Source organism: Achroia grisella, unplaced genomic scaffold (assembly GCF_030625045.1).
Source record: "Achroia grisella isolate CSIRO2021 unplaced genomic scaffold, CSIRO_AGI_Agris_v1 utg478, whole genome shotgun sequence".
Taxonomy (NCBI): Eukaryota; Metazoa; Arthropoda; class Insecta; order Lepidoptera; family Pyralidae; genus Achroia; species Achroia grisella.
Window position 1 is genome coordinate 561647 of NW_026712882.1, and position 144179 is coordinate 705825.

Below are 144179 nucleotides of genomic sequence, written 5' to 3' on the forward strand. Positions count from 1 at the left end.
TACCCAAATTTACATGCCTTCTACAGGCAGTAGAGCACAAAGGTCTTCTTTCATGTAATTGAAAAAGCAAACAACTGACAACTAAACAAAGCAACAGTCGTAAGGACTTCACAAAATGATCTTGTTGCATCTTTATCTATATATTTTCAAAGAAAGCTAAGACAGAGTTACCCTTCCAGGCGACACGTCATTTTTTTTATAACCTTAAAATAAATCTCTGTGATGTTCTTTAATGTACTACTAACCTTTTTTAACGCGATAATGTTTTTACCCAATCAAAACCACACGGTGTATATCCGAGCCGCCATTGCTAGACGAGTTGAACATACAGTACTATAATAATAATAACTCTTTATTGCGCACAGATAAACAAAACAACAATAGAACTCATTAATGTTTTACAAAAAGCGCTCTTATCGCTCTTATCTTACAGACTACCTGGTATTAATACAGAGTATTTACATAGAGAAACAAGGTAATGTGCTATTTACTTCAGTGTAAACCTACCTTTAGACACGCATTTAACATAGACGATAAATTCTGTCCCGAGTCTGAACATCGACGTTAACGCTACCGATTTATACCAGTTCTGAACATAAAATCATCCACTTATCCTAAATTAGCAACTGAGCTGTAAATCAAGGGATTTGGGCCAACTTTATGCTATAAGAATTCCCGGCATATTTCTTCACATGTGTTTAGATTTATGCATAAATTATATTCAGGATATTGAGAAAAAAAATATTTACTCATTTTAATAGGAAAGTAGTCGTCATCACGAACTGTGTGTATATTTAGTAAACGTTCGCCGATATAAAGATATTTACTTATGAAATGAATGCAGTATTATATTAACTAAAGCCCGCGATTACGTTTGCTTAACTCGACTGAACAAGCATTAAATAGTGGATATATTAGTTATTTATTATCAAAAGTAGGTTTAATTATGATAAATTTTACCCTTACTAGAGAAATCATTGATTCTCCATAAAAACATTCATCGCGTAATTCACTGATTTAGTTTTCATTTTCGCAACGAAAAGTAATCTATACTTTAATTTACCAAAATTCATTTAGTAGTTTGAGCGTGAAAAACGTACATTTCATGTTTATTAGTATAGAAAGAGAGAGAGAAAAACATTTACGAAACGGTCTAGTCATTTAAACATCATCACGAACTGTGATATTTAGTAAACTGCCGCTGTTCGCCGTTATTAAGACTTATGAAATGAATACAGATTTATACAAAACATATTAATATTTTAGTCCGTTGACTCAGGTTACGCAGTGGAACTCGTCTGTGGCGTAACAATAACATCGCAGAGTGGCAAAAATACTACGGGCCCCCGACTGTAGGGCCTTGGTTCGAGAGGCCGTGAGCTCAGAAATAATCTTTCATTACATAATTTACTAAAAAAATGTATTTGTTGTAATTCTCAGATATGATAGTTACTCTAACATAATTTATTCATAATTTAAGAGCCACGCTCTGGATCGTGGAGCACTTACCACTTTCCACTATCTTCCGTCATGCTTCCGTCATGCATGCATGTTAAGTGTTTATACGACGCGACTACAATTTTGTTTTCAATTTGCTTGATGTAGCTCTGGCTTGATCTTCCCGTCCTCCTCCTTCCTTTTACGTTTCCCTCAATAATAAGTTTCATAAATTCGTCGTGCCATATTAAGTGTCCTAACAATGTACATTTAATGTAAAATTAATAACTGTACAGAAACATATCTTTGATACTTACTAACTTTTCGGACAGTTTGTGAACCAAACTACTTAACTATGACCAAGCTCTGGCCCAAATTTCTTAGTTAATGCTTTTTATAAATAAAACAAAACTTAAAATTATACTTCTTTGCATTTTAATATTTATAATTACAAAAAATCAACTACTTTCTGCAAACTGTTCAACAATAAATGCATTAAAAACATATTCTCCGTCTTTCTCCCACTAACTAATATACTAAATGTTTATTGCTTACATCAGTGTTCATCCAAATGCGCATAAACCCTTCTTAATTTTTCTCGTTTGTTTTTATTTGCGTGTTTCTTTTCTGCTTTCCAGGGTTTTCCAGTCTGACTGGCCGGCTGTGCTCCTACAGTACTGAAAGAAATCATAAACTTTAAGATTATTCATCATTATAATATGTATTTTCCTCATACCATAAAAAAAGCATTACATTACTTCTACCATTAATTTTATATAAACTTATAGAAAATTTAATATCAATTTTATACAAACTATTATTAAAAATAAACACAGAAATTATTGTCTTATTTACAATGACATTATTGAGACCTATTATTATTGTAATCAATCCCTATAATTTAACTAAACGCATATAATTGAATGGTATCCTAAAACGCGCTATTAAAGATTTGTAATTCGCCAATAAAACGTGACTTCCAGCCAGGACAAAAAATAATAATTTTAAAGCATCTGTAAGGAAGAATTTCATAACCATCACTCCGGCTTCAAGACTCCACGGCTGGTGGCACATCCAACCGGTCATATCACGCAGTTTCAGACCAATTTTCACGATCGTTAACCCCCGGTCGGCTCGTAAAGAAACTTTATGAATTAACAGTTGGCGCGGCTCCAGGCTACCCATTTCGTCTTCGGAGAGTTTATTTAGGTTTCCCTTAACTCTAATTGATAATATACGGTGATATGTCTTTCATCTTCGCTCGTTATAAGTTCCATATTTTTGTTTGCGTTTGTTCAATCTCGCAACTAGATAGGTTAAGTAAATTCCATCGTCTAAAGTCTAAAGAGCGGCCGTCATTGTAATGAATCCAATAAATTCTTTAGGTTTCGTTACAGATAGAAAAGTGACGTTAGAATTATAAATATATGGTTTCCAGGGAACATCTTTCTTGATAATATAAAAATAATGTTCATAAGTATTATTTTAATAGTAAAATATGTAATTGTATCTAAATATATGATATTGTTTAACGAAACCAATCAAGTCTATCCTCTAACAAGAAAATTAAGTGAGGTTGAATTTATATATTTAAAAGAAAAAATATAGAAATGAATTTTTTTTAAAGACTGTCAGACTTTTATTTTTATTATTGTCTTAATTTAAAAATATTATTATTAAAATTGATTCTAATTACTAAATATATGCTTGACAAACACATTGAACAAATCACAGCTACTCTTTTTTATAGCAATATGCTATAAAAAAGAGTAGAAAAGAAAACTTGTCTCTGATAATCTGTCTATGTACTTTTTTCTTTTCTGTAATACATTATATTAACACTTACCCTAATATAGGTTTTCCTTTAACATGCGCAGAACTTTTCTTCATAGCAAAAAAAGCATTGTCTATTTCCGCTGATTTATTCACCCAACCCTAAAATATAACAATAACAAAACCTGAAGTTGAAGAAACAGAAACAGATAACCCGCAAAGTAACACGCAAAAGCCTATATACCTCATCTAATGGATCATTTTGTAATGTCTGTATATGAAATGGCTATACTACCACCTGTGAGAAGTCAGTATCTACGCCTCACAGGTGGTTTATCACCGGATCACATCGGATTATAGGTGGAGGTAAATACATGTACTAGAAGATAGTCATTAAAAATACTTTGTATTGAGTGTTCGGTAACATAGAGCAAGATCCTAGGGTCGCCATTATGGTCTACACAAGATGGCCGCCCTTGAATCTAACCAAGATGGCGGCTCTAGGATCTTGTTCTATTAGATTTGTTTCTATTTCCAATTTACGTACATCATAGTTTGCAGCAGCAGTTCCAAACAAGAAACCAACTCAAGGCGTAGAAGGTAATTATTTCAAAACAAAATCTCACTGTACATTCATTTATAAAATTTTAATTCATTAGCAAATAGTACTCACCTCGACCATCCGTGTCTCCCGCGGCGTGGGTTTCCTCTTCTCCGATTTCTTCTGTTCTATCAGGTCCTCTAGCTGAGGTTCACAGCCGGGCGGTAGCTGTTCCCATCGCAGACGCCCGCTAGCTGCATCCTTGAGCAGCAGACGGGCTGAACGAGACTGATCCGGCTGTCCAGCCGCAGTCATGAACCCTCGGTTGACTGTAAAATATTACTTTAGGTCCCTTGAATAGCAAACAAGCTAACAGCTCGTGGTAACAGGTAACAATCTCTAATTTCACTGTCATACATCTTATAAACGTCAAATCATATTTACTGAACAAAGGCTATTACTTGAATGACGTGCATGGCAATAGCTGATCATGCACTGGATTTTCATTTAATGTTAGATATAGACACCTACATAAGCATACTATGTAAAATATCATTTAAAAAAAAAGAGAATTCAGTTGTGTTACTTGCTAGTTCTTCTCAATTGAATCTCTATACTGAACTGGATGGTAGGGAAAAATATTATAATATAAAAAAAAATACTTTCATAAGATGCTAAAATATTCTACATGAATAATAGATTTTTGTTTTGATTTGATTTGAAACTGAAAAATAGCTTGCATGAGCTAAGTTGTAGGTATACATAATATACTCCTCCTGTTACACTACCTGGGAAGTTATCAACATTTTTTCGGTAAAAGTAACAATAATGTGATGATGACTAAATTAAAATTGCCTATTTTAATTTCGTCAACATTACATTGGGAGGAAAACCGTTACGATTAATAATCACGAAAATATCGAATTAATTAATATTTTCGTGATTCCACGAATACAGGTACGGATTAAGATCGTCCATCATATTATAATCGGTTATAACACTTGAACATATTTTTTAAACACATACATGCATGGGCAGTAAGAATTTGCTTGTAGTTCAGTTTGCTGTCGTCACTTTCAGGTAACAGTAAACCATACTTTTCCTCGAAAGTATGTTTACTGACGAGTTGACAAAGACGCGCCATTGCAGCATCGTGAGAACGCATCTGCAAACAAAATTTAGTTTTTATTCCCTTATAATAAGTAAATATATAATAAAAAAATGTGTATGTGTTGGTTTCGGTTTCTTTTCAGTTGACGGAATACCCGATGGTAAGCGATAACTGTCGCCTATATCATGAACAGTACAGTAGTTTCTTCTCAACCGATACTTCAATAATGTTGTGGCATAATTGCAATTATTTCACATACTATACATAAATCTTTATGTTAACTAATGTCACCAAGTCACATTTTACATTTAATAAAAAAAGAATCGAAAGTATGTTTTAATAAAATTATCAAGCCATCTCTTGATAATTTTATAAAACATACTTTCGATTCTTTTTTTACTAAATGTAAAATGTACATGTGTTAACAAAGAAATACTATCAGTATAGACAATTATTACATACTGAACAGCTTTGAGTACCTACATTGACTTATTCAGCGTTAAAAAACTTACTTGATCAATAGACAAAACAGCAGTCAGCATTAGATCGGGGGCCACGGCATAAGCTGGCAACACTAGTCCAGGACAATCAAGAACTTCTAACTGCTCATCCAGAATTAATGATTGCACGTGCCGCGTGTGACCTGGCATTGCACTCACACTCACCTGGAAATAAAATAAAATAGTGTTAGTAGTAAGAAAATAAAAAAAATATACGTATTAAAGAGTTCTATAAAAAAACATTCTACATATACGTGACCAATTTCAAAATGCTTTTTATTGAAAGAATTTTGATATTACCAATTATTTAATATAAAATGGTTTCAGTGTTTTAGTTTATTTTAGAATGGCTAATTTAAAAATATAAAGCATTAAAAAACTTATATTATGTGTTTTATAGCACCCCAAATAGATTTAGAATTTAATAAATAATTAAAACTTACCTTCTTGGTTTGCATAAGAACATTGACAGTACTTGATTTCCCTACATTCGGATAACCAATCATTCCTACTGTTAACCTCGGTGGATTCTTCAGGTTCTCTATCTTCTGTTCTTTTAATACATAAAGCAATTTATCTCGATCATAAATTTCAAAAGAATTTTGTACTTTTTTAGTGTCTTCTTTCTCTGAATTATTTTCTCTCAAGCCTTCAGAAACATTGATAATTTCATTATCATATGAAGTTTCTAGTGGCCTTCCTAATCTTAGATTCTCTACAACTTTATCTAATGCAATTTGAATCCTATCTATTTTGTCAGCTGTATTGGAAACAGCCACATCCAAGTCACTCAATTGTTTTTTAAATAATACAATATCTTCTTCTGCAGATTTTAAGGCTTCTTTTTCTAAATCAACATCTGAATCTTCATCAATTTCTGAGTCAGCAGATTCTGTATCAGAATTATTAACTGAATCTTTTGGATCAGGTTCATCATTCTCAGAGAGTTTTCTATCTTTAGTGGATTTAGCAGCAGAAAAGAAAATTATATGTATGTTCTGAAATTGACAATAAATTGATACATAACATATTACTATATAACTAGAAACAAACATGCAGAAGACCTACCTAATAGAAAGTTACAACCTTCATTATTTGTATTCCGGAATCAGTGGTATGCCATTATAATTGAATTAATGTAATTATAATTTCTCTGATATACATACTTGTTTGTATAGTTTAAGATAGTACAATTATGTTAGTAACAACATATGTGTTTATATTATATGTTAAATAAAGAATATTCATATTAAATATTTTATTGCTAAATTGTCTTACACATATAACTAGAAAATCTCAATAAAATAAAACATGGTAAGATCCCTTAATTTTTACTAAGTATATGTATAAATAATGACATAGTCAAATTTAAAACAGCATATACATACCTCTTTATTAAAATAGTCCACCCAGGTCTTTCGCACATATTCACTTGTCAAGTCTGCTTTATTCAAGAGCAGTATGCATTTGCATTTTTGTTCAGCTGCATACTTTTCTAAATCTGCACACCTACAAAAGTATTTCAATTATATTGATATGCTTAAATGACTACACAATGGTATAACCATAGTATGTCACAATGCCATCTATTTAAAAAAATTGAACTTATACTATAGGCACAACAGATTACAGTACTTTATAAATTGCAATGTAATGTGATAAACTGTTACATCAAGATTAAATGAGATTTTTGTACCTATTATTATAATATGTGATGTATTTACAGTATTGAAATGATTATGAATAAATTATTTATTTATTTATAGCCTGTTCAGTTCATCAGCTTGCCCTGAGATATAGTCCTCAAATAAATTATAGTACAGTTTAAATACTAAGAGCATCTTAATTTGATAGGAAAATATTAGTGATTTAAATAATAAGCAGATACCTAAATAAGAGAGGATTTCTAGCATCCAAAAGAATTAATACAATGTCTGCCTTCTCTAAAGTTCTCCAAAGCTGCTTCCAAAATTCAATATTTCTCTCATATGGTGTAAGAGCTGCACCAAGTTTAGCTTGCAATTCATTGAGATGTCTGCGCCAATCGAGAAATGAATCTCTCTCTCTACTTAATTGTTCTTCAGGTGTTATCCCTAATGTCCATTGTGGTCTGTAAAATTGTAATAACAAATAATTAAAACTAAACTAAACTAACTAAAACTGAACCTATATAACAGTCTACTAACAAAACATTTATATATGTACTCTACTAATTACTAACAAAATAAGTGTTACATTTTCTACACCAAAAAGACTAAAATTACTTCCTGTTTAGGATATACTTAAAAAGTGTTTAGTCTGATACATAATGTTAACATTAATGGTAGTAAAAATAATGACTAATTACCACAGACGAAAGGAAAAGCATTAATCAAACAATAATTATTGGGAAAGGAGATTATTAGTAATGTGGGCTGTTGACCCCATTGCTAGCAATGTGCCATGTCAGGTTGGCCTCCATGGCAGGTAGACCCAAGGCCCAACATATAAATAAATTGTCTACAATAAAAATAAAACTAAATTAAAGAAAATGAAACACAATACCTTCTTGGTACAGTTAATGGCTCATCAAAATTTGGCTGTGATGTCATAACTTCCACTTCACTAGGCACCGACTTCACATACTTTAAATTCATTTTCTCAGCAGTGAATTCTCGCTGTGCAAGTTCTGCTGTTGATAAGAATTCTTGCAAAGAAGATTCGGCTGTTACTGACTGGAGATTTAGCCTACCCCAGTCGAAACCATCATTGATCTCTGTAGTATGTAACTGTACAGAAAATTAATTAGATAATTATATAGGTTAATAAAAATGTTGAAGTATACTGATATGTAAAGCGTCAATAAACAATTATTTATACAAATGTCAGTGAGGTTAGTGTGTAGCTGGTTTAAACAAAGCTACATACTGAACAGAACTGCTTAATCCTATATTTTCAAAATAGTCATATAAATAAAGAGGGTTGTTTACCATTGTGTTGTCCTCGACATGCCTTCGGTGTCGGTTTTTGGAAAATCTGTCCTTAATGAGGGACCGCCCAAGGGACTCCTTATTTTTCTTCCCCATTATGAATTAAAAATAATGTAACTGGACAACATTAACGGTAGTACACTAATTACTTTATGCAGAAACTATTAATTTACTAAATAAAATTCAAGAAACATAGGAAACAAGGTAAGTACTAAAACACATGTTTAGCTGAAATGTCATTATCAATGTCAATTTAGGAATACGGTAATGATTAGCACAGATCATAGAGCCTATAATCATTTAATAATTGTAAAAGTTTACCAGAGAGAACATAAAAATTATTTTGCGTGGGTACCTCAGTCTCATCTATTTCAGCAACCAAGAATTTTACTTTGTAAGCTGTGTTTCTGTTTCAGAATACGATAAGATAAGGTAACGGGCGTAGGTTAGGTAGGTAGGCATAGCTTTTTAGAATAGAATACAATTCAGTTGTTACTGTCGTATCACATATTCATTCATTCATTAACTTCACGGATGTGATATGATTTTTGTCGACTATTCTAAGTTTTTTGGCTGTAATGGGCCTTTACAGCTTCACAGAACAATAGGAGAGACGAGTGCAGATGACACTTCTAACTGCGGAATACCTTCCTGACGGATGACATTAATTTAAAGATCCGTTAGGGGTTCTAACCTCGGCAACGATATATTATGATATCGAGATGTTTCTAAAAATAAATCCAATAATTATAATAGGTATATTGAATTATTATAGAACTTTAACGGAAGTATTTTCGTCTTGTTATTATTAATTATTGTGACTTCCACTATGTTAGAATTTCAAAACCTTGTTCTCATATATTTATTTTTTGGTTCTTAATCCTTTAGGAAAAGACTGCCCATCATATCTTTTTATTATTTTATTTTGCTAGTCAAACGCTAAACTATTGTTTCATTGACTGTCAGTATTGCTGTCACTGACTGTCAGTGTCGGATAGTGTCGGCTATTTCGGTGCTTTGCGTGCCTAGTTTGCGTGCATTCATTTAGTTTTCGATTAATTCTTTTCAACAATATTTTCGATTTTTGAGAAATACTTGTAATAATTTGTAATTTAACTATCTCAATTGACATACACTATTTGTTTATTTTAATTTTAGTAATAAAAACGAAAAGGGTCGTGTCTCTCAGTTATGATGTCTGAATATTATGATCATTATCATCGGTGGGAGCCACTTGCTGAGTTCCAATTTGCAATACATGATGATCCTGAAGAATTGGAAAACAATTATCTGTACTGCCTCTGCAGTAGAGTATTTCTAAAGTAAGTGATGCCTCATTTCATTCTCATTTCGAAAGCAATGATAAATTAGAGTTCGAAGAAAATGTCGTAATTTTGTTCTATTGTGATACTACGCCAAAAACTAAATTATTAGCAGAATAATAAATATACCTTTGCCCTTCACCTCTAGCATAACAGGCGATTACGGCATAGTTAACGCCCTTGACTCAATCATATAGACAACCTTGATTCAATTGGCCTTCTAACAAAACAATAAAAAATTATACAGGTTTGAAAAAATAAATAACTATTTATTATTATAGCAGCAACAAAATAATTAACGTTTAACATAAAATATACAATGGTTTCATTCAACTTTATGGCATATATGAAAACCACTAAGTGATGCCAAAAATATGATTTCTTTGTATGTATGTTATGTTTTGTGACACTAAAATTGTATCAAAAAGAAAACACATACCACACCCTTTAATAAAATTTAATTTACATGTTATGAATTCCTTAAAAATTGTTCAAATATTCAATCTAATATTTGGAACAATGAAAGATTGGTGCTTTTTAAATATTGTCAGACTGATATTTCTTCATATGATGTTTAGAAATCAAAGAACAAAGAAAGACCTCTTGTCTTTGATAATCAAATTAACTAAAATCTTTACAGTGCAGTGAATTCGCAACCTTAATACAATAAGTAATTTAATAATAATATGTATATTATTTCTCATTTAATCAAAGACATAGCATCAATAAGCCACAGTTATCATTATTTAAGGTGTTATAATTAATGTTTCAAATTTACAGCAAACTGATAGAGAGGGACTATTTTTTTATTCACCAAAAAGTCTTCTACATGCAATATATGAACTAATTATTTATTTATTTAGGGACCAATAGCATTGTGACATTCATAAAATAATTAAATTATAATATTAAAGCTATTTACAGCATTTTATTGTAATACAGTTTCATTTAATCATTGTCATATCATTATAGTGTTATTTGTTTGTATATAACACTTTTTATTTACACAATTAGAGTCTAGTTATTAAACAAAAATTCAATGATTATTGAAATAAAAAATATTTTGATCATTTTTATTGAATGTTTTTCATATTTTAAAATATATTAGATTTGTGTTTGAATCTTCGCATATATTTTTAAGATTAATTTTTATTCAATAGAGATGGCATAAAAACTTATTATGCTGAGAAAGAAGATGCAAGTGAAAGTGATGTTGAAGTGCTGCGAGACTCTCAATCTCAGGAGTGGGATGAACACTCACATGTACATTTCTCATTGGATACTTCATATAAGGTGAAGTGTGAGGTAACAACTACAATCTAATAATTTTTCTAAATATATTTAAGTACTTTGTGCACATAATTACAGTATAGGATCTATTTTTTCTCAAGGCAAATCCATTATAATAATAACCCCAGGACAATTCACATAGTGCCATCTAGTCCCACTCTAAGCGGAGCTTGTGTTATGTGTACTAAAAAACTGATATAAATACTTAAATATTTTATTTGTAAATACATAATATACATACACAGACCTTGTTTGTATAGAATCATGAATAATTGTTTGTACTATATTAAGATTTGAACCTGCAACCATCGGAAGTAAGTCGGTGAAAAGCGCCTGACTAGAGACTGTCAATTATAGAGATCACAGGAAGAACTATCTAGAGTCAAAAACAACAAAAAAAATGTAATGCCCAGATTTAATATAAGTAATAATGTATAATTCTATTATTGTTAAGATTAACATCACACAATCTAATTATTCATTTTAGATTTTGCAATGGTTTCTATTGGAAAAGTAAAATATATAATTATTATAAGACACAATTAAATTTAAACCAATTTCTACCAATTTCACAGAAAGATGAAGGAGCAAGTTGCTACTGTAGTGCATCACATACTGATAATTATTGCTCCACCGATGAACATGATCCAGCGCAAATCCATGGTGCCATGTCCCATGCTCTTCAACCCAGTGACAGTGGGGCAGACCTCACATACCAAGATTGTCACTCTGACTACACACATGATCAATTGGAAAAAATGGACCAAGATTTCCAAACGCAAAGTATATCAGAAATAATAGAAAACTACTTATCTGAAGACACATGGGAGAAGTTTTGGGCTGTAAATGGAGAAAGGATTATTTGGGCTTCATGGATTAAAAAGTACAGTGACTACATCAATCCTGCTTATTTAGATGATAATAATGAACTGGTAATGGATGATAATAATATCCCAAAGGAACATTCAGCAGACCAGATATTTTTTAATAAAGACACACCTGTTTTAAATACAAACGAGGATGGTATCAGAGAGAGAAAATTCTCATATGATTCTAAAGTTAACCCATACAAGAAAAGTCGCCCAACTGCTGATAAAGGTGTTAAAAATTTTGATTCAGAAAATAAAGAAGATACATGGTTTCCATTAGCCAGAAAAAGGTCTTGTTCTGAACATGACAGAATTTTAAGTCCCAGAACTATAGGAGGCACAGATTCAATGACTAATATAACAAAAATTACCATTTCAAGTTATGATATAACTTCAAGTCATGTCACATCTGAGTCAACACCAACTGATGATTATAGTGTGTCATCATCTACCTCAGATGACCAGTCAAATGACCAAACTAGAATTATCAATATAAATGAAAGCACAGATTTAGTTCCATCAGAGGAATTAGATACAGAGCAGTATTGGCAGTTTTTATGGAAAAAGCATTTTGGTGAACAATATGCATTGCATTATGCAAATTATATTGAATACCATGATGCAAAAGATAAAGATTTACCTGAAATAAATGTTGAAATGAGTCCAGAATTAGTTGATAATATTGATGAAAAACCAGTTGATATAGAGTGTGAGAATAGTGAAGGGAACTCACAAGAGATGCCCTCTGTAATAGAAGTATCAGAAGTATTGACGCAAATAGATGAGATAAAGTTGGATGATAAAGTTAATAAACCAAAGAAAAGGAATAAAAAAACAAGCAATAGGTATCTTGGATCTGTTGGTGTTTTATTGCAGAATTTACTTAAAGAAGAACAAAAGAACAATGAAGAGAATGAAGTATTTGAAGGTGCAGAAAAAGATGGTGATAAAGTGGAGACAGTAACAGTCGATGTTGTAGATGGGACTGTAATTTCAAGAACATCAGTGCAGCAGCCTGACAATGTTACAAACTATACATTATATAATTATGATGATGGTGATGACGACCCACCTGAAGAAAAGCCGGTCTCATTAAAAAGAAGGTAATTTTTATACATATTCATAGGTTTCATAGAATAATAAGTTTAATATTTTTTTGCAAACATATTAGTAATTTATAATATTTTGTATTCAATGTGGAGTGTTTTAGTATGAACTAAAAGTATAAGATATAAGATAAATTAAATAATTTGTTATATTTTCAGCCATGAAATGGATGAAGAAGAGATCGCATCAGAGAAGGTCAAGTCTACATTCGAAATAATGGGGTTCTCTACAAATCATGATAATGTACCTAAGGGTCAACTTGTGTATAGGAAAAGGCTGGCGAGACTCCGTCCACCAAGACACAAAAGATTCGGAGTGGGTAGAAAGACGTATTACGACGACGATGGTAATGCATACCAGGTAATTAAGACATTATTGTATATCGCTTTTAATTCATTCTACTGTAGATATAGCTCTTAACATCATCCTGAATGTTCTGATAACAATAAGAATTAACAAGTACCAAGTTTATTATTCCATAATCCAGAATATTTAGAAAAAAAACCAATTTGTACAAATGTCCCTTATTATCTTAACTACAGCCTACATTTAAAGTATTAGGTGCTAACTGCCACACTCAGAGTCACCCAATGATTACTTACGGAAGCTTAGTGTAGATTAGGTAAATAATAAATATGTATATCATTTACCAGCCACGAGACTCTTATGAAGAACGTGAAATCCAAACAGATGAAGACATGGATAAATCAGATAGTGATAAAAGGACTCAGATGACAAATGTAGAGTTAGAACAGGACACAGATGTTGTGGAGAACATTAATATAGACAATGATGATAGAAAGGATGTTGTTATTGAGGCAGCAGATGTAGAGCTACCACCAGATTTGGAAACTTCATTCAGTGATGCACAAGATAATGAGGAACAAAATAGTGAGAATGCAATGATAGAAAATACAGGTATCAATTTACATATATTTGCATTAGATATCTCATTTTCATTCACTATCATACAGACAGAGATATATTGCAAATCTCAATTAGTTTGAAAACTGAACTATTGGCAATGATATTAGAAATGCTAGTTAATCTTAGCACAGTCCTTCAATACTAAAACATTTTTTTATTCTGCTCTATGTTAATAAAGAACTAATTAGTGGTCTAGCGGTTTAGCTCACCACCTTACTTCCAATGTTCGCGGGTTCCATTCCCACAGTACAAACATTTGTATTCATAAGTATAATTATTTGTATCTGAGTTTTCCCTTTGTATATTATGTATGTATTTACAAAAAAACGTATCTGTGTATTTATATCAGTTGTCTAGTACCTATAATATAGTAGGTCCGTTTATATTGGGACTAGATGGTGCTGTGCAAATTGACCTAGAGATATTATTATCTAAAAAGAGTTAGCCTTCTATTTAACTATGGCTATCTCTAAAGTGGATTCTATTTGACCGAAAGCTGCAATTAATCACAATCGCTGTTTGGTTTCAAACCACTGAGTCCCGAACTACTTAAACGCAAACACTACACTAATATATGTATACAAATATCATAACCCTATTATGAAATAACTAACGGACCCGGCAGACTTCCTGTACGGAAAGCGATCAGCAGCGCCGTATATGGATCTAATTATTCATTCAAACTATTTAGCACTCATTGAAGTTTAGGAGGAGTTAGTTTATACTTAACTTCAGAAGAATTATGTGTATTAAGATTAATGTGATATATGTATATTAACTTCTTTTCAATACAGTACCAAACACATCTGATACAACGAAACGTAGGAGACGAAATAAACGTCATTCCCGACTGGATGTCGCAGGTGTTGATGTATCAGATATGCCTGCTGAGCTGAAAGATGATCCGAAGATGTTCAAGTACTGGAAGAAAAGGCATTCATTATTTCACAGGTAAACTTACACTTTTAAGTGACAGGTTCAGGTTTATTTACTATGCAAGTCGGAATTTTTTGGCTTAGAACAAATAATACACTAATTTTTACTTTATAGCTCGCCGCGATCTGCGACATATGTTTTTTTTTGTGAATAGATAGTCCGTAATTTTTTTAATGTTTAGGCGTCAGTTTTGAAATTAGACTGAGTAGTTAAGTTTGTTGATATAAAGTTAGTAATTACTTATTTATTAGCAATTACAAGAAATTGTTTTTAATCTCAAACAGTAAGGGGTCTTTCTTATATTACTTTACACCTTTTAATCATACTACATTATCACTTTATAGTTAATGTGAGATCACAAAATCTAAAACTTCTAGGAGGAGAAGGGTGGGAATCTTTGATTTCATAATTTTATACAAACTGTGCAACTCTTCTAACCCTTTCTTTAAAATGGCGCACTCTGATGACATCCCTCCACTTTCACGTGTGACATAATTTCCACTCAGGTTCGATGAGGGCATCAAGTTGGACCGCGAGAGCTGGTTCAGCGTGACCCCGGAGCAGGTGGCCCGACATATAGCTTCCAAGTTTTCTTACGACGTCGTGCTGGATGCCTTTTGCGGTGCTGGTGGCAATACTATACAATTCGCTAACACTTGCAAAAAAGGTATGCTTTAAATAAATAATGTACTATATAATATTTGAATAAACAATGTAAACATTGTATTTGTAGACATCTCTGTTTCTATCAAGCAGTTTGCTTTGTATGGCTGTGATAGTACAGGCATTTTGCAAATAAGATAACTACATACATACATATGTATGTTTCTTATTTATAAAATAACTAGGATAAATAATTAAAATGCTATCCAAGGTCTCTATTCCACGCGGGCACAGCTATTAGTAATATTATAAACGCAAAAGTTTATGAGTATAGATGGATGGATGTTTGTTACTCTTTCACACAAAAACTACGGAACGAATTTTGATGAAACATCATAGTAATATAGGTTATACATTAGAATAACACATAGGCTATAATTTAAAAGGATATTATGTAAATTGGTCGAAATATAATGATAAATTTCAAGTAAGTGACTCAGACGAAGTGTGTATGTTAGCTAGTAACAAATAATTTATACAATGTAATGAAAATCTTGAATAAAATTTTCAGTAATAGCAGTAGACATTGATCCAGCTAAGATTGAAATGGCAAAGCACAACGCGGAAGTGTATGGCGTAGCCGATCGCATAGAGTTTATTGTGGGGGACTTCTTCGAGTTGGCGCCGACATTGCAGGCTGATATGGTGTTCCTCAGCCCGCCCTGGGGAGGACCCACCTATTCCAAAGTAAGTTCTGTATATTTGTTGTTACTAGGAAAATTACAAAAGATCTTTGAACAATTATACAAAAGATTATATATATACCTGTATGTTTGCATGTTTATGTATGCATTCTACCATGTAATGATTTTTCGTTCTTTTATGTATATTAAAAAACAATATTCTGCACTCCTCTATATCTTATTGACGCGAAAGTTTGTGAGTATGGATGGATGTTTGTTACTCTTTCACGCAAAAACCACTGAACGGATTTTGATGAAACTTTACAATACTATAGCTTTGTAGTAACACAGTTTCTACACGTGCCACCATCTACTTCCTAGAATCCTTATCGCACGGCACGTGTAACATTAGAAACGCAGCTGCGCGACCTTCAAGCCGTCGTTACGTGCAGCTGTACTTAAAAGCGACACGTGTAAAATGGTATATAAGGTCCGAATATTTTTACAATAAAACACTCTTTTATTCTATCCGTCGAGTCTATCATTGAAGCTCCTAAATTCTCAACAGTAGGTCATATACCTAACCCTAAAGGAGCGTGTACACACACGATCTTAAATTGGTGACCCCGACTAAAAAAATCAAGATTCAAGACGCCGACCTTCTATTAAAAAAAGAAGAAGAAAGCTTATACTGTATACATCAGAATAGCATATAGACTGTAAATTTCACGTTAGTGAAACCGCGTGCACAGCTGGTACTATAATTTCATATTCCTTCATCCGCGCAATTTTCGTAAAAAGAAGCCAAGTTTTTTTTCACAACGAAGTCAGTTGACACTACATCTGATTATCTGATCTGGGATAACGGTAACGAAGGTACATATATATTATATTATGAATATTCCTTTACAGAGTTCGTCTTACGATTTAGAAACAATGTTAGAGCCTAGACCTGCGTCCGAATTGATGACGGTAGCGCGAAATATATCATCCAATATAGCTTTATATGTGCCAAGAAACACCAAATCTGACCAGGTAAGGAAAGATACTATGTTATTATAATATAGAAGTACAGTGTATTATATATGAAATTTGTTATGAATCGGATGAATTAGAAGTGAATAATGAAGATGTGAGACGAAGAGCCTATTTGTTAATCTATACAAACAAATAAAATAAAGTGTATGTTTGTAAGTCCTGATTAACATCGTTTCGCTGAATCCATATGAAACTTAAATAGAAAAAAAATTACAGTTCTGGCTAATCGCTGAAATGGCTGGATCGATTTTGACGGACATTCACTCGCGGATAGCTAATGCTAAAAGGGGTAACTTAGGCAACTTTTATTTTAGAAAATTTATTTTAATTAAAAAATTATTAAATTCACCACCTCGGGCACAGTGGTGTTGTTCTTGTATATAAGCGACTGAAGGTTACCACTGAGCCGATAGCTTGTTTCCCATTCCAGTTATATGAATAAGATGCTTGGGGTCAAGTCACACTCAGATGATTTTTTTATTTTTCTAGTTACTGACGTTGGCAAAGACAATCGGCGGTTCCTTGGAGCTGGAGCAGAGTTACCTGGACAAAAGATTTGTTGCCATTACAGCATACTTTTATAATTAAAGTAATAATATTATTTCTTAGTTGCCAGTAATTTTAAAGTCACATTGTATTCTCCTGTCTCTGGCATGCCATTATTTAAAAAAATAAGCTTGTGATAAAAAATAATTCACTACTCAATCCAATGCCTAAGTTATATTTGCGGGATATATTGAATTTTAGCTCATTATTGTTAATTTTAAGACTAATACGTAATTTGAAAGGATGCCAATATTTATACATAATCATATTTTGTCATTTAAGGGATTTGTCAATTGAGTAATTAATATTTCTCAAGAATCTATACATGCATTATGCAGTTATTGTTAATCGAGTTTCGTCTCTTTGGAATACTTGATAAATTTATCTCTATACACGTATGTATTGAGTATCATTCCATATTATAGTAGATTTTAACTGCCTTCTTACTTGTTGCTTTTACGCTTAAGCCTATAATTGTATATGTTTAACGTAACCACTATTTTTTCTTGTCAAAGTAGGACGCCTAACTAAATAATAATATATAGGTAATTTTTTTTTTAATATCATATTGTTATGTTCTTGTTTTCTTTTTAACTGCAAGTGGTCCACTCGTGTTGTAGTTTTTTTTTATTTACATAGACAACGACGTATTTTTGGTAAAGCGGAACATTTTGCTTTGTGTGTAGGCAGAACTGATAGCCTGATAAAGTGGCTATTCGTGTCCTAGGCAGAACAGATATGCTTTAAATGGCCACGTTAGGTATGCGCTAAATTAATTTACACCATACTAGGTCAAGCAAATAGGTCGTTAACTGTATTTTGTGATTTTTTTTTACTGTCTGATCTAGGTACAGCAATAAAAATATATTTTAAGAGGAACCGCTCAATACAATTATTTTAAGATACCTTTATCTAGTACTGTATAACTTGATTAGTATTAAAATGAGTATAGTGTTTCTTAATAAAAAACAACAATGTATTTAATTAGCGCTGAATATTTAATCAGTGACTACTAGTTGAGCGGAGCGCGAAACGCAGAGTGATCTTAGAGATCCGATTTGCACTCTTTGTAACGATCCTCCGAAACGGCTTGACCGATCAAGACCAAAATTTCACCGATGCTTTACCACACAAAAAAATTACGCATGGTCAAGGCCGAGGTTTTAAAAATAAACTGCGCTCCCCTCAACATGGTGTGTAAACAACACACCGGTAACAAACCTAGTCATATAGTGTTGCCAAGGGTTTGTTTATGTAACGCAGTTGCATTAAATTCTCATTTGAAACAGATTGAAATTTAAAGTTTTATATTTATGTACGAACTGTTTCACATCAGCGAGTTAAGCTGCTGTAATTGTTAAATGTTTTATACGAAATAACAGAATTGATAATTTTTATATCTTTCAAGTGAGAAACGATTACAACTGGGCCACATTAAATAAGTAAACCTCGGTATTTATCTTAAATAGTGTGATAAAATAAAATTGACTTTAGAAAAATTAAACAATATTGGGCAGTACCCAAATATTTTATATCTCTGCGATGTTGTAAGCCTAAGCTTGATTAGAAAATCAATCTATCTATATCATGATTTATGCCACTGGATTCCACTTTACACGCACAATATTGCATTTGTGATTATTATAATATACGTTAATATATAAATTTTTCAAACTTATCTATGTATGAACCATGAAACTGGTATGAGAGGAAGAATTAAATTTATAATATAACTGTTGACAAGTCCCGGCTTCGCAGATGCGCTACAAATCTTTGAATTTCTCGGCTTGCTCTATACTATAACATGCATGTATTATATATAAACCTTCCTCTTGAATCACTCTATTGCTGACAATTTAATTAAAATTCGTTGCGTAATTTTAAATATATAAGCGGCGGCGGGGACGATTTTGTTTTATATTATGTAAAGATAACTAGTTTGATTGAAGTCAGAAAATCAGTCAATTTAATTTAATGGCTAATTCTGGAGAACTCCAATAATATAAACATTAATTAGTGTAATAGAATTCGGTGTTCCGTTGTTTGTCCGCGATGGACTCCTTAACTACTGAACCGATTGCAAATTTGATTTGCACATTCTGTTTAATTTGATCCAACTTGAAAGATAGAATAGCTTACATCTCAATTTATAGTCGCAATATTATTTTATTCAAGAACCTTAGACACAGCACCGCGTAGCCGGGTCTGGTAGTTGACTATATATTTAAATAACACAGGCAATTCTTGGTCATTTTTGATGATTGAATCTGCATTTCATATGGGTTTTAGAATAAGAAATTTAAATGTAATTATTATGTTAAGTTTATTTAAAAATATTTTATTATTATTTCTTAAGTTTTACCTTCAACTTCCACTAAGTAACTGGTAAATACTAGGATAAAAAATAGCACAAGTTTTTTTTATCTCAAATGTTATAATTTCATAATGATTGATTGAAGTCATTACAGCATAACATTTTCAGTTCTGATTTAGTGAAAATAAGATGTTACTTAAATACTGTATCAGTCATTAAGTGAAATATTCTCACTATTAATCTTATTGATATTTTTAGTATTTTCAATATTTTAAGCTATTTATTATATATATTTAAGTAAATTTTTGGTGGCATCAGGAATATGATGCGAATTATATCGTGTCATATACCTGTGCTATGTATACAATCGTAGGTATATTTTTGTCACTTTTAAGTAAAATGTTACATGGTTTAAATTTTTTAGCTTTTTTTATTTATTAGCTAATAAGTCTAATTTTATTTTATTGGAACAATTTTTATATTTTGAACTCGAATTATTATAGTTACAGGCAAAGAACATACACAGATAAGTTTGTGTATATTATGATTGTATAGTGAAATTGTAGGTCGTATTGTGACTGTATAAATGTTGTGAATTCTGTAAATATCTGTTAATGAAAATATATAAAACTGATAACATTCACACCAGTGTTTACAATTTTACCAATTAAAATTTTTTTTAGATATTTTTAAATTATTTATATACAAATGTATGACCATTGTCACTTAGCTATTTGTTTCAGTTTGATAGGAACCCCATCCTCACTATTGTTTACAAATGACCAGATCCCAAGTACTGAGAGAATTAGATTAAGAGTATTCATATGAATGTAATCAACTTTGATAACTGAGATGCAAAACAAACATGTTCTTGATTCACAAGGTGTAGCAAGTTGCCAATTTGGGAAATTATTGCAAATAATTTCAGGTAATCCTTCCTCTTCTTGATTTGAGATTACAGGACAAAACTGTTGGTGTTTATATATTAGTGGAAACAAATCTGAAGAGAGAAATAAAACAGTGTGGTACAGTAAAATTCTTATACTTAACCTAGATCACATAACTTGTAGAACACAGTTCACCATTACCATAGTACAAATTGTGTGAAGAATGGAAAAAGTCTTACATAATATTTCTTATACTAACTATTAACTACAGATTATTCCTTCATTTCTCCTTCTTCGTCCTCCTCTTCAGCTCCTCGTACATATAGTACATTGTTACATCTGATGAGTACTTCACCCAAATTACCTATAAAACAAATTGAAAATAAAGTTTTAGGTGTTGGATTTTGCACCCAAGGCCATTTCTATTGTTTTACTTCATGGACATCGGTAACTTATTCTATGAAATATTCTGTTTTCTCAACAGGCTATTTATAGCTGAACGCCTGAACAACTAATAGTTCTGGCTCTATAAGTAAGTAGCTTCTAGTATGTAAAAAATTCACACACACTTCCCTCAGTAGTGAGTGTCTTGAAAAATTTCCACACACAGCAAGACCAATATCTGTGGTGTCCTCTCAGGAAATCACCATAATCACATTCTTAATTTTCTAATATAAGATACATATGTACATAATTATACATCTTATATTGACAGTCCCAGTGGTATAGCAAAGCACACCACTTTATTTTTGTTGGGCACAGGTATTCATGTGGCTCTGGGTGTTTTCCATGTTAACTATGGATGTATTTGCTACACAGATTAATAATATTTCTTTAGTACCCATAACACAAGCTCTGCATAGCTTGACACTAGATGGCGGTGTAGGGATTGACAAAGGTTGTTGTTATTATTCTTTAAATATATTATTAATAGTAATCAACTAATAAATTTGGGGTTGTTAACTAACCTGTACAAGATCCATCGACGAGTTCTTCAGTGTTAGCTAGCTGTAGATTCATGTAACCGTCGGCTGATACTAGGAGTCCCTTGTACTCATGTCCCCATTTTAATTTCACGAGCACAGACTTTCCGGTTAAACTATTAAGGAAAGGTTTGGGGTTAATTGGCATAGCCGCCGCCATTTTTGAGCTTTTTCCTAAAATACAATAAATTCAAAGTTATATAAATTAAAATTTGATTGCAATAATTATAATATAATTAAATTGTTATTACGTACTGTTATTTCTAGTTAACTACAATAATTAATTATAAATATTTGCAAAATAGAGGCTTTACCGAAAAGCGGTTAGATTTTTTTTTAATATAGTGCAGATTACAGATTGTCAATTGTCACAGAACACTAATACGGGAACAGATAGATATTGAGCACAGAGTTGTTACAGCAATGAGTAGATCTTTTGATATAAAATTGTATATATTAAAAGTAAATCGTAAAATAATAAATATAACCCTTTTGGATAAAAGGGTTATATTTATTATATGGTATATTTTTATTATGACACAACATAATAAATAAAATCACATACATGTTTTTAATAGTAAAAAATTGGCTTTGTGAGTGGCCGAGAGGATTCATGTAGTCGAAAACATCTAAAAAATATTGGTCTTGGTAAGCCGTCACATTGACAGTAGTTGGATTTCTGGCAAATAAGTAAATCTGTGCTTTTACGACACGTAATAAATTGTTGTAATGAATTAACCGAATTGTTTACTTTATTTTTTCTTTACAAATTTTTACATTTATGAAATTATATTTATTGATTTATAATTGTAATTAATGTCACAAATAATAATAACAATTTAGTCTCGTTTCTGTTTACACAGTATATGTGAAGTTGTTTTATGTAAGAAAAACTGAAAAATGTCTTCAAAGTTTGCAGGTTTTAGTGAAGAAGATTTAGAACGAATTAAGTCCAGTAGTACTGAAACGAACACGGGTAAATAATTACAATTTGTATCAATATTATTTATTTATTTATTTAAAACTTGATTGATTTTGTACAATATTCTATATATATTATATATTTTATCTTCTTTTTATTTCTGAATTTCAGACTGCCTATAGTGATGCTTAGGGCACATTTTACAGTAGACTTTATCATAATTTGTGTTTGAACCTCGTCTCTGCACCCATATATTATTATCTGGTTTATTTTAAATTAGATTTTATTCAGTTCCAAAATAATTAAATAATAACCATTAGTATTGATGTTACAGTTCCCTCATTAAGCGAGACAGCAATTAAAAAAATAGATAGGATTGGAGCAAAATCTAGAAGACCAATAAATCAGTACAAACTACCAATTCTACAGACACAAACTTCTGATGATGCAATTGATAGCATAGTTTTTGAGAAATGTAAACTTAGCTTGAAGAGTCCATCACCTACAGATGATATTAGTTATGAAGATGTGAAACTTAGTGATGATAATGAAATAAATTATAATACTAATGAAATAGTTAGTGCTGCTAATGATACAGAAAATGCTGACATTAATGACAATACTGCTGATAATAATAATGAAGAAGAAGAGGAAAAGGAAACTGCAATAAATATAGAAAATATTGACCATCAGGGAGTACAAGCATTTAGAAAAGAAAGTACAGATTTAGGCCCAGATATAGTTAGAGGTATAGGTGACACAGAAAATGTATTGGCCGCCCATAGAGCAAAGTTGCAGGAGTTGCAACTGAAACAGAAGATAATGGAAGAACAAAATAAGAAGAGAAAAGAAATGTTAGCGAAAGCCCTGGCTGATAGGTGAGATATAACTGTCTAAACTAAATGGAACTTGTACAGTGATATTTGCAATTGTTAGAAATACTTAATATATATTTTAATAGTAGATAATATTCACACAAAAAAAATCAAACCAATTTATATAGTAATATTCATGGATGTAAATTTAATTTAATTTAATATGAATGAAATATAGTCCTTCTAAATTTACAATTATTTTCTAAAAATGTTTGCACACTGTTTCATTTTACAATGTTTCATTAATTGGCTATTACCCTTACCTATGTGAGGGTAATAGCCAATTAAACTATTGTTTTGTTATTAGGAATCAGTACTAATTATTAAAGGTATTTAGTTTGTTGTAGCTTTCATGCCTCAACCATGACATTCATTATACACATAGTTATTTATATTTAGAAAGATATAGATTATTTTTATCTTCATTAAACACCATATCCAATTTATGCAGTCAATGTAACAGTAAGAATAAATACTTCACTAATGTGGAACTGGAAATTATTCTATTTTTCAAACACTGTAGCTAAGTGTTTATAAATTTTCTATAAATCTAAGATACATATCCTGGTTGTTCTTAAGATGTAACTGACGTATTTTTATCTGTCAATTATTATCAATGTTATCAATTGAATGGGATGATATATTGTTATCAGAATTGCTTAAATTTACTAGTACTTTAGTTAATATTGTTTATCCATAAATATCAGTTTTTCATTTAAAGTATGGTTGAGTTTTCTAAGTATAGTAAATTTTTTCATCTTATTACCAAACCAATATGGTATACTTTGAATTTGTAGTGTCGTAGTTAATTATTATTGAATGTTTGTTAGTATATATTTTTTATTTTTGTCATGTTTCAGGACAAAACAAACAGAAGAAGAAGTTGTAAGGTTAGAAAAGATTAAAAAGGAACTACAAATATTGGATGGGCAATTCTCTCAAGATGTCAGTGTGCTAAGGAAAAAAATTGATCAGGCTTGTTTAAGTTATTCAGAAGCAGAGTAAGTTGATAATTCAATTAATATTAAATTTCTATTTATATATAAAATTACTACAGAGTGTACTATGGGACATCATTACCTACATACTCGAAGATATTTTTATAGTATCTGGTTCCAAATTAGAGTAGAGTTATATCCAAATTCAAGCTAGTTCACTATTTTACAACTACTTTAAGTGTGAGAACTAATTTTCGTAAGTGTAATACATACATACATATTCAATGTCATGTATGTGTTTGGGAAATTACATAAATGATTGTGACCTAATATTTTATATAAAATTTTCAGGAAACAGTATTTTAAAATAGAAAAAGAATTCTTGCAAGCAAAAATTAACTTACAAAAGGTAAGAGAGAAAAAGGAACTGCTCACAGAACATTTATGTGCCTTAATTACACACAACGAAACAAGAAAGGCACAGAAACTTGAGACACTGATGCTTGAACTTGCCAGTGATAAAACATCCAACTTGGTTGGCAATAAATCTAATGTTAATAATATTCAGAATAATGCAAATGTTAGAACAAGTGTTTCTGTAGACCCGTGTAGTGATGATGATGAGAAACCAGTAATAATAGACGGTGTTGATCAGAAATCTGGTAAGATAGTTGAATTTATTTGAGCAGGAAAAAAATTAAATATTATTATGCTTTTGAACTGTAATAGAAAGTTATGACAATAATAATTATGAATACTAACTTTTTCTTAAAAGACTGGATTTTAAAAACAGTTTTATTACAAAGTTTATAATTAGACTATTGATGAGAATTTATGCTGTGCCTCATTTTAAAATATTTAGTTATTTAATATACTTATAAAGTATAATAGAAGTAATATTATTAGTTTTTTATTAGGTAAGTATAATAACAATTTTATAACAAAGTTTAATTTTAGACTGTGTCTATTGTGATGAGATTTTATATTGTGCCTTAATTTAATATACTTAGTTATGAAATATACTTATAAAGTATAATTAGTAATTTAACTCATTAATTTTAGAAATTATTAATGTTCTGCAGAATTAGGCCAGTTTGATACCTTTGTAATAGAAATATTTTTATTATATTAGGGTATTGAGTAAAATCATACCGAAACAAATAATAGAATAAAAAACATGACAGTTATTTTTGTATGTTTATAATATCTAGCTTTAATTAAGATAAATATTTATGTTTTAAATTGTACACATTATATAATAGGATATTGGTCTGCTTGTAATGATTGTTATCTATCCACAATAGATATATTTAGTCCAGTCCCTGAGCACAATGCATGCAACAACAACTACATCAAGGTATAAACAATATTATCACTTTAAATATACCATATCCCGTTTTTATATATAATCTGTACAATTGTACACAAATGTAAAATAAGTATGGAACAGTGTTATGTGTTAAATATATCAAAATAAAACAACGAATTAATTTATTTAATAAAACAGTATTTTATTATATATTTTATTGCTTATTTCAAGTAATTTTATTTATTTATCTACACCTAATACTAATATTATATTGTTGATACTCCATTCTAAATAATATGTTGGTGCCTCATTCACACAATATGTATATCTTATACAACATTAAACAACCAATCGTTGACTTTAATTAATTTCTATATAAATACCATAAAGAAACCATAGAAGAGTTAGTGTACATAGTATCTTCCATATACTAACTTTATAATATAAGTGCAGTTAGATATAATATATGGAAATCTCTTTGATTTCGGTATATTATGTCTGCTCTTATTTATATTTGGTAGTCTGTGGTTGTACAAATATTTTATCCGAGTTATAAGGAAGCAATGAAATTTCTTATTTGTGATTGCTTAAGTGTTCTCCAGTGTTTATCAATCAAATCACATAAAGTTTATCGTCGGAACATATTGATTCGATCTGTGCAAGCGATATTTGTACGTCTTCTCTCTCTAAACCTATTATAATAAATTCTCTATACACTAATTGCATTGACAAATTTGAAGTATAGTTTAAATACTCTTTGAATGCTCAGTTGATAAAAGCTGTTTTTACGCGACACGTTCATTTATGTACGGTCAGGAGCGGCATGCGATTTAGCGCGGGAAAGCCTCGTTCTCTTTGTGTTACATTTATATGCACAGGCTTTCCTGGGAGAAAGCCGATTCTGGCGAAAAAGAGCGTTCGTGTAAAGACAGCCATTCGGCATGGTGTGAAGCTACTATGTTCACAAGTAGCATTCACAAATAACGTTTACTCGGCTAGAGATAATATTGTCTGTATAGCGTAGAAAAAATATTCAAAAATGCAATTGAATATATACCTCGCTGTGTTAGACATAAAGTTCAAAAGAAACTAGATTTTGAAATTGTTCAAATCTCAAGTAAATAACGTAAGGCTCCTGCAATACAGTATTTGGTTTGTCGGGTTCAGAAAAAATACAGGAACAGCTTCACAAATATTACGTTAGCATGTGACATGCGTTGTCATTCTAGAGGACTAAGATCGTTGTCCTGTAATTTCACTGCATAATCTGACCCAACAACCTGCCGTCAAGCAGCTTCCTTTGTAAACTTTCGGTTGTTGACATGTGTAAAACCTATTTATAACGGTAGTAACACTTGGAAGACCTAGTAGTCTGTCATTTTTTTACAGGTTGAGGTTTACGGAGGATTTACTTTTATTTTGTATATTATCTGTGGGGACAATACAATGATTAAATATTTATTATATTTAATCTGAAGCAATGTAAAAAAATAAACAAAAAGTATTTATCTGTAGTTCTTACAATATTAACAATTCCGTATATTTTCTAAATTAGAACACTTAATTTCTTGGACTAAGCACTTTTCACAGAGTTTTATGAAAACCTAGTGAGATTGCTTCATTTACTATCATCAAATTACATTATATTTATCTACATCTTAGCCAGACCAACATAGAAGTATAGACAGTCTACAAATTGTAAATAAACATAGTGAGGAGCTTTCTTATGATATGTGCTATAACAATATACAATAAAAATAGGGAATTAAATATCCTGAGGCTTTGATGATCCTGAGGCCTGAAGATGTCCTAATGTGTTTTTTTGTTTTATGTTAATCATTTAATATTCATCTAAACTTTTTGTTGGTCTATCCTTTGTAGAGCTTTTTATAGAAGAATGCTCATCTACATTTGGTAAAGAACATTCTTCTGCCTGTATGCTATCCCCAATCCCAATAAGAGTATCTCTTATCACGATCTTTTAAGATCGATCTAATATTAGCGTTGGCATTTTGCAATTCTTTTCTTTTTTCTTTCTCCATTTTAATAAGTTCCAGACCACGTTTGGCTGCGCAATGATACCGTTGACTAAGGGACGCTTCGGTTCCTTTAATGCGAGGAATATGGCCGGTATATCCTGCGATTGGCGGAAATTCTGGAGATATTGTGTTATCTGTAATTTGAAAAAGAACATTTATAAGTAGTTTAGTAAATGTACATATATAGTTCTATGTTCTTTGCAATGTATATTACAGGAAAAGAGCATGACTATCCACGAGATTTCTTTTCTACATTCTACAGAAATTTCACCGATTTCATAATATAGGTGATATAAATAATCTTAAGAATGAAAGGAATAATGACGGCCTCCAAGTTTTAGCTGTTTACCACACCGCCTTACTACCCCGATGGTCGCGAGTTCGATTCCTCGCATGGTTCAAACATTTGTATTCATGTGTCTGTCTCTGGGTGTTTCCTATATATATTATGTATGTATTTGCAAAAAAATATATTTCAGTATTTATATATATCATTCCTCTAGTACTCATAACACGCTGTGTGAATTGTCTAGGTGCCGAGCTAAGCTGAGCCTCCTAGTTTTCATTGCTGGATATCACGGGGTCGATCGACAGCACTATGCCCCGGTTTCCAACTTCCCAAATATAGAGTAACATATCGCCCTACTGATTTTAGTATGACTTAGGTACACGCGCGCACTTTTTGAACCATTTTGAGATGCTGTCTCTCTCAATACGGGTCGGGCATAGTAGGGTACAGCTCCTTCTATAAGATAATTTCCTGACAGAACGAACTTACCAGACTAACGACTAACAGAGCTAACGCCTCTAGTAATACCATTTATACACGTATTTTATAATTGTTTCTGCTGTCCAGTTCGGCTAGCTACAGTTGAAAAATCTGCAGAAAAATTGGTTCAAACCTTTGTACTTATTAATCTCTCTGAATCTATTAAGGTCACGTCTGATCTCGTCTCTGGAGTGAATGGTTTCCATTTTTGGCGCACTCCTAGATCTGGCGTAGGTTTTATTCAAATCAGTTTTGCGTCTGAGTTCTCTCTGTCTTTCCGTGAAGTCAGCCATGCAGTCGTCGGCCGAACGGCCGTAGGATTTACCATATCTGAAATTATATAAAATTCTTTATACTTATAAAATACTAGATGTTCCCCGCGACGTCTTTTGCCTTTTTGGAGTCAAATATGTGATTTATTATCATGTCAAATTTTTATGATACCCGTTCAGATGTTTTGTCTAGAAAAGATAATAAACAGAGGCAAACATTTTCGAATATACAATTTTATTTCACGCGACTTTAATAATATGCGATACCAGCTTTGAATTAATGTTTTTTTCATACCTAACGTGGTCTATCATCGTGAAATACCTAATTTACTATTATAAATTTCAAAGTGTCATGCCGATAAACCACAGCCAACAAAAAACTGTCTCATATTTTGTCGCCTTCCATATTTTGTTTTATGATAAAATGTAGATAGATATTCTAGTAATAGTCTATCTAAATAACTATCCTTGAGATCTATCTAAATAACTAATCTAAATAAATATACTTGAGTATTTACAAAAAAAAAAAGAGTAGATATTTGTGTGTCCAGAACCTATAACACAAGTTCTGTTAAGCTTGGACTAGTTGGTACTGTGCAAATTGTCCTAGGATTATTATTATTAACATAACTAACCTGAAGTTCATACCGGGTACGTATCCCGTATAGCCGGTCATATACGCCGTCTGCTGGTTGTGCAGTCCGTCGTACACGTCTTCCTGAGGGTTTCGGTGTCGTGGCATATTCTCCAACTCGTAGTTGTCGCGCGGTCGGTATTCTAACGGCTTACTGTAAAAAAAACCCGATGAATATGAAATGGTGCACCTGATTGATATAGATCGGGTTAGCACATTGTGGCGATCGCTTGGAATTAATCACGATGGTTTCCAGGGCGTGGAGGCCAACTTGACACGTTATTATTAATTGAAACGTGGTCATTACTAACAATTCCATTTTCGCCAATATAAAAAAAAATACTGAAGAAACGACCGTGGCAACGGGCACAGCATTTTGGCGTATTTATATTAACTATCTAGACTTAACTGGTTAGTCACCATAGGACAAGTAACGTGACCTCATGATCACCTTATATTCGTCCAATGGTACCTCGCGAACTTATGTCTACCGTTAGCGCAGGCGTGTGTAATATTAAATTATTATCCATAAAAAAACTGAACTGTAAACTTACTTGAATAACCCTTTAGACCGTATTTCCCGTAGAATCTGTCTTGTGTTGTCTCCGTAGCATTTACCGAAACGAAATTTTAACATAGGGCAGTGTCCGGTGTATCTGAAATAAAAAGAAAAATTGCATAACTAAATAGATCACTTACGCTTAATGGAAAGATTGGTAGAGAATATAATAGCATGCTTCTGTTATTTCATAAACATTCATCACATGTCTCCTACATGTTTGACCTCCATCCCGATTTGAGTGTCTTCAGCCAGAGCAAAAATATATCGAACCGTACGTTTTGCTATAAACCAGTAAAATGCCAGTGTAAGTAAAACAAAACAAGAACACAAGAGTGGTGCGCTTGTGGTCAAAAAAGCAAGAAAATGAAAACAGTACGGTAAATCAGAATTAACATTGTTGTTTTCATGTCCTTGTTTTCTTTTACAGTAAGCGTTATATTGTATGTACCTATACACTGTTTAAGTTCAGTTCATATTAGAAAACATTGTCAAAAAGAACTGAACTTAATAATTAGCGCTCGCAGGCTCTGGGGATTTGACGGTTTTCTCCCTCATTAGATGATAAACTGAGCATCTCTACTAAATAGGTAAGCAAACGTGTTATCTAATATTCTGATACGAAGAATACTAACAATATCTCGTGGTATATGTGTTCTTTCGCTGTCGCATTGATACCTGCTTAGTCATTCTTATCTATAAAAGCCTTGCCTGCACACGAGGCATAGGCGATGTAGGATAGGCGCTCCCCTATATACAGCCCTGATAGAGCCGTTTTATTTCAGGCCGTGTGTACATATATACTTTTCTTTGTCATTTTTTACATGTCTGAACCAGAGACTATGTACCTTTTTAATCTTAATAATATTATAAACGTGAAAGTTTGTGAGTATGGATGTTTATTACCCTTTCGCGCAAAAACTACGGAATGGATTTTGATGAAACTTTACAGAGAATAACATATAGGCTATAAAATTCACGCGAGTGAAACCGCGGGTAGGCTAGTACCTATTAAAATAAAATATATATACCTATCTCTGTCCAAGTCATAATACTGTTACTCATACCAACGTCACTGAAATAACTGGTAGGTACCTACCTATTAGAGCAAGAGCCCACGACTGCCAGACATACGTCATTTTAATAAACGTGAAAGTTCTTGTATGTGTGTCCCCAACACAGGTAAGAACGATCCCCAAATATGAAACCTGGATCGTGGTTCCTTTGGCAGGTACCAGGTAACAAAGGTGTAAAAAAAATCATACCAAATTCGTTATTTTAAGAAACTCCATATTTTCATATATTGTTCGTAGCACTATTATAACTTGCGCTGCTCATTGCCAGACACGTAGTGTGGTTCCAACCCCCCGCCGGACCCCCCTAAACTATACTATTTTAGAAATAAACTTACGTCATTTTAATAAAGCTGAAATTTATATATATTATTGAGAGTTCTCTCAAACTGAGTTTCCTAAATTGCCAGACAGTTTTCTTGGTTCCTTATCATACCAGACTCATTGAAACCGTATATTGGGTAACAACGGTGTATACAATTTCATATCAAAATCGTTATTTTAAGATGCTCCATTTTTTCACATATTCCTCGTAACAGTATTATAACTTGCTCTGCTCATTGCCAGACCCTTAGTGTGGTTCCAACCCCCCGCCGGACCCCCCTAAACTATACTATTTTGTAAATAAACTTACGTCATTTTAATAAAGCTGAAATTTATATATATTATTGAGAGTTCTCTCAAACTGAGTTTCCTAAATTGCCAGACAGTTTTCTTGGTTCTTTATTCCACCAGAATCATTGAAACCGTATATTGGATAACAACGGTGTATACAATTTCATGTCAAATTCATTATTTTAAGATGCTCCATTTTTTCACATATTGTTCGTAGCATTATTATAACTTGCGCTGCTCATTGCCAGACACGTAGTGTGGTTCCAACCCCCGCCGGACCCCCCTAAACTATACTATTTTAGAAATAAACTTACGTCATTTTAATAAAGCTGAAATTTATATATATTATTGAGACTTCTCTCAAACTGAGTTTCCTAAATTGCCAGACAGTTTTCTTGGTTCCTTATCATACCAGACTCATTGAAACCGTATATTGGGTAACAACGGTGTATACAATTTCATATCAAATTCGTTATTTTAAGATGCTCCATTTTTTCACATATTGCTCGTAACAGTATTATAACTTGCTCTGCTCATTGCCAGACCCTTAGTGTGGTTCCAACCCCCCGCCGGACCCCCCTAAACTATACTATTTTATAAATAAACTTACGTCATTTTAATAAAGCTGAACTTTATACATATTATTGAGAGAACTATTAAACTGAGTTTCCTAAATTGCCAGACAGTTTTCTTGATTCCTTATCCTACCAAACTCATTGAAACCGTATATTGGGTAACAACGGTGTATACAATTTCATATCAAATTCGTTATTTTAAGATGCTCCATTTTTTCACATATTGCTCGTAACAGTATTATAACTTGCTCTGCTCATTGGCAGACCCATAGTGTGGTTCCAACCCCCCGCCGGACCCCCCTAAACTATATTTTATAAATAAACTTACGTCATTTTAATAAAGCTGAAATTTATATATATTATTGAGAGTTCTCTCAAACTGAGTTTCCTAAATTGCCAGACAGTTTTCTTGGTTTTTTATCCTACCAGACTCATTGAAACCGTATATTGGGTAACAACGGTGTATACAATTTCATATCAAATTCGTTATTTTAAGATGCTCCATTTTTTCACATATTGCTCGTAACAGTATTATAACTTGCTCTGCTCGTTGCCAGACCCTTAGTGTGGTTCCAACCCCCGCCGAACCCCCTAAACTATACTATTTTATAAATAAACTTACGTCATTTTAATAAAGCTGAACCTTATATATATTATTGAGAGAACTATTAAACTGAGTTTCCTAAATTGCCAGACAGTTTTCTTGGTTCCTTATCCTACCAGACTCATTGAAACCGTATATTGGGTAACAACGGTGTATACAATTTCATACCGAATTCGTTATTTTAAGATGCTCCATTTTTTCACATATTGCTCGTAACAGTATTATAACTTGCTCTGATCGTTGTCGAACCAAGAAAACTGTCTGGCAATTTAGGAAACTCAGTTTAATAGTTCTCTCAATAACATATATAAAGTTCAGCTTTATTAAAATAACGTAAATTTATTTATAAAATAGTATAGTTTGGGGGTGTCCGGCGGGGGGTTGGAACCACACTAAGGGTCTGGCAACGAGCAGAGCAAGTTATAATACTGTTACGAGCAATATGTGAAAAAATGGAGCATCTTAAAATAACGAATTTGATATGAAATTGTATACACCGTTGTTACCCAATATACGGTTTCAATGAGTTTGGTAGGATAAGGAACCAAGAAAACTGTCTGGCAATTTAGGAAACTCAGTTTAATAGTTCTCTCAATAATATATATAAGGTTCAGCTTTATTAAAATTACGTAAGTTTATTTATAAAATAGTATAGTTTAGGGGGGTCCGGCGGGGGGTTGGAACCACACTAAGGGTCTGGCAATGAGCAGAGCAAGTTATAATACTGTTACGAGCAATATGTGAAAAAATGGAGCATCTTAAAATAACGAATTTGATATGAAATTGTATACACCGTTGTTACCCAATATACGGTTTCAATGAGTCTGGTATGATAAGGAACCAAGAAAACTGTCTGGCAATTTAGGAAACTCAGTTTGAGAGAACTCTCAATAATATATATAAATTTCAGCTTTATTAAAATGACGTAAGTTTATTTATAAAATAGTATAGTTTGGGGGGGTCCGGCGGGGGGTTGGAACCACACTAAGGGTCTGGCAACGAGCAGAGCAAGTTATAATACTGTTACGAGCAATATGTGAAAAAATGGAGCATCTTCAAATAACGAATTTGATATGAAATTGTATACACCGTTGTTACCCAATATATGGTTTCAATGAGTTTGGTAGGATAAGGAACCAAGAAAACTGTCTGGCAATTTAGGAAACTCAGTTTAATAGTTCTCTCAATAATATATATAAGGTTCAGCTTTATTAAAATTACGTAAGTTTATTTATAAAATAGTATAGTTTAGGGGGGTCCGGCGGGGGGTTGGAACCACACTACGTGTCTGGCAATGAGCAGCGCAAGTTATAATAATGCTACGAACAATATGTGAAAAAATGGAGCATCTTAAAATAATGAATTTGACATGAAATTGTATACACCGTTGTTATCCAATATACGGTTTCAATGATTCTGGTGGAATAAGGAACCAAGAAAACTGTCTGGCAATTTAGGAAACTCAGTTTGAGAGAACTCTCAATAATATATATAAATTTCAGCTTTATTAAAATGACGTAAGTTTATTTACAAAATAGTATAGTTTAGGGGGTCCGGCGGGGGTTGGAACCACACTAAGGGTCTGGCAATGAGCAGGGCAAGTTATAATACTGTTACGAGCAATATGTGAAAAAATGGAGCATCTTAAAATAACGAATTTGATATGAAATTGTATACACCGTTGTTACCCAATATACGGTTTCAATGAGTCTGGTATTATAAGGAACCAAGAAAACTGTCTGGCAATTTAGGAAACTCAGTTTGAGAGAACTCTCAATAATATATATAAATTTCAGCTTTATTAAAATGACGTAAGTTTATTTACAAAATAGTATAGTTTAGGGGGGTCCGGCGGGGGGATGGAACCACACTAAGGGTCTGGCAATGAGCAGAGCAAGTTATAATACTGTTACGAGGAATATGTGAAAAAATGGAGCATCTTAAAATAACGATTTTGATATGAAATTGTATACACCGTTGTTACCCAATATACGGTTTCAATGAGTCTGGTATGATAAGGAACCAAGAAAACTGTCTGGCAATTTAGGAAACTCAGTTTGAGAGAACTCTCAATAATATATATAAATTTCAGCTTTATTAAAATGACGTAAGTTTATTTCTAAAATAGTATAGTTTAGGGGGGTCCGGCGGGGGGTTGGAACCACACTACGTGTCTGGCAATGAGCAGCGCAAGTTATAATAGTGCTACGAACAATATATGAAAATATGGAGTTTCTTAAAATAACGAATTTGGTATGATTTTTTTTACACCTTTGTTACCTGGTACCTGCCAAAGGAACCACGATCCAGGTTTCATATTTGGGGATCGTTCTTACCTGTGTTGGGGACACACATACAAGAACTTTCACGTTTATTAAAATGACGTATGTCTGGCAGTCGTGGGCTCTTGGGCTATATGTTTGTCTACCTAACAAAATTTATCTTTATTTACTTAATAAATGCGAATAATCTTGGTATTCATTATCTTGAAACGTGTATACTTATACAATGAAAACAAGATAACTATTTTTAATTAAAAAATATAGTTAATATGGATTATTATCCTATCTATATTTAATAACCAGGCTATAGGATACACAGCCTGGTTCTAGGATGTAGAATAAGAGCCTACAAGACCTGTAGATTATGGCCCCAACTTAGAAGAAAACTAATGCATGTTTTTTTTTAAACAAATCTGGTTTGTTTACAAATTTTTTGTATTAATTTAATGTTCTGACTACTTTTGTCATGATGATAAATAAGTGAACCCAGCAATACCTATTAGTCTCGTATCAATTGGTAAGTACTTGATTTATTGTAGATCGAAATAATAGACACACCTCTACTTTCTATTAAATAGTAAGGTAAAAGAAATTATTATATCAATAATTAAAATATGGTTTTGTTATCTAACGGTAATGATAAAACTGAATCATATTGCAATCATATTTATTTCACATTTATGTAATAAATTCATCCATACTCTAATATTTTCCCGATAACCAGAAAATTCAATCAGAAAACGTATCAGGGACAATCTTCGTAAGCGAAGCAATAACCCGACGGAGGGTGTAGCACGAAGGGGAAATCGCAATCGCATCGCGACCAATCGCAAATAGTGCCCATTGATATTGCGACAGGCTCGTCGCAAGTCCGCTGCGACGGTGTCGGACGACATTCGCTGTTCAAACGATGCATGTTTTCTGGGCATTCCTCTACGCCTGTAAATTGATTTATTAGGTCATTTGGCAATGCGCCAGTTAATAAAACCAATTGCTTGTTCCTCAAATTAGGATGCCTAAGAAAAAACTAAGAGGTCATGTTTCTTCTGAATAGATCGTCACTTTCCAAAATATATTGTTTAGTATTGGATAGCTAATAAAAATATTGGACTGTGATTAATATGTATAATATGAAAACTGTTATGAAAGATAGACCGTTGTACATTAAATTAGTTGAGTGAGATTATTAATTAAGCCGGTAAGTATCGATGCCGGCCGGACAAGAAGTGGCCGCCGCTGGCCGCGGTCGCCGATTGGGTGCATAGATAATATATTTTCCGATTTAATCTATTTGTTGTTAACAGACTGCATTTTTCAGTAAATACTTTGACAGATAAAATATTTTAAATTAATAGGTAACAGATCCGGTGATTGTTGGTTTTAAATAGTTTGATAAGTACTTACAACTTCCATTGAACAACAAGCAGCCGGGTTGCCCTATTTTTGCATAATACATAGATTCAATAACTTTCACAAAACATAGGAAAAACACCACATGTTGCATTGTCTAATCTGCGGGCGCCTTTTTAGTGTAATGATTGCACTTGTTTACTGAGTCCAACTGTGTTGTGTTATGGTTGTTACTATGTCGGTAACAATATGGTTTATTTCCTGTTTTATTTTTTTGTATACACAAATGCGTATACTATATTTCTTCGACATCTTGGTAGGTAAAGAAAATTAATTTAACTTGGAAAAAAATTCGCTCCGAAACATTCTCACAATAAAGATACTAATCCTCTTTAATTGCTTAGATAAATGGGGCCTTAGAAAGAAGTACGAGTATGTGTCTTGGTAATTAAACTACCTTATGAACTCTCCCGAGACGTTATCCATCTGTGATCAATTTGGTAGTTGTAAATACAATACAATATACAATTCTACTTCACAACTGTTATTGGAATAGGTCATAGATAATATAATTTCATTTTAAATTTCTTTCTAATTAGAAACTACATATATAAGTTCTTGAGCCCTTATTGACTTGCTGCAATATGTTCTTCCCTACCACTATTAACTGTACCTAATACCCAATGTGGCAGTAAGTTGTAAAAAAATACCAAGACATTTAAATTTCCTACTTTATTAATGGACCTAGTAATATATTGGCTTCTAAAAATATTACGTAATTGAAATACCTTTATTTATTTAAGCTTGTTACTCACCACAATTGTGGTGAGTAACTAAGCTTAAATAAATACGGTAAGTACCGTAGAGTTAAAGTAACATAAGTTGTATGTGAGAACTGCACTAAATATTCAAAGAAAATGGCTGCTTTGCAGGCAAAACATACCACAATGAAATAGAAAACAATGATTTTTGAAATTTTTCTCGATTTGTGTGTTAAACAGTCTTGGAGTTTAATGTTAAATTTTTGACTCATAATTTACAGTTATGAGTCAAAATCTGGGATGTAATATTACAATGTTTACTGTGGCAATAGTAAGTATGAAAATATTCCCAAAGGGATTAAATGTATTACTTAAGGGATTAAATTTGTTCTTCTAACAATAACAATTATTTTCATTGCTTTACGTTAGTCTTTTTACTGCGTGTCTGTACAAGTTCGGGGCAGAGTTAATTCTTGCATTAAAGCAAATAAAACGGCAGATAAATATAATTATTTCCTTATATATTATTATAAGAATGTATCTATAAAACTAAATCGATTGTTCAAACTTGTTCAAAAAATTCTTTATTCTCCGTGAGTTTTAATTTCTTCGATTTTCTGTACGCCTTAATTCGAGTCTTGCCTCGGAGTTTGCGTTTGTAGGATTGTTGACACATCTTGTAGTCGACACATGCAGACGTCATCTCGTCCAACAGTAAGTCGCCGTTGCAGTCACAACGTGACCAGCCGCATGTATAACCTGTAATTTATAAAAATGGACTGAAAATCATCTATACAAATAAATAAAATAGAAGTGTCTGCTTGTAATTTCTAAATAACAGATTTTCACTAATGCACACGACGTATATATATGGTATTAACATAAAAAAAGAATTGATTGTCTGTCTGTTTGTTTGATAGTTCATGCTAATCTCAGAAACGGGTGCGACGATTTTGACGGGACTTTCACTTTACTTAATTTTAGAAATTTTATACCACGTGGACGTGGACGTAGCAGGTAATAGCTAGTTTAATAATCAAATTTTAGTACCCACCAAGACTATAAATCTCAGGTTGATCACACGTGCGCTGAGATAATGTATCTTTGTCGCATCGTGTATGATACGGATGCATGTTACGAGGACAGTGGGAAATGCCTGGAAAAAATATAGGAACATTGAACAACAGAATGAATATGTGTGTGTACGTGGTATGAAAAATGTGACAACTATGTTATTTGTTTTGAGAAGGGCTAATATAATAACAGGCTACTAGAAAGCAGGATTTTTAAAAAATCTGCTACGTTTAACTTTTACAGTGAAAATGAAATTTAAAACTACAGACTATTTTTTAATTACACAATATCAATTTGTAAAAATCCAAGATAATTACATAAAAAGTATTATAACAATTAATTGCATAAATAATAGAATTAAAAAGAGGTCACAAAACTTTGTATGTATGCCAATTTGTTTTAATATTACGAGGTTTTATTCATTAGTTTTTTCTGAAATTTATTTGAGACTGTTACATTTATTCCGTGCCTGATAGATGTACCTACTCTTTCCAATAAATTATGAGTGTACTTAGGCTACTTTGTATCTTGGGAAATCTACTTTAAGTGACCGAGGGAACATATTAGGGGTAGAGGACTATAAGGGATTTGAGTTATAATAGCTATATTTTTACTGTAGACAAAACAAAAATACCTTTTTCTGAGGAACCATTAAAGTAAGTAATTAGATAAGATTGGTATCTTTATAGTGAGAATATTTTCGGGCTAATTATATTCAATTTTGTGGTTTAATTACTCCAAACTTAACTGCGGATACTGATGCGCAGATAAAGAGAGCTTATTAGTTTGTTTTTTATTTATGGTACACTATTTCAGTACGATTAATTTTCCTATGGTTAATATTTCATTGTACTGCTTTTCATTTTCATTTTATTTTTTTATACTTCTGTATTATTATTACTAAAGAATTTTACTTCAGCAAAAAAAAATATATATTATAAATATACTCAAATTGCGAAACAATTCGTATCTTGAAATATCAGATTAAATATGTATGTATTTGACGTATTGTATACTTTTCGCTCTCAGTGGTCAAGCTGTTTAGCACATCATAGTTCAGAACGTCGCAGGTTCAATTCTTCGCACGGTGCAAACATTTATAGTTATGAGTATGAATGCTCGTATGGGTCTGGATATTTTTTATATAAAAATCTATTTAAGTAATTATATCAGTTGTTTAGTACTCATAACACAAGCTCTGCTTAGAACTAGATAACCTCATGTGTAATGTTCCATGTTAAAATATATTAATATATGTATACTGTATTGCTGATAATGGAACATATATATGTGTAATATAAATACTAGGATCATATAAATAGGATTATAGAACATGTATACTTACATTTCTGTGCAAAATACAAACATGGTGTCCCATAATATTGTCCATTTACGAGTAAAATTGAGAACAGAGTTACACAAACTCTACAATCCATTGTATGGCGCTACAAACGGCACAATGACATATGGAAATAAAACCAAACGTTCCCACGGCTGATGGACATACTTATTGATAGTTATGATTTTTCAGTTTACTGCAATGTTTTCAAAATACATGGCGATGTAATCAATAATTTTGATTTAGTAGCAAGAAATATTAAATCAGGCTGGAGGTACGTTACGTCGTACAAAATATATTTGGAAAATAAAACCTACCAACTTACATCGTGAGAAATTACTTTTTTTTTAAATACGATAATAAGACCTATGTAAAAATATGAATTAAAATTTACAGATTTGTAATTATGCGACTGTGTTGAGTATCAATACATAGGTATATATAGTTACTTTAAATAAAAATACAGGCAAATTGAAAATCACCTATTTTACCCCCGTTGCAGCGTTATACGTTTGACGTGTTTGTCTGTGTCCTCGTAGCTCTATAACGAATGTACCGATTATGATACGGTTTTTTTTTGTTTGAAACTTAACTCCAATTTATGATTTATCTGTTCAGGTGTTTCATAGTCATCAACTTTTAGTATATTTACTACACGGTTGTTTTTGGATTTTATATATTGAAGTATATGAACGTGTAATGATAAATGGTGTCAATGTGTCACGTGCCCGTAAAAGAGCCCTACTTATCACACCATTACTGATACAGGTTGACTGTACAAAAAGCTCAAGCTCTAATATCAAGAAGCATATTGATATAAATTTCAAATTGAAAATAATTTTGTTCCTTATTTATATATATATATATATATATATAATGAATATATTCAATCACTACCTATACATATATATTTGAAAGGTTTAAAAATAAAATTTAATTTACTACTTTGATACTACACTTTCACTAATGTCATAAATGGCTTGGTACCTTCATGTATCCTTTACGATTAACTCTGTATTGATCAGAACTTAGCCTTACCTTAGAATCTGTGAAAAGTGCCAGGTACAATCAGACTCGTATATCTGCACACCTACGCTACGTTTAGTTATAAATAAACTTTGACAGCCACAAACAGAGTTTCTTAATAAAACGACAGACAATTTGCAAGTTTGCAAGTATCACCCTGTATCACCGAAGCGACAATAGTTAACAGAAGCAAATGAGGTCGGAACACGAAATGCATGGCCTATTTAGCGCGTAAAATACGGGTAAGTGTATGGCATATCTAATTGTTCATCGTAGATTCTGTACATATCTAGATGTCACAGTTTACAATGTCAGTACTATTTCTTTACACGAACTAGTATTATATATATATATATATATTATAACACAGGGGACAAACGAGCATGCGGCTCACCTGATGGTAAGTGATTACCGCCGCTCATGAGCACCCGCAAAACCAGGGGAACTACAAGTACGTTGTCGACCTTAAGAAATAAGGTAAAAATTTAATACAAAAAAAATTACGTTCATAAGCGGCTAAAATGTCTTACATAAATAATGTTTTAATTGGAATTGGATGTCTGCCTTATATGTTCCTATTGAATTTAAATTTGATGTATGGCTTCCAAGCTCCTATAACATTTTGTTTTCAAATTTAACTCAATACCAATTTAAGTTCATTGTGACGAATACTCAACAGCTATTGCTAGTTAAGTAAATACGTAAATACACACCAGTATACATCTAATCAACAGTACATGAATGCTGTCTGAAAAAAGGTCGACGTCAACATGCAACTTTGAACCTTATACGCGATTATATTACAGTATAGATATATTTATACTTCAGAGTACATATAATGAAGTCCTACTGTTGTGCTGCTTCGTGAGCTGTTTCAAAATCGAAGTTAAAATATATGAATATTTAGGTTTATTTGTCAGTTATATTCGACGAATGCGGACGACCCACTAACCATCACGATGCAATGTTCTGTATTGATATTAAAAAGTTTGTTACTAATATTGTACTTCAAGTACTCTCAGGAATAGTCTTCGCTGAAAATACATTTCATTATACGTAACTTCCATCTATCATGTTCGTCTGTAGATATAAAGCGACCTTAGGCCGTATACAGATAGCGTGCCTGGCACCAAACTTCCCGCATGCGGCCTTACTACGTCGAATGGGAGATAATATAAGCCCGCTGTTTGCACTGGCGCGTATGAGATATACTGAACTTTTATAAGTGTAGGCCTCATAATAATATTATTCAATGACAGTAATTACATATAATCAGCATAGTTAATTACGTATTTCGATTCCTAGGCGTATAAAATGGTATGAATTAGAAATCTATAAAATATAAAACATTTGTTTCCTTGTATTATAAAAAACAAATAGGTATGTATAATCAACTCATCTCGGTATATAACTGCAGGGGTAATGTAATGTAATGTAATGCAATATGAACTCTATTTTCAGCATTTAGCCTTTCATTTGAGCCGTTGTGTCAAACAAGGTCCTAGCAGAAGCGCAGAAGCCTCTCCTATATATCTCGTAGCTATCTCCTAAATATAGATATAAAAAATATTTTTCTTATTTACTTCAATAGGAAAATCTAGACTTATTACTAATACTCGGTTTTAAATAAGAAAACGTTTATTAATCAATTAGTTAGTTATTTGTAATAGTGGATTCGCCCGAGTAAGGCTGTTCTCGTTAGAATATTAAGTAAAATAAAAGTACTCCAGGATAATATAGCTGCTAATTTTCTTTTGGTTAAAGAGTTTTGTAGTTCGTCCTTGATTTAAGGCTTATATCGGACAAATACAAAAAGGCTTGCTTAGGGAATTTTAATATATCAATCAAGCATTGAGAAATCTAGGTGCCTACAAAAAATCAAATTCAAAAATCATTTATTCATGTAGAACATTTTAGCCGCTTATGAACGTAATTTTTTACATTATATATGTATAATATGTATAAATATAAAACTACTACAATTGTAAAACTTGAATTTTATAATAATACTCATTTATTCAGCATAGTACAGATCGTTTATGTTCCATTTTTAGCCATTACCTATGGACTATTTGTTTTTGTCTCCAAAACTCCTATTTTATACAGAATGATTTTACAAAGGTATATAATTATTAAAAGAATTTGAAAAAGCCTAGTTAAAAATAGAAATCCTTCAATACAAATTTTTAACCAATTTCTCGCTTTATGGAAAGAACTTGTAGATCCTTTCCTATCTAAAGAAAAGTGTGTAATGTGTAAAAGCACTACATTACTGCTGCGAAGAATTCGGAGAGAGCAAATAGGCAAGTACCCAGTGGAATTGTCCACTCTAGCTAGAGGCATGCATATCACTGCACTTCTGCGAACCCAGTGCATCTAGAGGTGGACATAGATATATGAACTAACCTGTCTTATACTAACATATTTTATACTTATAAAGTATATTAGTAAAATATTTAGTTTACTAAGATGATATGGATCATGAGTGTACTAGACAAATAAATAAATATTGCGTATGAAAGTTACTTCAGACAAGAAAATTTCTTTTTCGAATAAGTCGAAGAGTGTTCGGTAAAACTTGTATCCGATATCGCGATATCTCTTAGTCAGATCACAAAACCTCTTCCAATTTCAACCCTTGAGAATACAAGTTTATGTGTTTATGTGCAAAATGTCTCTGGTTTTTGTGACACTTCACTTAGAAGGCTCTACCTCTTCATAGTAATATTATAGTCATGGTATAGTACACAGATAATATTACTTTGGACCTCTTTTAGTAGGTACTTAATGTCGTAATCGTGCAATTTGATATATGTACTTAGATAGTGCCGAGTTTCTCTTATTTCAAATTTCTTGTTATACTTGTTACTACAGTCCAATTCAGTGCTAAATTAGACCAGTTTAGCACAGCACTGTTTTCCCTTGAGACGGCTGACCCAGTATTTTGGATTCTCACAGAGTACCTACTTTTTATTATACGCGTACGAAATTTAAATCATATAGCAAAGAAATTAGAAAAATCCGGCAACAATGTTTCTCATCAGTTAGGTACGTGTTTATGAGCTATGTGATCTTACTTGATTGATGTGATAAAGGTATGGACAAATCGGATATCAGTTTTATTGTTATCCCAGTTAACATTTATTCATTATCATGGCTGTTTCAATAATCTGCTTAAAAGTATTCAAAAACTGACCTCTTATAATATATACGAGTACATATGTAGAAAACGAGAGAGTAAATAAAAAGATATAGATAGATTCCGCACTGCAATAATAAAAGAATATTGAAACCAAAATATCTGATGTATGCTAATCAGCACTCATTCTTCATGCCTGTGCCTCCATGGATTTGTGGAGTATTCCTTCACTCGCTAAAATACCTCATAAACATAAAATGTGATGTTTTTACACTTGTTTTGATCCTTAGTAAAGTCAATTGTAAAGGGTAATGTATAAAATACGTAAACCAATAACGTAGGCATTATCCGTTACTGTTAATCAAAAGAAGAACAGCAAAATTCATCACCACATATCAGTTATATTATCTTTTACAAAATATAATTGGGTATATATAGTTTTGTAACTTATGGAGCACACTCTATTAGAAAATCTTCTCTTATATTGGGCCAAAAAAAGTAAAGTTGCTAGTTGTATCTTTTATCTACGATTTGAACGATGTGTTGATGTGTTGCCCATATACGAGTATACTCACACATAACTTTTTCAATTACGTGCACTGTACAGTTTGAATTGCTACAATAAACATAACTGTTAGGTATGTGAGATAATTTTCCATTTTTATTCACACGTAGCATTATATTTCTAAGAAAATTCTCTTAAGATATATAACTATAGATAAAATGCGTACTTGTTAGTAACTCAGGGCTGGAAAGTTGTAAATAGGACGCAACAGAGAGTGTCTTGAAAGTGTCAATGTACATGACAATCTTAGTATAAAGGTATACCTACCTAAAACCAAATAAAGGACTTGTCAATCTAAAATATAATATATATGTTATCTATATTAAAAGCAGAACCTTTTCTGTTATCACGCTGATCACACTGACTTAGTATAAAGCTTAAAGTTTTGTTATTCTTTTATTTCTGTCTTGAATTTTGTTCACATGGTATTGTAGTTGTTATGGATGGATCAAGAGGATGAATTAAAGAATAATACAAAAATGTACCAATTTATATGAAAATTAAGTACTACAGAAGCACATATTGAAACAAAATATATCAGAGTAGGTAAAGTTTTTTATATATTAACTGTATAAATATAATAACTTGATAAATAAGTAACAAGCTATTCTCTAAAATTACGAACGTAATTTCATCATTCTAATATAATTATATATTACATAGAGGTCGTTTTCAGGTGAAAACAACACGTAAATAGCTACAATTAGCACCCTATCAGTTAGCAAAAAGTTGCATGGTAACCTGCTATAAGCTATAGATACGATTTAAGCGGAACCTACAATAAGCACAGTCATTAATTTCATAGTGGATTTAACTATGATAGCTAGAATTGAATTGTTAAGCATAACAGCTTATTAAAAAAAACTGTACTTTCTAGTATAGGTATATAATTATAATAAAATTTATGATGAATCTGACATTATTTCTCATCTGCTACTAAACGTAGACCTTCTAATAAACTATATTATCTTCTAAGAATAGATACCTATGTCCTTTAAAAGTCATTGGACCCTAAAAATTAATCTCCTTACCTAACCGGTCAAATTACCTTGCAAATAATTTGATAGAGCCACTGGTCTTATTACACATAATTAAAAAAAACTGTAGGTCAGGTTCATAATATATTTTGAGAAATAAAGTTTATACGCTAATCTATGTATGTGACTGCTAGTTTATTACATGTGTTAACCAATTAATGTTTTTGTTTTTAATTTTCTCTACTCGTTGTCGTTATATGTTCTTGTATAAATGTTGTGAACGTTACACGTATTCGTAAATATCGCGTATTCTTTAATAAATACTGATAACTGATAGTAGTAGTACAATAAAAAACAACTAAATCTAAAAATATAAAAATTACTCGCTAAAGCTAATTAAATTATATTTTTATCAAAGCATGAATGACCAATGTAGAGTTAATGTTAATACTTGACAATAAATGGCTTTAGAAACTATAAAGCATAATAATTTAATACATTTGGAGTGTAATTTATTACGGTACTTGTGAGTGACGTCACAGGAACTAGTAGCAAGCTAATAAGTACTTATAATGGTTAATGAAATAAACATACCAACAGTATAACGACCGCAGTACTGTAGAAACAAACGATTAGGTCCGTTAACAGTTTAACGTTATTGTGCATGTCACGCTACCGAATTGTCGAGTTCGAGAAATAATTATTTATAATTAGGATATTTTTAATCGAGAATTAGTATGATTTTATTCAATCTAGATTTGTAATGGAACAGCTTATGATATCTTTCAAAAGGAACTAACGAGAGACTTTGTGTAACGTCGTCTCTGTAGGTATCTTATTTCACATATTCCTGCTATAAGCTGATGATGAGCTTGATTTACAAATTGTCTTTCAATATGAAAGGTGAGATCCAAATAAGAGAGAGCAGTTACAAAAATATGGAGGCATAATAGTTTAGTGACGAAAAATTCTATCATCCTACTTTTTCTATACATTTCCGTACATCTCTATTCTTCTCTTTCTTCTTCAAGAACCACTCCTATTGTAGGTTGAACATTATGGTAGTTTTAATATTTGAAGGTGCTACTCTAAAGAGTAATGTAAGATATAAGAAACAATTTCCGCAAGTTCTTCTGTCAGGAATGTCGCCTCCTGCCGGCACTTATTTTTCCAGCAATCTTCCCCTAGATCATCAGCTGGATTAGGATACTTCTATACTAATACTTCGTAACGCCAAATATTCTATAAATATTTTACTACGGTCGTAATTATAATCATATACCAGTGTCACAATAAAAAAAAAAAGAATTACTGCCATGTGTCCCTTATGCTTGAACATTTTTGTGTACGTACAATATTTTTTGTGGATGCGGACATAATGTTGGTTTGTGCTAACAAAATACACTTGCGAAGCACTATTGTTAGATGGCAGGATGAGGGCAAAGTAAGGACATTTAGACGATGTTGAAATTCATAACGTACGTAACTACGATGATTTCAGACTTCTCTAAGATTCTCAGCTTGTTTATCTTAGCCGGACAAGGTACTTTGTCAGCAATGGGATCATTAGTTACTATCACTAACAACCCCCGCCTCCTGCAATGTTTGTTACGTAAATCGATTAAATTGGAGCAGGCACCTGTGTATATTTTCGTATTGAATGAGTCAATTGTCGTCATGTTTAGTTTCAAGGTTTAATATTAAACGCAGAACCGAATTTTTTTCGGTAATGTATATCTCGCATGTTTTTTGTTAATCACTGTTAGGAGACGTCTTCCCAATGAAAAAAATATTTTCGTGGTAAGATAATGGTACCTAGGTAAAAAACAGACGTCCAATAAATTTATCTACATTACCTTGAAATTATTTAGTCTTTACATTTGAGTTATTTTCGTAATTTGTAAGAAAGTTACAGAAATTTCTACAAAGAACAAATATTTAGAGTTATTATGAAAAAAATATAGAATTATGTTTTTTTACAGAACTGTTTTTCTAATAGAGATTCACCAGGAATTATCTACGAAGGATCCAAGACGATGGTATATTGCTGTATAAACACTTACCCATTACAATAATCAATGCCTCTTTCAAACACAAACAAACTTTTCGAAAGGTAGGATACACGCTTATAACACTTGACTATAGCACTATCTACTCCGTAAAGGGAGTTGAAGTGAAGACAAATATGTAGATGTAACTCTTCAACTGTCAACGGGAAAATAACTCATTATTCATACATGAAAGTAAGTGAAAATAAGAGATGCATAGCTTACATTAACAACGAGTTATGTTACATATTCATATCAAACACTAGCGACCTTCCCTTGCTTCGCATGGAATAAGATGTTTTCCTGCGATAAAATTAACTATCTAAAACTAACTAAAGAACCTATTTTATTACCTTTAATAATAGAAATGTATGCAGATTTCCATACAGTTGTGAAGCATTTTACTTTGTGAATGCAATTCTAAAAACTATTGTTGTGACTTTTGTTTTCCTAATAAGGATATGACATATTTTTTTTATATTAGTAACGTCTAGTCATTCTGCTGTTACAATTTTATTATATGTATTAATTTCACTGAAGCTAGACACTCTTAACTCTAAAACAAAGGAGTCCTGCAGGACTATTACAGGCTTGTAGAGACGTTAATATGTAGGTATAAGTTGAGGTCCGTAGTTCTATTCTTGGTTAGACCTCAACTGAAACAAAATAAATTTATCTAAATTGGTACCGAAAATAGATTAGTACTTTCCTATACAGATGAACATTGTAAACTTATTTATAAACAACGCGGACATTGTATTCGTACCTAAGACCAAAAATCTGTACAAACCAGTACTGACATCACGTCATCATATGACACCCGTCATACTCCTCATACGTTGTCAATCTGATTAAGATATTATGTACCACTACCCTGTAATTTTACTGCCACATCTCACCCTCCAATAGAACAATAATTTGCAAAGAAAATGAAATAGGTAAGCGGTGAGACACAGGTATCCATGCAGACGATTTTGTAAAAAAGTCTAATTATCGTATGGTTTATTGTTTCTGCGCCAAGGTTATATTAATTTAGTTATTTATACGCGATAGATAGACTACAAGAACTCATTCAACCGTGTAGTTTGTGAGAACAACGGTATCAGATTTCGCTATCGATGACAGATACCTATTGTTTTCCTATGGCGCTAACTATAATACTTTGCCATAGACTAAGACTGTTATAAATGGTTCTATGTTATGACTTTCACCTAATGATATAATCCCGTGATAATAAACAAAGAGAATGTTTGAATAAATTCTAAAAGAAATTTCTAAAATCGACTTTAGCTATTTTTTTGTGATTTGGAATTAAGTCAAGATCTAGTTGGTGCCATAAAAGTTTGTAGATATAGATTGATCATATATGTACCTGTGACTAAATCTTTTTAAAAATGGAAGTGCAATAAAAGCTATTTTATTACGAGCAGAAAAATATACGAGCATATCAATAAAGTTTTATTATAATAACCACTTCGTTTAATAAATAATTATTATTATAATATAAGAGTATAGAGTTAAAGCGTAAAACGCTTCATGACTCGAAAGACATGAACTGTACATTTTTTTAAATACAAAATTAGAACATGTGGACAAAACTGTAATGTCTGATTACGGAATGGTGCACCCGCCTGCACTAACCGTACACGCTGCCGGACCACCAGTGGAGGTAAAAAGACGTGTGTGAGGTCGGGTCAGTTAGATCATAGTGGCAAATTCACCAGGAATTTAACGTGATGCTTTACAGGGGGAACCGCGTGGAGGTCTACCTGATATGATACATTGCTAATAATTGGTTTATTGATCCACATTACTAATCCCCTTCTCCCGAATAAAATTTTCTTATAAAAATACAGAATAGCAGAGAAACTTCTTTTTTTTTAATCGACTGGAAATTTTAAACATTATTTTCATGGTTCTATAGACCATGAAAATAATGTTTAAATTTTAAAAAACTATTTTGCTGTTCTCACTCTTAATATAGTAGGTGTCTACATGTTCATATTTAATTGTTTCTTAATGTGTACAGGTCACCTTATTCTCACCATTAAACAATCATAGAGTATATTATTAGATGAAAAAGGCTATAGCAACGTCGCGGTATAGGTAGATATATATATTCCATCACGGCTATTAGCATAGGTCGGGTAGTCAGAGGCTTCGCAACTGGTCAACTTAACACATGTCAATATTCTGCTTATAATATACATACCAATATATGAATCTGAAGTGGTATTTATTAGGCGCGTCTTCTGCCGTCTTTCGGGTTAATTTTTAATTTGATATCGGTGTTTCCATCAACGGACTGTTAGTCAGAGATATAAAGGGACAGTTTTTTTAGTGTCAACGAGAATTGAATTCAAGACCTTTTAATTTAAGTGAGGGTAGTAAACTACTAGGTCATGACCCTTTCGCCATCAAAATCTTGACCTAAATATCGCTACTCTACTTATGGTGGTCATAAAATATGTAGATACGTACATATAGCTTCCGTTGCATGTCTAAAGGTTAAAATAGTCTGTAGAATTCATGACAGAAGCCTTGTTCATTTCGTTCATTAATTTCAGTGGAACTTATTAAGTGAGCTGTTGGCTTGCATTCTTGTAACATTGTTAGTAGGTGTAGTGTTCACTTATTTGTTATTTATGTCTTCTTGTATGTAAGTTGTTATCGACGTAATATCGGCTCGTTAGCCATAGCTCCACGTCTTTACTCCGCGGCGCTTGCGCAGGGAATCCCTTCCCTCTTGCGCACGGCGGTACGTGTACGCTCGGCTCGAGACGATAGATAATAAACTGCTAGTGTTTCCACATACACTACATCTCTCTCCTTTTTAAGTTTATTTTCTTTTCAAGCATGAATCAATCCACTCTATTAGGTATTTGTTCCTTGGAGGCATGTGTGCTACGTTACACCGATAGTGGACTCATTTTGACACTATACTGCCACACATAAGCCGAATGCCTCTAGTGCGATTGGCCTTTCCAGCGTAACCAGCACCGTGATTTTTCCTCCTCTTTTGAATATAAATTACATTTATATATTAACTCCAATTTACTCTCTGTTTCACATACTTCACCTTTCTTCTTTTATATTTGTTTTCATATAATCGTTATTCCACTTTGTTATTGTATAATATTATGTAAGATTAGTATAAAGCACTTCTGAAAAATGTTGTAAGTTTATGACCAGAATATCTCTATCACAGTAGTCACTACTTTATATTTTGTAGGTTTAAGGTAAATACTTATATTTTTTTTCCATTATATCTGTCTCATACAATGTGTTATTTACATGTAGTATTTTTCTTTATCATGTACATTTGAAAACTGATTATCTAAAACATAATCTGGAATTTCTTCAAAACTCCCCACTATTTATACCAGAATATTATTATTATATCAAGAGTTGCATCAACAATTGCAAACGACTTTCCACTATATTCTGTCTACACATCTGATATCAGTCCATGTAGTATTAATTGGGTATAACTATAACCATTCTTCATCGTACAAAATTATCTCCCTGATCACCTGCATTAATTCAGTGCTAAAATATTAGGAAAGGTTATCAGACCAGTCTTTGAGCGATCGACATATACCACATATATCACCACAGCGACTCTACGTACTCCAGCAATCGTCAATTATATTAGTTATAGAAATTATATTTTCGACCAAAATTAATTTGTGTCCTTATGACTTTTGATTTATTATATTTTACTGAATCCGCTCCATTTCACTCCGATAATTAATATGCATTAAAACTGGCAATTTTTTATTACTTATATTCAACCGCAATTTAATGCAACATTCTATCAATTTACACTTTAATGAATAGGACACCATTCATCAATACACAATACAATGCTTGATGACCCCGCCAAAGACAATTTAACAAAACTGGACGTTAATACGCAATTTAATGCTTAACGACCCAGCCAACGCAATTTAATGCAACCTGTCCGCCAATACGCAATTTAATGCTTGACGGCCCAGTTCAACGCAATTTAATGCAATCTGTCCATCAGTTCGCAATTTAATGCCTGATGGCCCAGCCAACGCAATTTAATGCAACCTGTCCGCCAATACGCAATTTAATGCTTGACGGCCCAGTCCAACGCAATTTAATGCAATCTGTCCATCAGTTCGCAATTTAATGCCTGATGGCCCAGCCAACGCAATTTAATGCAATCTGTCCATCAGTTCGCAATTTAATGCCTGATGGCCCAGCCAACGCAATTTAATGCAATCTGTCCATCAGTTCGCAATTTAATGCCTGATGGCCCAGCCAACGCAATTTAATGCAACCTGTCCGTCAATACGCAATTTAATGCTTGACGGCCCAGTCTACCTTACCTCTGTAGCTCCTTTTTTAGAATATCAATGCCATTGTCACCGTCATTATAACTCCATTGAACTTCTTAATTCATCCTCTTTAAGTATTGGTTATTAGTATTATGCTCATTGTTTTTCTTCCTTTGCTAATTTCTTTAAGGTCATCCGAGCCAATAGTCAATTTATAAGCAAATCATGGACTCCTGCAAAACACCAAATTTTATAATTATAAGACAATTAAACGCCACTCTTATCCATTTAATTTTCACAAAATATACATTTATGACTACTAATATTAAACATATTTCAGATTTATTTACTCCACAAGAATGTCCAGTAAATAATTCTAATCTAAAGTATAGGAATACTAATAGTATCCTCAGAACCACTTTTTTTCCAATAATGTATCGTTAGTAATTGTTACTGTCATGCATCATGGTTTACATTATTATCTAGTAATAATAATAATAATTGTGCAGCCATAATATAACGCACCTCATTCACAATAATATACCTCGTATATAACGACTTCCTTGATTTAACTAATTCTTTGTAATCCCTTGGATTTTCCATAAGAATCGATGTAAAATATACCTTTACATTGCGACATTATCATTATTTTTCTTTTTAATTTGGAAAAACACCTCTTTCTAAGGAATTTTCTTAACCCAAAACCTTTATATAATGTTCCCACCAATGGTATGACTCTAACTCTACTTATCTCTTATCTCATAAAATGTGATTCATGTCAGGACATGTTTCGACGTACTTATGTTCGTAGAACAATAATTGTTGTTCGATGGAAAGTAATGTAAAGTTTTGTAAACACTGCTGCTCGTCACTATTATTAAAGATTCAAGTTGAAATAGCTTACGACAGTTTTTTTTTACCTTTTTATAACGAAGTTTAGACCAACGTACCTTCAACATAATAAATCTCAGTTCAACGAATTACTTGATATACTATATATATATATATTTTTTTTTCGATTTGTTTTATCGAGGTTGCACTGTAGTACGTATGTAAAAGTTAAAACACGCTAATTTGTCTAAGCTACCCTGCAATGCGGCCAAAGTATTTAGAGAGCGACCAACACCAGTACTATGACGATAAACAAATACATGTATATATTTTACAACTACTACAATGAAGTAGGTATCATTTCCTATTAGCTATCTCAAAACTCAAAACCACATTAATACACTTATTTCGCGTATCGCAACACTACACAACTCCAGCCGCAACTGGATTAACTGTCAATTAAAAATGACTCCCCATCGCTCCAACATCCCCGTCACATTCATATAAAACAGCTGTCAGCGCTGTCTGCATGTGATCACAAAACAAATTCTAACTCCATTCCACAGCTACTAAATGCGGTACATTAATGCAATTATGGCTATTATTCCTATTATTTATTCAAGCTTCTTTAAATAAAGAATATTCATAATCTATTCCATGTTCCCGAAACTTCAAAGAATATAAAAAACATTTTTTTTTTCCACTCTAATAACCCCTTCACTCATCCGCATAATGCATTAGGCGAGTAGGTACAATAATTCAGAACTTAATAGTAGTTCTATTTCATGTAACCATTATTGAGCAATTTCTAATTTACTGGTATTTTTAAATTAGAGAGAATCTTAAATATGTTTCCATAAAGACATACTCACCACCACTGTACTATACTATAGCTTATTATTAAAAGTTAATCACTGTCATTGCTGTAAAAATAATAGAATAATTCTATATACATACATAATTCGGTATCCTTTTTCTCGTTCCAGTGTTACTGACTATAGAAACCACATACCGCATACAGAAACAGCACTCCTGTACCTTACATCCGACCATAACTAGCGACACACTTCCTCGCAATATAATAGTCGGCATCTCAACCTCTTGAATACGTGGTTTTTTGTTTTTCTTCAACAAATTCATTAGACACTAAATTCACCAAACCAAAAGATTGCCTTCTAGGTCGCAAGTGTAGATGCGCGCTTCATTTTAACACAAAGCACAAATTGTTAAAAATATGCCAGACAAGTAGATAGGCACCTTGCACTATACAACATGTATAGTAGACCCCAACATAATGTATCAAACTAATAATTAATCTACATTTAAAACCTTCCTATGCAAAACAATTGCAATTCCCACCGGCATCCATTGGAAAGCTCACTAATAATTATTATTTATAAATTATATAATCCAAAAGCCAAATCCAATCCAAATAAAAACATTTTAACCACACTACTTCGCGGCTCTGCTCGAATACCAGAATAAAATAGTCTGCAGGTATTCCGAACAACTCATCCGCATCGAAATGTATGGGACACTGTTACCCAGATACTTCAACACTTGCAATCAATTAAGGCAAATATAAATATTGTCCACCAAGCACTGCTCAAACCGTGTGTGTCACCCCACCTTAGATTTTACTATTGTTGTTTTGTATATAATACCCAACATCAGTACTATAATGCAGGTACAATTGTCAGCTCACCATCATTTGTAATAATATCGTATCACCCGACAACATCGTAATATTATCCCGTACCAAATGTAATATTAGGTTATCATGTGATCATTACAGTTAGAAAGAGGAACTTTAGACCACTTCCATTTGCAGCAATACTCTAAAAGAAAATAGTGACATTTGAACACTAGTCACCACCTCTGTATAAATACAATAAGGCGGCCCTATTGCCAAAAGTAATTAAAGTGCATCGACACCTAGAAAAGATAAAGCAAAACAAACGTGTCGTCCGCACAGTGCTCTATTATACTTCATACCCACAGGTCTATTGCATCACGTAATATGATGTCCCACTAAACATCTCACCGTCACCGTCCCCTCATGAAACGAACATGCAGCGGCAACTACAATCATTACCGATTTTTTATTTCAACACGGAAATACGGAAGGGGGAATGGGATTGTTAAAATAATCCCACTGCTAACATTGTATCACGCCAGAGGGACCTCCACGCGGCTCCCCCCAGAAACCATCGTGACAAATTAACACGAACCCACCACGACGGGCCAACCGATCCTATCCCCCCCGCTCATTCTACCATACTTCATCAGTGCCACGCCAGCGCAGGCAGTACACCATTATCATACATTAAAAATAATAAATCACGGATATACGTAAACATATTACTACAATGATTATTAATACGACTATTCCTACCAGCTAGAGACACTATAGGTATAGCAAGTACAATTTATAATTAGGTACCTACTTACTTGGCGCAAATCGATCGTAAACCGATGTTACCCAGCTATTGTTTTTTCTGTATAGGTCTATATAATTCGCTCCCCGTGCGGCCCCACCATAATCCTTCTAAATTTGTAATTACTCCGTACCCGTAGGTATATGTATATCTTATTAAATGATTTTGTACTTATCTTTATTTATATCCATTTTGCCTCGTCGCCACATGTAGTGTTCACTTATTTGTTATTTATGTCTTCTTGTATGTAAGTTGTTATCGACGTAATATCGGCTCGTTAGCCATAGCTCCACGTCTTTACTCCGCGGCGCTTGCGCAGGGAATCCCTTCCCTCTTGCGCACGGCGGTACGTGTACGCTCGGCTCGAGACGATAGATAATAAACTGCTAGTGTTTCCACATACACTACAGTAGGTGTATTATATGTATATTCTGTGGGATTAAAGTTTACGATAATGAACTTAACTACGTATGACACCTGTATGTAGTAAAATATATAATTTATGAAATGTTCTCTATTTGTTTATGCATAATACACGCTAATTTCAGAAACACTCGGATTTAATTACTGTATTATTGGTAGCTTTCAGCGCCATTTATGATTTTTTCATTTCTGTTGGTTCGAAAAACAAAAAAGTAGGAATTCATATTTTTATAAGAGATGATAATGGATGTTATTAAAAGAAAAATGCGGTAATGGTTTACAATGGCGAGGCACCAGTGGAGGATAATAAGGTTGGCATGAGGTCCCTTTGTGGAAAATTCACAAGGAACTTGACCTATGATTTCCAGGGGGAACTGCGGGGAACTCATCCTGACATGGTACATCGCTAGCAATGGGGTCATTAGTCCATATTACCAATGTTACTAACAAACCCGTTCACTCAACCCCTAGTTATTTTAATATCATGTGTTAGAAGTAGACACAAGTATGTTAATAAAACTTTATATCTTATAGTGACGTACGCGCATATACCGTGTCAGTGTGATAATAGTAGGCAGCGATAGTAGGATGACAATGATTTGTCATCATTTCCTTCTTTACGTAATAGTATAAATGTGAAAGTCAGTTCGTTTGGTATCAGTTCGTATGGCGCACAACTCAATGAAAAATTGATATGGAATACAATAAATTGATATTTCGGGTAATTACGTTAATCGCCATCTTGATCAGGTGGATAAATGGCGGACCCCTGCCATGCGAAATACGTTAATGGTATTTCCGAACGGATACGATATTAAACTTTCAAGAAAATAGGACTAACTTGAAATTTTGCAAGGTATTTAACAATTTTACAAAAAAGGGAAAGTGTTCATGGGCGGCAGTAATCACTTACCATCGGGCAAGCGCGCGAAGTCGCTGGTAAAGACTAGGTATGAGAGAAATATAGTATTTTCACTCGGATATGGGAATACATAAACATTTATCTACTTCGTATAATTCGTTCATTGGAAAGACTAGTGAACCCCACAAAAGTCTGTGCAGCCTGGAGAAATACATATGTTCCATGTCTGCCGGTGAAAGCTGCATAATTCAAATGATAGGTATGTTGTATTTACAGAGTTAAAAAATAAAAAATATATAAGAATACAAAATTATTTGTGGTTCACTTTCAAATAACGAGTCATTTGTTACCTGATTTCTATTTACCGTAATTATGTATAAGACTCGTGTAAGTTAAAAATTTACGATATGTTACATTGAGAATCTCTGTGTGTTTGTGGCCATAAAGTGTAGGTATAACTAATGACTCAACAGTTTCGGTTCAATCCCTTGTAATAGGGTATCCGCAGAATATTTTGTGATCTATCACTGATGTAACGGCCCACAAACTATGCTCGTTTATCAAAACAAAAGAATAGACACGGAAGACCATCGCATTTTATTACTCCACTGTAATTAGATGAGGAAGTGAGATTACGGAACGATGTAATGGGAAAATCGAGTATTGTAAACAAATCACGACACGAGATCGCAAGGTGTCATTACGTATTTACGTATATTCAAATTACCTATGCATTCGGTATTGTTTGACATGCTAGTTTGTAATTATTTGAGTTATGACCTGTCATGGAGATCACCGTTTTTTCACCTAAATTCGACAGAAATATTTTCGTGTTTCTGTGAGTATGACAGTTATTCAGTAAAAATATATTTGTAAGCGTCATATTATGTTCTCTTCGATTGTGGTAATCTATGATAGGTACGAAATTTATAAACATAAGTGCTTCCTTTTATATACCTATATATGTATTAATATTCCATTTTATATTTTGCACCATTACTCTATATTTGCAGAGGTCCGATCAAGTCCTTGCTTGCTTCTCTGCCCCTAGGGAGAGCGAGTCTAATAGGAGAGACCGCTTGTCTCTGGGGAATTAACTGCATTAGTATTAATACCAAAATTCTAGGTGGATTCTCTACGATGTTTTAAGTACCCTAATATCGTACTCATTTCTGTATACTGCTGGTTAAGCGAGTTGAAAAACTTATATTTCTTTGCCTATATTACTTGCTCCCAGTGGCCTAATTATACTCTGTGGCAAATTCGTCGAATGGGGTTATATATTTATCAAACATAGCTTCACGTTGTATGGACGATAGATGTATATAGGGTTTATATGTAAGATGAATTCAACAACGAATAAAATTCATAAGTTATAATTATAAATTATCTGTACTTACTTATAATATAGATAGGGCTTCAAAACCAGTGGAACGTGCCAATACCTACATATTAAAATTCTACGTGTATCTATAGGTATACACGTAAAAAAGACATTTTAAATTGATATTAAAGCATAAAAAATTATTAAAATGAGAAAAGAGTCTGTAAACGTAAAGTTCTTTTAGTAGGTATATTGTATAAGTAATACTTAAATGTTAACAAAATTATTAGATTTTTTGTGCTCATAGCCGGGCCCGTGGTATTATGCGCACTTTGACACAACAGTGTTACATCACTGTTTGCTAACCATACCAATCAACCATAACCCCGAACCAATTTAACTCAACGTCGTCGGTCTCGGTGCACTTGTTATTATCTCTTTAAGGTCTTCGTTGTGACAAATGACAATTCTTGGTAATATTGTAATATATTTATAGACTGTAATGTCTATACTAAATTCTAGTCTATATTGATATTATTTGTATTTTATTTTTGTGTGTGTATTTTGTGTGGGCTAGTAAGCTTGATAATAAATAAATAATAATTATTATAAATGTACTCTATGATAGCAAGAAGAAGAGATTAAACCAAAACGAAGTATTATTTTTAGCAGTTTACATAATATATTTTTTTATTAACATATGTGTTACTTATTTTTCACAGTGCTACCTAAACCATTCATATAATTTTCATAAAGGTTTTAATCGATTTTTTATTACAGTCCGAGTAATAGTTATAGCTTATATTTTATACGAACAAAATCAATGCAACGATTGTTTTAAAAGAGTGGACCCTAATATTTCGTATTCGAGTACTCAACCGGTGTTGAACTTACGACCATAGACTTGTGACTGGGGATAGTAAACAGTCACTGACAGAGTCATGATGCTCTTTTGTTATTTCACAGAACAGTAATTTTTAATCGTATGCCACCACAGTAGTATATACAAAAAAGAAAAAATATATGTAGTATTTATTTTTATAAAATAGTTTTACTATGTCTATAATCTTGAACCTGCCTATAATAATTCTTCATGTCTCAACCACAGTTTAAATGGTTTAAGTATTTTCAAATAGTTTTTTGTTCTTATATTAAAATGACATAATACCTATATGTGTCCTATTCTCATTTTATACGCCACAATAAAAAAAAAACCATACATTCATCTTCGTGTCAATGACACAATAAGTTAAATGGGCACCCTTGCTTATCGCAATTTCCCGAATTCTTATGAACCCCAATTTGTATTGTGTTTATTAACTGTTAATCCACTCACCCTGGTATGAAGGAGCCGTTGGTCTGCTTCATGTAACCCTGTCGTTCGCGCCCACTAACATCAACCCACATGTTATTCAATGTTTATTATTATTTGTGTCAACGTAAACATGCCATCATGTTGCCGCTAACATCGCGCTAGCCCGCCAAGGGTTCGGTGTTGACTGCCGCGGCAGATGAAAGTAGGTACACGCAACACCCGAGGGCTATAAACTTTGAATGCGCGCGCAACACATAAAACTTTGTGAGAAAAATTGCATTATTGTTATAGAAGGAGTTTGTTTATTCGATTGTAGAAATGTAAAACCCAGCCAACCAACAACAATGTAGGAAAATTTTGATATCTATGTGGTGATGTCTTAAAAGTGCAATTTGTCATAACTCAACAAATATACAGCAGAAGGTAAACTTAAGATAAAAATTTATATAATATATCAATGTCGCCCTGATAGTCAGTTAAATGTAATTTATATGAGGAGACCTTACCCAGTGCGACAGTGAAGGCCTATTATAATAATGTAGTTTTTTAAATAGTTTGTATACTAATGATACATCGTTGTGATATTGATATACTTCAATTTTTATAATACTTAAAAACATATCACCTCTCTTTGATATCGGTCAATACAGTATTACCAGCATTAAATTAGAACATACTAAATTTTAGGGTATATCGGTTTAATACAAATGATTTTGTTAACCCTATACTCATTGGATCCTATAAATTAGGACACCTAGAACAAAACAAATTTCGTTCAATTTTCTTTAATACCGAAAGCATGCAAATCGTGTGTAGCGCCTTTTTGAATTCAATTTTGATTTAATGCAATGGCAACTCCATTTAGCATACGTCATTCAAACATCACAAATTGTGTAAATAATCTGTGGTTTAATTGTTGTGAGTCAAGCTCTCGTCGGTGTATGATAGCTATTAGCTTTCATATCTCCGTTTTTGCTAGAAATTTCAGTTAACAAATAATGTAAAATGGCTATAAACTTAGACAGACATAGGGAGGCGTTACTTGCTGCATGGAAAGATGTCCTGGATGAGAAAACTGAGACTGACTGGTACGTTTTGCTTTCCTTGCTTCGTGGTGCCGACCTACTTGAGGACGGAATTAACATTAAACAGGCAATAGAGCATCTCCTGATTAAATAAGCACTTTATATTCATTACCTTGGCATGCGCCTGGCTGCCTTATGAGTAATAATTCAAAACAATTGTCCAAGAAACTGTTAATGTCTCGTTTTTGGTGAAGATAAAAATCTGTACTATGTAACCGACTCGAGTGAGAATTTTTGATTCTGCTGACATAAAGTTATGTGAAACAATTTATTTCTGTAATAAAATATACCTAGAACTTAAGTATCTACTTACTTATTTAGTTTATAAATTATTGTAATGTGTATTCTATTAAAAAAATATATTTAATTGCAGGGCTTTGTTTGGATATGATGGTTTAACGAACGACCTAAAATTCATCAGTAAAGGGGATGGCGGTCTGATGGAACTCATTGATGATTTCAATAGTGGTAAAATTCAGTATGCATTCTTAAAGGTGGATGTTCCAAATGGTAGCATATCTAAGTATGTGCTTATCAACTGGCAGGTATGTCTCCTAACTGATAAGATAGAATCCATAGGTATTGTCTATACACACTTCTTACACCAGCTTCTTAATTATTATATTTTTCATCTTATCTTTTCTATTCAAAGTAAATAAACCTATTTATCAATTGAAGTTAACACAATCAGTTTATTGTTTCCTATTTCAATTTAATAGCATATTATCATGATTAGTTCTGATATGGGCGTAAAATTACTCTATATCAATTATGCATTTTCTGAAAAAAATAATACTACTTACTACTAGAAGAATAATAAAATCTGTATTTTTTGATACTACATTTTACCTCTAAAATTGTCTCTTTTTTAGATAACAGAAAATCCCCATAATTCATCAATTTTCGTTACAAATTTCATGAAAATCTGTTCAGCTATTTAGATATGTGATAGGAAACACATTTAAAGACAGATCTTTTAAATTTATAATATTAGTATGAGTCCTATTAAGCTCTTAATCTTTTGTCTCATATTTTTCTATTACTCAGGATTGAGTTGGAAACTCATTTGTTTGTTAGAAGAGTAAATCTTCAAAATAATCAAGTAATAAAAAAAAATATTGAGGATAATTTCATAATTTATGTCATATGTGTATTAAGGAATAAACTTTCCTGTTTACTTTGTATATAGGATAACAGTAAGTAATTTTGGCTCAGTTTCCTTCTGAATGTAGTTACATACACGCAATATTATATAAATTTTTAAACAGAATAATATCCTTTTCTTGCTGATATTTACAAGAAGTTTGATGAATTGTGAATTTCTACTATATTTTTAACTTTATTTTTTCTATATTTCAAAATGTAAACTACATATGTCAGACAGCACACAACACCTGGTTTGGCACAGACATCCTTGGGGAATAAGAACATGACGGTTGTTATACTTCCACTATTATTTTCTTTAAGGAACAATTACTAAGCTACCAACATCCAATAAATAGACAATAATCAAAACAAATCGGAATATCTTTATTCATATAGGTCTATTACAGACTCTTATGATATGTCAGATCTACTATCAGTTCAGACTACTTTCGATCTGAGAAGAACTGACAAGAGACTTATATTCTTTTCAAATGAGCTTGTATATAATAAAAATAGTCTTTGTTTGAATCTTCATGTGTACGATATTTCTGAAATATGACAACATTTACAATAGTATAAAACTGTGAATGTGATGAATATGAGCAAAGGATGTTCATATTCCTCATTAATATATTCCAAGTTTATATAATTCTAAATTAAATGTTATGATATTACAGTCTAATAGAATTTACAAAAGTTACAATTTGAATTTACTAAAAGAGATAAGATAATAAAGTTAAAAACATATAGCTGGTTTGCTAATCTTAGTAATAATTAATATATTATTATTGTTTTTTTTCCTGTGTTCATCTTGCAATCAGTTGAAGACTAGAGTCGCGGGTAGAGTGTGATTTCCAGTAGAATCATCAGTCTTTTTATGTGGTCTTGAATAGTCATTGGGTTTCAGTGACTTATGCCTTTTAAGGCGACATATATATGTTGGAGACTATCAGTTGGTTGGCCAGCACATTGGGATGACTTATGAGCTGTCTCTTGTATTTAGAGCAGCACTGCTTTTAACACAGTAGCCCAAGACACTGTGTTTATATTGAAATACTCATGAGCCTCAGATGGTTTTGCAAACTTGCATTATTAAGCTGCTTCAAGATATTATTTTGAGCCCTTTACAGTTGAACCCTATAATTGAATGCTATAGGTCCAAATTAGTTTTAATATAGAATGGTAGTGAAGTTTCTAGTCAAGGGATGATTTAGTATTGGGGGATTGCGGGGGACTTTTTGTCCCATTAACCTAAGAAAGTATTCCCTTAAAGTATCAAAATAAAAACAGCAAAAAGTATTCAGGATACAGATATCTTTATTACAAAGATTTTTGGGAGAATTTGAACACTCAAGCTATTGCTATTTAGTCTTTTATGAAAGACTAGCTGTACCTGCGACTTCGTCCGTATGGAATTTAACAAAAAAGTTTTGAATTTTTCTAAAATAAAAGTAGCCTAAGTTACTCCATTACATCAGCTATCTGCCAATAAAAGTCCCGTCAAAATTGGTCCAGCTATTTCGGAGCAATATTGTAGGTATTGCTAAATAAATCTCTTTTTTAAGGGCGAAGGTGCTCCAACGGTCCGCAAGGGAACCTGTGCAAACCACATCAAGCATGTTGCTCAGTTTTTCACTGGCTTCCATATGACAATGCATGCGCGGACAGAAGACGACCTTGATGAGAAGGTTATATTGGATAAGTTGGCTAAAGCCGGATCGTCGTTCAATTTTAAAACCAGCAGGCAAGAAGAGTTGCCACCTAGCGGGCCTGTTGGTACTGTTTATAAAAAAGTGAATCCAGGTAAATTAATATTACATATTATAATAATATCCCTGAATAATTCACACAGCGCTATCTAGTCCCATGGGAAGCAGAGCTTGTGTTGTGGGCAGGGGAGCGTAGGGTACAGTGGATCACGTGTCACAGTGGGTACTTTGCCATTTAATAAAAAAAACTTGATTATCTCATTACTAAGTATTTGTAAAGCTATTTTTGCAATGTTGTTTCAATCTTAAATAAATCTTCTAGGTTTTCATTAAGCCACTGATTAATCTGGGATAGAAAAAGTGAAATTATAGCACTTGTAAAAAAAAGTACCCAACGCTCTTACTAGATAACTGATATAAATATTTTTACTATTTTTGTTGTGATACATATATAAAATACATAGAAACCACCGAAACAATCATACTCATAAATACAAATATTTGTACCGTGAGAGGAATCGAAACTGCGACCATCGGATTGCTAAACCGCTAGAACACCATCACCATAGATCTATTACCATTACCACAAGTCATTGTGGATCTACTAATGGGTACAGGTATTTCCTCATAAAAGTCGCATGACAATTAGCATGCTAGCGAGCGAGTTTTAGTTCATGTTTTCCTGAGAAGCAAAACCAATGGTGCTTAGTACTAGATAAGGCCCCGCAATAATTTTTATATTTATATTGCCTTTGCCTTTGTACCTGTGACCTGCCGATAGCTGTGGGTTCGATTCCCGCATTTTGTGCGGGAATTTTCATCCTCATCACCGTTTGTACAAAAAAGGATGATTAGGATGAAATAGTAATCCCGGGCACCAAAGCCCATCCCTCGTGATACTGATCAATTTTTAACAAAAACGAATTGTACATTTTAAACTCAATTGATCACGTGACCGAGCATTTTATATCAAACTTATTGTCAATTTTCCACTTTTCTTGAGAAAATATATTTAATTTCATAAATACTGTCTAAGTAAACTTTCGGATTACTTAGTTACGGCTCGGTAGTAGCAGTAGCTCACGGCTAAACCTGCGTAATATTAAATGTTTATAAATAAATTTATATGGCTATATAATGCCTATTTTAAGGTCTCACCTCTTTTTGAGCCCAATAAGTTCGAGGTAGTAAACCACCAGATTAGGACGCGTTCATTCGACGTTGTACGTAGCAATTTAATCAAGCTGTGCCTATTACCGATGCAAATGGTTCCGTGTGCTAATAAATTCATTAGTTTATTGTTTTGAAACATTAGCAATAACAATTGCGATGTCGGTTTGTTTATCGATTGTATGCAATTTTTAAACGCAAACATTCGTCACGAGAAGCCCTGTTCGTAGCTAGAGTATTGTTGCTGTATATAAAAATGTATTCTGTGTTTATTTCAAAGTAATTAGTTATTAAATTATGTCATCTGTGAAAGTGTCTGAAGTGATTAGAAGGCAGAGGAGTCGTTTAAGAAGAGGTTAGTTAGTGGTTATTAAATGTGTTTTTAAAGGACTTTGAATGACAAGCGAGTTGCGACACTAATGTGGTAAACCTTATATGTGGTTTCGATTAACTTTAAACAGCAGCAGCTTTTATTTTTTTTTGGATAACTGAAATGGTAAATTGGCCTATGTTCCACTACTAGCTGTGCGAAAAATGCCAATGAACAAATTCACATTCTACACAGATATATCCATATAGCTCGAACATATAACCGCTCACGGAATCCTGGCCTCTCAAGATATACAATTTTTTGGAAAAGTAACGTCGCTTTAAGTTGCCTGGGAAAGTAGCCTTGCTTCTGATTTGATTGACTTAATAGTCTTGGTTCTACACTTATTTGTATACACGTAGTGCAATTTTATATACAAACATTTTATATACAAATTTTGTTTTTGTTGTAGTTCAAGAAATTAATTCAAAGGAAAGGGATCAGTTTTGGTTGAAAGAGGAGCAAGAGGAAAAAAAGCGAGTAGAAGCTGAGAGGAAAAGGAGGGAAGAAGTGAGCAAATTTTCATATCTTTGCTGTTTATATTTAGGAAATAAATGGAGTAAAACTTTTTAATTTACTTTTGAAAGTTTTGTTTTCTAGTATTGTTTGGAATTTATTTTTTGTAAAATTTATTGTGTGTAGAAAATGTTGCTCATGGTTGGATATAGAATTATAACATAGCACACAAACTGCCAATAATGAGTCAATTAGCACTAAAAAGTTGAGTAGAAAATTTTGATCCTAATTACAGTTTATAAAATTATTTTTTCTAAGTCAGAATTTAATTTATTGTATGTAAAAATCCCGTAACTTTGTTATAGGAGAAAAGGAAAGCTGAGGAAGATGTCAGGAAGAGAGATGAACTGGAAGCGGCAAAGCGAGCACAGACAGAGCAGCAAAAGTGAGTAATAATGAACTTTTATAAATTAATACTCATGGTAAGCAGTAACTCTCACCTATTTAATAATGTTATCTTCTGAAACTCGTATTACCATTGCGTTGTCATTCCTGACGACTAAGATGCCTCTTATCGATTTGCAGTACGATTGCGGCGCCGGGTGCTGTTGGTGCGGGTGCTGGTGCCAGTGATGCTGTACGGCGGCAGCGGTCAGCGGAGGCTCGGCAGTTAATCGGCGCCTCCACGTCAGCCGCCCGCGCTATGTTCCAACAGAACCTCGCGCAGGGACAGATGGCTAACAGGTAAACATGTGCACTCAACGCGACTTGACTTGAGACTTGCTACTCTGCTAAAAAGTTCAAGGGCTATACATAAATTAAGTTTTATTTATAGTTACATATTATGTTTCGTGTTCTATGTAAGGTTTTGAATTTGTATGACGTCACAAAATTTTGTATCCCTCTCACGCATTCCCTCTCTCTTCTTCAATGTCATACTTTGGACCGCCTTTATACTAGTGGGTACATAGAGTAGTATCATTTATGGAGAGAGCATAAGCTATAGCGAAGATACTATAAAGTAAATACTGTGGTCATGAATTTAAAAATTAAAAAACAGGTAGAAACCTGTAAGCTAATCACGTAAATGATAAAGTATAAAATCCGTTATGAGAATGAACTTTATACATTATTATTTCTCAGTTTAAAAATAAATATGCTGCAGTACAGATAAAAGTACTGGGACAATCTGAACATGCTCAACGACTTATTTTGTAAAATGTATAGATAAATTCTTTCATACACTATTAAAATATAATACCGACGGTTTTCAGGTCGAACACAAGTGTGCCAGAGAAACCAGTCCGTAGCTCAGTGATAGCACAACGCATAAACACATTTAGTCAACCGCAAAACGCTTCGCCAACTCCGACCTCGCCCCCTGTGCGGTCTCCGTCTAAAGTCGAAACGAAGTCGACACTACAAGAAGAACCCGTCGAATCAACCAAAACAAGCCCGTTAAAGAATATAGACAAAATAAAAATGAGTCTAGAAAGTCCTTCGCAGATACAATACGAGCCTATCATAGATCCCTCAGCCGATCTGAGTCCAAGTACAGAGAATGAGCCGGGATCGTTCAGCGCCATAAACTATTCGGAATACAAACAAAACGAGAATACATACAGAGATATAGAAGCTGACTCGTTGAAGCAGAGCGAGCCGATGATAAAACAGAATATTCTAGAGAATGATATGTTCGATGCGTCATATTCTAGTTCGAACGAGAATGATGATGATGACAGTGATAACAAGTTCAGTACGATCAAACGGTCGCCGTATAGTAAGAATAATATTGCGGAGGAAAACGAACGATCGGAACTCAGCAGGCAGAATACAGTTATAGAGAACGTCAATTATAAGAAAGAACAGAATGGCACTACCACTTATGAAGGTACTACATATATTTATAAATTATATTCTATAAGTTTGACGATTAAAAAGCATACCTATTACTACAGTGCTATTTATGAAACTGAACAATATTCCCAGATTAGACATTAGATTCCAAACAGCATAATTGAAAACATTTTTAGTATTAAAAATTCAAAATTTATGTTTTGATATCCACTCGACTGAGTGCATATCTAAATTCCATATGTATTGTGGCATTCATCTTGGTGTCTCAAAAATAATTTTGTATATATTTATGATGTTAATATTCCTAATCAAAATTGTAAACCAAATGGATTACAATTTTATTTATTCTCCATCTTGAGATACAATTAATAATTTAAGTATTTTTATCGTGTTATAAATTACTCTTTTTTTTGTTTCTCAATCATAGTCGATTTGCGTTACAGATGTATCTCCAGAAGCTGTAGAGGACGAAGGCACAATATACGAGGATCTAGATGAAGATCCTGGACTAACGGCAAGAGCGCTATACGACTATCAAGCCGGTATGTATATAGCTATAAATAAAATCCTCCCTTGATTATTTAATAATGTCATTCATAGTATTGTATGTGGTATCTCTTAAATTTACTGCAAATTGTTTTATTATTTCTGCCGTTCAAATAGGCTATAAAGTTCAAACTTGTGGCGACGTGGTGGGCCGAGTCTTTGTGTTCCCTCTAATGTGATTGAGTGCAGTGATGGCTGTCTCATCCATCATACTCGTTAACGGGTGCTGCAGGTCTACAAATACTAATTTGACTATTTGCCTTTGACACAATTAGCATAGCATATGCTGGTGGTCACTCTATTATCCCAAATTTGTATTTAAAAATTAATCTGTATTATTGTAAACATGTACAACCATATTAGAAATGAATAAGAATTTATAAATAAATTACAAGTCTTGTAATTTTACAGCCATATCTTACCCTGATTGTATAAATTTAATTTTTAGCGGACGAATCTGAGATTACATTTGACCCCGGCGACATCATCACGCACATCGAGCAGATCGACGCCGGCTGGTGGCAAGGTCTCGGGCCCCACGGTGTTTTTGGTCTGTTCCCTGCCAATTACGTGGAATTGCTACCTTGTCATCCACGCTAATTAGATACCCTATTCACAGTGGTAGCTTGCTCACTGATAACCATTTTGTATTTATTAGGACAAGTTTACGTAATCTTTTTGCGGTACCAAAATTTCAAACATCTTGTGTAATCACCTTCCAGAAATAGTATTTCCGAACAGATACGATATTGAAACCTTCAAGAAAAGAGGTTGTTCTTAAATAGTCGGCAACACACTTACAACTCCTTTGGTGTTGTAGGTGCTCATTGGCGGCGGTAATTACTTACCATCAGGTGAACCGGAAGCTCGTTTGTGCCCTATGCTATAAAAAATCATTTGGTCACTGTAATCACCAGCGCTGTAAATCGGTGCTCACAAGTCGATTGTTTTTTTTTGTGGCAAGATTTTGAGACATTAACAGGTTTTGGGGCTGCAAAATGGTCAATGTATAAACAAGATATAATTACTACTTACATGTACAGTAACGTGTAATGACGTAAGGAATTTATATGTATAATACAATGTTTAACTTTGGCGGCGTTCACGTCAATTCTCTAACGAAATTTTCTTTTAGAAAACGTAATTAGTCCATTATTTTATAATTTGGTAAATGGCGAAAATATAAATTAAAGTATTATATTATTCCATATTAAACTCGACTAGCTTTAACCTATTATGATGGGTTTATTTTCCAATGGACCAATAAACCAACAGAAAAAAGTGACAATATTTTTTTTATGTTGATGAAGCAACTTTCAAGAATTAAATTTTTTTTGGTAAAACTGCTGCCAACGTAGTATGTTTAAAAAGTTTTTAGAGCTCAAATGTACAACGATTTAGGAGTTGACATTTCGTTTAATTATAAGCATACGTTAATGCTTTTTCCCTTTTAGTCATTAGAGGTACCGTCTAATAAACCGCCTGCCTCAATTGTCAATAATTTGGCTCAAAGTGCTTTTTTAAAGGCTATTTTTACTTTTTATATTTAGTATTATAATTTTAGAAATTAATGGTTGTTTACCGGTTGGGTTAATTTTTAAACAGATTATTTTAAAAGACATGTATAGTGTTCAGTATGGGTGGAAATTGTCATATTAGGCCTATATTTGAATAAAGTTGCTTAGCTGAATTGTTTTACTGATATAAACAAATGAGAGTTTAATAAAGACTACTTGTTCATAAAAATAGAAATATAATATAGTCGAAAACTATAGAACTCACTTTTTTTTCAATAAAAAGATTGTTCGAGAAAAAAGAGAAGCAAACAGTTAAAAAGCTAATAGAAAATTTTGTTCTAATGCAATAGAAAGTTAAATTCTTTATTCTTGAAAACAAAAAAGCTGTAAAATGTGATGAATTTTATTTTGCTTTTGTAATATGTAATATATTTAATTCTGCATTAAAAACCAAAAGATCGGGACCACAAGTGTACATCCTTATATAATAAAGGTAATATGTTTTAGATTATTTGAGTAGTCTTTTTATTGTATTTTTTATGAAAGGCCTAACCATTGACACATCTTATTTTAGCTGGAATTTTGTTCTATAATGAATTGTCCATATTTCTTATTTTATATTACATTCTCTTTTAATATAAGTTTAATTTTATAATAATAACATGAATGTGAGAGAAGTTAGTAATAAGGAAGGTGAATATTAGATACAAAAAATTGTTAATAATAGTGATAATGTAAATTAAAATTTATTTTTCTTTACTTATTCCATATTATTATATGATAGGCATAAATAATGTGACATAATTCAAACTGCTTATGTATTATTTAATTTTAGACCTTATTTATTTTGAATTCAAGGACTAAAACCTAAGTCAAAATATTATTATAACAATGTGTTGTGATTGTTTATCGACTCACGAGCCATGAATAAACAAAATTCTAGTTTCCATTAGTTTGTTACTGGGATGTATCAGTTTTGATAATTCACCAGTAACTTAAATTGAATTTAGTTGTTATTAATTGATATAATCGGGGTTTTATCACCCTGATAGGGATGAATTGTATAAATTAATTTATTGATAATCCGTTGTTAAGGTTTCATTCCGAGTTAGCCACGTTTATAAAGTAAATGGCAAAAATACAGCTATAACATTTAATTTTAATATTCAATTCAAATGAATTTTATTATTTTAGGGCTCTAAAATCTCGCTGCATCGGAGATGTGGCCTACTTTGCCCCAATTTACAAATGAATATTCAAATTCGAAATGAATTTGAACCAAACTTTGGGTGTTATGGTGCAGTGAGATTTTGGCTCTGTAAACATGTCCTAAATATCCTTATATAACCTTGACATATATAATACACAGCTTGAAAAGCTGTATGTTCATATTTTCGAACTTGTAGATCAAAACAGACATAGTTGATGTAGAAAGCAATTTTATATATTTTAACTTTATTAATTTAAATTACTTATTGTTCATACGATTTGCGTTGTCTATTCACATTTATACTGAATTTCATTTTTTGCCGTTCGGAGAAAGTTCTGGCAATGCCATACAATGTAGACACCTAGAAACAGTATATATAGTTTCATTAGAATTACAATTAAAGCTAAGTGATTCGAAGTTTTCTGAAAAAAAAGTAAAAATTCCATCTTTCGCCAGATTTATATAGCACTAGGTACATAAGTATACTTACAAAGTGTTTTTGTTATTGCGAATAGGGTGACTATGGCTTACAAAAACGGGGAAGTTAATTTCTAATAACTGTTTATATAAATAGCCTTCCTCCGTATATATAAAGTAATAAAGTATTATTAAAGATTTTAATATCAGTCGAAGAGCCCTCTTAACTATTATACCACATTTTTTCCGCACGGTAAAAGAAGTCGATAGATATATCGTAATTGTGTTTAAATATTATTGGACTGCTTTAATTTTAATAGACTGCGTATTATTAATGCTTTTTAGCGGTACTTAGTTTATGTTACTTATTTATTCAGATTGGTTGAGAGCACGATGGAATGTTATTATTAATCAATGAAATTTAGTTATTTACAGCTTTTTATGTCTTCAATTGACAAACAATATTTGTTGTTTAATATAGAAATAAATTATTATATTGTATGAAATGTATGTAAATTGTAGCTTAGTATTATACATACATGTCAATGAATAAGTGTTATGTATTTGTTGCTATTACATTATGTAGCGGACATATGCATTTATTTTGAATGTTTTAATGATTATACATTATGCTCAATATTTTCAATTCAGAATTTAAGTTCTATATTACCTGTTAATGTGTAGTTAGTGCCAATGTATTTGACAACTTTTGTATGTTATATACAAACCTTAATAGTAGCCTAATCATCCCAGATTTTCGTTCTCTTTTGTATTGATTGAATGTTTACATAGTTACAGTGTGACAGCAATATACGTACGTATTCAATATATATATATATATATATATAATATACGTACTCATAAGATGAGTACATGTTATGAGTATGTATCTTATATTCGGTGATTATTTTCCGAAATGAAAATATCTGAATTGTATCTAAATTATTATTATTCCTATTTCGTAAATAATACACATGGAAATTAAACGCGACATACGGGGTGACGACAACTAGGCTTGGTTCTCTCAAAATTAATATAACATATTAATTTTGAGAGGGCATACAATTTCAGCAATTAGCAGATGACATTTGCATTTGCATTTTCTGGGTCTTGCCCTGAGTACCGCCATGGTCAGGTGAAAGATAATTGAACACTTATATATATTTATAAACATGACCGTTGATAAAATTTCTATTAATTTTAGTGTATGTAATTAGTTGTAAAATTAGTTAACTGAACTTAATTAACATTGCATGTTGTTAGTATCGGACAATTATGTTGTGTAAGTATCACAGACTAGATGAGACCAGTGCATCCACTTATATAAAAAAGTACTACGTGTAATAACAAACACAGAGTATAATAATATGCATTTAGATCAATTGTTTATATGCGATATGCCTAAACATGTCTAAAGAATGTATACACAATGCATTTTAATTGTACTGTAGTCACCTGTATAGCTAAAGTCAAAATAATTGTCAGTAATTCACTCTATGTAAGTTTCTCTTAAATTCAGTTATCTAATTATACGGCTATAATATAAAAACTAACATATATTGCACATATTTCATTTATGTAAATAATTATCTATTGTAGTATGTTATATATCCAAATTATTAGTCATTTTAAGGTCGATAGAGAGTGGATGTGCCCCAATAATAGTAAGACTAAGCTTTGCCTTTACCCTTCTATACATAATAGTGGTAAGTGAGACGTATTTTTCCTATTGTGTTGACACATGTATGTTCTCCAAGAAGTTTAAATCATATGGAATCTTGTTTTATGAATATAGAATTGATAGCGTTAAATTTGAACGTGATATGTCAAATTTCATTGTTAATGGAGAATAGTTTGCTATTGTTGTCATCTCCTTTTAACTTTGCTAATTACGATTGGACGAGGGTGATAGAGTGTAGGACAAAAAAGTTCAAATTTATCGGCTATAATATTATGTTCACCATCCATTTGATTAAAGCTACTAGATATTCTCATACTGTGACATACCTGTATAATTGCAATATAATTTTATGTATGGTGCTCCATTTTTGTATAATTTTACATTTGTATCCTACTATAATATTTTCGAATAAACAAGTCATAGATTCCAGAAACTATTGTAGTTTCATTAAAAATGTATTATATATTAGTAATCTTTATTTACCCCATCTCCACTCCATATATTACTGTCTGTGCTGTCTATTATTAGATTTAGAAAAACTTTGTATATTGTTATTATTCTACTTTTATCTGATTTCCTTTGGAGACCTATCCGGCTCAAAAGACTAAAAAATTGAGCAAAGGGACTATTTATATTAAGTTGGTAAATATAATTATGGAAATATGGTTTTGCATTAATATGTATGGAAAGTAAAGCAGAAAACAGAAGAATGACTATACGAAAAAGTATACAAGTTTTTCTATATCAAATAATAGACAATAAAATCATAAATAATATATAAAATAATAATAATAGATGCATTGTGCACAGTATTCATAAATATCACAAAAGAAGAGACTACCGGTGATACTTACTCTATCTACAGTCAATATCAACAGATGAAGCAAGGCATTAATATTTGGAATGAAAAGCATATAATGCAAATATAAAATATTTAATTAATAATTCTAAAGTAACAGTTATTCTTTTCCATTTAAAAAATTAACACATGAGACGTCATCGGCGTGAATTTGCGGGAGGTGTAAGAACAATAGTATATCTCCATTCAACGTAACATGCTCCTCGATGACATGATCTTCGCATGCTATCAATCTATGATAGTGTTTTCACAATATATTAGCAAATACACCGTGTCTTGGTAAAGGTATTCCATTCACTACATCGGGGTTAACCTGGAAATAGAATGTAAGATTAACTATGTGTATATATAATTTATCGACATATCGAATAATGTACATAACGTACCATCCGGTCTTCTTATATATTTTTCCTAAGCCTGAATAAAACAAGTGTGTGGAAGGTGTTTTAGTGTATCTCTACAGAGTATAAAATGACGTCGCTTCCGCTGTCTGCTCGCTTAATACGCAACGGATTTTAATGCAGTTTTTTGCCTTTATGTAAGTCGTATGGCAAACAATCTGATGTTAAGTGGTAATTGTTACCTATATACACAAATAGTACAGAGGATATAACGATAAAATGTGACGGAGACGGAGAGAAATGTGTATATATATAAACGACTTTTTCAAAGTTTTTCAAGATATAAATATAAATTAGCAGAAATTTATTAACATTTATTTAGAACAAACAATATTTTTCTGACGAAGCAATTTTATTAATTGTATAGACAGATTAATTCCTTCCTTTTTTACCTTTACTCTTATCTCTCTAGGCATATAGTCGTGGAAGAACTGGTAAAACTCAAAGTGGGTCTTAACCACATCCAATCTGGCCATCTCATGCTTCAGAAGTTCGACAGCATCGTTAGGAGCGACTGGGTGTCGCCGTACATCTTTTGTAAAGTTGTATAATGTTTCTACCAACTTCTCAGAACGTAAACGTGTCTTGTAATCATACCTAAAATATTAAACATATTATTATTTTAAACTATGTACCGTATGTATACCATACTAGCTGACCCGACAGACGTTGTTCTGTCTTAACTATGTTTTGTATATCATACATATTAGTGTTTACCTAATGAAAGTTTAACTATTTAAAGAAAACTCAATGACCATATTAAATTTTCTATTGTTCTGTGCAACTTTCTTAATTTGTTCCTTCATAAAAACTTCCTAATAACAATAAACACAAGAAAATAATTAGAACAAGAAATCTAGTCGTTGACAAGTCGTGAGCAAAGGAAAAGGATATTTTAAGGTAATTTCTAAGGAATAGCGGGTCGATTATGCAGTAAGGTATGATGTCATGTTTATAAGCAGTTTGGAATACAGTAATTCAAATATGTAGACATAGACTACTTACTTGGGCTCTAATTTGGTTTCTAAGAATTTGTAAAGGCGCTTTGTAATCCAAGACGCATTTCTAGGTTGGAATCTCGGTGGTGGTTTGTATTTCATGTCTTCCAATAGTTCTGATGGCAGATCATCTAAAGGTATCATAGTTGCTTTAAACAGCTTATTCTTTGGTTTATTTTTATTCTGAACTGTTTTTATTGCAGCTCGTCGTGACATAAAATTGGGTCGGGCAGGCACTTTGAACAGGTTTATTTCTTTTGTAGGAGCTTTTAATGAATTCTTGACTGCTTCCTCCTGTAAATTTTAACAAATAAACAAATATTTGTCTATTCTTAAGATCAGGTCTCTTACGATTCATTTTACAATTTAAGTAACTATTAAATGTAAGATACAGTTAACTAGCAGTGCCTTGTATGTATGGTATGTATGTAATAATAACAAATGTGCTGGCCAATGAACTGACAGTCCCCAAAACATACATATGATTGCTTTAGAAGAGAAGAAGATTCAACTGTGAAGTACACTCTACCTGCAACATAACTTTTACCACATCTGCTCATAGTCTTCGACTGATTGCAAGGTGAACACAGAAAGAAATAAAAAAATCGGTATCTGTCGAGGTAAATAATAATGGACAAAAACCATATTTTAATATAATAAAGTGACATGATAACACTCACCATTTTCTTTTTCTTTTCCATATTTTGTTTCTTTATCTTTTGTAAATACATTTCCAGTGTTGTCTGTCTTGTACGCTTTGAAATTTCGTGTGTTGATTCATACTCTGCTTCATTATCGTTGCATTCATGGTTCGACAATTCAGTTAACTCAGTATCTCCTATTGGTACATTAGTATCCACATTTTCATCATTGAGAACTGTATGACGTTTTGCAGACTTTTCCATAACTAATGCTCTAAGAGATTTGCGAGGAGTAAAGTCTCGTCCGAATGTTTGGCGTAATGTCTTCCTTGTAGTTCTATGCGAGTCCCAACCAGATCCTTCTGCACTTGAATTTCTAGTACCATCAGATATGCCTGTACTTTCCCTAACGGGGGCCAGACTTGGTTTTATATTGAGTGGTCTGATCATACTTTTAGTCATTCTAACACTGGTGTTTCGACCCTGTACAGTAAAGGAGTCAATTTGATTTGTTTTATTCGAAAGGATAGCTTCAGGCGAGTTTTGTTTTCTTTCAAGTCTTGTTTGGTTAATCTCGGTTCTATCATGACCTTCAGGTGTTTCATGTTCCGTATCCTTTGCTAGTACCAGTTCATTATTTAATTCTTCCTCTTCTTCAGAATGCATGACTTCATCATGAGTATCATTCTGATCTTCGTCACTTTCATATTGCAATTTTTGATCACTATCATCTTCATTCTCTTCTTGAATTTCCTCAATCTCATCCTCAACTTCGTTTTCGTTATCCATTTCCAATTCTTCATGTTGGTTATTTTCCGAACTCTCACTATTGTCGTCATTATCAATATCTTGTTCATTCTCTGCTTCACTTTCATTATCCATTTCTTTGTTGCTTTGGTTTTCATTTTGAATCTCATTAGTATTGTCCTCTGCTTCACTTTCATTTTCCGTTTCTTTTCTACTTTCTTCTCGAGTAGAATTGCTTCTATTATTGATATCGCTTTCATTATCTGTCTCTTCACTATCTTGTTCTTCCTCTTGATTCTCATCACTATTATTCTCCAATTCGTCTTCATCGTCTACTTCTTCATTATTGTCAATTATGTTAAGGCTTTTCTGTAGAATAGATTCATTTTCCCCATCTTTCTGATTCTGATCTAGGCTCTCTAAACTTTCATTTCTGTCTTGAATTTCAATTTCATCTTCAAATTCTTCAGCATCAGTATTATTACTAACATTTTTATTGTCTTCCACATTTTCTAGTTGACTATTATTTTCACTATGACCTTTATCACTTTGATCATTACATTCAATTTCTTGATTATTTGCAGTGTTAACTTCCATGGTTTCACAACTTTTGGTTCCATTTTCGTTGTTATTTGAGGCGTCGTTAGTGCTAGTAACCAGAACTTCATTAACCTTATTACGACTTTTGTTACCAAGGTTTTCTAATTCATCATTTATTACTTCGTCGTGAGATCCCAGAAGTGGTTCAGCAGTACTAATACGAATATGAGATGATTCCTTATTAACATTTCGGTTTTCATTCTGGTTTGAATGTTCTGATAAATCACTTGGTTTAGATAAATCTGTCTCTGTTTCATTTATAACTCTATTTACTCGTCGCGATTTTGATAACATAACATTTTCATTATGAGATGTATGTTTTTGTGAATCATTAATAATAGTGTTCGTTTTGTTGTTAATACAAATATTTAAATTACTTTTTTCTAAAATAGTCATATTGGGTCTGCTGCATGTAGATGTTTCCATGTTTTCATCATCTTGTAAAACAACCTTGACAGGAATTGCTTCATATTGGTGAGATTTGTTTGATTGTTCGTTAATATTAATATTAACAGCTTTTTCTTTATCATCATTACCTACATTTTTGCTATTTGATAGTTCTTTTCGGCCACCTTTATGTATACTATTAGACATATTTTTGCTTTTATTTATGGACTGGTCAACAATATCCCCACTTATAGATTTTGATCTCAATGTAACAGAATGATTTAATTGGATATCCATAGTTTTATTTAATCGAGATTCATTTTGTGGTTCTTCCACAACAGCATTAGAAGATATTGTACTCTTGGACTTATTTGATTTGGAAGACATATTCATTTGCTTTTCTGTTATATTTTGTTGTTTGGATTTATTTGATTTATTGGATTGGCTTGTTTTATCATCAGTGTTGCAAGTAGCAATACTGATGTTACTTCTAATTTCAGATTCTTTCACTTCTGAAAGTTTGCTTAACTTGGCTCTTTTTACAGGGGTTTTACCACTAGCCATCATATCTTCTAATTGATTTTCAACCATGGTAGAAGATGGTAATAGTTTCCAATCATCCATTTCAATATCAGTAGTAATACTGGAGGTTGGCGAATGTTCTCTAATACCATTAGAAGCGGAACTGCGTCGGCGATGTGGCATTTGATCACATTTCCTTTGAAAACCAAATACTTTAGGCTGTATTTCAGGTATTTCCTCTTCACTATCAGACATAATAAAATCAGCAAATATATTTTTTCGTTTAGTACCTGCTTTATTACCAAAAAGATTCCTAACTTGCCCCTTTTCTTCAGCTGGTGCTATCGCTTTTGTTTTATTAACTGTTTTATTTGGAGAAATATTAAGTAGAGCAGCAGGAAATGCAATTTTATTCCTCTGCTTAGAACTTTGTCCAAAAAGATTTTTTGGCGCAACATTTATGGATTTTTCGAGGTTTGTATTTGTTTTATGAAGTTTGGCCAATGATTCCCTACTTTCTATAAGTTGTCCAAACTTATTATGTGGGTGATTTTCTTTCTGAGTAAACAGTTTACGTTGTGGAATTACTATACTGCTAATAGATTCGCCATCACTGCTCTCAGGCAAGTCTAAAGTATAGTTCTTTTTTTCTTGGCTGAAAAAACGTTACAGTAGTGGTGTAAATTCATTTATACTTCGAATAGTCATATTTATATGGTGATTATATTACAATTTTGTTAGTCAATAGTTTCAATGTCATATGTAATGTTATTTTATCATAATTTTACATATTTAAGTATGTACAATATACATATTGAAAAAGTGAATAGAAAAAGAATAAAAAAAAAGCCTAACAGGCATTAGACTTTTTTTAGTTGCATGCAAAACTAATTATAATAAACATTTAATTTACAAGATCGGATCACAATATTGCACAATATATCATAAGATTAGAAGTATTATTTATTCATTATTAGCAGTACCCGCAACTTTGTCCACATGGAATTTAACTTTATTTTCTAAAATAAAAGTAGCCTAAGTTACTTCTTATTACATCAGCTACCTGCCAATAAATCCCATAAAAATTGGTCCAGCCATTTCAGAGATTAGCCAAAACAAACAGACAGATAGACAAAGATTGTAAAAATGTTATTTTGGTGTATGTACCATATTTATATTCATATGCATGTACCAAACAAAATTTATTTTAATATTATTAATTAACATTAATAATTAGGGTCAAATGTGTCCACTAAGTCCCATAGGACATTCATACCTTAGTACTTCTACATCAATATATTCTTCAACAACATTATTCAATTCTTCTGTTTTAGTGTTCATTACTTCCATAATATCAGTAGTATTTTCATTGAGTTTCTTCCACCAGCTCCGGCCTGGAATTAAATACATATGTATGTTAATATCAATGATAATGCATAATACTCTATGTTACAATACATACAATTTATTGAATAGAATATGTTTTGTGTCAAATGAAATAAAATCCTGTTGGCTGTGATATCTGACAATTCTAATATTCAAATATTATATCTTTATATTTTTTTCCAGCCACAGTACTATTTACGTTATGTTGTTATTCCATAGTAGGCATCAATGCCTCCATGTTTTATAATCCTTACATAAAGAAAAGATGAGCTGAGGCCTATTCAAATACTCAAAGCCTTATAAATTATTAATAAAAAGCAATTATATTAATAGCCCAAACATATGTTAACATTATTTAATACAGGGTAACTAAGTTTAAAACATGTAATGATATACTGTAGTCACAAACAGGCAATATATGTATGAACCTATTTATATTTTACAGCTGGCAAATAAGAAAATGGGCTGCTAGATTATAAGCAGTTACTGTACTACGTAGTCTTTTTTTTTTATATTACAAAAATTTATACTTATTATATTATACTTACGTTTTGGCTCCTCAATATCTGTATTATCGGTCAACAAAGACCGTCTATTATTTATTGGAGACAGCACAAAGGAGTTTGCGTTATTGTCTCCGAATTGTATTAATGATGTCAATCTATCAGAGGTGTTGGATCGCGCAGGAGAACCTTCGCTACGGGTTCCACGAGACTTGTAACGACGCGGAGTGAGTACTCCTTGTGATCGAGAAGGTGACGGAAGTCTAGATTTTCTCATTTTTGTAATCTAATATTTTAAAAAAGATGTAATTAATATAAATCTTACAGAGACAAAATTATTTCATTTATTTCTTGTTTACAACAGCTTTAAAACATTATCTAACTTACTTTTTTGAAAACACATGCATATTAGGACACTTCACTGTTTTATTATTATATTTACTTAGTAATAATTAACAGATAGCCTATCCTAATGAAAGTAAAGTTATTGAAAACTTGGGAAAATAATTAAATCAAAACGAAAACAAACTTCATTTCATCCGACCGTTAGAGAACGATTGTCTATTTTTTAAATTTTGTCCACAGACAAACATAGATATATTCAATCTTTGTATAATGTCATCCTTTGATTTGGCTTATAATTTTGTCATAATATTTTTCAAATACAATTATAAAGGTAAATACAAATAAATGCAGTTAAAACTATCAACATAAATATGTTAGAATTTCAATTTAGTAAATTTTATATCATAATTTTTAAGATTGAATATTCTGTAAGCTCAATTGAAACTGTCAATGTTTATTAAGATACATATTAGACATAGTACATTAGCGCCCTCTATGATGCATTTTATTTTATTCAATTGGTTACGATTTCAAATTGTGAAGCTATCGTTATTATTTTTAAATTATTATAAACTTTTATTCTAAGTAAATATGAAGTTACATCATTTTTATTTTTTGAACTATGTTTTTGATTCAAAATTTGTAATCTATTATTTGATATTGTAGCGTCTCCTTTAGTCTGTGCACTGGGCGCGCGAAAATCATACACTCAAAATATAAATTATATTATTATATTTAGTAAAATTATAATTAAACTAAATGTAATCATTGATAATTTTATACAAAAATGAGTCTGTTTAATTCTTTTTACTAGAAACTTTGTAATTTGAAAAATCTCAAAGAACACCTCATATATATATATTTTTTGATCAGCTATTTGAGTTCTATTTATATTAGTATATATACACTATACATAGTATTCATGTTCAAGGGGTGAAAAGTTTGGCTAAAAAGTTCACTTGGTAAAAGTAACAATTCATTATCGCCTCGTTGCTAGATAAGGTTTCATCTTATAGTAAAATTTAGCTTCTTACCACGTTAGGAGGTATAGTATAGCGTTTCTTTTGTAATAATGTAGGTAGTAGGTAACTATTTGAGGTTATTTGTTCGCCATCCTGGCTCTTATTATAACTGTTTAGGTATGGAAAGGAGTGGAGTGGGATTGGAAACGTAAAATAGAATAAATTAAATAGTTCAATGAACTTTCTGTGTACAGAACACTGAAAGCGAAATAGATCAGTGAACTTGTGTTCTGTTGTCCTTTAAGTCCCAAATAAACATTCCCACACCTCAGGTTTGGAAGTTGACAATGAACAAACACACAAATGGTATGACATAGAACAAATTGTGAAGGTTGAATGAAGGTAATAATGTATTTTCCACATAACAACGGAAAATACTTAGGTAGGTATTTTATATAATCAATATGCTACATTTTACATATATATAAGAACCTAACTGAATAGCAGTAGGTATCTATGGTTTTTTCTTTTTTTTTAATCTTATAAAACTATTGAGGGATTATTCAGCAGAATAAGCCATACCCATCGGTACAACAATACGTAATATGTATATAGACTATGGTTAATGTCTAGTTACCAGGTAAGTTGACCACCAGTTAATGATGAAATTCGAATAAAGACAGATTAATTAACACATCGTGCGAATTCACTAGCAATTAATTAAGATGGTTTCCAGGAGGAAGCGTGAATGAAGCTATATTTTTAGTAATTGGGATGACATTACATTATAATATTCTTCCAGGGCTATCTATATCAAGGGTGTAAGAACATTCTAGATTTTCGTCTTCAATTCTGTGTTCTGTAAGAGATGCTCTGAAAATAGAATTGTTAGTAATGAAGTTTTTATTCGATTTCAATTTAATTTCGAGTTGGACGGCTTTCAATAACACTTTTTGGATTTCCTGGTACTATAAAGATTGATATAGGTATGTAAGTATATATGATACTGCCAGGAACCAACCAAGCAGAAACCAACATCCGTCCCGGGAACTGATCGGAGTATCTATCTCTGCCACACGATGGAGTCGGCGCCCGCAGGAAAATCTCCTACATAAATAAATTATTTCTGATTTGATTTCAATAAAAAATATACCTTTAATAGCCTATAATTGCCCCGAGTTCCTCTACAACCATGTCATCAACCACACCTCCATATTATGATCATGGGATGTATAAATAAATGTCACTGTACTGATAATTATCTAACATAAGTATATATATCTTTGTAAGTATAAATCAAAGTTAGTTTATCATAACGTTTAGTTGTATAATAATTTTATGGTTTTAATTATAAATTTACAAACGTACATACGGTAATTATAATTGCAAGCGTGTGTGTTCATAAAATAATTTAATAGGATATTTTACAATAGATACACAAGAAAAAAAATCAACTTCAATATACTGATAAAAGCCATTTTGCCTAAGCGGTTTGGTATAAGACACTGCGGTTACACCAGCTTGAAATTTATAGCCTATGTATCAAACATCCATCTATCCATCCATACTCACAAACTTTCGCGATTATAATATTAGTAAGATTCACAATAAACAAAAAAAAGCAACTTTACTGTCTACAAGAGTCATTTTGGCTGAGCAACTCGGCTAAATAAACATAAAGCAAACTAGCTTAAATTTTTTCTTTTCTAACGCTAGTCTGATGCACTTTGTTTCTTCAGTCAGCACTAAGTGCTGACTGGCTTACGTTTAAGTAGTTATATAGATAACTAATGCCTGGTTTACATATATTAAATAGGTAATTTAATAAGTCGGTTGTAGCTAAATATGACGAAAATAAGTGACTTACAATTGTTACTAGGCTTATATCATCACAGCATAACTTCATTGTTAATGACGAAATGATTGCTATGTGAATTTAGTATGGTAGCAAATGGAATCATAGTAATATCCTAAAATAAATTACACAGAACCATCCAGTCGCAAGCTAAGCAGAGATTGTGTAATGGCTACTGTACAACTTAGATTTTTTTTTTTAATTCATATTTATGTCTGGTTTTAAAAAAATATATCTGGGTGTTTTCTAAATAAATTATTATTAATTTATATAGAAAACATACATATACAATACAAACAATTATACATATGAATATCAATGTTTGTATAAAATTTCATTTCATTTTAATGGCCACGGCAGTTCAGCGATTTAGCACATCGCCTTACTGCGTATCGTGGTTTCGATTCCTCGTACGCTGCAACCCATAGTTGATATTATTATTATTATTTAATAGAGTAAAAATGCTATTTGCATAAACGGAACCGCGAGTAAAGACTTGTTCACAACTACAACCAAATTGACAAACAGTTGCTGCTTACTTAAGGCTGTGTACACAATAATATGACTGGTTAAGCTGTACTATAGATATGACGAGTTTGATCTAAACACGTGTTTGCACTGACAACAATAAAAGAGAGATGTTACGTATTATTACATTATTTTAGTTCTAATATTCTGTTGAAAGTGCCGTGTGTTAATGTCTAAGAAGATGGATTTGACTCACACCGACCTGCGAGCTCCGCCTACGGTCCGTACCTACATTTTTTTGTGTCTTTGGAATATCTAGTGATTTTTGTCTGATACAGTGTCAGAAATAGTCAATTGATTGATATAGTACCTACAATAGTGTCTCCACATACTTTGTGATGACTTATTTTTTTTTATACTTTGTAAATAATAAAGAATAAGACCTATATTTTTATTGTAATAAGTTATTTAAAATTAAAACAGATGAACTATACAAGGTCAATAGTAAAGAGTATACCAAAATATAAATCTAGTGATAAGTGAACAAATGTCACCACGAAACAAAATAAAAAAATAGATCTCAAAGTGCACAAAGCCTTGCACTAATTTCAGTTTCTTAAATTATAGTATAATAATAATGATTTTTTTTGGAAGTTAGGAATAATAATAATAATAACTCTTTATTGCGCACAGATAATATATAAATAACAACAACAGTATGTTAAAAAAGTGCATTATTACTTATAGTGCCTATTAACAGATTTTCAGTTTGGTGTAGCTTAACGACTAACCTAGTATGCATACGGAATGATAATGTAATCAATTGAAACAAACACTGTGGTCCTTCTTGGAATAAAGTCAGATTTACACGAATCATAACTGAATTTAGTTTATTTAAACCGAAGAGTTTCAATTGGCGGCTCGCGCCAAGAGCGTTATAGTAAAAGACTAGTATCTCTCGTCAAAAGGCGATAGCGATAGCGAAGCGCGATTTTTAGCCTTTCAGAGGGAACAATAAAATATAAATATTATATATTATACTAGCTGCGCCTGCGGTTTTACCCGCATGAAATTTACAGCCATGTTATTCTAATGATATGCTATATTACTGTAAAGTTTCATCAAAATCCGTTGAGTAGTTTTCGTGTGAAAGAATAACAAACATTCATCCATAGTCACAAACTTTTGCGTTTATAATATTATTATAGTAAGATTTATATTTAAAATCTTTCAAACTACGCTACGGATTTTGAAGCGGTTTTTTAATAGAGTGATTCAAGAGGAAGGTTTATATGTATAATACATATACATCCGGGCGCCGGGGCGAGTAACTAGTATTCTATTTTATTAAGTGAACTAACATATATTCATTCCAACCATATAAGTAACGAAAAAATCTTTCATGATTACTGTTTGTCGTTTAATAACGAAATAAGAGTTTTTAATTAATTTTAGTACTGCGGCAGCGCTTGCACTGAGGCGTAAGCTTTAGGTTAACCTTTTTATGACTTCGTATACTCAATTTGGTACAGTTCAGTCCGACAACTGTACCAGCGCAGGAGTTAAATCGAGTTTGTCTATATAAGTCAAAGAGATTGTATGCAAGACACGTTCGTGGGCTTAGGTTGTAAAGTATCGCTTTGTATACCAGTAGTGCTCAACTTGCGGTTCGTAGTATAACATAAAATTGACAGAAATAAAAATAAGTAACTTTTGAATTCTATAGGTTGGTTGGTGCATTCGAATTATTTATTAATAATATAACATTCTGTTGTTATATAAAAAGTTTTATGATTGTCGGGATAAAAACAGATTTAACCCAATAAAGTTAAATGTAATAATTTTCAATATATAATAGTTAGACAGGATGTAAAAACCTTTGTATAAATAGTATTTTTGTCAACTATCGAATTTTTATATTGATAATCTAATCAGATTATCAATATAAAAATATATTAATAGAGTAATCAGTCTATTAATATATTACTGTAGATATATATATATGTGCTACCACAATATCCAACGTTGATTTAGTATATCATATCTGATGACGATCAAGCCATTACTTAAATTAAAGAATTGTATATTCTAACTAAAAAATAAAAAGTTGACCAGGACTGAAGTCCAAGAAATTCATGCGTCCTCCAAGTAAAGTGATCGTGTTCAGGTAGATATGCTAATGTTACGGACCAATTAGATAGAGCTTGGACATTAATCATTGAAACTGTTAAAAAACTTCAAAGTATGTAGTTAATTGTGAGGTGAAGATAACTGAAGGTTTGGTCCTGTTGATCCTTAACAGGTCAATTAAAGCTATTATGTATGTACAATACAAGGCTCTTTCAGGTTGACCCAGATCTACAAGATACTTAATATTATGTATTTTTGTTTGTTTCACTTATGTTTCTCTAGTCTATGAAGCAGTTTCACTAAAATGTTTTATTATCCATACTCGTTTAGAATAAAGAATACATGAGGATGTTAAAGATGTTAAGAGCCATGTATTTACACGGATAATCAGCAGGACGTTTGTTATTTTAATATCGTTTTAACATCCGATAAATCCGATATTTCTCCAATAAAATTCATTTATTAATAACAAGGTTAAGTATCTACGCTGTACTTTAGTTTATCGGAAAATCAATGAAGTTTCACCGAAGCCATTGCAAACTCTTGAATCTAATTTATTGAAATTCAAATGCAAATGCGACAATCGTCTACCAATACGTACTTACCTAGATATCGTTAGGCAACAACGAGTCGATCTGAATTTGTAAAATGAACAAATAAATATATGGGTATATTTGCAAAGATAATAATCTTTGCAAATATATAAATAAAAATTGCTAAGAAATTGTTTTTTATCGGAATATTTGTATCTCTATATTATAGTCATGGAAAATAATATACAGAAAAGCCCGTAATACCTAATAGTAAATAATAAATAAATGCATGTAGTCTTAGCACAAACTGTACTACATGATTTTTTTCAAACAATCATACAAACAAACTTCAGCTTCAGTATAACAAATATTTAATCCTATTATTTTTTTATTTTGATGTTTTTATATGATTAAATATGGATAGTTTCACGTTTTTCTGCCATTCACCCCACTTTCACATGGTAATGTCAAATTGCATGTGTTAGAAAAAAGTGTAATATAATTAGTTAGTACCCGAGTACAACAACTGACCCCAATCCAGATACAGAATTTATATGGGACTAACATGACAGTACACTTTAACAATATGAATAGAAACAATTATCGAATAAGATTCGGTGTATATACGCTACACTTGTCGAAAAAATCTTTTAGATTATAGAATTTATTGCATTAATGAGTTCAGTTTCCTCATATATATATTATTATAGTTCAGAATTGCATCTACAATTGTAAATATATATTTAAATGTTGACAGGTAGTACCATTGTTGTCAGACTTAGCAATGTCTTTGATTAGTCCACACGAACCCTTGTCAACCCTCTTAAATTAGTCTTATATTGTTTCAGGCCAAGGACAAATTTCCGAGAGTAGTCATTATAATTATTTTGGCAGAATTTTGCGAACGCTTTTCATATTCTGGAATGAGAGGTAAGATAAGTAAATTTATCAGGAGTTTATCACGATGGTTTTCAGGGGGAAACGCGTGGAGTCAATCTGACATGGTATATTGCTAGCAATAGGGATTAACATCCCTCGATGGTATGGTTACGACCAGGGATGTTATGGATATGAAATTTCGGATACGGATAGGTTTCGGATATAGGAATGATTATTATACCGGATACGGATACGGATGCGGATATGAAATTATTTCAGATTATCCGTTACTTTCGGATAATTTCGGTTACGTATAATATTTTTTTAAGGAATTACAGAAGTAAAATACAAATAGCTAATAACATGGTTACATATCGTGTCTAAATTAGGCTCCGTCCCTATCCGATATTGTCCGGAACTTTTATTTTGGATTCGGTTACGGTTACGGATTTTTTTTTATATCGGATATCCGATAGTTTCGGTCTCTCTCTCTCTATCTCCTTAAAATCCCTGGTTACGACTTACCTTAAAAATCAATTCGCGAAATTGTGTAGTTCATCATAAGATATCTAATAAACGATGTTGTTTGTCTATTAGGGTAACTCAGAGAATATACATTGGGGCAGCAAATGTCCTAAATTTATGTAACGCACGTCAAAACTACTAAGTAGATCTAGAAATTTAAATTCTGCACATGTTTTTGTAGGCGTCCGTAAAAGGGCTTTTTAGGTATACTCATGGGAACCGAAGATGTAGGGTTAGTACAGTACGGATGAAGCCTCGGAATTTGTTTTCAGAGTATCCAAGTTTTTATTTCTTTCTTATCAATCTAGGTCATCTAGACACAAATTAAGCAGAGTTTTAGTTTTGGGTACTATGTTTTTAAGGAAGATAATGGAAAGATGTATCTAGGCTGTGTCAATAGTATACGTTGGCGGGTCGTCATTGAATGATGAAATATGATAATGAAGTTAATTCAATTGGTCTGGGAATATTACCTCTGTGGGTCTTCAAGTGGACTGCTTAAATATCTAGGTGCCATTGCTAGCAATGGTATCATAGATAGGATCTACCTATGTATTTATACAAACTTTACGATTATATGTAAAATATTATTATTGTTTATGATAATCCTTAATGAAAACACAATTGTAATCGATATGGAATATAGGAATATATTATGCAATCAAAACAACGATGTACTATATATTGTATATGTTGGTTATAATACCGTATAATACGAAATGAATCCTATTATTATAATTAGGTTGTTACGTGAATAGTCAGTATGATACATTTGACATAAACATGTAGTAACAATAAATAGTAATGAAATCGAATTGATATTAAAAAATTTAAACACATTTAGTTACTAAAAATATTTTTTTTATTTCAGCGTTCCTTACTCTTTATTTGCGTAGCAAATTAGGCTATTCTGATGATGGTGCAACCGAAACGTACCACATTTTCAGTACTTTAGTCTACCTTTTCCCAATCATTGGTGGTATTCTAGCTGACAACTATCTGGGCAAATTCAGGTATTGTATAAAGAAAATATTTAAATATTATCTTTAGTATGGATTATTATTAATTATTATTATAGGATACTATTAGAATGTCCATACTAATATTATAAATTTGATATATTTTTGGAATTTGTTGTTGAATATTATTATTGGGGCATCGAATAATTATTATTGAGAATATTTTTCAATACGCTGTCTACTATAAATTAATACTTATTTTTATGTAGGTATTAATTAATTAATAAGCAAGCTTACCTGTTGATAAGTGGTGACCTGAGAATAAGTGGTACTGCTCATGTGTCGCCATTCCAGCAGACTAAGATGTCAATCCTATAATAGATATTAGTGAGACAATGATATGCTACTAATACTTTTAAATAATCCATTTCAGGACAATACTGTATATGATGTTTGTATATGCAGCGGGGAACATTTTGGTTGCTGTCACTGCTATACCCCAATTGGCTCTACCTGGCCGGTGAGTATGTTGATTATTTAACTAGAGTAATTAAAAGTATAATTAATATCTATGATATTTATAATCAGGAAAGATTTGGCTGTTTATATATTTGTAATGTATAAACTTAAAAATTGTATTGTTAAATACACATAATATATGTTTTCAGACTGTTCCAAATGGTATAGGTAGAGTGGCTTGGTCTCTATCAAGTTAGAAGGCGAGCGTAAAGCTGTCATAATTTTGATCTCATAATATAGGATTTGTGAAATAGAAATAGAAATAATCTTTATTAAAATAAACTTTCAGCACTTTGGAATAGTCACAATTTTTTGAACCTACCTGAAAATAGCCTGAAAATAAAAACAAACTTGCGTGTTGCTCTTTTAAATAAATGTTGTAAAGCATTATTAAGATTTCGTATGAATACAAATTGCCAAATTGCAATATTTGTATATGTATAAATTATTTATAAAAATGTTTTTATATATATAATAGTTATAAAAATGTTTTTATTCCAGAATATGTACTTTAATTGGTCTTTTTATGATAACAATCGGCACTGGAGGTATAAAACCGTGTGTCACAGCATTCGGCGGAGATCAGTTTAAATTTCCAGAGCAGGAACACTACCTTGCAATCTATTTTAGTATACTGTACTTCAATATAGGCACTGGGAGCCTTATAGCTAAAACTGTGTCACCTATACTGAGATCTGAAGTACATTGCTTTGGAGATAAGGACTGTTATTCCTTAGCGTTTGGAGCGCCAGGCCTCATCATTCTCGTGTCTATAGGTGAGTTGATATCTATTTCAAACTAACGTGCCAAAAGGAGATTTTAAGTTTCTAATAGACCGTCAAGACTGTATAAAGATTTTGGTTATCTGTCTAAGACTGTAATAATTATCATGTTTTTATTAATTGTTGATTTCGTGGTTTTATATTTAATTACGGATTTTGGATTCCTTTTTCAATAAATAGCTCTTGTTCTTGTTCTTCGAATGATAATTCTGTGTTGATATAATTTATGCGTTAGATTGAGATGAAAAATGCAATTATGCATTATGCGTTTTCATATATACCTACTCATATGAAAACTAAACCTTGCCATATTTCTCTTTTTAATTTATTGTTATAAAAGTTAGTTTTTCTTGATATCAAATTTTAGTGCATAGAATTCTGTCAATTCTCTAAATTTATTTCATTCCAATAATGAAGTAAAATATAAAATATTTTGCGGGATAGTAAGACGATGTTGTTTGTTGAGCTGATATAATATATTATCATATGATAGTATACTGAGTAAAATAGTCGCATGTTGTCTTTAATTATTATTACTATGTCTAGTATAAAGTGCAACAAAGATGGAATATATACTAATAGATATAACAATAGAGAAATGTAAGGTGAGGTGACACGGTTCTAGTACGTGCAGTGCGCAATAGACAATACTTAGTTTGTCTTCCTAGCAAAATTATTTCCTTAATTAATAGCACGTATTGCTGATACGACTATTACATTGGACTATGTCCCTGTGGATATGCCATTCTTGAGAAAATGTTTTAAAAACTCACTGGATTTGAACTTTAGACTAGTAGTATCTTCTAATTACTAAGCTACCGAGTGTACGTACATGCTAATGAATATCATTTGAACATTTTGAAATAAAAGAACTTTCCCAGAACATTGAACTCTTATCAAAATATACATTAAAGAACTGTTTTTATTAAACAAGATCCAGCAAGAACTGGTATAACAAATGTAGACCTAATAAAGTTGATTGCAATAATATTTAGACGGCGTTATCTCTGCTTGCTTTCATCCGAGCAAAGTACAGAAATATGATGTGTCTATTTAGAGAAAATCTATTTAATTTTGTTCCGCACAGTTATTTTCTATTCATATAACATTATTTATACACCTTTGTCTATATTTACTTATTGTTAATAATATAAACAGAACCTTGTTCACATGACTGTTGACGTAAAATTTCCATGTTTTCATAAATACAGAATTTGTTTAAACAATATTAGGCCTAGTTCACAGTAAATTACATATAGTCGTTAATGGATGATAATAGAATGGTGCACCCGCCTGAGCTAACATTTTACGCTGGCGGGGGACCAGTGGCGCATGATACGCAAGCATAAGGTCAGACCAGTTTTCTAGAATATTAATATTTTTCGATTGACCCTGTATTTATTTATTTATTCTCCTGCATAAATTGTATACATGGCGGACTTAATATCTGATGGCAGTTTCTACCAGTCAGGTGAATTTATGACGGTGGGCTAACTGACCTGACCTCATGTTCATCTTATCAATCTCCACTTGTACCTCGCAGCGTAAACCGTTAGCGCAGGCGGGTGCACCATTTCATAATCATATAAAAATAATAAATACGGAAGACGTCCACTGCTGGACATAGGACTAGACATAAATACGATTAGTAAAAGGAAAATATATACACATTCTGATATACCTACATAAATTAATTTATACTTACTCATTGATCATAAAGATACTATAGAAAGAAAGATATATACTCATAGATGAAATGTATATATTTTCAATATGAAATTAAATAATAATATTCATAATATTTCATGGAATAAAGAATATGTATCTTCAGAGAGAGTTTTGGCTCAATATTATTACAGAAATTATGAATAATGTTCACACAAGAATTATTTATGTCTATACTATGTGTATTACTAATATAATAATAGATTTGCAGTATTTTTGTATTGTTATTTTCAGTGATATTCGTCAGTGCCAAAAATAGATATGTGATGAAGAAGCCTGAGGGCAACATTGTGTTTGATTTTATAAAATGCATTTCTGTAAGTAAATGAATAATATTCTTCGTAGTTTTCTCCATAGCTTATATCATATATTAGTTTTTGTTACTGTGTCAAACTAATATAAATATTACTAAAGTTACCGGAATAGACTACTCTATAATTTATATCCGAATTCTTCAATTTAATTATTAGAAATAATATTTTTTAATATTACTCTGATATTTCTTTTAACTTTGAATTCGGAAGTTAGATTATTATCGATATAATATTCAAATAATTATTGTTTTTTATTGTAAAAAAATGTGTGTATTTTTATCAAATTAATTTCTCACAATCACATTAGATTGAAAGCCTTTTGTCAATGTTATAGTGTTCATATTTGCTTAGACACTTTGCATGTGATCTATTTTGTAGTTAGGTTTGAAAAATGTTGCCCTAAGACGGAATGAGAATGAAAAAGATGTACATTGGTTGGACAGCACCCGAGTTCATTATGACCAAAGGTTTATAAAGGATATCAAGAAGACATTATCTGTACTCAAGCTTTTCACAGTCACACCCATCTTCTGGGCGTTACTGGATCAAATGGTTAGTTTAAATTTATATTAGTTTATACTTACCTATGTATTTGTATTGAACTAACATGCTTATTTTATTTACGGCCTCGTTGGCCTAGCGGTTTAGAATATCGATTTCCTTTCGATCGCGTGTTCGATTCCTCACACGGTACAAATAAAAAAATAGTGGAGAGTTTTCTTGTTGGCCCAAAATAATTAACATAGTGTCATGTTCCTAGTCTTAATATGTACGAAATTACAAAACTATGGATTTATATGACTTCTACTTAACTGGTTTTTCAGGTTTAAATTAACTATCTATCTAGGCAGAGAAATAATTGTTGTTTTTTAACCAATTACAAATACAACATAAAAGATACACAAAAAATGTAGATGAAAAACTGAATGCTCAACAACCAACTCAGCATAAAGCTACAGACATACCTCTAGCGCTGATAGTCTATTGGCTTCTATTTTATTTTAGGCCGCTGATAAGATAATATTACATAGCTAATTACAAACAGTATTTTATAAACGATATCACATACATTAATATTAAAATTAATTGAATTAATAATTCCGAATAAAAAATATGATATTCAAAAGTGCTTATATTAATTTTATTAAAATGAAGATTCTTTTTCTATTTAATACAGGGATCAAGATGGACATTGCAAGCTACAAAACTGGATGGTAGATTCGGCTTCCTGACAGTCAAACCTGATCAGATGCAAGTGTTGAACCCCATATTCGTTCTAATATTAATACCGGTGACCCAGAAGGTAAGGTTAATCAATATTAAATATTGGTTTTTCACATACAATGTAGCTCAATCTTACAAATCAGTACATAAAAATAACTATGTGCATATACCAACTACATGACTTTAATTATAAATTTGTTAAAAGATAGTGAATGAATGATACGAACTTTTTATAATTCGGTCCAATCCATTTCATTTAGGAGCTATGATGACACAGATATGTCAACCTTATAAGAACATTTATGATATATGTAAATCTATAATATTTTTTATTTTTGGAAGTATTACTTGTATTCTGTATGTAAGTATTGTAATTATGTTGGTCGTTAATGAATAGAATTATTAAATGAAATATTTATAAACTAGTTCAGCCAGAGACTTCCTAACTGTATAATGTTTATGCAATTGGAATAAAACAAGCTTATTAATATAGTATAGGGTAAACAGCAATAAATTTTTTAAGCTTTGTTTAAAAGCGTACCATAGATCATTATTTTATGTTTTATTGCGTCGATAAAGTATCCTTATAATCGTTTTTTTCATTACATATTTAATGCATAGACAATAATCAGATCATTATTAGATATTGTCTTCTCCAATTATTGTTTAATAACCAGCGAGTACAAATTTTAATTTTCCCATAAAAGCAAGGAACAATAGACGTCGTAATCTTACCTTCATCCAGGCAATATCTTGTTTCTTTTCAGTATATTTATCCATTCCTGGAAAAAAGGAATATACTGAAGAATCCTCTACACAAGTTGACATTGGGCGGAATATTAGCTGGAGTGGCTTTTATAGTATCAGGGCTCGTTGAGATTTATATAAGCGTACGTATTTCATTCAATAATAATATATTTGAATTGGCTTCATTTGAACTAATTATGTGTGTATAACGACTAATTAATTACGATGAATAAAGCTTGTATATTTTGTTACGAAACAATATTATAATTTGAATCGACATTCATTTAATTTCTAATTTAATAATTATTGCCTTTATTATATAAAACAAATTCATTGGAGAGACGGTGGGTGGGTTTCCGTTTTGCAATATATTCGTTTTCTCCTACATTCTCAAAATAATGACTGGCGGCCACTGTGGTCTAGTGGTTTAACTACGCTTAACTTCTGATGGTTGCGGGTTCGATTTCTCGCATGTTTCAAATATTTGTATTCATGAGTATGTTTGTCTGGGTGTTTTCTATATATGTATTTGCAAAAAAATATATCTAAATATTTACATAAGTTCTGTTGTAGTACCTATTCATAACACAAGACATGCTTAGATTGGGACTAGATGGCATTGTGTCAATTGTCCAGGAATATAATAGTAATAATGATATATGATATTCTATAGAGTAACTAATCTAATAATTATATACATTATTATTATTAATGCTGTTGGCCTTAGCTAACTTTAAAGCTTGATAAAAATAGCTATGATGACAACACTAAACCTGTGGTTTGTCTAATAAAGTGACTGAAGGCTAACTCTGCCTGTCGAACACAATTATAGTTCAAGAGTCTAGTAGGAGTGTGAATCATCCAAATTTAAATTCACATTCGAATGGGGGGAACAGGGGATTGAATCAGAAATAACCGATAACTTCATGAATAGAAATGTACTCGTACGTATCGTACGGCAATTAAATCCTAGCCAATTGGAAAATCGATTATTTGCCATTCCAATTATATACAAAAAAACTAGCTGCCCCCTTAAACGTAAAAAGGTTGTTTTGCCATATAAATTAAAATTGCTATAAAAATAGGTTATATATAGATAGGTATTGGTTACAGAAGAGTGAAAATTTTGGGTTATATGTAGGTATATTCTAATGTCACATTATAAAAAAATGTCCAAAAAATAAAAATAATATGTTAGAGGTGGATAACCATTATTACTTAGGAGCATGAAAAATAGATAAGAGCCGAATAGGCTGAATAGACATAAAATTTCATAAAAATCGGTCAAGCAGTTTTGGCAGAGTATGGTAACTAACATTGTGACACGAGAATTTTATATACGCATATAAGAAATTTATTTACATATATGTTTAAATTCAAATTCTCAGCTTATTTACATGTTTAAATCTATTTTTAGACAAAGTATCCAGAACTGCCTACACCAGGCTACGCTCAGTTGCGGTTTTTCAACGGAAATCAATGTCCAATTTCCCTGCATAGTTATAATCAAAATATAACATATACTATTCCGTCTCTGTCACACTTCGTAAAAAAGGACATTAGAGTGAAAGGAGCAGACAATATAAATTTCGAGATAGCTGGCAGTTGTATAAAACCAACAGAAAAGATGTTATATTTAGAAGAGAATAGTGCTAACTCTTTCTTTTTGAGTGGCAATCAACTTTATAGTTTTAAGGACAATGTGGACAAGAGTAAATCCGGATTTCCAATTATCAGGTACGATATCGTACATTATTGTTTCTATTTTGAAAGCGTTGTGACTTAGTAGTTTGCTATCCCAACTTGATGGAAAAGTACTGCGTACGAATCTGGCTGATACTAAAAAAACTTTCGTGTGTCAATTCACGTTTCTGATAGATTCTTTAGTTATGTAAACACCGACATTAATCTAAAAGAATGCGAGAAATTAAGATTGCCACTTGCCATGATACAATCAAATGTACACTGTGTAAAGTGAGTAAGTTAAGTGTTGCGCCACCAAGATGCCACGCCGAGACGTCGACAATTGACAAGGTATCTGAATACCCCATATGGTATAACAATCTTGAAGGTATATTAGTATACACTATCTCTACCCGTGGCTTCACCCGCATGAAATTTATAGTCTATATGTTATTCTGACGTATAAGTATTATTTTAAAGTTTTATTAACATCCATTCAGTGATTTTTGCGTGAATAAACCTACATCCATCCACACGCACAAACTTCCGGGTTTATAATTTTAGTAAGATTATATGTGAATAGTATAAAGCAAAGTCGCTGTTTTCGTCTCTGTAGCCGACGTGCCTCGCGACTGCAAACCGGATCTGTAAAATAAAACTAAAATATTAATAAAAATAAAAACACATAAAACATATAGAAATAACCATAATGTATATATAAATCCATACTTACCTTTTACTATATATATGTATAAATTGATACTTCACTGTTAAAATATATTGTTCGTTTGTAGGGTGTATCTGTAAAACTTAATGTTACAAACCTGTATACCTACTTATTTGGTAATTAAATTGATCCCGCCGCTTGTGCGTAAATAGCGACAACTATAGCAGTTATCACTTATCTCGCACCGCAGGCGAACGCGTCCACTATCCTCACGCTATATATGTGCAAGCGACACGGACAGCTGTAAACTTCTATCGTTTTTCATTACTGAATATTTCACCACTCCACGCTTAACTGTATCGGCTACAGTCTCTGTGTTTTTACGCATTCCGGAATTTTTTCAGTTTTATGTATAAACAAATGCATGTAAACATATACAGTGCTATAACTATGCATATAGTTGTATAACCTCGATCACATGCACTGTACACTGGGCGAAGTCAAGGTGTGTCTCTAGTATTGAGTACAGTATACATAAGAATATATAGATGTATATCTACATTGCCAGAAATATGTATATATTACTTAATATACATGTCTCCTATTTAATTTCGTAGCAATCATATTCTATTTTTAATATCTGTAATATGTAGTAACAATTTAATTTCTCTTCGTACATATCTTGAGAATTACCTGCTGAAAATAATATTTTTCGGTTAGGAACATAATAATATTACCACAAAGTAATATATACTATATTTGGGACTATATTAAATAAATAATTTTATTTTGAAGTAACTACGCCGTAATTTTAACACAATTACTAATATATTCTTATTAAAAAAAATCTCGTTCACAAGCCGATACGACATAAAATAAGTATAAAAATAATCTCTTATTTCTTATTTTTATTTTACTCATAGTTAAAATAAAAATAAGAAATAAGAGATTATTGTTTTGGAATAACTATAGGTTAGTAAGTGCCGTAACGACACAGATAATATCAATATATTAGTTTTATAATATTAATTCCTATGTTATAGACTAAAATCTATAAGGTAATTATAATATGAGCCTAGTTGCTTGAAATAAATAAAATATAAAAAGAAAAATAACTTCTATTTGTGAACAAATGCAAAACAGAAACAAATACTAAATGTTGCGGTAAAACTTACTACAATATCTCCATTAGTGAAGATTGTATTCAAATCCGTTAAGTCGTTTCTTTGTACAACTAATATAAGAAAAGGCTCAGCTACAAAGGCGTAATGTCAAATACTAGACAAATAAAAAAAATTTATGGAATTTGATGAAGCTTTAATGAACTACTATATTTTCGTTTTTCTCGACAATTGTTTCGACTTCAGACGACGACATAGCAAGTTCATTAAATTCCCGATAAATACCAATTATTATTATATGAATGCAAAATGATTGTAAAATAAAAAAAGTCATTATATTATTACGTGAAATAAAACTTTGTACAACTTCTTACGAAAATGACGCGGAAGAACGAGTATAAAATTTCGCACACTTATAGTTTATACTAGCTCTACTCGCGATTTCGTCCGCGTGAAATTTAACTATTTTTAAAAAATATACCTAAAAAGTAGCTCTGTTTTTCTAAAATTAAAGTAGCCTAAGTTACTCTTTATTGCATCAGCTACCTGCCAAAAAAAGTCCCGTCAAACTCGGTCCAGCCATTTCAGAGATTAGCCGGAACAAACAGACAGACAGACAAAACTTGTAAAAAAAGTTATTTTGGTGTAGGTACCGTGTTCATATTCATATGCATGTAGTAAAAAACGGTTATATCAATATTACAGGCGGATACTTCAATTTTATTTATATATATAGATAGAGAATGCTAATATTTTGTTAAAAATATGCATAAAAATTACTTTAATCCAATAAAAAAAACTTTACACATACTATATGTATTGTATCTTCATGTATTAATATAATAATACCAAATAATTACGTCTCCCTATTATATATTATACGTATTATTATAAATCACCCTATTATACATACATATGTGTTACAATTGTCATATTACATAGACTTAAATTTTCTAGATTTTTAATATCAGAAGCTGTTAATACCACGGATATGGTATTTGTAAGAGATAACAAGAATATGTTAGAAGCACAGCTTAGTAAAAAGGTTTCATCGCAGATGGAAGTATTTTCGGGATTACACTCTTTGAGGATAGGTGATGAGGATATAATCGCGCCTAATATTGCAATGGAGAGCGGAGGAGTGTATGCTTTGCTGATTGATAACAATGGGAAAGACTATGTGAGTATATAATGTGTTTAAAGTACTCTATATAGACTTAATTAACCGTGCCCGCGACTTCATCTGCGTGGAAAGGTAATCGTGAACAAATAAAAAAAAAACCGAAAATATTAAAAAAATAGTAGCTTCATCGTTCTAGCTTCAAAAAACGATGAATTTCCATACAAAAAGTTTGTATGGAAATTCATCGTTTTTTACTTCTATTTTACCCCCTTAAGGGTAATTTTTTACAAACTTTGAATGTCAGATTTATTTGTATTTAATCAATAGCCTAAAAAATAAGTTTCAGTTACTTTGAAATTTATTATATTAGTAAGTATTATAAGTTATGTAGCAGTTTCGTATATTGTTTCATTTTTTAACTATTACGATTTTGTCTGTATTTTTGAGATAACAAGCCTTTCTACGTTCTGATGGTATCTTTTTTCGTGTCAAATTTAATTTAGATCCTTTTAGATATTTAGTCGTAATACTGTAATAAACGCACACATACAAATTTTTAATACTGTATTAATGTGGTATAATATTGCATCAAAACCCCTGTCAGAAACTACGATCACAAAAGTGCTTTGGGTATACTTCGCGCTTAGGGTAGTTATATGTAGAGAGGTATTTTCACTCACTTTTCACTGTATTTTCAGTGAAAATTAAAATCCTTTTGTATTTAATGCAATTGTAGTTTAATATGTATTTATATTACTTATTACTTCTACTATACATAGTGTATTACTTTTTGTTTCAGACATACAATTTAATAGTAATCACTGAAGCTAATTCCTTCACAATGGCGTGGCTGCTTCCACAATTTTTAATTATGTCCATTGCCGAGGTACTTCTATTTTATTCGCATTATATTATTGTTTCAACCTTTAAAGGTCTCGGTGGTCTAGCGGTTTAGTACACCGCTTTACTAACGATGGTCGCGGGTTCGATTCCATGCACGGTGCATTTGTATTAATGGGTATGTTTTTTAAAAATTTTTCCGATTGTTTCAGTAGTTGGTTTAGCACACCGACTTACTTCCGATAGTAGAAGGTCTGATTCCTACCGATGCAGACATTTTGTGTACATAAATATGATTCTTTGTATTAGTATAAGTGTTTTTTATGTATAATATAATATTTTCAATGTATTTACAAAAGAAATGTATTCAAGTACTTCTATCTATTGCCTAGTACCCATAAACAGATCCAAGTCTTTTACACCCCATTATGGGGTGGAGGGATTTCGGGGTGAGCCCTTTGCACTTTGCCCCGGCACCTATCAGTTGTGAAGTACCGGTAAGAATCTCATCTGGTACATTTTATTTGTTATAATGTTAATCGTGTATCAGGTCAAGTTACAGTTTCCATGAATTACGTTAAATAAAAAACAACTCTTATTAAAACACGATATGGTACAATTTAGTTCGCGCGTCATCGTCCGTCTGTCTGTTACCGCAAAAGTACATATGAGTAAGGGTAGTCTGCGGTTCATTTCAATATCCAATTCCAGTTCAATGGCCTTCAATGTTGAATAATTTCAATTAACTTACTGTTAATTAAAATTCACCTTTTAACCTTAACAATGAAATAGGACCTATAAAAATTAAGTGTATTTGAATAAAGATTATTTCTATTACACGTTCAGTTAATCAATTCTATTTGGTTTATAGGTCCTATTTCATTGTTAAGGTTAAAAGGTGAATTTTACTACTACTACTAACTTAAATTTTTAGTAGTCCTATTTCTTTTCTAAACACTCATTCGGAACACAGACTTGACTCAAGTAGAATGAGAAAGACTCTTTTAAATAAATATTGTTTAATATTACATTTTTGTATGAATGAAAACTGCCACATAGCAAAGTTAACATATGTAAATAAATAGTTACTTGAGTAAAAAGATAAATCTAATCTCTTCTTGAAGTCATAGTTACCTTGCATTGGTAACTATGACTAGTCCCTACAAGCAGCACTCGTTGACGAATAATTGTTGTTTTAATAAATATGCCATATTGACCTTGGTAATGTAGACGTTTAGTGCTGTATCTTATTATAATTGAGTAAATTGCCACACAATACAACATTTATATTTATAAATTATACTGCTCGTTTTGATTTGAGCCTTTTATATTATGTACTTGCTAATACCGCGATTTCGTGCCCATACACTTTTATATGAACTTATAATAATAAAACAAACAGAAACACTTTACATAAAGTGTACCGTACATTAGGGAAAACTGCAGTCTAATCGGTTAATCTCTTTCTAATATAAGTACATACCAGCAAACGGAGAAATATATAAAAATTGGGACATACGTTGTTTTTAGTTCTATTATATATTGCTCCTTGCTTGCTCCTTTTTTGGAATTATTCTAATGCTGTTGGCCGCAGCTGGCCTTTACAGCTTTATCGAACTATAGGGGGCGAGTGCAGATGGCACTCCAAACCCCTGGAATGACTTATAGAGCGATAAAGTCTCTGAATAATAGTTATTCTAATATATCTTAATGTAAGCACAGGTAGCAATCAGTTTTATTTCTATTATATGTATAAATGGATATATATACAACAAAATATTTTAATTATTTTATTAGTATTTCATTAAACGAAGTATTTTCTTGAAAAATAGACAGCACTGTGTAAATTGTATGGAGCTATTATTATAACCAGTGGTTACATAGTGGTCAAAATTTGACCATATTATATAAATTCAATTATAAATTTGAAGATTATTAAAGACTTCTATGCGTGTGTGTGTAATTTTTATGGTAGTGTGTGTAATGTTTTTTTATTGATGTAATGTATTCTGTATGCATAATAAAAACAAATATTAGCTTTCTGCATTCTTTCTTTTTATAAACTTTAGTGCGCGAAATTACATACGCCTCCATCCGCGCAATTTTCGTAACAAGGAGTACAAAATGTTTGCATCACGTATTAATATAATTATTAATCTGTGTATAAATTATTAGGTATTGTTCTGTGTGACGGGCAATGAGTTCGCATTCAAAGAATCACCAGAGAGTATGAAAGCGGTGATGATGGCGGTGTGGTTGCTCACCGAAGCTGTGGGGAACGTCATTATCATTGTCATCACGAGATTATTCGTCAACTACCGTCAGGTATAGCAAAAATCAATATATTTTTTTCTATTATATAAACCGACGTAGACTTTATATAAAACTAGCTGTGCCCGCGGTTTCTCCTGCAAGCGATTTATAGCCTATATGTTATTCTGTAAACTTTCATCACAATCCGTTCTGTACTTTTTGCGTAAAATAGTAACAAATATCCATTTATCATTGCATCCATCCATACTCACATACTTTCACGTTTATAATATTAATAAGATAATAATTTGCATTAGTACTTTTGGTGATACATTCACTATTCAAGCTGAAATTCAACAGTAGAGTGCTGCGTGAGAGTGAGATCAGAGTGGGCGACTGAAATACAGGTTTAATAAATTACGTTTAATATTTAATAGTCTTTATTCAAATAGATTTAATATAAGCACTTCTAAATTGCATATTATTTTATATTTCAATATCTTTAAATGAGTTGAAGCTGAAAATCACTGCTCTCTGAAGAATCTTCCACATTGAGATCAGGATCTTTTCACTGCAGATCATACATAATGACACAAACTTATTAATTTTATGTCGAACTTGTATTGCATATTTATAGAATGTGATTTATAGCAATTAAATAAACGATTTATTTATTTATTTATATTCTACATGGACGGCCTTGGTGGTCTAGCGGTTTAGCATGCCTTACATCCGATGGTTGTGGGTTCGATTCCATGCACGGTGCATTTGTATTAATGGGTATGTTTTTTAAAAATTTTTCCGATTGTTTCAGTAGTTGGTTTAGCACACCGACTTACTTCCGATAGTAGAAGGTCTGATTCCTACCGATTTTATTCATGAGTATAATTATTTGTATTGGTCGGGGTTTCTATGTATTATGTATGTACTTAAAAAATATATCTATATATATTTCTATCAGCTGACTAGTACCCATAACACAAGTTCTGCTTAGCTTGGGACTAGATGGCGATGGCGTAATTTGTGCTGACATATTATTATTATTATATCCACAGGAAACACAATTCTTTTTCTACACCGGTCTGATATTCGGTGCGATGGTAGTCTTCTGCTACCTCTCGCAAGGTTACAAGCTTGGACACAGCGCAGAAGATGACATACCTAAGAGGGAATGTAGAAGTAATAGTGAAGTTTTATATCTACAAGTTAAGCAAACCGAAGACTGTTTAGATCATTAAGTATTATTACCACCTAAATATTGATTCAACCTGTGCAGTTATAATGTTGCAGATGTATCGTGAAGGAAAGAGATAGAATATATATAAGAGACAATTGATCGTGTTCTTTAGAATTATTAAAAATATGTTTTTTAAGTCTTATTAAATTAGCTGGACTACATTGTTGTATTTCTTATTTTTGTTTATTTAAATCATATTGCAATAATCCAATTTTATGGACACTTTATTATGCCTACAGACGCGTGAAACACCAGGGGCGTCAGGTGCGATTCTGACTCTTAAAAAAACTGTAATATATTCGTCTTGGAAAGCCTCATGTCGTAGTCTGTCCAGAAAACCTTGACAGATAGTTCATTCCACATTCACACGGGAGAAAGCTCCTCTGGACTTCTTTCAAAACTCATTTTATGTATATAGCCAACTTTTGCCATTTATCATCAGGTGGTCTTAAGCGTGTTTGCCATTCCAATTACTTATCAACTCTATAAAAAAACAATTTCACACACAAAAAAAGTCTAAACTGTTTTCTAATAATGTGACTAACAAAAAACGACCTTATTATCAGAACCGCTAGAAGCAATCTTTTATACACGACCTCGAGAACTTACAACCTTATAATATGCAATATCTAATGATTGTTACAAGACGTACTATGATATCCAAGATAGTACTCAGAACAGCTTGGATATAAATAATTATTCTTGCTATCTGTTTGTGTTGATTAAAAAACGTGTCAGAAAAATATTGTTATAAACCCCAAGGATCAATTCGAATACCTTAATATTTTAGCTAAATACTTCATAATGCAATAAAGTTAGAACGTAGAATAGATGTGTTAATTATATCAGATTAATATTATTACTAACTGTTAATGTTGCAAATTGTGTATGACATAAAAACACACCGTTGACCTATTTGGATCTTGGGTAAAAACTGATTCATATAGTTTAAACAACTGTTATAGCTACAAAATGCCACTATACTCAACAATCACAATAGGCATACGCATTTGAGATTTTACATTATCAGCAAAATGCATATTTTCCCCCTTCCCTTGCGACAAAGGGTTAGCGCTCACTGAAATGATGATACTTATAGGAGGGAAGGGATTGTTAGTAACAGAAGCCAGTGCCTTATGTAGTGTCCACCCAGTCCACCTCACGCGGTTCCTCCTGGGAAATAACATCGCTAATTTCTGGTAGACTTGCTAGTCTAACTTCCATAACCTGATTTCATGCCTATCCTGTTATCCTCTAGTAGTCTCCAACCAGTTAGCGTCAGAGGGTACACCATTTCAATATCATCCATTAAAAAAATATTAGTATGATTCATAATAAGAGCGTGAACTTAAAGGCCACTACTATTAGTTTATAACCCCGATTTACCCCGAATAATGGTGATTTCGAATTAGGCTGATTTTTAGGACAAAAAATTATAGGTCAATTTATATGTATGAATGACTCATTGGTGATGACTTCAGACAGACATAGGGTCTTCCGCACCCACCATATGGAATGGGCCTTGGATAGCAACGCCGAACTAACAAACCATACTGATCCAAAAGATGGCGTAGGCGAAATAAGTACATGTCGAGAGTTTTGTGTGTGTTTGTGTGTGTGGATGTCAGTCGTGACGGTATGCGTGTGAAATTTTAGGTGGGGTAATCAGTGGCATTGGCAACTGTCGACGTGAACGCAATACTTGACATATCCAAATTCCGTTCAGAATATTTAATTCCAATTATGCAGGAGACGAACCGAACCCACCGTCGCGTCGCGTCGTCTTTCGCAAATTTCGTTATCGATTATTAATACCAAGAGCTAGTCAGACATATAAATTTGGAGACAATATTTTTGGTATTGGTAAATTTTAACTTATGATACTTAAATCGCTCGGACACAAAGCTCTCTATAATATAACTAGAATTATTTTTTAACCAACCATCAAAATAGATATTAATATTATTTTAGAATCAATTACTGATGAATTCAAAATATGTATTAGTAAAATTTGTCCAATTATCAAACTAGTATACGTATATATTACAGATGATACAAATAGGTGAGTCTCGCAACGCTGCTTAATAAAATTCGGTTAAAATGTATCGAAGTTTAAATCAGTTTGTATGTCAAAGTTCATTTTACACACAAAAAAAATCACATGGAACATTAAAATATTTTGATGACTTCTGTGAATCCTCATAGGATCAGTGATTGATTGTCATTAAAATTTCTAACTTAGATTCTTTTTTTAAGGCTGAAAATGAAATGCTTACGGTATATGATGGCGGGACATCACTGAATGGACCAGAAGGATGAGGATGTAGTTATATCAGTTAGCCCATAACAGCAAATTTACCAAGTGGTTGTTAATAACCATGATTTTCAGAGTGAGGTCGACCTGACATTACCCTCACTTGCTTTTTATTATGATTAAAAGTCAGCGTAATCGGTAAGCGTCAGTTCTAAACATCCATGAATGCATCGCAACCTGGAAAATTGCGTTCTGCTGTGAGCAAATGCTGCAATTCGTGCAATTACATTGTAAATGTGTGGTTGAGATCTGTCTTTGTTCATAGTTGACGATATTGACGTCATCAACATGCTTATGATGTCACTCCACTCGACATGGTTTTAATTTACCTTTTTTATGACATTGGATTTTTAGCATTAGAGGTAAAGGAAAACTGTCTGTTGTTTCATAAAGAAATATGTGTAGGATTGTCACCTTGACAACTCAAATTGGATTACGAATATAGAAAATCTTTGTTCTTTGTGGAATTCTAAGAATTATATACCGAATAATTCTTACCCTTTAGTTGGTATAGAAACCTAATATCAGACTTATTAATCTGCTCGGTATCTAGTTCGGAAAATACTTTTCAGATTATTGATTACAGGATTCTGTTATTACGTGGAAATATTAAAGTAATCAGATTATTGCGAAAGGAATGAAGCATCAACTTGTCGAATTAAGTAGAAATGTCTGTAAAAATATGACTTTAATTTTTTATAACTACATGTATAAATTTTAATTAAATTTAGAGATAATGTTCCTCTGTAAAATACATATAGCACACCAGTAAATGAATATTACATTTTCGTGATTTAATACTGACAGGATGACTGAACTGGCCCAATCTGGAATAAACGAGACCAATCGATTGAATACTGACAGTTGTCATTTATCCTCTAGCCTAATTTTATATGTATTCCAAAATATCTTTCTTCTGTGAATTTTCTGATATTTTGATAGTTAGTGCTATACAGGGCGGAGTTAGAACAAGCAAATGAGAAATCATTAAAATCGTTGTAGTATGTGCGTGGAGATCAACCTGTAGGTGCATTGCTACCAATGGGATTATTAGTCGATATTGCTAACAATCACGCTATTTCAGTCGCCAAGCTCGAGTCGTCCAAGCAGCTGGCTTTGTAAACTGCGTTTCGGTTATAGAGTGCAGATTATATAGTAAAATCATACATAAAAGGCATAACGTTCCTATGTAGTGAAGTGCTATTCATGTATATGTGCGACAGTTTCTATTTCGCATCAGGTGGACTATCAGCTCGTTTGGCATTCCAATTACGTAAATGAAAGGCATAATTTGTGTGTGCGTGCAGTTCATGCGATTTGCAATGGAGCCTGAGGCATTTAGAAGTTGGAAACAGATGTGAACATGTCGTATTTGCTCATCTTGTTTTATTTCAACAAACAGTGGCGGTTTGGTAATTAATTTCAAAATTGGTTGTATGAAATTCTCAAAGACAGTATACGTAAAACAGAACTGTATGTTAATTACTAATGATATTCTACTTTGTAAATATTTCATTAGATAGGAATAAGAAGGTAGAAAGATGTTGAATATATTAAATGGCATTATTACGTTTTATTTCAATTCGACAGAGAAACATTTTGTTTAATGTGTCGGTAAGGGTCATAAGAAGTTAGGAATCTGAAACTAGAGTATATATAGAGTTTTCAGATTTGAGGCTTAAGCATTACCTCAATTTGGAAACTGGTAACAGTTATATAAACTTAAGCAATACGAAAAATATCGTGAGCATCACTATTTCATAGACATATCAACCAATCAATCAATGAATCCATCAACATCTTTAGGGTCCATCCATTAATTACGTAACACTTTGAAGGGTAGGGAGGGGCCCGATATAGTCTGTGACAATGGGGTGAGAGAGGTATTAAATTTCATAGCCTCATGTTTCAAAATCTAATAACTACCTTTACTATATTATAGAAAAAAATAAAAATAAAAAATATTTTTAATCTAGGTATATAAAAATTGTTTTGATAATGAGTTTATACTTGGATTACTAGTGTAAAATTGCAAAATGTGACGATACAAAAGTGAGGGTAAGTTTTAAAAATGTGACGAGGAGACTCCTCTCGTTTCACAAATGTACCGAGTACAGTATACAGTACAGTACCGAGGGATGAGTCATTATATTATGAAATTAGTGACATATATTTAAAGTACAGACACAAACTTCTTAGCATTCCTTGATTCACCATGCTTGTGCCAGGTCCATCGTGTGGCAGAGAGGGAAACTCCGTGTAGTTTCCGGGACTTGTGACCCGGGTGTAGATAATTATATTACCGGCCCTTTGCATACATCAACACTCCCAAATCTGGTAGAAGTCTGTTAGTGCTGCTTTAGTTACACATTTTAGTATAGTTCCCACTGCAGTTCTAGGCCAAAGTGTTCTAGAAAATCGTTGAGACATTTCGCTGATATACATCTTATTTTCTAATAAATGTGTATACGTTAGCAAATAGGATTAAAGATCGAAGCTAGATTTAAAAAAAATATCTATAATTTACCAGAGAATAAAAATTCAGAATGAGTATTGTTTTAAGTAGCTATTGTAAAAGTTTTTGCTCTGTATCCCTTGTCCTATAGTGTATCAAGTCAGATAATTGTGACTAATAAGTGTAATATAGAAAATACTCTTGGTGTTAGGCGATAACAACAATTAACTAGGCGTACCCTCTCGTCAGATTCGGTGATTGATGTCGGAAAGCAACCATTAATATCAATACCCGGCCGGCGACAAGCGCCGCGCCGTCGTGTCTTTCACCCACGTTCACATTTATAAATCAACTGTTACTGATTTACTGAATGATATTGGCAGTCAAAATTTCGGTATAAGAGACAAAATCACATAAGTTTTTCCAGGCCAATGTCACTTTTAAGACAGTTTGAGATCAGGAATAGAAATCAGGAAATAAGATGAAATTAATTTTTGTTTCAAAATGTAGCATCACTATTTTAGTATGTCATATGTATTAGTGATTGCTTGATCTATCTTGAAGAGTTCTCTCTTAAAAGCAGGAACTATACACTTAGAACACATTTGTATGAACAATGACAGCTTTAGAACATTTCAATACTATAGGTGTTCACATTCACAACTACATAGGTTCAATTTGATTATGAACTATACCGTATCGTAGGGATTTTATGCACATTCATAGAAAAAGTAATATTTATTTTCTTTTGAAGTTTACAAAGTTTAATATTTAACAATGTTTTTCTACTCATGTATATTGTTCTATCTCTCACCTAATAATTAATTTAAACAAATTGCTTATTATTTATACTCAAAAGTACTCAGACATTAGAGGACATCGGAGAATCGGATTTTAGACTCGTAACAAATGTCACTCCCGAGACTGAAACTTTTTAAGAATAATTAATTTTAAGTCCTACGTCTTACGGTTTCAAGTAAGATGTAAAGAAATAATCCTCTTTTCTAAGTTCCGACCTGCGGGAGAATATTTTCTGTATGAATTAAATTTATTCGTTTAACTTTAGACTGTCTATATCCTCCTCATTCATTAAACATCAAACATAAACCTATTTTAGTTATTAAACAGTTTTATGCTCTTCTTTCCAAATATTTTTTATTTATTTATTTATAAACTCTATACGGCTTTTGTGCTACAAGTATGACGAATTCTAAAAGTTGTTTTTTTTATTATGTGAATGAGTGTACTACGAATGAAGAAACAGATCTGAAATTTAAGACCGTGTTTTAACTTTAGGAAGTCAAATGATAATAATTAATTCATTGATTAATCATTCATTCACAATTTACTGATTTATGCCACTGCCTATCTCATTAGCTCAGTTAATAATTAATTCAATGTAAAGGTAATATACTCCTATTATTTTCACAGGAGTTATGAATATAAAAATTTACAAAAACAATAATTATTGGGTTTATATTACTTTGTTTAATTCCGCTATTATTAGTATGTGTGAGACCTCAACATTCGTAGTCGTAGCCCCAAGTTGTGTAATACCACAGATAACATCATATTATATAGTAATATTATATTATCTGTATATACCAATTAATTATGAAATTTATGCCTCTCCCATCAATATGTATTTGCGATAATCTCAGAAATTACTGAACGGATTTTAATGCGATTTTCATCTATCACCAGAGTGACATCTGAGGATACTTTACATAGGTATATAATTATATTAAATGAATTAAAATATCCATGCGAAGCCAGACGGGTTGCTAGTAATGCTATAAAAACCGCCAAACAATATTTTCATAGACCTCTACTTATATCATATTTCCAAATACACAAATTAGGCTATTTTCTCGCAAACAAATAAGGGAGAGGAGAAATGTCGGTTCGTGACGGAACGTCCATTATTGTGCCATGGTAAATTAAGCCTATTTTTTTGTTAAACAAACAAATATCTAAATGTTTTGAAAAGGATCTTAAAGGAGGCTTGTTTTGTGTTTGTTGTATTGTATGATTACTTATTTATTACAGGATGACGTGCTCAAGAGGCCCAAAGGTCCTATGTGTTGAAATAACGAAATAAATAATTTTGACTTTAACTTGAACTTACTAATATTTTAACGAGAAAGTTTGTGAGTATGAATGGATGTTTGTTACTCTTTCATGCGCTATGCAATGATAAATGTCACGTAAGTGCAGGTGAAGTTGCGCGGATCAGCTAGTATACTACAGATATATGTCTGGTTATTAGTGCACAATGACCGGCCAACAAAATATAAATAAATAAACACTCCAGTGATCTTGAATTCATATTTCTTTTTAGCCACTCAATTTCACTTAGTACAGAATTACAGAGAGAAGAAAAATCATCGTTTTCGGTATCAACAATAAACGGAAGATAGTTATTTGTTAACAACATCCATTCTTATATCCTATTATGAATTAATTTGAGTCTTGTATCTATCGGTCTTAAAGTGCTAATTCGCTCGCTGTCCTTCTGTTAGTACTGTATGATCACAAAATGTATTCGTAGCCATGCTTCTTGTTGTCATGAGTGTATTTAAGCATATGGTGCTTATTATTATAAGCCTAAGGTTGAAATTAATGGCAGAAGAAATAGGCTAGCATAATAGGTTTACCGGAAACTAAGCTGCGACGTGAGATATTTCCTTGAAATATATATACATATAGCAAAATGTCTAGTAATTGTATCTGAGCACAATACAAAAAGATTATTAGAAACTATCGCATTGTAGATCCCATCTATAATAATCTAATAGCTGATAATCAATAGACAAAAATAAATAAAGTTTATACACAACGAAATCTATTATACTATTAATAAATTAGTTATTAAATTGCGGGTTGCGTATTGAACGTCACAATTAGTTCCTTTTCTAAAGTTACTCTCTTTGAGACTTATTTTTTTAATTTTTTAGCTTAAATGTAGACTCACATTTAACAACATATTTCGTGAAAATTTAAACCATTGCACAAACCGTCAAATAAATAGTTTTCTTTCCTTCCTGTTTACGATTTCACGATTTTACTATATAAATAAAATAAATGAATTATACTTTGCTATATAATAATAATGTCGTATATCGTGTAAAATATAATAAAAATAAAGATAAAGAACTAGTATTAAATGCTGATTAAATAGTCTGTGTCGCTTATATGGCAAAACAAGAATAAAATACTTAATTTCTGTCAAAGAGATCTAGACAATTTAAGCTAAGCCCACAAGATACTTATTAATATACTTTTCGAAATAAAACGACATTACTTTCAGGCTTGAGCCTGCATTATTAAAGATTTAGTTCTCTTATTTACCGAATTAAGTGCCAGATAAAATTTAAAGCAAACAAAAATTACAAGAAATAAATTAACATAAAAGTTAACATACATTATGTAGTTTGTAATTCGACGGTTTTTTTATGTAACTGGAATGCAAATGTAAACAAAATGTCGTCCCATAAAATTAAATGAAATCAAAAACTATATAATTTTTCATGTAGAACAATTTAACAGCTTATGAACGTCAAGTTTTTTTATATTATTATTTTTCCCTACCATCCAGTACAGTCTACATATTCAATTGAGAAGAACTGGCAAGGAACTCAACTGAATTTCTTTTTTTTTAAACGCCAGTTTGTCCAGTTTTTTTACATCTGGTCGTATGTGGATAATATAGTCTATCGAGTATATGAACAGTACAACTCATACGTTGACATTCCAACATTCCGTTGTCTAGTAATTTCACTTATAATGTAAGGTCCTTATTTCATCCTACGATGCAAGAAAGCGGTACCTGTACATCAACTATTGGGTTAATTATCATTTCTAATAATCTTCCTACCCCAATCCTAGCAAACACTATTACGTATAATTTGGAAATCATCAAACTTAATACCAAAAGTAATTTGGAAAAGAGCACTAACGTTATATTTCAGTAATATTTTAAGGAGATTAAGATACTAAACGACCCCAACCCATATCCGTTTAATTATTCAAGGGCTTAACCTCCACGACCCATTTTGCAATACGATTGTTATGAATTTTGCGTAATTTAAAAACATTAGGTAAAGATCATAATTTGTGAAGAGGTTAATGGTCAGATTGTACCAATTACAAAATAATGAAACCTGTTTGGTAAATACAACGACGGTTGTCGGCTTTGAAAGTTTTTATTTTATGTAAACAGAATAGTAGACAAGTTAACGTCACACCAACTGGTATTATAGTAACCACCACTATATACATGCATATATGAATAGGTTCCGAAATATTCGTTCGTATTCGTCAGGCACAAACTCTCCTAAGTCCCTCTGCGGGCTTGGAGAGCCATCTGTACACGCCTCCTGTCGTCCGATGAAGCTGTACAGGCCAGCATTAAAGTAGTCCAACAAAAAGACATATTCGTTATCAAGTGATGAAGTAGCAAGTCTCCAGATCTTGTAATTTCACAGCCTTAATTCCTTCCTTTTTCCTTTCAACTGAAAAATATCTTACAAAGTAAGCTATTTGGTTAACATGGATGAGATATACATAGGTATACAAAACCTAAGTGGTTTGGAATTTAGAACACTACCTTACTTAAGATGGTTGAGAGTTCAGTCCCCGAACAGTAAAAATATATTCATGAATAAATTTAATTATTTAGTTATTTTTCAGTATATTATGTCCGTATTTACACAAAAATGTATTATATATTTATATACTATAAACTCTGCTTATTTTGGGTCTAAATGGCACTGTATGAGTTGTTGTTGTTGTAGATATATTTCACTTCTAAAATATTAATAAGAATACCTATGTTGTATATACGTACGTTAACATATACGTTGCGAATGGCTGTACAAACTCCGCCATTTTAATTAGCCCGGTCCTATCTTTGAGGAATATTACCGAAAGTAGGGTAAACACGATTATAATAACCTTCTCAGTACTATGTATCTCAGTCATGTCTGCATATTATTACCATCCTAAGTGTGACCTTTTACGCAAATAAGTACTTGTAACGATTATAGCCCGGAACTCCGGTATGTTGTTCAAAAGACTCGGAGTGGGAAGTTTTCATATTATAAACTTACAGACTTACAAACTTGCCGAGTGGCTGTTTATGTTGATTCCAATCACAGAAACCTCGCTTTCAGTTCGATTAGGGAAAGTTTTTTGATTGCGTTTCCATTGCACAACATTGTATTTGTATAAAGTTGTAGTAATATATTCAACTACTGCGTATTTGTTTGTGTACTTGTACTTGGAATGGCACACAGACTGGTACACTGGTTACCGGATGGTAAGTGGTACAAGAACATCACTAGATTGTAAGTGGTTACCCTACAGCACCAGGGACATTGTTATCATGTGACGTCCGAGATGTCGCGATGCGTTGTACATACCGGAGCACAAAGATGTCTACCTACAACTCTTCCTGTACTTTCACCAGAATACAACTTACAAAATAAGCTGGCGTCTCAAATAGATGAGTCTGGGGTATCAGGCAGTCGACTTTTTACAGTCTATCTTGGCTAAATTCTAGCAAGCTTGCGTAACATAATGTTTTATGCGTGTGATTGCAATGAACAAATTATTCATGAATTAGGGAGTATAGGAGCTACCGTGGCAGACTGTCGTCATTAGTGGCATGACCACGTACTAATTTATATTTTACTTTTATTTCCTATATGTATTTATAAAATGGAACATATAGCCCGAATTACATATATAAATTGCAATAAGTGACAAACAAAAAAGTTATAATGTAAACGATTGTTATTGCAAAGACCACGTGGAAGTGGCGGGCACAATTAGTATACATTAATGAAATTACACAATGGTTTACTATTTATCTTAATATTTAATGGTATAATTTGTAACCCAGCTGTAGTTACTGTTTATTCTTCCCATTGGTATCGTAATCATAATTTATTTGCGCCAAAGATACTGTGTACAGTTGCTGCAAATATTTCCCAGTATTTATTATTAATACAGATGGGGCATTGTAATTTATATTCCAAGTGGCAATTTGTTTTACAGGAATGGAATAGTGATAGGGTAACCAAGCTACTGGTATGCCTAACTCAAACAAATTACAAATTATATCTACACAAAAAAAATTGGTGTCAGTTTCCTTTAACCTAGTAGTTTAAAATCCGGATTTAAACGTGAGTTCGATCCGATACGTATAAACTTTCGTTCTGTGTCAGTTTGGAATTCTGTCCAATTCTTTGGCGACGCAAATATCGATAACAAGTCAAATATAAATCCGGCAGATGGCGGACTCGCTCTATACGGAGTAGGTTTTAATTATGTTGAACGAAACGGGGCTATATCAAGTATTGTGTTTATAACGACGTGGACAGTTCACAATACCTTTGACTATCATAACACTTAATATTTTCTGTTTAGATGCATTTCATTCCAACGTCGCAGAGAGCAACACTATCGCTCATCGCTCAGGTATATATGGTTTTATAACGATGTTTTAAATCACTGAATACTTAGCTGGTTTAAATCTTACTGATATTATAAACGCAGGAGTTTGTGACTGTAGGTGGATGGAATGGATTTGAATATTCTTTCACCCAAAAACTACTGAAGGGATTTAATGAAAAGTTACAATAATTATATAACCGAATATCATATAGGCTATAAATTTCTCATGGGTGAAATCGCCGCCAGAGATGCGATGCGTTGTCAGACCCTTGTGTAAGTAGGAGTTATTAAGCGACTATGTAACGACGCTCTCCTTGCTCGATTACTCTTAGCTATCTTTTTAATTATATCCGCATTAACGTTCTACGTCAACACAAGTAGCTAGTCTCATTCTTATTGTCTCCGAATTAAAAATTTAAATGAAACAGCTCCTTGTTTGTATTGCAAATTGTAGGCGTACACGTGGAATTTGCATCTCGTGCCGCTTACGAACTGTTTGTTTGTTATATACACCTTCTTAACGTAGTTTATCGGCCATGTTTTTCTTTATTCGTATGTGTTGTCAAAGGCATTCTTGTAGGTAATGTAAGATAAGATACTTTTGTTCGTTTTGAATTTTGTATATCAGTGGTATTGTAGTGATTTTTTCTTTTTTGGCATGCTGAAAAGTTTTTTATATACAAGAATAGCATCACAGACATCACGCTGTTATATAAGGCTCATGATACCACTCATCATTCCAGAGGATAAAGATGTCATTCCTCCATGACCTGTATCGCCTCACTCATCACCAAAACCCAATTTACAAAGCAAGCTATTTGGCGTGAGACAGACGAATTCTTATACAGTCAACTTGGTCATAATTAATAGTAACATATCTTTTAAACAAGTCTAAATAATGTTAATATCGCGGAAATTTGTGAGTGTGGCGGATGAATGGAGGGATTTTTTTATACCTTTATATATTTATTTTTATATATGACGATCTCGATGGTCTAGCGGTTTAGCACACCACTTTACGTTCAATGGTCCCGTGTTCGATTCCTCGCACGGCACAAACATTTGTATTCATAAGTATGATTGCTTGTATCGGTCTGGGTGTTTGCTATGTATAATATTTATGTATTTACGAAAAAAAAAGTTATCTATGTATTTGTATCAGTTGTCTAGTGCCCATAACACAAGCTTTAGCTACCTTAACTTGGACCTAGATGGCGTTGTGTGGAATGAGATTATTATTATTATGTTATATAAATGGATGCATGTTTATTAATTATTCTTTAACGAAAAAGCTACTGAATGGACTTTAAAAAATTTTTACAATAATAAGCTTATGCATCAGAATAACACACAGACTACATATTTCACACGGTTTAAACCGCGGGCACAGCTAGTTTTATATATGTACAGTTCTTAACAATATATGTATGTTTTGTAGTTGTTGAAGTTAGAAAGTTCAAGTGGGAACAACTAATAAACCCGTCAACAATATTAACCTCCAAGTTCACAGTTAAAGTTATTTCTGTGAATGTGTGAAGCCGTAGGATACTCGTACGTTTACAGAGAAGTATTGCCTTGCACCTTGCAATGCTTGAAACTTTCCACAATTAATTTAATTTAATTTCCAGTATGAATGGTAAAGTTGCATGCATAACTTGTATACAGTATAAACACCTAGAGTTAAACTAAATTGGAAAATTGTATATGTTAAACAAGCAATAATATTAATATTATATGCAAATATAAATTCATTGCACACAAAGATAATTGCAGATTACGAATTGAACCCCCTCAGGACAGGATCGAATGTGCAGTTTTTTTTTATGATACTTCCATAATTAATGTAAATAGAAAATCTATCTAATCTATCTGTTACCTTTCGCCAACTAAACGGATAAAATAAAATGGATTTTAATCAAATTTGGCGTACATTGGTCGACGAGTAATATCATGGACTATCTGTCTTTTATATCGAAAACGCAGATAATGTTGCTGGAAATAATATAACAATATATGACCATGCTGCAAATTTTAACCACATTTATTATACGTTTTATAGAAATAGTTAGATTTGATATTTTGTATATTGATGGATGGATATTGATGTTTGATATTTGTTAGATCGTGTTAGAGTATTAATAAAGTGAATATAACAGTATAGAAGTGTTATAATATATATAAAATTCTCGTGTCACAGTTTTCGTTCCCATACTCCTTCGAAACGGCTTGACCGATTCTCATGAAATTTTGTGAGCGTATTGAGTAGGTCTGAGAATTGGCCAGCATCTATAGAAAATCATTTATTTAAATATCTATCTATTTTTCATCCCCCTAAATGTTAGGGGTAGTCCACCCCTAAATATTTTTTTTTATTTTAAGACAAAACAACGTTTGCCGGGACAGCTAGTAATATAATAAGAGTGTTAAGGAGCTAAGATGGATTTACATCGATCGAATAAGTGACGAGATGGAAATACGTTAAGAAAAAAGTATACGAAAATTGTAAGCTTGCGTACAGTACAGATTTTGATAATCCGGGTAATCTAAAATCTATATAGATGTATCGGCTGTATGTTTTGAGATTGACCGGTTTATTTTGAAAAATAATCCGATCTAATAACGGTTGCGCTGTTATGCACCTTTTTATACTGTTGATTGAAAGCTATATAATAAATAAAATTGAAGTGTCGGATTTGATTTCAAAGATTTTCGCTAAATGCAGTAAATATATACCGATTCTTATATTAACATTTTTTTATCTATTTGTCCGTTTGTTTTTGCTATTTTCTGAAACGGCAGAGCTAATTTGACGGGACAATCACTCGCAGGTAGAAAATTTTATAACGAGTAAATTAGGCTACTTTTATTTTAGTAATTGAATTTTATAAAAAAAGTTAAGTTAACGCACGGGTATAATGAAAGTACTATCTGATATTATCAGCGGTTTAGTCTTGATTACGTTTCAATACAATAGTAGCTTGAATACCATCCATATTGAGATTAGACCTAAGAGCGTAAGACGCTTTATTGTTTGAAAGTAATTCAACGCAATACAAGTTATATTGTGTATAGAAATACTCGTACACAAAAATATTCACAGATTCATCAATTCTTTATTCTATTTATAAGGAACAGGAATAAAACTAGAATGATAGCTTCAAAACAAGCGAACTGTGAATTATTGATATTACAATCTTTCTATCTTCTATGTTACAGATTTCTTTCTTTAGGTTAGCTCGAGGCAAGGCGGCCTCCCCTACTGGCTCTCTGATCGGCCTTTTATATGGAAAATCTACCCTACCGTGTACTAACGATTTTCCTCTCTTTGAGAATTCATCGTTTATTTCAAACACACACTATTTCAAACAAAAAAGGGGATTTTTATTGTTATAAAACTACATTATGCTACTTATAAGTCAAAAAAGACAAAATATTGCATTTTATAGACCTCGGTGGTCTGGCGGTTTCACGTATCGCCTTATTTCTGATGCTTGCGGATTCGTTTCTCGTACGATACAAATACATAAATACGAGTAATATACATTCACGACCACGATGCTTTTATTATGTTTGGGTGTTATTGTTGTCTTTATAAAAATATATATCTATTTATGTATGTATTTCTGACTTGTTATTAGTAACCGCAATATCCACAAGCTCTGTTTTTTAATAATTGAATAGTCATAGCCTGTGTGTAATAATTTTTTATTCATACATATGTATGTATGAATAAAAAATTATTACATGCGGTTACTAATAACAAGTCAGAAATACTTATGTAAGTATTTCTGACTTGTTATTAGTAACCGCAATATCCACAAGCTCTGTTTTTTAATAATTGAATAGTCATAGCCTGTGTGTAATAATTTTTTATTATTAGATATTATAGAAAGATAAAATTAATCACAAGTTTGGCCGTAGAGAGAAACAAATTTAAATAATATTCATAGATGAAGTTTTAGTACATATTTCTTAATGATTAATCTTTAATTAATTGCACACAGACCACGTTTATACATATACATATGTAGATATGAGGTTATTTGTGTTTATTTTTCAAAGAATCATGATAGGTACTGACGGAATTTTCCAAACAATCGGAATTGCCCGGTCCTCATCAAAATGAAAAGTGCTGAAACGACTTGTGTAAATACAAACAAAGTTGGTACTCGTAAGTACTTAATTTATGTCAACTAGATAAACAAACTCGAAGTTTTTCTTCGTCGAAAGCATTCGAGTGACAAATATTTTTATAGGTACGAACTGGATGACAGTGGTGAGGTGCGAAGTAATTTTGCGAAAACAAATAAAATTGCATGGCATGATTTGTAGTAGATCTCAGTATAACATGTATTTATATTTCGAATGAAATAGGAATAATTTTAGTTGTAGTTTTTATTACATACATTTTATATGTGTATAGGAAAAAAAAACTATAGAAAAAGATTTGTGTTTAACACAATTTACTATAGAGGGCACTACAATAAAACACACAACTATTTACACTGCGTATATTCGTCACCGCCGTGACCAAAAAAGCGACCAAAAAAAAATTAATACAATTCCAGTACATGGGTTGGGACAAAAGTCAAACCTTAGCGCGTTTCAATTTTTCCACTAGCGCCATCTAGTATCATAGATGAGAAACAAACTTAGTAATTTAAACATCCCGCCCACCAAGGACTTGTCCTTACAAATAATAATTTGACAAAAGAAAACTTAACATATTTTTACATACAACAAATAGGCCAAAATAAAAAAAAAAAAAAACAAAATTCAATTTAATTTACAAGCAATGATGCCGCCTACCTTAATTATATGTAACTGAACAAATAATAATCAATATGACAAATGCAGCCGCCCACCATGACAATATAAAATTAAACTTAAAGTAACAAAATTAACAGATCTCTTACTGCTATTAATACACACCAAAAAATACAAAAACAATGTTGCACTAATGTAGATACTACTTTTTAGGCAAAAAACAAAGTTTATTAACAGGACGTTTTAACAATTTGTCCTTGCATTTAAGAGTAACCACACGAGTTATATTGTCTTTACCGGCATGCTTTTCTACAATTCTACCAAGTATCCACTTCGTGGGTGGTAAATTTTCTTCTCGGACTATTACAATATCATCAATATCTGGCTCAGATCTTTTTATACTCCACTTATATCTCTTATCTAAATGCAATAAATAGTCTTTAGACCACCGATTCCAGAAATCGTTTATCATTTTTTGAACTAATCTCCACCGTTCTAAACCAGTTACATTACTAATTTGATTATAATGAAAATTATCAACTACACTTATGATGGGTTCTCCTACCAGAAAATGACCGGGTGTCAGTGGAAGAGGGTCAGAAGGGTCATCACTTAATTGACTCAATGGACGCGAATTCAGACACGCTTCAATTTGGATCAAGACCGTAGACAATTCTTCATATGTGAGCGTACTTTCACCGATCACCTTTCTCAAAATTAGTTTGGTTGAGCGTACCGCGGCTTCCCAAAGTCCTCCAAAATTAGGACTGTAGGGAGGGATGTAATGCCATGTAGTTTTTTGTAGAGCAAGTAATTCTGCAATTTCCTGAGGAACTCTTGATTTTGCTTCATCAAACATCTGTCTCAGTTCTTTATCGGCACCAACAAAGTTGGTGCCATTATCACTATAGAGATCCATGCAAAATCCACGTCGACCAACAAACCTTCGGAACGCAGCAATAAAGCCTTTTGCAGTTAAGTCTGAAACAGCTTCTAAATGTATAGCACGAGTCACCATGCAAATAAAGAGGCAAACATAACCTTTGTATGACTTAGCTCCTCTTCCTGGAGAAAATTTGATGTTGATGGGTCCTGCGTAGTCAACCCCAGCTGATTTGAATGGTTTACTTGGTTGCAAACGAACTTCAGGCAGCTGACCCATTAACGGAGTATTTTTTCTTTGGGCATATCTCAAACAAGTGATGCATTTTCTAAAGTGTTTTTTCACCAATTTCCTAGCTCGTATTATGAAAAATCGACTTCTAATGTAGTTAAGCATTGTTTGAGGTCCACTGTGCATTGTTGAATTATGTGCGTCCATTATAATGACCTGGGTAAGATGACTTATCTCAGGCATTATGATGGGATGTCTCTCATTATAGTTCAACTTCGCCAAATGTATGCGACCACCTACTCTCAAAATTCCTTTCTCATCCAAAAAAGGATTAAGAGAATAAACTTCGCTTCTTTTGAATACACTACCTTTCTGTAGTTGTTTCATTTCATCACTGAAATACAAATGTTGCACTTGCTTAATACATATCATTAATGCCTCTTCAGATTCTTGAACTGTTATAAATTTAGGATATTTATGTTTATTTACTTTTATATTTAAAAATCTTCTAATATATGAAATTATTCTCAACATTTTCTTTAATGATGAATATTTACTCCAAATGAAATTACTTTCTTCCTCTATTAATTGTCTGTTGATTTCTTTTCTGTTTATTGTGACTAAAGACTTTATTTCTATTACCTTGCTAACCTTTTCCTCTTCTTTAGTGGCGAACTCAAATATCGGTAAATCAACAATTGGCTCATGCAGCCATATCGGTCCATTCCACCAAAGTGTATGAGTTTTCAACTCAGATGGTTGCAAGCCTCTAGAAGCGCAGTCAGCAGGATTTAATTTTGTATCGACATGCCTATACTGATCGCTGTCTATAATATTTAAAATCTCAGATACACGATTACTGACGAAAGTGGTCCATCGTGACGGCAAACCTCGTAACCACGCCAAAACGACAGTCGAATCTGACCATGCATACAAATTCTCTTTAGGAACCTCCATTATTTGCGACACTTCAAATAATAGCTTTGCAGCTAATGCTGCACCACAAAGTTCCAACCTCGGAATTGACAGTTGTTTTTCTATTGGGGCAACTTTTGTTTTTGCCGTCACTAAATGGACATAAACCCGACCGTCATTATCTATTACACGTAGATATACTACGGCTGCATAGGCAGACTGCGACGCATCAGCGAAAGCATGCAGCTCTGTTTTACAGTTATGCGTATACTGTAACCATCTCGGTATCAATATCTCCTCTAAATTAATTAGCTCTTCCCTGTATATCAACCACTCAGTTAACAAGTCTTCCGTTAATTCATTATCCCATGGCAATCCAGACTTCCACAACTTTTGAATGAATATTTTAGCAACAATCACTACAGGCGCAATCCATCCCATGGGATCGTATAAACTTGCGATAGTAGAAAGCACCTTCCTCTTTGTAACTGGTAAACTCAACTCTGGTAACTTCACAATGTACTGAAATTTATCCGAATCTCTATGCCATCGGATCCCTAAAACCTTGATTATAGAATTTGATTTTACCGTTAATGATTGAGCGTCATCTTGATTGTTTTGGCCAATAAATTGTAGAAAACTGCTACTATTACTGTTCCACTTTTGAAGCTGGAAACCACCTGAATTTAGTAATTGATTCAATTGTTTATAAATTTCTTCAGCTTTGTCTTCAGTTTCACAGCCCGTCATAAGGTCATCAACATAAAAGTCTCGCTTTGTTATTTCTGCTGCAATAGGAAAATTATGTTGTTCTTCATCTGCTAATCGTTGCAGTGATTTTACAGCCAAGTACGGAGCACAGGCTGTACCGAATGTTAAGGTAAGTAATTCGTAATGACCAATCGGTTCATCAGGATTTGATCGCCAAACTATTCTTTGGTATCGCGTATCTTCAGCACGTACACGAACCTGTCTGTACATTTTGATAATGTCCGCTACAATACATATCCTATGCTTTCGCCATCTCATTAAAATGTACCTTAAATCCTGTTGAAGTTTGGGTCCAACAAGAAGATTGTCATTAAGAGATACGCCATTGACACCTTTACATGACGCATCAAAAACAACGCGTAGCTTTGTTGTTTCCTTGTCCTCCCTCACCACTGCATGATGGGGGAAATAAACAGCCTTACAGTTATCGGAATCATCACTAACGCGTACCATATGATTTAAATCTAAATATTCCAGAATGACTTTATTGTATTCTTCTTTAAATGCAGGATTCTTCTGAAATTTTCTTTCAAGGAAATGAAATCTTTTTTGTGCAATATCCTTTAATTTTCCATTTTCACATTCTGGTTTCTCTCTGTTTAATGGCAATTTCACTACGAACCTCCCTTCATCGTTTCTACGTGTAGTTAACTCATAAATTTCTTCGCATTTTTCTTCTGTCTTGGTTAACTTCTTTTTAATTGTATTTGGCTCATTTTCCAATTCCCAAAATTGTTTCAATAAAGTATCTTCCCTTATCTGTATATGTAAACTTATTAATTTCTCATTTACCGAAGTTGATTGTGACACTCTTCCTGAAATAACCCACCCAAAAATAGTGTTTTGTGCTAACATATGTCCTTGTGGATGTTTCAACATGTCACTCAATAAAATTTCACTATAAACTTCAGCTCCAAGAAGAACGTCTATTCTACCTGGTGACGTATACCCTGCATCAGCTAGTGATAATTTCTCGATGTCTAGCCAATCAGGAATGTTTACATTAGTACATGGAATACGTGAAGTAAGTGATTTTAATACATAAGCGGTAATCTGAATTGAATTGTTTGAATTTCTCTGTGATTCTATACGAAAAGAGACCATATGTTTAATTCTTAATTGACCATCTCCCAGACCTGACACACAACCATTTACTGGAGTACGTTTAAGCCCTAGCAATTGAACCGTCTCTTCGGTCACAAACGACGCTTGTGATCCTTGATCAATTAACACCCTAAGTAAATTCGATTGACCGTTTCGCGAATAAGCTCTAACAACTGCCGTTGCCAATAACACTCTGTACGTTCCTATCTCATTCTCTTTAGCAAAATTGGCAACAACTCTCACTTCACTATCAGGAGTTGAATTTGTGTTCTCTAATGTGGGTCGCCCTGAATCAGTGTTTGTATTCTCTAAATTATTTATAGGCCCTTGATTATTTTCTTTTTCGAGGTGCAGCAGTGAGTGATGTCTCCTTCCACATCTACGGCAGCATGTTGACTGACGACATTTTCTTACAGTATGAGTGGGCGCGAGACAATTAAAACATAATCCCTTTGATTGAGCAAGATCTTGTCTTTCTCGTGGTAGTAAATGTCCAAACGACTTGCATTGAAAAATTAGGTGATCACCTGCACACATAACGCATGATTGCTTCGTAGTTAATTTTTTATCTTGAACAGCTGCAAATGACTTAAATTTCTCCATTTGTTTAATATTCTGCTGTGGCGCTCTCGTGGCGTGTTTATTGGTATCTATAATTTCTAAAGTTCTAAACCTCGACTCAAGAAATTCCATTAAATCCTTCCAGGTTGGTAATGTGTCAGATGATATTACACTGACCCTTGTCTCCCATTGACGAAGTGATTCGTGATCCAGTCTAGAAGTCACCAAATAAACCACCATGGCGTCCCAAGAACTAGTAGCAATGCCCAAATTATTTAATGAAATTAGACATGCCGATGTTGTGTCAAGTAAACTTTTAATAGCAGGTGCAGACTCCACGTTGATGTGTTTTTGTGAAAATAAGGCCTTTAATATTGCATTACAATTGTATCTTTTATTATTATAACGTTTAGTAAGTGTTGTCCATGCGATTTCGTAGTTGAGTTCTGTAGTAGGTAAATTTCGAAGTAAGCCTTCTGCTTCGCCCGACAGACTCCCTTTTAAATAATGTAACTTTTGGACTGATGATAAACTCTTGTTATTGTGTACGACTGATGAGAACATATCAAAGAAGCTTTGCCAATCGTTATATTTTCCGCTGAACGTGGGTAATTGTATGCACGGTAATTTTACGTCACTGGTAGTAGGCGCTACTGGCATAGAATGTGCAACAACAGGGTTTTTTGTTTGAAGAACCTCTTGTAAGGAACTTTTATAATTAATGTAATTTTCTTCAAATTTGTCATAGATATCATTCTTAAAGTACCCAATGACGTTGCGCTTCTCAGTTGTAATTACAGTGACAATTTCTTGATGAGTATCTTGAAAATCTTTCCAAAGCTTTTCCAATGTATCTAGTCTCGTATTCAAGTAACTGTTGGTTATTCTATCCTTTGGACTTTTCTTATAATTTAATTCTGATTTGCATAACCTTTGATATCTATCCTCTTGTATATTCAGTAAACCCTCCATTGTTAATAATGTATTCAAATTTTATCTTTAAATCAATCCAAACAATTAATGTTGTACACTAATAGAATATCTGTGCATTAATTTATCTCATTAAATTGTCCAACGTGTATCACAATTATATTTGCCTAAATTAATATAAGGGCAAAAATATTTCAAAGTCAATGTTCCGTGTATAAGTAGTCCACAAGATACATGAAAAATATTCTAAGTTGTTGTAACCACCAGAAACTAAGTCCTTAAAATGTTCTAACACTTTGAAATTTTTCTATGTTGATGTAAGCCGCCAGAAACTAAGTCTTTAAACTATTTAAACACTTTGAATATTTTCGACATGGAGTCCTCGTCTGATCACTTTTACACTAAATTTTTCTAAGTCTATGAATTTACTTTAAAATTTTACAAGTCCAAATTTACTACTAAATAATTCAAAGTTAATATTTCACTTTATTTTTACCAAGTTATTTTACTCACAGTTTTAAGGTCCAATTTCACAATCCATAGCACTCACCACCGCCACTTACGACTTTTCAACTTTTCCCGGGTTTCGGCACCAATTTTGTTTAAAACAATTTACTATAGAGGGCACTACAATAAAACACACAACTATTTACACTGCGTATATTCGTCACCGCCGTGACCAAAAAAGCGACCAAAAAAAATTAATACAATTCCAGTACATGGGTTGGGACAAAAGTCAAACCTTAGCGCGTTTCAATTTTTCCACTAGCGCCATCTAGTATCATAGATGAGAAACAAACTTAGTAATTTAAACAATTTGGAATACGGAGATATATTTTGGGAAACTATTGACAAGACAGAATGAATTATATACAAGAATATATTATAAAAGAACTATAAATTTAAATGAAAATTTAGTATAATAAATACATTTCTGTTTAGTCAGATACAACTTTTGTATTCATGACAAATTCACACAGCGCTATCTAGTCCCAGATTTATGCTATGAGTACCAGGGATGTTATGGATATGAAATTTCGGATACGGATAGGTTTCGGAAATAGGAATGATTATTATACCGGATACGGATACGGATGAGGATATGAAATTATTTCGGATTATTCGTTAGTTTCGGATGAAATTATCCGAAACTAACGGATAATCCGAAATAATTTCATATCCGACACGGATATTATTTTTTTAAGGAATTTTAAATTACAAATAGCTAATAAAATGGTTACATAACGTGTCTCTATTAGGCTCCGCCGCTATCCGATATAATCCGAAACTATTATTAACTATTTCGGATTCGGTTACGGTTACGAATATTTTTTTATATTGGATATTCGAAAGTTTCGGTTACGGTTACGGAGCTCCCTAACATCCCTGATGAGTACTAGACTACTGATAGAAATACATATTTACACTTTTTTTGTATAAATACATACTTGTAATATACATAAAATAATAATAATAACCCTGGACAATTAGCATAGTGTTATCCAAGTCCTACGGTAAGCAGAGCAGAGCAGGGCACCAGACAACTGAAAATACTAGTATATGTATGTATATACAAATATATATATATTTGTAAGTACACACAAAATATACATAGAAAATACCAGACTGATACAAACAATCATACTCATGAATACAAAATTTGTACCGTGCGAGGAATCGAGCCCGAAACCATCGGAAGAAAAGCGTTGTGCCGCTGGACCGCCGAGGCCGTCAAGAATATATAAATAATATAGCCTCATAGGGAGAAGTAAACTATTATATATATATATACACAAAATTCTCGTGTCACAATGTTAGTTACGATACTCCTCCGAAACGGCTTGACCGACTTTTATGAAAATTTATATGCTATTAGACAAAATCAATTCTGTATCTGCGATATTCAGTAGGTCTAAGAATCGGCTATTATCTATTTTCCATACCCGTAAGTGGGTTGTCAACTCCTAAATATTGTTTTAAATTTATTCAACGAATTTTTTAATAGCGTTTTTAATATACGGCAAAACAACGCTTGCGGGGTCAGCTAGTGTATATATAAAATAAACCGGTCGATCGCAGATACAGAATAGATTTTATCTAATTTTAAATAAAGAGACTGAGTACACGATATGGTCAATTGTAATTACTAAGTATGAATATATCGCAATATGTACTATGTAATTCAACTATAACATAGACGTAAACAAAGTTTGAGAATGTACAAATGCATAACCACAGAATTACAGTTTGTGATAAGTTGTTGACGTTATGACTCTTGTTGTTAGCTTCTAGTGCATAAGTTGAATCATTTGCTCGGAAGATAATCTTATTTATGTACGTTATTTTTTTAACATTTACGAGACTCGATTTTAACATTTCTTCCGAATGATTTATTTATCTGAAACACTTAGCATTATTTATTCTAATACATTATGTTATATGTGCTAATACTATTACAGATTATATAATTCGAAATAACTAAACAAAATAACTATGAATTCAAATTTTCTTTATGAATGTAGAATATATTGTTTAAAGTTTTTATTGATTGAAATACATATTCCGAAATTAATCAAAATCACAGGGAAGTACTGGTTAGAAGTGTACTAATATTTCTACGCTAAAAAAAGAAAGGAATATTCAAAAGAAAAGAGTATATTAAAAAAAAATTGTTTTGTTTGAGAAAAAAGAAATTTGTACATTCATTAAGAGATGTCTTTGGATATATCATTGTCCATGGTTATACCAATTTTTATTGAAATCTGTACTATGTTTTTATAAATATATATATTTATATTTTATTATTATTACCTATGTATGTTAATCTATGAGATATTTATAATGCCACTAATAGCCTGAATTAAATAAATAAAAAAAGCTTTAATTCTTTTTGTAACTGATACACTTAAAATTATCAAATGTATTCACGTTCATTCACATGGTATATATTTTAAGCAGGTATCGCCACGGGATTTAGTTAGTTTGAAATTTACAGAAGATAGTTGAAATGTTCATTAATCGGCAGCCAATAAGGCAACAATATGTTAATGAAATCCGTCCGCTGGTCACTGTGTGGTATGCGTAACTTGAGCTATTTGAAACTTTGAAGGGCATTTTAAGCCATCTCAACCATTTGTCGATAGATAACAGTCATTAAGTTAAGTTGGAGGCTTCGCAGCAATTTGAAAACTTTGACAATTAATGTTCGCTAACCATAAATCGACAACAGTTCATTACTGAAGGTTGCCTGGACGATGTCTCTTTTAGCGAGAAGGCTTGTACTCTTTGTTTGATCTGTTACGTGTAGGTAATAAACTTTTTATGTTTTATTTATTACGGTTACCATTTACCATAAGGTGGGATGTTAACTTGATCGCCATTTAAGTTTCATAAAAAACAAATGTTCTACAAATTATATTTAAACTCATAGCCATATTTTAAAACGTGACGTAAAACGTTACACGTCTACTGTTCCTGTTAAAACTACATGGTTTTCATAAACTTAGTAACGACCGTATAAACCATGTGTAATGACTTTAAAATAATTGTGTGTAAAAGTCTACCATTTAAATTAGACATTATACTTTATTCTCAATGTACAAGGTATAAAATTCCCAAGCAAGTTTTATAAAATTCTACTAATATAAAAGCAAAAGGATAAACGGCTAACAATCAATCATTGAAAACACAAACAAATAGCAAATGTGACGGTTACTTTAAAAAATCCACTGCTTTAACGGATTATCAAGCACATTTATTTTACTACTCACACTTTTATTCCAAAGAAAAGGTCGGATTGAACCCAATACCCCTATCATCAATTCTATACGTGAGTGTCGACTACGTCACGTATTCGGCAAAGCTTTTGAGAGGATGTTTTTCATATATACCCACATACTATGTGTATACTTATCTATCAACTTTCCCCAAAAAGTATATATTTCAAGACGTTTAGATGTAAAACGAAATATAAAGAAAAAATGCTCGATTGATTTCATTTTAAACAAACAATGTCATGATGGCGTAACTCTTGACAGTTTTACAGATGTATAGGTACACATCTTTCACTTTGAAATAACGTATATCATAACAATAGTTAAAAGTTATTAACTATTGTTATGATATATAACTAACTTACTTACAAATCGATGTTGTTCTATAATGCAAAAGAGAATCTATCTCCTTCTTTGATATATACATATATATACAAAAATTATGAATAATTAAAAATAAATCGAAAACAAACATTAACAAATAGTTTTTAAAGATTACCAAAAAATTTGTCTCATGAATACTCTTGGTATAAGAGTATTCTTGTAGTAGAGTAGTCTTGTGGTATATAGGCTTAGTTTACCTAGTGACGACATTTTAGCGCAGCAGCGACATTATCTCAAATGTTACGTTCACCGCGATGGACAGTTTAGACGCCTCTGACTGCCCCATTTGAGATAACAGTCGTAATTTTATATTATTATATTTATCACTATATGTTCCCTTATTTCGTCCGAGTGAAATTTAACTTTATTTTTCTAAAATAAAAGTAGCCTAAGTTACTCCTTATTACATCAGCTTCCTGCTAAAAAAGTTCCGTCAAAATCGGTCCAGCCATTTCAGAGATTAGCCGGAACAAACAGACAGACATTTGAACAACATAAAGTACTATGACTTATGTATCATGAAAATAAAATAATATTTCTTCAAAGAAGTTTTGATTTGGCTTTTGCCACTATCAAAGTTACAACATTTATGTTGTTGTCACGTTCAGCCACGATCAATCTTAGAGTCCATTTATTTTATTTGTGAGCGTAAAATTGGGAATATTGAACGAAATTGCGGATCACGATTTCTATAGAATTTTTACTTTTACTTCGACTTGCGACTCCATTTGAACATAGATAATAAGATTTTGGATTTATTTAGCTTGTTCGCAACTTAATATATATTGTCCTAATACTATCAATACTAATATTATTAATGATAAAGTGTGCCTATTTGTTTATTACTTTCGGGACTGAACGGCTAAATGGATCTTATTTGTAATTATTTCATGTTAAATTTGATTTGAAGCTAGTTTATATTACGAAGCTGGTTATCAGCTGGTAATAATATATCTGTCATTATCTTATCTGTCATTCTAGTATTGCTATTATAGAAATCTGTTAATGTTTTGCACAAAACAAAAACCGTTGTCTGTTGTTCTCAGAAGAGATCTGCATGGGATCATAATACACATTTGACATTTTTTAAGAAATATCTTTATATAGTGTGTCAACATCACTTTGAATATAATAGAGGCAACATGATAAAATTATACCATTATTCCACTTTGAAATAATGAAATATGAATTTTGACTAGGTATCACCTATCACGATAATACCTATATATTCCCCCGATTCCAAATAGATATCGATACCGATAAAGGCTAAATTATGATAAAATCTTCAAATTAGTAACAAAATATAAAAGACAAAAATTATGAGAGATCAACAAGGGAGATCCTATGTATCACAAAATATATTTTTTAATTGGTATGGATATCCCAAAGTATTTTAACAAAAAATAGAGACAGATGGTCTTCTCTTGACCACTGCCTGTTTATTTTGTTATTGTTTTACCTCATGTTTTTGAAATCAACTACAAAGTAAATGCATCTTCATCATCATCTGATTCTCTAAAGACGTTCTTACCTGGAAATATTACGAATGTAGAGTATTATATATCGACACACCTTCTCCTCTAATGCGCCTTTAGTAATGGCGTGATTGATGTACATTTCCAGAATTTTCTATTTATAAATGCAAAGAATTGTTATAACTGAATTGAAATTGAATTTGACTGTATAGAATTATACCTAATTGTTGTTAAAGAAATGCAAAATGAAATAGATTCCTTTTACCTTTTTTGAATAGTCGTAGGTACTTTTATTAAATTTTCTGCGCATTCAAAATGCAGTTACAACCAAGAAGAATCAATTTGCATGTTGCTCTTTTAAATAATTGATATACATTTTATATACTTTTAAATCGAAATTTATGTGAATGAACTACCAAGTAGCAAGAATCCGAGACAACATACTATATAAATGAACAGTATCATAGACAACATGTCTCATTTAACGCATGTACTCCTCATTTGTTGATATTCCCAAGGAGTGAGATGTCATGCCTCCGTACCCTGCAATTAAAAACATTCAGAAGTAGGCAATTAATTTTCAATATTATTATGCCACTAAAATATTAAGTAAGCTACGAATGCGCTCGGTAATTGAAAATCGAGATTGGAGTTACGAGAGGGTTTTAATACTTTTAATTGGTTGTTGGATTGAAAAGTGGAATACAATGTAAGGTCATTTTATTTTGTTTTTCAATCATTGTTATTCAATCAATACTAATACATAAAGCTGAAGAGTATATTGATTTGAAGCATTAATCTTTGGATCTAAAGTCGGTTTAAAAATCATGTTGCATTCGATAGACAAACATGATGAAACTTCGAATCTTATTAGGAGACGATTAAAAAGAATTAATAATCAAAGTAAACACTAATAAAAAAAATAGCAAACGGATTTGGAATCAAGGATGGCAGTTATATCTTTAAAATTAAACGTTAAGCGAAACCGCGAAGAACAGCTTCTTCTATCTTCTATAGTCGTTTACTCTTTACATAGTGGTCGTGGCTTTTATGATGACATCATTGGATTCTCTTCATTATCCTCCTTGGTGATAGAGCTTCTTATATTTTTTCTCCGTATGATACGGTTTTGGACTAGAGTATAGTAACTAAAAACAAATCAAAGAATATATCTCAATGTATTAGAAACAGTTTCACACAATATATGCTATACTATGTTTAGCTTGACAGCTGTAAAAAATATGAACACTATGGTAATGTATGGTAGTGATTTGTCTAACTTAATATGGGAATAAGAAAAATGATTCCTAGTTGGAATAATTTAATATGAATTCTTTTAAGAGGTACGAGTTACAGATAATTTATAAAATAAATATATTATAAATAAGTACTTATATTTATCATAACGTTCTTCATGCTAAGACCAAATTAATTATAGTAACTACTACAGTAACTATAAATAAATTATATCTGAAGATTGAAACAATATCTATGATTGTGTTCTTTTTGCCCATCAAACATACGGATGTTGATGGGCAAAAAGATGGTCCCAAAATGGTTTGGGACATACAAAGAAAATAAATATAGGAAAATCTTTTGAACGTTGAGTTATTATTATTATAGTACTATAGTATATAGCTGACCCGAAACACATGTCTTAATTTCTGTTCGGCGAAACATTTTTTTTTCATAAAACCCTTCTCCCGTCAATAACAAACACAACAAAATAAAAAGCTAAATCGGTCCATCCGTTCACGCGTGAGATCGTGACAAAGGGAAATAGGTATTCATTTTCATATATATGTACATATATAGATTAGTTAGATTTGTTAGAGGAGACGTCACTCTCGGCTCTGTTACCACTCAGTCCCAATAAATGGTGGTAATATCAACACAGTTCAACAGTAACTACTACAATACAAAATTAATAATATATGTGTGTATCTACCCTAACTGTGCCTTGTGGTTTTAGCCGACGTTTAATTTAAAAGTCTCCTCTTCCGACCCGTCGCATCTCATCCTATGAGATGCACATGCTATTACTTCTTTTTATGCTTAGTGGTTTCTATTCATTTTCTGAGTTACTAACGGCAGTAGCGATTTTAATAGCCTATACATAACTTCAAGAAATGAGCTATCGAAAACATAAGTTTCGTTAAAAAAACGGTTGGAAGTTCCATATTACAAACGAACTAAAATTTAATAGAGCATTTTTATAAATTTATATAGAATGGCATACGAGAATAATAATTTTTTACATTTATACTGTCATATAACGTATTTGGTAACGCAATGACTTTGTATGTCTAGTACATAGGCTAGTATATAACTTAACGGTTTTCACTCGGATAAAGGGAGAGGTCTTGCTATAGACAGCGGTAATCCATTCAATTATCGATCAGGTACCTCGTTTAACCGCAATCACTTCATACCGCCTCCAGCCAATATTATTTTTGGAATAAAATTACCGCATACAAATGCAATCGTTTTATTGAATAATTCCATTTATGCACAACTTGTTATGATTTGGTTATGAACTGTTTGGATTTTGTAAAAAAAAAAAAACGATGTATTGGAAAGTTTTAACCTTGTTATGTCATGATTCAACCCTGTTAATTTTTGTTATTTTTTATGTTATGGTTCAACCCTCTCCATTTTTGTTATTTTACGCTCTAACTAATATTATAATTGTGAGACTGAGTTTGTTTTTTTATTTCGCTCTCGTGCATTAAATGCTTTACCCATTGTAATGAAATATGAAACGTGAAATATTATAAACACTCTCATTTGAGTTATCACTAACATAAAAAGGAACTCTGTATTTAATTAATTTCTGCAATCGACGTATTGATTTTTTGTAACGGACTGGATTTATGTCTATTGCTTACTTACTAATTTAGTCTAGTCTAATATTATGAAGAGGAAAGGTCTGATTTTATGTTTATAATTAATAAAGTAAAAAAATTTTAATAATTCATTCATATATTGTAAGTTAAAATTATCCAGCTTGTTGAGTATTTAATTTTAAAAACATAAAAGATTATTACAAAGTGCATCGGTACAAAGTCGAGGCGAACCGCATGTCTTAAATAAAGTTTACTTTTTGCGAAACGAAACATATTTGCTGTTTTGTTATTAAAAAAGGTTACGGTGCAAGATTTCATCGATGTATATGATTTACTAAAGGAATATTTAATTTCTAGCTCCAGTGCTTTTCGTTCAAAGTATCTACATGGGTAGGTATTTTAATATTTATTAAAAACATGCCAACAAATTCTTTTCTACTTCACTTGTTTATTTTGTTTAGAAATATCTGAAAGTTAGATGAAAATTAGAATGACATTTTGCGGTTCAAATTTCAAGATTTATTGCTCTTTTTTCTTTAAGTTTGTTTACGGAGAATTGAATACAAATACTAATTTGATATTGTTTTTTTATATTCTTTATGATGTATATGATAGCTGTTTTAATAATAAAAAAACTAATTGCAATAAGTATTGTGTTAGTGACCATTTCGATCTGTTGAATGGAACTATAATTATAACTTATTGTCTGAAAGATTGTTGAATGTTTAATAAAAGGTTATATCTTGTTACGTGGAACTTTCTTCGTTACCTATATGGGCTTTGTAAATCGATGTGTCTATGCACTTGTATGTTTTTGCAAATGACTTATCTGAGCCCGTTATCTTTTTTCTTGAAGATTTTCGTTTCAATCTAACTTATTTTAACTTTCATATACAATATAAATAATATAATCAGATCACTACGAGTGTATAGGACTACTGCAATAATTTCTTGATTACAGCATATTTTTTAAATATTTTTAACAAATATGCTGCAAAAACGTTTCAAGTACACATAGTAATTATTGCAGTTTTAATATTTTTAACAAAAAAAAAAAATTAATGAGTAACAAGCGTGGATTGAGTGGAAATTTGTATTTACGTTATACTCAGTGGTAATTCTTTTTCACTATTGCAACATAAAAGCCCATTTTCTGTTTTTTTTTGTTTCCCGAAATTATGTAAACAATGTACCTATATGTATGTAAATATATGTATATATTACAATATTTTATGCTATATTTATTACTAGCAACCCGCCTCAGCTTCACACGGGTGTATATATATTATACGTATAAAGCTTCCTATTGAATAACTCTATCTGTTGCTAGAAAACTGCAATAAAACCCGTTGTGTAGTTTAAAAGATCTAAGCGAACAGACAGCGATATTTACAATGATTATAAATTGGTACCCTGTTGGCATCATTTTTAACCATTATTGTTTCGATCTCTATGCTTATGTACATTCTCGCAATCAGCATGGTAAATTCGCTTCGACGGGTTGACAGGTTGACCTGATTTACTTGCCGGTTTAGCTTTCATTCAATGGTACTTCGTCAGCATATATTAGTGCCAATGGTATCACTGTTTCATTATTTATCTATTCTAATATTATAGAGAAAAAATATATAATTTGTATTGGTTTATATCAGTTTTAAATTTTTTTAAGTTATGTTATCAGCGAGTAACAAAGCATTTTCTATACATAAATTACAGTTATATAATATTAATGAATTATAATAATAATTTATTTATTTGCTTCCTATATGGTACAGTTTCGGATCATACTAAATAACAAGTACAAGACATGCAGTACCCTGAAGCGGTTTGCAAATATTGAAAATGAAGTTATAATTAATTCTATATAAAATTATGTCGTTACATATCTAAATATTACTATTCTACAAATACCCACAAATTACATGCATTTTAATATTTACATTAATTAATTAATGTAAGTTTTTATAATGAAGATAATAATTATATTAATAATAACAATTTATATAATGTTATCCATTTTGCATATAAAATATTCTTTCAATGAGTAAAAACACTTGTTTACCGTAACTATAACAGATAATATATGTTTTTAGATCAAAACTTAAATAACGTTAACACTGTCGCGTACTGTTGACTGCAATTTCATTCGCAAATTCAGAAAAGGCAGAAAAGAAGCTACAGAATAATCAGCCACCATTCTTTGTCTTGCTTGTGTTTAAAAATCTGAATACACATTTTATTTCATTCATTCACGTTTAGCTAAAGTTTCATTCACGAAATACAGATAAAGCTTTCAACTGTCAAACGGAACAAAAGCTTTCGTTGTTTGTGCTATTTTGTAAAAACAATGGTATCAAGTTGAAAGCAAGCAGATGATATTTATTTTTTAATCAAATATTTTCCCAGTCCCACTCGAATAGGAGCTCCGCATAAGCTATGCAAATGGGGTTAATCTTAGTATGCGGATTTTTTCTGCTTAATGTTAAAAGGCTGGGTTCCGTGTTTCGTATTGAGATTTTTTTTAGAAAAACCTAGTGCTTTTTCTTTTATGTACACTTTAGTTTGCGGTTTTTGGTGTAGGTACCTAAATGTTTAAACTTTAATATGTACATGTACCTACTCGTTTTGTTCTACCAAACGATTTTTTGTGTGTATAGTATATGCAATAGAAATTATTTTTATATTTATGACTTATTATATTGGTATAAGTATACACATGTAGCGCTGTGTGCATCATCCTGAATTATTATTATTTATATATATATATATATATATACTGTCTCGAGATAATATAGTTCTAACTAACAAAAGGGTTAAGTATTGAAAATCCCCTCGGTGTTTCTGAAAACAAGATAACACTTACAAGTTGAATAGCATACCAATTGATTTACCTATACATAGAAAAGGACATCTAAAGAACTAATCCATGTAGATCCAAAAGTCCATACCACGGTATGCAATGAATGATAAACAGTCTCTGTTTGAATACACCGGTTTCAGTTTATAATGAATTAATTAATATTTCACTTTTAGAATAAGACAATTGGCATTGTTTAGGTACCTCTACCATTGCCAAGCTCCATCATCTATCTACAGGTAAATATCGTGCCATTGGTTATTCCATCATGTTATCTGTGGTTATTATTTTGACGGCCACGATGGTTTAGTGGTTTAGCACATTCAGGAAGAAAGGCTTCGAATGTTCGCAGGTTCAATTCCTACAGTATAAATATTCGTATTCATGACGTATGATTGCCTGCCTTGATCTCGGTGTTTTCTATGTATATTAAACATAAGTTAAAAAAATGTATGTAGGTATATATTAGTTGTCTAGTACCCATAATACAAGCTGTGCTTAGCACTAGAACTAGACATCACAGTGTGAATTGTCCTTTCGATTACACAGTGACGTCTTTTCGACAATCGATTTCGCAACAGATTGAATAATGTGCTGCATCTGTAACAATGTAACTTCAAATGGTGAAATATTTTCAAAAATAGAGCAGTTATTCCGGAGGAGGTCACTCGCCAAGCACACACAAATAAAAAAATATTGTAACCAATTTATAACCTTTGCACAAAATGGTTTTCAAATCACCCCTTACTACCTCCACGTGACCGGAATGCATTGGTTGACCGGAATAATAATAGTATCATGCAAAGTATTACATGTATTTATTATTGTTATTGTCGAATTTTATGATAGAATTATTAATTACATTTATACACGAAAAATATGCAAAAATAAAATGAATGAATTGATCTAATATATGAATAAATGTGCTCATTATATTCAAGAGTTGTGAATTATGCTTAAACAGAATGAATTTAAAAATTTACTTTTTACTGTTTAGACGATATTTTTGTGGAATGTAGTAATAATTGTATAAATCGTTAATAAACCTTACAATGTGATTTATATTTATAAAACACGCAACGATAATTCTATCTATGTAAATCTATGTAAATTTAACGGAAAGATTCTTTCCTGTTTCATGTTGTTAGTGTTTTATGTTGGTACATAAAAGTTTGTATATGTCAAGGATAATAAGTATAATATATGCGTACAAGCCCCAAGAACAAGCTTGTGCTGCAGTGGATCCCCGCGCAGTTTATGTCTGAGGTGATTCATTCCTGTCCCGGGGACTTCTTAGGAGAGCTTGCTGGGCAATTAATACAGCGCCATCTAGTACCACGGTAAGCAGAGCTTGTGTTATGGGTACAACTGATATCATACTTAGATATTTTTTTGTAAATAGATATATAATATACATAGAAAATCATCCAGACATCGGTCTGGATGATTTTCTATGTATATTAATAGCCCCTTCCCTCCCGGAGCCCGTACGATACGGTCGTGTGCAACGTTACGTTTTGTTACCATTGTTTTCATCACCAAAATTAAATTCATAATTTTAATAAAACAAATAATTAAATAAAATAAATTCAACAAGTGCAAACCCAAGTACCAGGACAGCAGTAAGTGGCGAGAGTCGCATTAAAACTATTAGAAAGAAACGTCTTCGGGGTGAGTGAGATAAATACAATATTACTTGATTACGCCTCTGTAGCATATACGACTACCTGTTGCTAATTGGCCAATCACTCCCCCTCCTGCCGTGTTAGCTTACTCCAGCATTACGCACACCGCCGCACACGCACTCAACACGACACCTGCGCTTCATTGATAAATTACGCATCATTGCAACTTACCGACGGCTACTTAATACATTTAGGCCTACAGTATTAATAATGCAACGCACTCCAGATAAAAAATCTAGCTTGTATGGGTCAGATCCCAGCCTAGCTTCTAGTAAAGAGGAATCCTTGCCTAGACAGAGACAGGTGTCTTCAAGACTAAAGAGAACAAGGGATTTTGACTTTGAAAGTGCATTTGATGGATTCAAAGATTATATCACCAGTCTGTTATCGACATGGAAGACGGAACAGAATGAAAAATTTTCTGAATTTCGTTCAGATCTCGCCTCAATTAAAGAACAACTAACAGACGTCCAAAAATCTAATGGTGAAATCGAGAAGTCTTTAACTTTTTTGTCATCACAATTCGATGCCTTAAATGACAGGGTTACAAATTTGGAAAAAAACCAAAATGCCTATGAGCGTAAGATTCTTCTATTAGAACAAAAGACAGAGGAGATGTCACGTAAGAGTTGTATGCATGAAATAGAACTACGAAATATACCTGCAAAACAAAAAGAAACTCAAGATCAACTCGCTGGAATTGCTATCCAGATTTTCAAAACTATTTCAGTGGACATCTCTCTAAGTTGTATAGTAGACATCCGACGTCTACCAAGTAAATCTCAAAATCGTGTAATACTGGTCTCGCTTTCCTCAATAATCTTAAAAAATAATATACTAACAGCAGCGAAGCAATTTAATATGCATAATAAATCACGTTTAAATACATCATGCCTCGGTGACCAAAATACTACAAATTATATATATATAGCGGAACGTCTAACGATGAAAGCCCGCAGATTGTACTACCTGGGTCGTGAATTAGTGAAGAGCGGTCAATACAAGTACTGTTGGACTGCAAATGGTAACGTACTTCTACGTAAGCAGGAAGGTTCTCCCCTTATTAATGTAAAAGACGAAGAACAAGTGGCTGAACTAAAGAACCTAAGCAAGTGACTAGCAGCTATTGTTCTAAAATATCAAGTTTGCATGCCACTTCATTATCATTATTTTCATATTTGCCAGTTTTTACCAACTGCTGTTATTTACGAATGTTTGTTTTTATCTTGTAATTTGTTTCTTCTATCTTCTAAAATATTTTATAATGAAAATTATACATATAGTCTAATCTCACGTAATACTTATAAATGGTTGTTATTCATTTACGGTTTGTCTGTTCTATTCTCTAGAACAATGTACCACGACTACCATAGCGATAGCCAAATTTTAGGTATTACCTATGAATGTTTGTTTTTTGTTTATTTTTTATTTGTTATATTCTTTAAAATAATGTACCACGTAAATTATAGATATATCCTAATCACACGTATATTTGTACCTGATACCACGTCAGACCTTAAATTAATTATAAAAAATCTAAGCTTAGTAGCTTAGCTCATTATAGTTAATGAAATCACAAAACAAATATTAATAACATGTACTAATCCGAACATAATTAGCAAAACAACTAATAACACTGTCTGCAACATGAATTATATACTTTATGGACCTTTTTTTTTTTTAAAAAGCACCCTATTTACAAACAACAAAATTCGATTCTATAAATAATATAACTGAAAACCTTGAAACGTTATCTGTCTCCGAATCATTAACATGTGACCCAGAATTCTGTCATAATAATATTCCAAATCTGAATAGACGTATGAATATAATAACTCAAAATATCAGAAGTATAAACTGCAACATAGATAGTTTCATGACCTTATTAGTTAGATTACAAGTAAACTGTGATATAGTAGTGCTGACTGAATGTTGGTTGTCATGCTGTCCAAGTCCTCCATTAATTGATGGTTATAATATTTACTACAACAGCAATTATAGCAATCAAAATGATGGACTTGTGATTTACTCACGACAATATTTAAATGTAAATATTACTGAACCTAATTTCTCGGATGGTAACTGCATGCTTATTACGATGGATAATAATATAGCTATTGTGGCTCTGTACCGTTCTCCTTCCTACCGCAACACTGAATTATTCGAACAGTCTCTTGATAAAGTTCTAACTTTGTTAGAGTCGTATGAAACAATAGCTATCATTGGCGACATAAATATAGATATTCGGAACACAAACTGCAATAATTCTAATGTCCAATCTTACTTAAACTTGACAACATTTCATGAGCTCTTACCTGCCCACAGTCTACCCACTCGAGATGACAGTTGCCTAGATCATGTCCTCCTGAAAACAAAATTATCAGCCATCACAGCAGTCTTAAACACATCCATCACTGATCATAAAGCAGTTATTATATCACTAGATTTAAAAAAGCAAATGGAGTTCCATCTTTCTAATTACACCAAAATTGATCAGCACAAACTACACATTATTATGCAAAACATTGATTTCAGTTCTATATATAAATTAAACGACGCCAACGAAGCAGCTGAATTCTTAGTCTCTTCCTTAATCGCAGCCTTAAAGAACAGTAGCGCTGTAATAAAACTCTCACGTCGTAATAAAATAATAAAACCATGGATAACTCCTGGCATCTTACGCTGTACCCGCAACAGAGACAGATTGCATTCACAATATAAAGCATCACCCAATAATGACGTTCTTAGAATTACGTACATTCGTTATCGTAATTTTTGTAGTAAATTGCTAAAAAAACTAAAATATGAATACCACAAAAAAGAGCTAATAAAAGCTGGTTCGGATTCCAAACGTGCTTGGAAAATACTAAGAAATGTTACCAATTTAAAGAAAAATAAAGAACAACCTAGAGAACTCATAAAATGCAAAAGTACACCTGAACGATCTATAAATGAAGTAAATACATTTTTCGCAAATATTGGATCAGAACTATCAAAGGGAATTGTAAAACCGTCTTATCCTCCTAATTTCTCAAAAATGTTGCCTCCCAATTTGATTGGTAATTCTTTTGTCTTACTTGACACCGACGAGGATGAAGTGAGACAACTAGTTATGAGTTTACGAGACGACTGTGCCACAGGTTGGGATGGTATATCCTCCTCATTCTTAAAACAGTTCATCGATATTGTTGTTACGCCCTTAACCTATGTCTGTAACCTTAGTTTAGCTAACAGCACGTTTCCAAAGGTTTTCAAAAAATCGCTTATCCGGCCTATATTCAAGGGTGGAGACAGAAACTGTGTCAATGACTATCGACCAATTTCCATCTTATCTTCGTTATCCAAAATTCTAGAACGCATAATAAATAACAGGTTAATAAATTTTTTAGAAAAAAACAAAGTACTATCAGACAATCAGTTTGGTTTTCGCTCTAAAAAGTCTACTGTAGATGCTATACATGAAGTAACAGAACGCATAGCGATGAACCTAGATAGTGGTAGGAAATGCTTAACAATTTTGCTTGATCTGGCGAAACTTTTGACACAGTCTGTTTTCCTACATTATTAAACAAACTTGAAAAAATGGGTATACGGGGAAAACCTCTCAAACTTATCAATGACTACTTGTCCGACCGACGGCAATGTGTCCAAATTGATGAACATATAAGCGATGAGGAATCACTTACATATGGGATCCCACAGGGAAGCATAGCTGGACCTACACTCTTCTTATGTTACATCAACGATTTGAGTCGTTTATCCCTAAAAAATTGTAATGTAATTTCGTTTGCAGATGATACTGCCCTTTGTTTTAATGGTAATTCCTGGTCTGAAGTCTTTCAAATTGCTCAAGAGGGTTTTGATACTGTTTCTCTGTGGCTTAGTTGCAATACACTCACACTCAACGCTAAAAAAACGAAGTACATAACTTTTTCAATGCGAAATAACACTCAGCCTCCTGCGCACCTTTCCTTAATTGCACACTCCCCTGACATCCAGTGTAAGAATCCGGAACAGGACATGTGCATAAAACTTGAAAGGACAAACTCCATTAAATATCTAGGAATCATAATCGATCGCAACCTAAACTTCGTTGAACACATACTAAATTTAACCTGCAGAGTTCGTAAATTAATTTATGTATTCAAAACCATAAGACATTTCGGATATCCTCAACTTATTAAGAATGTATATTATGCCCTCTGTCAATCCTTGGTCCAATATTGTATTACCGTATGGGGTGGTACTAACAAGACGGCAATGATTGTACTGGAAAGAGCAGCTAGAGCTGTAATAAAAGTGGCCACTTTCCGTCCCATAAGATATCCTACTTATGATTTATATCAATCATACCAGGTGCTCACTGTGAGGCAACTGTATATTTTAAACACTATTCTCAGAAAACACTCTCTTGAGGTATATTCCCGAGACTGCAGCGGATCCATGATTAAACGGAGGAAACAGAATATTTGTAGCATTCCCAAATTTAAAAGCTCATTTATAGAAAGATTCTTTTGCTACCAAGGTAACCTCCAATACAACAAAATAAATAAAATATTTATTAATATTAACTCCTTAACAAAAATTTTATGTAAAAAGTGTCTCAAAACCTGGCTACAGAAGCTAAGTTATGACGAAACAGAAAACTTTATTCTGTAAATACAAATTATACTTTAAATACTATAAAATGGTTTGATTACGTGGTTATCGGCATATAATAAGTTATTTATTTATTTATTATTTATCTGGCTTTATGTCTTATTATTATTTCCTCCTTTTTTTTTATCGAATATGTAATATTATGTTAAGTAGTATGTATGATTTTGAGTTGTGTAAAAGTAAATGTTAATAAATGAAATAATATGCACCCTGGGAAGGTATGTGACATCTGAGATACAGTATAATTTTATACTAGTTCAGATGGCACAATTACACTTGTATGTTAAAATTATTGACTCTTATGTACAACTTAATTATGTAACACAACCTTTAACTGCAATAAATATTATTATTATTATTATAACAAATAATAACATTTAACATATAATATTGTCGATACAAATAATCATACTCATAAATACAAATGTTTACACCGTGCGTGATATCGAACTCGCGACTATTGGAAGTAAAGATAGAGGATCATCATCTAACAGCCCGCGTGGCAACCTCCGTGGGGCATACCCCTCTCTCTCTCTCTCTCTAATCTTATTGTCGTTGTGGTCCTTCATTTCCTTGTCGTTCTCCGGGTAAAATGTATTTACCAGTAGTCTAGCTGATTCATTCTTCTGGATCAACGATTTTCCCTACCCGGTCTCCTCAGTAGCTGGTCCTTTCCTGTTGATCGTCCTTTGGATAATTCCTTCTCACATACTCTCTCAGTCCTATGTCGAATTGAATAAAGGTTATTCTTTTGCATAGGACAATTCAACTACTGACTGTTCCATGCAGATAACATTGTACAAAGTTTGCACCTGGTAAATAAGATATTTGGATCTGCCTTTTTTTAATAAACGCCAAAATAAATGAGGAGGTCATTTTATTACTCGATTGAAGGAATCGGCTGTAATAACGCAGTAAACAAACAAGCTGTTCAAAAAGCAATAACCCATTGTAGAATAGTTTGTCGCGATTTCCGGCCCGTTTCCTCCGAGGACGACAACGCATACAATGGCGGGACGGGGAACAATTGTGTAACTTGTCAAGCGATAATATCGCTAGCGAAACATTCAATATGGAAAATTTTGCTAGCATTGTCTATACTATCTAATGAGGGTTTTATTAGGGTTACCGTTGTTATTAGGGTTGCTAAGAATTAGTTACCTGAGTGGGCTAATTGGTAATTCTGTAAAGATTTATAATAATACCTAGTAGCTTCTGAATGCGATTTCGTAAATTTACTGGGATAAAAAGCAGTTTATATTATTGCTATCGTTGCGCTAAAGTTATCGTAAAGTTTCATTAGGATCCGTTTAGCGCTTAGTCGTGAAAAAATGAGAAACAAGCAAACTATCACATTTAAAATATTATTATGGACATAATTTACTATATAATATACTATATACACTGCTATATACGCTCATAAAAATAAAAATTGCGTCGTGTGAGGAATCGACCTGCGATCGCCGTCAGTGATGCGGTGTACTAAACTGCTAGATTGAGAGAGGCCGAAATAATTTAATTACTATTAAAATAGATTGATGTATAGTACAAACTTATTCTATATGTAAACGGAAGTTTATATATAGATGAACTCTTCATAAAAAGGTGTTCTCTACTCATGTACACCGGGGCGCTAATATCGGCCTACACGATAATTTATTTCTGTACAATTCTATGTTTAGATTTTATTAATAATGCGTTAATCCTGTCAAATTTTATTTATATTTTACCCATATTCTATTTTTGTATGCTTTTTAAAGGATAATTTAATTACATATCATTCTTTGAGGAAACCTAGGTATAGTTGGCATGAAAATATACTGAATATTTAAATTGTAATATTGTGTTATTTTTGATATCCCATTAATTACTACAAAAGTGGTAAGGACTAGAAAAAAATTTTCGATAGAATGCTAATTCATTTAAGTTATAATGGAAATTATATTTACATAAATAATAACGAACATTCATAAGGCTTATGATGATAAGCATACAGTACGGAATCAAAATAAATGTATTATTAGGTTATAAAATAGAGAAAAGATTGGTTAGGTAGGATTCGAATCTGAATCTCTCACCTATCCATGTCAAGCATTTAACTAATTACATTATGAAAGGAGAAGAATATATTGCAATTCTAAGAACGATATTTCGAAGATTTACATCATAAACACAGAACAATGAAATAACTAAATGAGAAATTAAAATGCAAAGTCACATCTCTAATTGATAAAAAAAATCACGCCGTCACTGCTATCTGTTAAAATGTCGCCATTGACGCGCCTGGAACGGGCCAAGCCCTGAAATTTCCGATATAGCGCGGTGAGTCGGAAATTTCATAGAAATAATTGCTTGCCACCATTCCCCGGCCAACCTACCACGCATGCCCAGACACCACTCCGCGCATGTCCTCCAGAGAAAACACCTCACGATTTTTTGTCAAAAATAAATATATTTATAATAGTGTTTCTATTTTCAAATTTGAATTTAGAATGTTATTCCGTTTTGTACAATAACCCATCCTATGTGTTGCTGGCCAGTTACAACCTTTGCTTCAATAATTGTGAGTAAAAAATCCCTGAATTGCCTCCTACATTCTTTAAAAATAACCTAAAATATTCTCTAATGGTTGTTCTAATTCATTTTGTAATACTTAGTTTAAATGATTTAGTAAATTGGAGCACAATAGTTACAGATAAACATTTTAGTTGTAATTAGACAACAATTTAAGACTGAATTGAAGAAGTGAATACACGTGATTTATTGTTTGTAGCTTCTTAAATAAGACGTGTAAGGTCTACAAAGTACAATAATCTATTAATATGATATGTACAAGTTTTACTTGTATTATTAATGCTTTTGTCGATTTTTATTTTCTAAACATAATTTTACAATCTTGAGAACTTGACGTACGAATAAAATATGTACTA

At 32.1% G+C, this 144179-nt stretch overlaps 10 protein-coding genes across 10 annotated transcripts; 4 read left to right on the forward strand and 6 right to left on the reverse strand.

Moving 5' to 3' along the window:
* Positions 1–1841: 1841 nt before the first annotated feature.
* Positions 1842–8547, reverse strand: LOC131845632 (large subunit GTPase 1 homolog). The gene is made up of 10 exons (XM_059194713.1): positions 8332–8547; positions 7907–8130; positions 7251–7472; positions 6751–6871; positions 5806–6360; positions 5375–5527; positions 4778–4916; positions 3884–4080; positions 3284–3372; positions 1842–2114 (listed from the first exon to the last, which is right to left on the reverse strand). Exons 1-10 carry the CDS (start codon positions 8425–8427, stop codon positions 1994–1996), a joined length of 1917 nt encoding a protein of 638 aa, XP_059050696.1. The 5' UTR covers positions 8428–8547; the 3' UTR covers positions 1842–1993.
* A 784-nt stretch (positions 8548–9331) lies between these two features.
* On the forward strand, positions 9332–19565 carry LOC131845654 (trimethylguanosine synthase). The gene is made up of 10 exons (XM_059194743.1): positions 9332–9653; positions 10814–10958; positions 11519–12915; positions 13078–13279; positions 13573–13837; positions 14641–14797; positions 15289–15449; positions 15957–16132; positions 16981–17103; positions 17596–19565. The coding sequence occupies exons 1-10, from the start codon at positions 9523–9525 to the stop codon at positions 17692–17694; spliced, it is 2856 nt and encodes a 951-aa protein (XP_059050726.1). The 5' UTR covers positions 9332–9522; the 3' UTR covers positions 17695–19565.
* Positions 19566–20992: 1427 nt separating this feature from the next.
* Positions 20993–22201, reverse strand: LOC131845666 (small nuclear ribonucleoprotein F). Its single transcript, XM_059194756.1, has 3 exons — positions 22092–22201; positions 21822–22010; positions 20993–21217 (listed from the first exon to the last, which is right to left on the reverse strand). Exons 2-3 carry the CDS (start codon positions 21994–21996, stop codon positions 21126–21128), a joined length of 267 nt encoding a protein of 88 aa, XP_059050739.1. The 5' UTR covers positions 21997–22010; positions 22092–22201; the 3' UTR covers positions 20993–21125.
* Positions 22202–22677: 476 nt separating this feature from the next.
* Positions 22678–25439, forward strand: LOC131845665 (RAB6-interacting golgin). Its single transcript, XM_059194755.1, has 4 exons — positions 22678–22812; positions 23093–23636; positions 24494–24634; positions 24923–25439. The coding sequence occupies exons 1-4, from the start codon at positions 22737–22739 to the stop codon at positions 25254–25256; spliced, it is 1095 nt and encodes a 364-aa protein (XP_059050738.1). The 5' UTR covers positions 22678–22736; the 3' UTR covers positions 25257–25439.
* Positions 25440–27652: 2213 nt separating this feature from the next.
* On the reverse strand, positions 27653–59246 carry LOC131845634 (protein FAM166B-like). Its single transcript, XM_059194720.1, has 5 exons — positions 59103–59246; positions 30149–30250; positions 29596–29748; positions 28822–29018; positions 27653–28053 (listed from the first exon to the last, which is right to left on the reverse strand). The coding sequence occupies exons 1-5, from the start codon at positions 59171–59173 to the stop codon at positions 27821–27823; spliced, it is 756 nt and encodes a 251-aa protein (XP_059050703.1). The 5' UTR covers positions 59174–59246; the 3' UTR covers positions 27653–27820.
* LOC131845635 (uncharacterized) lies at positions 36002–36813 on the reverse strand. Its single transcript, XM_059194721.1, has 2 exons — positions 36707–36813; positions 36002–36241 (listed from the first exon to the last, which is right to left on the reverse strand). Exons 1-2 carry the CDS (start codon positions 36804–36806, stop codon positions 36048–36050), a joined length of 294 nt encoding a protein of 97 aa, XP_059050704.1. The 5' UTR covers positions 36807–36813; the 3' UTR covers positions 36002–36047.
* Positions 59247–59990: 744 nt separating the features above from the next.
* On the forward strand, positions 59991–68540 carry LOC131845643 (drebrin-like protein). The gene is made up of 9 exons (XM_059194728.1): positions 59991–60169; positions 60540–60711; positions 62878–63115; positions 64974–65071; positions 65383–65462; positions 65603–65761; positions 66292–66908; positions 67318–67416; positions 67869–68540. Exons 1-9 carry the CDS (start codon positions 60087–60089, stop codon positions 68018–68020), a joined length of 1698 nt encoding a protein of 565 aa, XP_059050711.1. The 5' UTR covers positions 59991–60086; the 3' UTR covers positions 68021–68540.
* A 4658-nt stretch (positions 68541–73198) lies between these two features.
* LOC131845609 (interaptin-like) lies at positions 73199–79832 on the reverse strand. The gene is made up of 7 exons (XM_059194687.1): positions 79677–79832; positions 79335–79575; positions 78677–78794; positions 75184–78055; positions 74511–74797; positions 73898–74102; positions 73199–73417 (listed from the first exon to the last, which is right to left on the reverse strand). Exons 2-7 carry the CDS (start codon positions 79564–79566, stop codon positions 73352–73354), a joined length of 3780 nt encoding a protein of 1259 aa, XP_059050670.1. The 5' UTR covers positions 79567–79575; positions 79677–79832; the 3' UTR covers positions 73199–73351.
* A 3328-nt stretch (positions 79833–83160) lies between these two features.
* Positions 83161–102181, forward strand: LOC131845694 (peptide transporter family 1-like). Its single transcript, XM_059194793.1, has 14 exons — positions 83161–83199; positions 86431–86512; positions 87858–87999; positions 88379–88465; positions 88966–89240; positions 91206–91288; positions 91664–91837; positions 92463–92588; positions 93277–93399; positions 94674–94993; positions 97685–97907; positions 98650–98736; positions 100866–101015; positions 101999–102181. Exons 1-14 carry the CDS (start codon positions 83161–83163, stop codon positions 102179–102181), a joined length of 2094 nt encoding a protein of 697 aa, XP_059050776.1.
* A 16196-nt stretch (positions 102182–118377) lies between these two features.
* On the reverse strand, positions 118378–123612 carry LOC131845624 (uncharacterized). The gene is made up of 2 exons (XM_059194705.1): positions 119862–123612; positions 118378–119744 (listed from the first exon to the last, which is right to left on the reverse strand). Exons 1-2 carry the CDS (start codon positions 123610–123612, stop codon positions 118378–118380), a joined length of 5118 nt encoding a protein of 1705 aa, XP_059050688.1.
* Between the last annotated feature and the right edge of the window lie 20567 nt (positions 123613–144179).

Excerpts from the sequence above, each read along its gene's own strand:
- LOC131845632 (XM_059194713.1), bottom strand. The coding sequence starts at position 8,427 with ATGGGGAAGAAAAATAAGGAGTCCCTTGGGCGGTCCCTCATTAAGGAC. Across the intron at positions 7,473-7,906 it reads CCATTAACTGTACCAAGAAG|ACCACAATGGACATTAGGGA; the intron begins GTATTGTGTTTC and ends ACAATTTTACAG. Across the intron at positions 3,373-3,883 it reads GGGAGACACGGATGGTCGAG|GGTTGGGTGAATAAATCAGC; the intron begins GTGAGTACTATT and ends GTTATATTTTAG.
- LOC131845654 (XM_059194743.1), top strand. The coding sequence starts at position 9,523 with ATGATGTCTGAATATTATGATCATTATCATCGGTGGGAGCCACTTGCT. Across the intron at positions 9,654-10,813 it reads TGCAGTAGAGTATTTCTAAA|AGATGGCATAAAAACTTATT; the intron begins GTAAGTGATGCC and ends TTTATTCAATAG. Across the intron at positions 12,916-13,077 it reads CCGGTCTCATTAAAAAGAAG|CCATGAAATGGATGAAGAAG; the intron begins GTAATTTTTATA and ends TTATATTTTCAG.
- LOC131845666 (XM_059194756.1), bottom strand. The coding sequence starts at position 21,996 with ATGGCGGCGGCTATGCCAATTAACCCCAAACCTTTCCTTAATAGTTTA. Across the intron at positions 21,218-21,821 it reads CGTCGATGGATCTTGTACAG|GTAATTTGGGTGAAGTACTC; the intron begins GTTAGTTAACAA and ends TTTGTTTTATAG.
- LOC131845665 (XM_059194755.1), top strand. The coding sequence starts at position 22,737 with ATGTCTTCAAAGTTTGCAGGTTTTAGTGAAGAAGATTTAGAACGAATT. Across the intron at positions 22,813-23,092 it reads TAGTACTGAAACGAACACGG|TTCCCTCATTAAGCGAGACA; the intron begins GTAAATAATTAC and ends TTGATGTTACAG. Across the intron at positions 24,635-24,922 it reads TTAAGTTATTCAGAAGCAGA|GAAACAGTATTTTAAAATAG; the intron begins GTAAGTTGATAA and ends TAAAATTTTCAG.
- LOC131845635 (XM_059194721.1), bottom strand. The coding sequence starts at position 36,806 with ATGCAACATGTGGTGTTTTTCCTATGTTTTGTGAAAGTTATTGAATCT. Across the intron at positions 36,242-36,706 it reads CTTGTTGTTCAATGGAAGTT|GCGTAGAGGAATGCCCAGAA; the intron begins GTAAGTACTTAT and ends ATCAATTTACAG.
- LOC131845634 (XM_059194720.1), bottom strand. The coding sequence starts at position 59,173 with ATGTGGGTTGATGTTAGTGGGCGCGAACGACAGGGTTACATGAAGCAG. Across the intron at positions 30,251-59,102 it reads AACGGCTCCTTCATACCAGG|ATACACCGGACACTGCCCTA; the intron begins GTGAGTGGATTA and ends TTTTTATTTCAG. Across the intron at positions 28,054-28,821 it reads AGAGATTAATAAGTACAAAG|ATAACACAATATCTCCAGAA; the intron begins GTTTGAACCAAT and ends TTCAAATTACAG.
- LOC131845643 (XM_059194728.1), top strand. The coding sequence starts at position 60,087 with ATGGCTATAAACTTAGACAGACATAGGGAGGCGTTACTTGCTGCATGG. Across the intron at positions 60,170-60,539 it reads GAGAAAACTGAGACTGACTG|GGCTTTGTTTGGATATGATG; the intron begins GTACGTTTTGCT and ends ATTTAATTGCAG. Across the intron at positions 65,072-65,382 it reads AGAGGAAAAGGAGGGAAGAA|GAGAAAAGGAAAGCTGAGGA; the intron begins GTGAGCAAATTT and ends ACTTTGTTATAG.
- LOC131845609 (XM_059194687.1), bottom strand. The coding sequence starts at position 79,566 with ATGAGAAAATCTAGACTTCCGTCACCTTCTCGATCACAAGGAGTACTC. Across the intron at positions 78,056-78,676 it reads ATTGATGTAGAAGTACTAAG|CCAAGAAAAAAAGAACTATA; the intron begins GTATGAATGTCC and ends ACGTTTTTTCAG. Across the intron at positions 74,798-75,183 it reads TGGAAAAGAAAAAGAAAATG|GAGGAAGCAGTCAAGAATTC; the intron begins GTGAGTGTTATC and ends TAAAATTTACAG.
- LOC131845694 (XM_059194793.1), top strand. The coding sequence starts at position 83,161 with ATGGATTTGACTCACACCGACCTGCGAGCTCCGCCTACG. Across the intron at positions 94,994-97,684 it reads TCCGGATTTCCAATTATCAG|ATTTTTAATATCAGAAGCTG; the intron begins GTACGATATCGT and ends TAAATTTTCTAG. Across the intron at positions 97,908-98,649 it reads ATAACAATGGGAAAGACTAT|ACATACAATTTAATAGTAAT; the intron begins GTGAGTATATAA and ends TTTTTGTTTCAG.
- LOC131845624 (XM_059194705.1), bottom strand. The coding sequence starts at position 123,612 with ATGGAGGGTTTACTGAATATACAAGAGGATAGATATCAAAGGTTATGC. Across the intron at positions 119,745-119,861 it reads ACAATTAATAGAGGAAGAAA|TTCAAGAATCTGAAGAGGCA; the intron begins GTAATTTCATTT and ends AATTTATAACAG.